The sequence below is a fragment of the Amborella trichopoda genome, chromosome 10, assembly GCF_054954075.1.
Source record: "Amborella trichopoda isolate Santa Cruz 75 chromosome 10, AtrichopodaSantaCruz75HAP2 v2.0, whole genome shotgun sequence".
Taxonomy (NCBI): Eukaryota; Viridiplantae; Streptophyta; class Magnoliopsida; order Amborellales; family Amborellaceae; genus Amborella; species Amborella trichopoda.
In genome coordinates, this window is record NC_142345.1 from 1,225,789 (window position 1) to 1,358,675 (window position 132,887).

General features: G+C 35.9%; 4 protein-coding genes, 1 long non-coding RNA gene and 1 other non-coding gene across 27 annotated transcripts; 4 read left to right on the forward strand and 2 right to left on the reverse strand.

Annotated features, from left to right (window-relative positions):
- Positions 1-3,981: 3,981 nt before the first annotated feature.
- Positions 3,982-44,490, forward strand: LOC18427990 (uncharacterized). 11 transcript variants are annotated; one of them, XM_088850333.1, is made up of 6 exons: positions 3,982-4,076; positions 33,495-33,557; positions 37,364-37,429; positions 41,919-41,991; positions 43,534-43,634; positions 44,077-44,490. In XM_088850333.1, exons 5-6 carry the CDS (start codon positions 43,541-43,543, stop codon positions 44,226-44,228), a joined length of 246 nt encoding a protein of 81 aa, XP_088706459.1. In that variant the 5' UTR covers positions 3,982-4,076; positions 33,495-33,557; positions 37,364-37,429; positions 41,919-41,991; positions 43,534-43,540; the 3' UTR covers positions 44,229-44,490. The 11 variants fall into 11 exon arrangements, with proteins under 11 accessions (XP_088706459.1, XP_088706465.1, XP_088706460.1 ...); XM_088850339.1 differs by lacking the exon at positions 41,919-41,991; XM_088850334.1 differs by lacking the exon at positions 37,364-37,429 and having other exon boundaries at positions 33,495-33,536.
- A 5,079-nt stretch (positions 44,491-49,569) lies between these two features.
- Positions 49,570-73,220, forward strand: LOC18427987 (uncharacterized). 2 transcript variants are annotated; one of them, XR_016043303.1, is made up of 2 exons: positions 49,570-49,630; positions 72,451-73,220. It is a non-coding gene; the product is annotated as an uncharacterized LOC18427987 (transcript). The 2 variants fall into 2 exon arrangements; XR_016043302.1 differs by lacking the exon at positions 72,451-73,220 and adding an exon at positions 50,586-52,154.
- Positions 60,695-62,395, reverse strand: LOC148779993 (uncharacterized). Its single transcript, XR_016043304.1, has 2 exons — positions 61,186-62,395; positions 60,695-61,090 (listed from the first exon to the last, which is right to left on the reverse strand). It is a non-coding gene; the product is annotated as an uncharacterized LOC148779993 (long non-coding RNA).
- On the forward strand, positions 66,162-67,120 carry LOC148779994 (F-box family protein). The gene has a single exon (XM_088850345.1). The coding sequence runs from the start codon at positions 66,294-66,296 to the stop codon at positions 67,050-67,052; it is 759 nt and encodes a 252-aa protein (XP_088706471.1). The 5' UTR covers positions 66,162-66,293; the 3' UTR covers positions 67,053-67,120.
- Positions 73,221-77,073: 3,853 nt separating the features above from the next.
- On the reverse strand, positions 77,074-95,939 carry LOC18427986 (uncharacterized). Of its 11 annotated transcripts, XM_006837026.4 has the most exons (18): positions 95,692-95,939; positions 95,135-95,171; positions 94,851-94,924; positions 93,514-93,579; positions 93,250-93,321; positions 92,196-92,268; positions 91,997-92,034; positions 91,801-91,914; positions 87,457-87,576; positions 87,278-87,358; positions 87,101-87,169; positions 81,990-82,067; positions 81,632-81,802; positions 81,011-81,118; positions 80,767-80,835; positions 80,435-80,494; positions 78,788-78,927; positions 77,074-77,900 (listed from the first exon to the last, which is right to left on the reverse strand). In XM_006837026.4, exons 1-18 carry the CDS (start codon positions 95,698-95,700, stop codon positions 77,255-77,257), a joined length of 2,025 nt encoding a protein of 674 aa, XP_006837089.2. In that variant the 5' UTR covers positions 95,701-95,939; the 3' UTR covers positions 77,074-77,254. The 11 variants fall into 11 exon arrangements, with proteins under 11 accessions (XP_006837089.2, XP_020519154.2, XP_011621096.2 ...); XM_020663495.2 differs by lacking the exon at positions 94,851-94,924; XM_011622794.3 differs by lacking the exon at positions 87,457-87,576.
- A 6,487-nt stretch (positions 95,940-102,426) lies between these two features.
- LOC148779995 (uncharacterized) lies at positions 102,427-103,617 on the forward strand. Its single transcript, XM_088850346.1, has 3 exons — positions 102,427-102,519; positions 102,606-102,681; positions 102,771-103,617. Exons 1-3 carry the CDS (start codon positions 102,448-102,450, stop codon positions 103,175-103,177), a joined length of 555 nt encoding a protein of 184 aa, XP_088706472.1. The 5' UTR covers positions 102,427-102,447; the 3' UTR covers positions 103,178-103,617.
- Positions 103,618-132,887: the final 29,270 nt, after the last annotated feature.

Here is a 132,887-nt window from a genome sequence, read left to right on the forward strand (position 1 = left end):
GATGTTGCATCCCCAATTTTTTAAGTCCTAAAATTACTCCTACATTGGGTTTTACTCGAGGGAGTAAATTGACACTACACTTCCTTGGGAATATAAAATCATTTGGCTAAAAGTATTTTGAGAAATTCCCTAAACGATTTGTTCCATAAATTCATGAATTTCACATTTGGCAGTGACATTTTTATCCAGGGAAAGTGAGATTATGTTATTGTTATTGCCCTCAAGAGAGAGAAAGTGAATACCACACACATGTATGGAGAGAGAAAGAAAGAGGAAAGAGATAGAGAAGCTAGTAGAAAATGTTTAACTATATCCACTAGTCTGTGTGTGTGTGAGTGTGAGTGTGAGTGTATGGGGGCTTCCAAACATGTTGTGCTCAGTCCAAGCTTCGAACTCGTTTCGGCAATAATTTGAGGCTTATAGACTAGGTCCAATCTAGGCCTAATAGATACGAATGCCGGGGTGGGGACCGGGCTTCCCAAGCCAAATGTACTATACTTTATAGTCCATCTATTGTCTATAACGGAAGAAATTTGTTTAGAAGTACTTGTTGTCATTGATAAGTCACTGTTTCAATAAAACTTATCATGGTAATGAATTATGTGGTGGATGCTGGTGTTCTTCATATGGTAATCCAAGATAAACTTGTAGGTGGTTTTGACATATAAGATTATCTTCTTGAAAAGTTGTTTTTATTTTTATTCAAAAAAATAAATTGTTGAAAATTACATGTTTTTAGCAAAAATTAACAAAAAAATAGTTAAAAATTGCTGAAAAGGTTAAATAATCAAATAATATATTATATATAATGCCAGGAATGTACCAAGCAACCAATAAATTAATATTATACAAAGTTCATTAATTTCAAATAAGATGGACTGCTCTAGATAAGATAAACTATCATCCAAATAAGATTATAGTCTAAATACGTGCTATATATCCTATTTATGTTTTATAGCCATCCATAGATGGAGGAAAAGTGTGGCGATGGTCCACATACTACTTCCCTTGTATACGTATTAGGGTTAAATCTACAACCCAAGTTAAATGGACGGTCCAGATGTGCCGGCTTACACCAAAATAGTGTGTCAAGGATGCACAATCGTTGGATCCTAGATTATAACCGTGTAAATGTATTTAACTTATAAAGACTATACTCCATAGATTAAACCTCTCTATAATCCATTACACTTAAAAATCCAAATTTCAAAACTTTTTTAGGGACTCAGATCATTAGCCAAAAATACTGAAATGACAGATCAAATTTTTCACTCCATTTTTGGAATTTTTATTTTATATTTTTCCTTTCATTTTTCTTACTTTCCACAAGATAGTCCACAGACTTTGTGATCCATAATTAATTAGGGTGCGGTTTGTATAGAGCCGAGGCTCTAAACAATCAAAGTAAAGCGCCCCTTCAAATAGACTCGAAACATATTTCAATATTGGAAATATTTGTGATAGCATTAAAATATATTTGTATTTTTAATTATAACATTTAAAGCTTAAAAAATAGTGTAGATCGAGCCAATCTTTAAAAACTTGAAAATTTGTAGTAAAAAAAGTGTTACAAGATGCACTATTTCCAAAATTTGAAATCCATTTTTTTCTCATGTCCAGGCATCTTGATGTCGAGATAATCAGTTTGAGGATATTGGTCATCAAAACAACATCTTCTAGTGAAATTTTTGAGGTGGGCTCTAATTTGATCGTTTAGAGCATTGGCTCTACATAAACTTTTTCCATTATATTATCTTTCATTTTCATTTTCATGTATACATGCTCCGCCATGTTGATTAAAAAAATCGCCATTTCGACCCAAAATCAATATCAGATCAAGGTGGCAGATGTTTCCATATGGAAATTTCTCGAAATTGGCCACTTTCCTTAATTTTTTGCCAAAAGATATTCTATTTCTTCGGGAGTGTATTGTCAATTTACTCCCTATGATTAGTTTTAAGACCCCAAATTTTGGGGATATAACCTCTTTAACACATAGATTGACCTCAATAAAAAAAAAAAAAAAATCCTAATTGCATTCTCAAAGCACTTTTAAAAAAAAAAGTCTCAAGATTGAATAAAAACCGTCCAATTTTTGGAGAGTGAGATCTAAGTGTTAAAAAACTAAAAATTCAAATTTTTTTTTTTTTTTTTATAAAAATAATCATCTAGTGATTCTAAGGTGGTTCCAAAAATTTAGATTAAAAAAAATCCTCCTCATCTAATAATCGAGGGAGTAGAAGTAAACTCTGCTTCCGAGGGAACATAATATAGGTGTTTTTACACTTTCGTGGTTCGGTAGACTTAGGAATGTGTGATTATCAGAATCTCAGACACTACAAGTCGGGTCTGATTCAGATTTTCTAAACATCATTGTAAACAACTTCCAAGAGCACTAAAATTGCTAATTATCACCTCTCATTCACCAATAAATTTCCAAATAATGTAGGAATGAAAACAAGGGTTCACTATGTCTTAGATTGATTAAATACTCACAAATGATGTATACAAATAAGTGCATGTAGCATACTCATACAGGACCACACTATATACTTCCTCATGCATAAATATTTCCTACAAGGATTTTTCACCATGAATATTTAGCATCCTCTTTAGAGTCACAAGAGTATTCTCAAAAGCTATAATTTGGATTCTAAATAGGTAATTTCTTAACGTTAAATCTGAGTTTTGAACTCTTAGATATTTATATTTTTGGTGGTTCCTATTCAATCATCATCATCATTATCGTTCAAGCTTTATTCTAATTATTTGAGGACGGCTACATGAGTCATGTTCCTCCACTTTTCTTTATCAACTAAAAGTCACCATGGCTTTTCTTACTACTTTTGTTCTTGTCCTTTTAGGCTTTCTCCTTGCCTTTTTAGAGTTTCCACTTGAATCAAATTGCACCTCCCCACTGGTGTTGTATTAGGTCTAGAAAGCATACGACCAACCCACCTATCGTCCCCTCATTTATGGCAAAGGTTACTCTTAATATTGTGTTCTTATAGTATTTATCATTTAATATTTTTTTATAATAAATTCTCAAGCTTTTGTTGAGCTTGTCTTTAGGTGAGCTTGTCTTTAGGTCCCTATTGAATCTTAAGACAATAAATACGTTATGGAGACTAAAATGTGTTAAAAAGGTTTTCTATGAGATTAGTCGCTAGGTCGAAGAAAGGAGGTTTCATAGATTAACCTTAATAAAAATTTATTTTCTAATTGTATAGTCTATACACTTGAAAAAAATAACGTCTCGATAGATATTGAATAAGGACCATCCAATTTTTAGACAATGAAATCTAATCGTTAGAAACTCAAATTTCAATTTTTTTTCGAGAATAATCATCTACTCTTTGCAAATAGGTCAAATTATGCTCCTGAGAGAGCATAGTACACGCGCTCATCCCACCATCTCCCTATATCATAGAGACCATTTATACATGTAATAAAGAGATCAAATGACTTGTACCCGTTAGATGCCAAATCCAAAAGCTTCGGGTAAAGTTAAAAAACACCTTCGTTTAAACTAGTGAGATAGTTTTTTTTAGTGGTGTCTCTCTTTAGTAAGGGCACAAGCGTTAGGGGTGGAAATGAGTCGGGTTGGGTCCGGGTTTGGGTCCGGTTGGACCCAGACTCGGATTTGAAAATGTGATATGAGACCCAGGCTTGGATTCAAATTCACCAAACCCAGACCGGGACCCGGACCGAGACCTACTGAACCCGACCCAAATTAAAATATCTATATATTTAACTATATTTAAATATATTTTATTTATTATGACTCAAAAAATATTATCAGACCCACACCCGATCGTACCCTGCACCGAAAAAGTGTTGGGGTGCAAGATTTGGACGCGTACCCACAGGCATCGGGTCTACACCCGAAGTCCCGGTCCATTGCCACTCAAGCGTGGTCGTACAGGGATGACATGCTCCCGCGGGGAGATACAGTCTCTTGACTTTACGTGGAGAACAATCGCGCTTCCGGGACGACTGCTCTCGCGCTGCGCTCTACCTTTCAGAGAAATCGAGGCATTTCCAGCTTTTCGAGCCAGCGCCCTGGTAGCTCCAAGGTGAGGCTTTTATCTGTTATCTTTTATTTTGAAAAAAAATTTCCATTAGCTTCCTCTATTTTGATTCTCTCTAGGTCTTAAAATTGCTTGATATCCAATGAATCTCTGGCTTTGAGATAGGTTTCTACTTTTATTTTTTTTTTTCGTTTTTTTTGGATTTTTTTCCTGATCTTTTGGCTGAATTTTATGCAATTATGGAGAATATGTGAGTTTGTTGTGCTTGATCCAAGGTTTCTGATGTCATTCCCCATATAATTTCTTCCTGCATTGTTTTTTTTTTTTTTGGTTATTTCTTGTGGTTTTTGTTTTATTTCTCATTAGATTTGCATTTGTGGAGATTTCTCATTTAGGTTTGTGTTGATATAGTGCAGTGCTTTTCTCTGTAAATTTTCAATTCTAGTATGGATTCTGGGGCTTTTCTATGGTTTATCTTAACATTTGGCGGTTGTTTTGTGTTTTTATTTTTGTGGACATTAATTTCTGAAGAAATTTGTCCTTTGATCACTTCTCCCAGTAAAAATGTGGTCCGTTTTTTCCTAAAAGAATTCTGGTTCTTTTTTACCTCTCCTTTTGAAATTTCCTTTATTAAGGGAAATCAAATCTGTGAAGTGTAATGCATCCCCATAGTGCCAATGCTTGGTAATCGTGGTCTCTTTTTTATCTCTCGCTCCCATGAGTGGGAAAACATACTTTTGTGGTTGTTATTGAAAGAACTAGGTTAAACTAATTAAGAAAATACCAACCGGAATCCTGGTTCTTCTGAGAAATTTAAATTTAAATCTTTCAAGAAGGATGCTGTTTAGTTCTTTTTTTATTTGAGTTTCGCGAGAATTTGAAATTGAAACCTACCAACTGAGGTTTTTGAGGATTTGTTGCTTTTTTATCCTTTGTAATTTTTGTAGTAGGTTAGTTTTTGTATAATTTGGAAATTTTCTGTTGACCTTTTTTTATATTCCTTAATCAAATGCTGAGAGAACTTGAACTGTCTCGGAATGAAAAGAACGTTGTTTTAAAATTCAAATACAAATTGAATAGTATCACTAACTCAAAACTTTAGTTCTTTTGTACTGTAATGCATTGTTGTAATGTTTGTTTGCTGTTAGTTGTATAGTAATCGTATGAGAGGTGGTTCAATCCATATTCTGGTTAAAAGAAGTCATTTTATTCGGGGTGGGGTTAGGGGGCTTGAATTTCTTGGTTAATGATTTTTAAATATTTATTTTGATCATCAATTGCTGATAAAATAGTCCTTTCTGTACTTGTTAGAATACTGCTCATGATTTTTCTTGATTGGAAATCTCTCAGAGTTTTGCATTTCATTCCATTAATTAATGAGGGTAGTTGAATTGTGAAGTGTCATGCATCTTGTCATTCAAAATATCTAAGAAATGATGCTCTGTTGCCGCATTTCTTTATTTAATTTCCTGAAATGTCTCTCTTCAAGCATGTTGAATAAAATGCAAAAGAACACCAAGTCCTGATTCTCCTGAGAAATTGGAATTCAAAGCTTTTAAGATAGATGTCACGTATTTCTAATTTTAGTTGAGTTTCTTGGGAGTTCAAAATGAAACCTATTTACTGTTGCTTTTCAGAAATGAGGGCTTATTGGCCTTTGCTGTTTTGCAATGGATTCATGACTAATTGATCTATTCATGATGTATTTCAGTTATTTGTTTATGTAAATGAATACAGCATCATTTTGTTAATTTCCGAATTGCATACTGAAAGTATCTGGAACATCTTGGGTGTGACTGACTCTAATTCAAAGATTTTATGTATTAAATAGACCATTAACTTGGCATTTTACTTCCTATTAATGGGAAAGCAGTAACAATTCCATGTCATTTTCTCACAGCAGCTATCATTATGAAATTTCATATGGCAAAGTCTGTATCTGCAAGCTTATTAAGAAAAAGAAAATCTAGTGTGTTGAAATGCATTTAGATGCTTGTATGTAGGCTCAGTAAAACATGTGTATGTTTCATCATGAGAAACATCAATAACTGCAACTTAAAACACTTATGAGCCCTTAATTGAGATCATCTTATGTTAGAGTGGACATCTATACCTCTCCTGAGAAGTGCTAAAACCAATTCCAATAGCGGGTACGAAATTGTCTTAGATTTGTCACTTGGCCTGGTTGACTATCTAGAAGGAGACAAACATTGCAATTCAGGAAGCATAACCTGAACTATTGAAAAGAGTACGTATATATTACCTGCAGGAAAAGCATACAATTTGTGGACCCTCACATCAACATGTGATAAAGGCCCCTGTAGATCCCAGCCAGGATGGCTGGCATAATGGTGACATCGGTACCCTGCCAGAGAGAAGGCAAGGGAAAAGAGAGACGATGGGACAATACTCCTCTCTGTAGGGAAAAGTATTAGTCCAACTAGATAGAAGTAGAAGACCCTTGTCTTGTTCTTGAGGGATAACCCTATCTTATTTCTAACTACACACTCCAAGTCAACCCATTTGATCCTGGGAGGAAAAGCAGATCCTAAATTTTCTACCCACATGGGCTTGGTTATAGCTAGAGGTTAAAGGTTGATAGGGGTACCTAAGAGCCATAGGACCGATATTGGCGCTGTCTCATCTAAGGTTTGTGTACCCTCGCGGAGGAGAAAAAATATTGGTCTTAGGGATGAATCTTTCTGAAAGCTTAAAATTAACATGGAGTTCGCCATTTTAAAGAGCCCCCTCAAGAAGGATGAAAGCTCGACCCTCGTGAAGGCAGTAGACAATTAGTCTCCGAACCACATAGGGATGAGCGGGAAGCCTTGCACCCTATGACTATATGAGGCTTCTCACCAGAAATAATATGATTAAAAATGTGTTCAGGAATGCTCAAAGGGAAGGAAGGTACCTTATCAAAAGAGGGATGAACGGCAGCTTTACCTTTAGAAGAATGGGTACCTATACCTTTCAAAGAAGGCTCTTGCTTCTTGTCTTTGGAGGCCATGGAAGGCCTGAGAATCACATCTAGAGTTGAGATGGACAAGAAGAATAAAATATTACAACAAGGCTGAATTTAACCATGTCTCGAAATAAGAAGAGCTGTACTGGTACCAAAGATCCATAACAAAATGGCTCAAAGAGGGGGATAGGAACATGACCTATTTTCACAAAATAGCCAGTAGCCATAGGAGATCTAAATCCATTGTCCTAATTATGGATGGTGATCGGTTCACCTGAAATCAATGGAGTCATCACGTCTGGAGAGACCCTTCACTGACACACCGGAAACCCAACCCAATTAAGAGCCATCTCGAGGAAACAATCTGAATGGCTGGGGAGACCCTTCACTAACAAAAAAATCTGCAGAGTCATTGCTGATCTGACTAAGACAAAGTGTCCGGATTGGATGGATTCCTGTTGCCCTCTTCCTCAGTTTCGGGAGGTTCTCGCCCTGGACATCTTTATCCCTTTTCTCTGAATCTTATCACAGAGGAACCATCAATAAAGGCATGAATTGAACATCTATTGCCTTAGTTCCAAACGTGGACAGGGCAGTGGTGTTAGACTTCAGACCCATCAGCCTGCTGAAGGCTCTTAATAATCCTTTCTAAGGTTCTGGCTACCCAACTAAGGCAGGTCCGAAGCAGCGCTATGTCACCAAACCAAATTGCTTTTGAAAGATCATCAAATACTTGGCGGAGTTGTCATAGCCAATGAATGCCTATACTACAAGCACCAAACTAAAGCCCCTGTCCTTGTTCTAAAACTGGATTGGGTGTTCCTAAGATGTTTGAACCAGGTATGGGAATGAAGATCGACATGATCAAGACCAAACTCATTGGGGGTGCGTGTAGAAGAGGGGCTTGTTTTGAATCTCACCAAGAGGATAGGATGTGGAACTGATTCCATCTCTAACAAATACTCTGGCCTCGTGAAACGAGCAAAGTGCGATGGGATGGGATTGTTGGGAGGGTTGAGAAGAGATTTTTTTTTAATGCTAAGAGAACAGATTGTTAGCTTGGAAAGGACGGTTCCTTCCCATTGGAGGAAGACTTACTCTGATAAAAGCTGCCCTTTTGAAGATTCCATTCTACTAAATATTCCTTTTCAGGATGTCCTGATTGGTCTCTTAAAGGATAGATAATTTCATCAGGAACGTTCAATGGGCAGACAATGGAGAAAGCCTCAAATTCCACCTTGTGAAATGGGATACAGTCTACAAGTCCAAGAAAGAGGAACGTTAAGGCCTAAGAAATCTTAAGGACACGATTTTACATCTTTTAGGAATATGATGGTGGTGTTTTGCCACAGAAGAAGGCCACAAACATGGGCTCAATGACTCGAGTGGTTGCCAAAGGGTTCCCCAAATAGCAGGTGTCGGGGATTTGGAAAGCCATCCTCACTGCTTACTAAAGTTTTTACTCTCCGGTGAATAAGTCAAAACAGACAATCCAATTAGGATGTCGAAAGACAAGTGGTTAGGGGACTGTGCATTGGAAAGTTGGTTCCCATCTTGATTTGTCGTGCTATTGGACCAAGATATCACAGTGTGACAGTCTTATGAGAACATTGGAGGCAACTTGGTCTGATCCCCTAAATTTATAGTATACCTCTCATAAGACAAGATGCATAACTTGTGTGCTTAATGATCGTACTGAATGCCCATTTCATTTCACAAAGATGGAGTGACATAACGGTATGGGAACCTTCACCCTGCCATCTAATTTACCTCTACCTAGAGGGGCATCCACAAGAGTTTCAAGCAAGGTTTGGAGCATTCCTGTTTCAACAATTATACAAGTGACCTCCTGGTTGCTGTAAGCAAAATATTCTTGTGTCGGACAACCTTCAGTGAAGAGGTATTTAGCAAACTGTTGCGACATGCTCAAAAATAGCATTGAAACCGTAGATGATCTATTCTTACACTGCCCCTTTAGCTGTTTGGCATGGTTATCAAATACAGATTTGTTCAATATGTGTTGGGATACTCCTGAGTCGGTGCACTAGTTGTTTGTTACCTGCTTCTCAGTTCCCTCCTTGCCTTGGGCCTCCATCTGTGGCACACATCTGTTCTGGCCCTATTTTAGGTCATATGGACCAAAAAAAGCAAGAGGATGTTTGAAAGCCTAGTGTCACGCATGGAGTCTGTAAAGGACAGGATCAAGGCACTGGTTATCCTTTGGGCTACCAACCAGACTGCGTTTCAGTCTTTCTTGGCCTCATGCCTCACACTGAACTAAGCTATAACGCGAACTTTTCCCGTGTCCATCCCTTGATTCAGCCATGGGCTGCCTCCAGGCATGGGCGACATCAAACTTAATTTTGATGTTGCTCCATGGGAAATTAGGGAGTAGCTGGTATTGGAGGTATTTTCAGGGATAGCTGATTGACTGCACTGCTGACCCATTTGGGGCTGATTGGTGTTGCCTCATGACCCCATCTACCTTTTCTGAAGCAAAGGCCCTGCTAGAAGAACTAAAGGTAGTTAATCGGAGTTGGGGTACATCTCCCACAATTGAAGGTGACTCCTTGAACGTACGGTGGAATCTAGAGGAAGTCTGCTGTGAAATGGTAGCACGATGCAGCCCACTTCAGGTCACCTTCATACCTTTTCGGCTGGAATCCAATGAAAGAGCTGATTCACTGGGCAAATAAGGGGCCCTAGCTGCAGATTTTGTAAACAACCACCACTTTACAAAGGGGGTGAAGTTTTTTTGTTTGGTTTCTTGGTTGTTTGTTTCTCTTGTTATCCCTGAGAAGACTTGTTTTTTCCTCCATTTTGTGCCTAGCAGTATGCTACCTGCCTGCAATTTTGGATTGTTAGTTTGTAATGGGACATGTAAACTTCATCACTATTAATTCCCCCTGCATCCCTTACTACCCCCCCCCCCCCAAAAAAAAAAAAAAAAAAAAAAAACAAAAGGGAAAAAGTAAACATTATTTATACATATATAGAAAATGTGTCATTGATTACAAAAAAGAAAACCGATTGAGAATTTATCAGAATATTTATGATAACTTACATCAATTATATTGAGAACAGAAGTTACTGTTATCTTATGAATCAGCAACTGATAGAGAGTTGTGGATTATCGATGGGACTTGTAAACCTGGTTGATTAGATCTTCACTTTTAGTGAGGAGGTGGCGACCTTTACGTACATGTTTTCTAACAAAACATGAAGCAAACAAGATGAAATGCGGCCCCACATAAACAGAAACATCACCTCTTTGTCAGCTCTATGCAGAATAGTTATGTAAAAGAACTCTCTGCTACCTCATATGATTTCGAAAGAAAAGAAAAATCGAATTAAAGGAACATACACCACTGGCAGTAACTGATGCTACTATGCCCAATAGTCAAAGTGGTGATGCAAGTGGAATTGAAGGTCTGATTAGTATTTTCAAAATATTTCACATGCTCTAGGAATTTTTTTGTTTCTGTTATTGAAACTGTAATGAGGGTTCATCTATTGTGACCAGCCAGCTGGCCAGTTCAGACCTGATTCAATATTTTCTAATATCATCATCATACTAGCCTTATCCCAACTATTTGGGGTCGGCTACATGAATCTTTTTCTGCTATTATGCTATATCAAGGGCCATATCCTCAATTAGACCGTAAGTCACCATATCCATTATCGCAACTGCCATCTATGTACTTTTTGGCCTTCTCATTGTCCTTTTAAAGCCTTCCACTTGAACTAAATCGCCCCTCCAAACCGGCGTTGTTCTAGGTTGATGCTGCATATGGCTAGACTAACTAAGTCTACTTTTCCTCATCTTGTCACCTTTTGGGGCCACCTCAAGCTCCCTTGGATGTATTCATTTTGAATTGTATCCTTTCTGGTCATGCCACTCATCCATTCCAAGTTCTTCATCTCAGCTACACGTATTCTATAGATATGTTCTTTCATGACTTCCAACATTCCATCCCATAAAGCCTGGCTGGTCTCATAGCTGTCTTATAGAACTTCCCCTTTAGTTTCATTGGTATGCGACGGTCACATAAGACTCTAGAAGCACATTTCCACTCGTCCACGCAACTCTAATTCTATGCACGATATCTTCCTCAATCTCTCTATTCTCAGGGATAATCGACCCAAGATATCAAAAATAGTTTCTTTTAGGTACTTCATGGCTATCAATATTAATTAATTCTTTGTTCTCTACTTCTATTAGTACTAAACTTACATTCCGTATGTTCTGTCCGAGTCTACTTAATTTTAAACCTTTAGATTCTAGAGTGTCCCTCCAAAATTCTAGCTCTGCATTGATGCTATTTTTTATTCATTAATGAAAATTATGTCATCCGCAAACAACTTAAACCATGGTATCTCATCCTGTAGATGTGTAGTTAATTTGTCTATAACCAAAACAAAGAGATATGGGCTCAACGCTGTTCCCTTATCTAGGCCTACTGTTATTAAAAACTTATTTGTCCAATATCAAGTTTGTTATTATCATCATCATCGTCAAGTTCTTTATCCCAACTATCTGGGGCCGGATACACAAATCCCGGTCTGCCATTGTGCTATATCAAGGCCATAGCCTTAATGAGGCCATAAGTCTCCATATATTTTCTCACTACTTCTAACCACGTCCTTTTGGGCTTTACCCGTTTCCCTTTTTGAGACTTGAGCCAGCTCGCACCTCCTAACAGGTGCTATAGTGGGTATGCGTTGTACATGGCTAGCCCACCCAAGTCTACTTTTGCTTATATTGTCACCTATTGGAGCCACACCTAAGTTCTCCTGAATGTATTCATTTCGAAGTTTATTCATTCTTATCATGCCACTCATGCATCTCAACATCCTCATCTCAACTACACTCATTCTATGGGTATGTTGTTTCTTGACTACCCAGCATTTTACCCATAACCCAGCTGTCCTATAAAACTTCCCCTTCATCTTCATTGGTATGCAACGATCACATAAAACTCCAGTTGCATATCTCCAATTCGTACGCCCAACTCTAACTCTATGTGTGACATCTTCTTCAATCTCTCCATTTTCCTGGATTATTAACCCAAGATAATGAAAGTGCACTCTTTTTGATATGTCTTGTATCAGTCTTAACTACTTCCTCATCTCTACTCCTATTATTACTAAATTTGCATTTCATAAACTGTGTCTTAGTCCAGCTAATTTTAAAACCATCAAATTCTAGAGCATCCCTCCAAAGTTCTAACTTTATGCTGATGCTGCTTCGGGTCTCATCGATCAAAACTATGTCGTCCGTGAATAACATATTACCTCATCTTGTAGGTACTTAGTTAAGTTGTTCATAACTAAGATCAAGAGGTATGGGCTCAAAACTGACCTTTGATATAGACTTATTGTCACTAAAAATTCATCTCTTCACTAGTTGTTCGTATACTAATTAGTAATCCCTCGTACATAGCTCTCACCAAGTCAATGAATCCTTTCTTTTTCAACACCTACCAAATTAAATCTCGGGGTACTTTATCATAAGCGTCATTTAGATCAATAAAGACTATGTAGAGGTCTTTGCCTCGCTAAACTTCTCAATCAATCGCCTAAGTATGAAAATAGCCTCAATTGTTGACCTTCCTGCCATAGAACCGAATAGGTCTTTTGCTACACTCGTTTCATGCCTCGGTCATTTCTCAATCACTCTCTCCCACAGCTTCATAGTGTGGCTCACTAGTTTGATCCCTCGATTGTTCGTACAATTTTGTAAGTCTCTTTTGTTCTTGTAAATAGGTACCGCAATATTTTTTTTCGATTCGTGTAGTATTTTCTTTGTTCTCATCTCCCCATTTGAGCAACTTAGTCAGCCGGTCAATGTCGATCTCCTCATGCACTTACATATCTCTATCGAGATACCATCTGGTCCTAAAGCCTTTCCTCTCTTCATCCTCTTCAAAGCTTCTTTCATTTCTGATATCCTAATCTTACGAATGTATCTATGACCTCCTCCCTCATTTATGCCAACGGTTCCTTCTACCACTGTGTTCCCATTGTGTTTGTCATTTAACAATGTTGAAAATACACTCTCTACCTTTAGTTGACCTCTTCATCATTCAACAAGACCCTTTGATCCTCACTCCATTTAATGTGGTTTAGATCCCTACACTGTTTCTCTCTCATTTTTACTAATTTGAAGCCATTTGTTTCACCTTTTCTTGTTCTCAATTTATTGAATAGATTATCATATGCCTTAAGTTTAGCCTTACTTACTATTTGTTTAACATTTTTCTTAGCATTTTTATATTGTTCTAAGTTTTGAACATTTCTATTACATTACCAAGTTTTATAAGATTATTGTTTTTCGCTAATGGCCTTTTGAACCTTGTCGCTCTACCACCATGTTTCCTTAACGAAATTTCTTTTCACTCTAGTTTCTCCTAAAATTTATTTCGTCACTTTCTTAATACAAGTAGCCATCTCATTCCACATAACATTAACCTCATGTTTAGAATTCTATTTTCCTTATTTAACTAATTTATCGCAAAATAAGTTTATTTTTTCATGTTTTAATTCCACCGTCTAATTTTCAAACACCTATTAATTTCACCCCTTCTCTTTCATCAAGTTTGTCATTATAACACTTATTAATCCATTGAACCATGACTTTGTTGTATATCTTTGCATGGCATTGTTGTGTTGCATCAAATTTGCTGATGGCAGGCATATCAACATATTTTTGTTGGCCTGCTTGGTGTGGTATAAGTTCAAATCTCTTGCTGCCTGGTTAGGCACTTTTGTTGTCATCTCCATAATAAAATGTAGAGATGTTTCTCTATAATTAAATATTTAAATAATAGACTTTTGTCTCTAAAAATTAGGCGTCATTTCATGGCAGAGCAAAATAAACTGTCCTGTTGAGAGGGGTAGGCAAGATATGTGTTATTTTCCAAATCATGCTCATTATTCCTAGTACCAAATGGCATTTTAAAACTAAATATAATCCCACTAGTCCCAACTTTCTCGTCAAATAGCACTAACTTGCATCATCAACTGGATTCAAGGTTAATATGTAGAGTTTAAAAAGTCGTCCCCCCTGGCCGCCTAGCGGCCAAGCTCCCAAAATGCCTAGGAGTGCCCTAGGCGATCTTGTTCTGAGGCGGTGCCTCGATGCAACTTCGCTGAGGCTGGAAAACAGGCCCTTACCCCCTCCCTCCCTTAAAAAGGCCCTCACACAACCCCCCCCCCCCCCCCCCCCCCCCCCCTCTCTTTAAAAAGGAAGGAAAAGGGTTTGGGGGGAAAATCAAAGGAAGCGTAAGCCCCTTTAAAAAATTTAAAAATAGTCAAGGCTAATGGTTAAGAGTTTAAGACCCTTCTTTCTCACTCTCAGGGCCATATGTTCTCTTTTTCTACGTATGAGAAGAAGAAAAAGAAGATGGCCTCCAAGTGTTCGATGCGAGGCCTTTCCCTCAAACAACCACACACATACCCCCATATGCTCTCACTCTATATATGTGAAGATGGAAAGAAGAAGATGACCTCCAAGTGTTCTATGTAAGGCCCCTTTCTCTCACGGACTCATATTCTCTCTCTTTACATATAAAAAGAAGAACATGTCCCCCTAGTGTTCATACGAGACTTCTCTCTAACTCAAATGAGCCAATATACTTTCTTTTATATCATCGTCATCATCATAGCTTTTTCCCAACTATTTGGAGTTGGCTACACGAACCTGGTATGCATTTCTGCTCTATCAAGGGCCATATCCTCAGAGGTCATAAGCCCCCATATCTTTTCTCACTACTTTCAACCATGTCTTTTTGGCCCTACCCCTTGCCCTTTTTGAGCTTTCCACTGGAACTGACTCGCACTTCTTAATAGGTGTTGTACTGGGTCTACGCTGCACTTGGCCAGCCCACTTAAGTCTACGTTCTCTCATCTTATCACTTATTGGAGCCACACCTAAGTTCTCCAAATGTATTCATTTTGAATTCTATCCATTCTTGTCTTGTCAGCTCTCACACATACAGGCTGATATATATATATATATATATATATATATAATATCAATAGTTATGAATATATTCATTGTTTGGGAAAACAGATTGCTGTGAAATGGTGGGACGTCTTTGTCTACCACAATTTAGACCCAAACCATATTATACTAAAACAGGTCCCAACTAGTTTCAAACCTTCTTCCTACTTTAACCCAAATAATATGTCTGAGTATATATCCCAAATGAGAAAACACAATCCTCAAGCCACCAGAGCCGAACTCGAAAAACAGCTATATGAGATCTTTTCAGAAGAAGCCGAGACAGCCATAGAAATAGATGCAATTGAAGTACAAGAAGAAGATACATCAGCCCACGGTATGTCCCAAAAGCAATCATTATACTAAGCCCATGACCCGATGGAGTATTATACACTATTTCATGTGATATGACACAAGATGCTCAAATATGCCTTGATATGACTAAAAGCTGCTATGACAAGACTCAATATTCCTCTGCCAACATACCTTCGTGACTCAATAGTGCCCTTGAAGTGATTCAATATTCTTGCCGACATACCCTCATCATCATTCACCAATGTACGACAAAAATAAAGTAAAGATTCCCTTACCCTTCGACGACCATCCGTACAACCACCGGTCAAACCAACTTGCCACATAATGAAAAAAGCTATATATTCCCTTCAAGCGAATCTTACCGTACTCGCCACGTAAGAAGAGCATCCACCCACTTCTCTCTCCATGGATTGAAACGAATCTTGCCACTTGAAGCCAATAATTGAAGAATGAAATATGATTCAGAAGAACTTGAAGTCCGAAGCATATATATATGAGACCTCTCCTCAGTTACTGGCATCGGAAGATTTCAGGACAAGCTCAGAAGAATACTCTTGTCCTGTTTTTCTTCTTCTTCTCTCCGCTTCTCTTGTACAATATTAAGTAGAATGTTAAGAGTGTGATGTGTGATTGTCATTTCAAGGATCTACCAAAGTTTTGTCCACCCGAGTGGAAGTCGTTTTGCAGTTTCTGTATTTGTACTCTGTAAGTATGTTGTAAGTTTGCTTTTCGTCTGTAAGTTTTATTCCTGTACACAGTATGTTGTCACTGTAAGTTTCTGTTATGTTGTAAGTTTCTGTTATGTTTCTTTATACAAGTATGTTCGTCTGTATGTTGTAAACCGTATGTTTTATATAAAGCTTGGATAAAGTTATGTTAATTCGTATTGTACTAAGTGTTCAAATTTATGAGAATACCTATTCTACTTGGTTAGTAATAGATATAGCTCATTTTTCAATAGTCATAATAGTTTTACTATTTTTATACTTAGGTTATGTCAGATTAGTTTAGTTTAGACTTATTGTATGAATAGATATTGGAAAATTTAGTAGATCGTTGCGTTAGAGTAGATCTTGTGGTGTAAATGGTATCAGAGCCAACTCTGTAGAAAACGTTGTAGATAATGCTAAAATCAACATAAATCTTTGTTTCTTATTTAAAGTGCATTACAAGTAAGTGTTAGTATGTTATAAGGTAGAAACACTACTGATATTTACCATTAGGGAAAGTTGGTCCGACAGTTGAGGCTTAAGAGCACCCAGTCGAGAGACCGTTAAGGCCAGGAGAGTCGCTGAGGTAAAAAAGACGTAAGAGGTAGCCAGAAAAAGCACTCATCCGCAACCTAATAATGACAAATTTCATTAGGAATCTATCAAGTAATACACTATCACAAGCTAGTAATACTCTAAGGATAAAAAACAAAGAAGAAGTTGTAATAGACAATATTGAAAAACAAATCACAAATTGGAATATACCTAAAGTACCTATTTCAGATATATACAATAAAGGAACTTTTAAATTAAAAGTAGGTTATGCAATAAAAACTGTAGAACAAACAGTATCAGTAACTAGTAATCAAGAAAACTTTCAATTATTATCAGATAAAATAATACAGGTACATAAAACTAAAAACTATAATTATTTACATACAAGATTAATCCAGGTAGCTATTAAACCCTTAACAAGATTAGGATTAAATAATTCTATCCTAGTATGCTTAAGAGATAATAGACACAATAAGTTTCTGATTCTCTATTAGGAATGATAGCATCAAGTCTATGTAGTGGACCAGTATATTTTAACTGTTTCCCAGATTATTCAATATCCTTAACTGATCCTAATATCTTAAAAGTATTATCATTAAATCTTAAAACCCAAGGTTTTGATATGTTACCAGGATCTCAGAATATCCCTATTGTATACAGAATATATTATAAAATAATGAATACATTATGTCCAAATGCTGTCCAAATGGATACCAAGGAAAAACTACTCTCTTCCAAACAAATATTGAGCAATCAAATGTAATAATTCCTAAAACTATACAATGGTCAGATATTAAATTACTAGAATCTTGGAACATAGATAATGAAAATCATCATTTAAAAGCACCAAATACAAATATTCCTGATAGAATAATAGAACACCAGGATGGGAAAATAGAAATCCAATTCCCCAATCAACTAATAAAAGATGATACAAGCATTCGTCAATCTATACTTCGTCAATCTATTAATGGATCACCTATATCCATTAGTGAATCATCTAGACATTCTACTTCAAGTAGAATGAATCCAAAAATACAAAGTTTATTAAGAACAAAAGATAATATAGCGTTTCCACAATATCAACCCACATTAAAAACTGAACCAAATCTGTCTGATACAGAAATGGATTTTCATATTTTAACTCTCACTAAACCATTATCTAAACAATGGATAGAACAAGATTATCTTTCTAAAGAAAATAAAGATATACGAGAATGGTATTTAAAAAGATTTCAACCCAGATTAATAGAATTATTCCATAAAAGGTATAATAAGTTATATAAATCGAGAACATGTAATATAGGATTTTTTACATGGTTACGAAGAACATTAATTGAAAGAAATGTTGAAATTCCAGATTTTAAAAAAACTAATAATAAAATAAGTACCATAGAAAACCAATATATCACATATCAAACCATAAAAGGTATCAATATAATCAGTATACATCCTCCAGAAAGAAGCATAATTATAAAAAGATCAAACAAAGAAGGAGAAAGTTTAATTGTTTCAGAAATAAGAGCTACTCCTTATAAAATGACATCTGGAGAAATTGTTCATCGAAATGAACTAATTTCACATATTATTGAACAGAATAATTATACCAATTTATGTATGCAATCTATAGGAAAACAAACTATGAGGATAGAAAATATGATCAGGCCAGAACCAATTCCAGAACCTAAAAAGACTTTATTATTTAAACCTCCTCCTGAATTAAATAAATTTCGGATGATTGAAAATAATAAAACTTTAATGGATCAACTTATATCCAAATTAGCTGATCTTGATATAAAATAAATAAAAGGAAAATCTAAATTAATACCAGAATCTTCTACTTTAACTCTTCAGGAAGAAATACCAGTAATAGAAGATACTATTGAACACCAGACATTAGCCTTTACAGAAGCAAATACTCCACAAATTCAGAGAATAGCATATGGTAAAGATTGGAAACCTGCCACTGCTAGACCTTACCATCTTAGACCCACACCAGTTGATATTCAATTTGAAGAAGATTTAATATCACATAACACTTCCTATTCTGAAAGATCAATAGTTATTTGGAACATTGATGGTATGGCTGAAACCCAAGTATTAGATACTATGAAACATATGACAATGTATGCTTTAGCCTGCAAAATGGTTGGCAACCAAGATCAGGAAGTCGCCAAAGCCATAGTCTGTGGATTTATTGGATGGCTAAGAGGTTGGTGGGATTTTCACCTCCCTGAAACATTGAAAAATCAAATATTAACCAATACTCGTCAATGGACTGTTAAAAATGAACAAAATCAAGATATCCTTTATTCTGAAAGTGATGCTGTTAATACACTCATTTATACTATAACACTTAACTTTGTGGGGAGTACTGCATTAATGGAAGCTCGATCTGAGGATTTACTTTCCAACTTAAGATGTCAAACTTTATAGAAAAGGCAACAAGAAAATACCTATTTGTTTTAAATGCGGCAAAGTAGGTCATTATAAAAATACATGTAAAATTAAGAAAAAACTAAATGCAATTATATTAGATGAAAGCATAAGAAATCAAATATATGACATTATCCAATTAAATAAAGAAGAATCTACCTCAAGTTCATAATGTAATAGTAGTACTGATATTTCTCTTATAGGACAAATAGAAGATGAAGATATTATAATTTCAAGCTCTTCTGATATGGAATGTTCTTGTAGTATGCCATCTTGTAATATGTTATCAAAAGAAGATTCATTAATCTTAGATATCATAGATAAGATAAATAGCCTTGATGAGAAAAGAGAAATCCTTACCCAGTTTATAAATCTTCCAAAATCTAAACCTAAAACTACTCTTGTAATAAAACCACCAGATGAATATAATTTTGCTGATATAATGAAGAGAATTAATCAAAAAGAAAATATACAAAAAGAACCTATTATAGCTGAACTAAAACAAGAAGTCAAGGAAGTAAAAATAGAAATAAATCATCTCAAAAATAGAATTAAAATATTGGAATTACAGATTGAGGTTAATGGAGAAATAACTGATTCAGATGAAATTGAGTTCACCCAATTAGTAGATATACCTGAAACATCAATAACAAAAATAGAAGAAATAGATACTAATACATCTGTAAATATACTCAATAAAATAATAACTCAAAAATGGTTCGTTATAGTTAAAATTATTATTAATCAAGAATATGAGTTTCATTCAATAGCTCTCATAGATTCAGGAGCTGATGTAAACTGTATTAATGAAGGATTAATACCTACAAAATATTTTGATAAAACTACTCAAATATTAAATACAGCTGATGGTAGTAGATTATTTATAAAATATAAATTATTCAATGCTATAGTATGTAATAAAGAACGTTGTTTTCCTACACCCTTTATTATGGTAAAAGTACTAAGTCAATCAGTAATACTAGGAGTTCCATTTCTTACTCTAGGAGTTCCATTTCTTACTCTATTATATCCAATACTAATAACTCATGAAGGAATAGAAACTTCCATAGCTGGAAATAAAATCATATTTGAATTCATAGATAAACCCAAACTCAAAGAAATTAATAATGTTAAAACAATTAATCCAAAATAAAGAATCATTTTTGTACTCATTAAAAGAAGAAATTCTTTATAGAAATACTGAAGAAGCATTACAAAAAGAAGAAATACAAAACCAAATTAAACAAATTAAACAAATCAAACAAAAGATTGAACAAGAAATTTGTAGTGAAATCCCAAATGCTTTTTGGAACATGAAAAAACATATTGTAGGATTGCCATATGAAATTGGATTTGAAGAATAAAAAATACCAACCAAAGCAAGATCTGTCCAAATGAATTCTACTTTATTAGAAACCTGTCAAAATGAAATAAAAGAATTATTAGCCAAAAATTTAATAAGACCAAGTACATCTCCTTGGAGCTATACTGCACTTTATGTCAATAAAAATGCTGAAAAAGAAAGAGGTGTGCCCAGGTTAGTAATAAATTATAAACCATTAAATAAAGTTCTTCAATGGATACGATATCCAATCCCAAATAAAAAAGATTTAATAGACAGATTAGCCAAGGCTACAATCTTCTCTAAATTTGATTTAAAATCAGGCTATTGGCAAATACAAGTAAAAGAAGAAGACAAATATAAAACTGCATTCAATGTGCCGTTCGGACAATACGAATGGAATGTAATTCCATTTGGCCTAAAAAATGCTCCATCAGAATTTCAAAAAATTATGAATGAAGTATTCAATCCATATTATAAATTCATGATTGTCTATATTGATGATGTCTTAGTGTTCTTTGAAAATATAGATCAACATTTTAAACATATTAATGTTTTTATTAATGCAGTTAAACATGCAAGGACTAGTAGTCTCTGCTAAAAAGATTAATATATGCCAAACTAAGATTAGATTCTTAGGACATCATATTCATCATGGAACAATTATCCCAATAGAACGATCTATTCAATTTGCTGACAAATTTCTAGATATTATATTAGATAAAACTAAATTACAAAGATTTTTAGGTTGTTTAAATTATATAGTTGATTTTTATGAAAATTTAGCATTAGATGCTAAACCACTATATGATAAACTTAAAAAGAATCCTCCCAAGTGGACAAATGAACAGACTCAAGCTGTACAAAAAATAAAACTCACAGCAAAGGAGTTACCTTGCTTAACTTTAGCCCAACCTAATACTTTCAAAATAATTGAATGTGATGCCTTTGAATTAGAATTAGGAAGAATATTAAAACAACGAATAAATTCTACTGACCAATTGGTAAGATATACATCTAAAGCATGGAATTCTACTTAACAAAATTATTCTACTGTCAAAAAAGGACTTCTTGCTATTGTACATTGTGTTACCAAATTCCAAAGTGATATTTTAAATACTCATTTTCTTATTCGTACTGATTGCAAAGTTGCCAAAGATATTCTTGAAAAAGACGTGCAAAACTTGGTGTCGAAACAAATTTTTGCCAGATGGCAAGCAATTTTATCATCTTCCGATTTTTCTATTGAACATCTCAAAGGTTCTACTAATCAACTTCCTGATTTTCTCACCCGTGAATTTTTGCAGGGAGGGCTACACTGATCGCTTTGATCCACCTGAATTATCGTTACCATTAATATTATTCAATAAAAATAGAGCGATTGAGAATCAAATCATGAATACCAATACCATATAATCCAAAGGAAAGGCTCCTATGGAAACATCCCTAGATATTGTCCTGATACAATCTCGCAACAGAAGCCTGACTCCATATGCACCCAGTATCCCAAATAGTCCATTAAACTATCCACAACATTCTAGCCAAATACCATCATCTCCGCAAACTCCATTATATACAATAAGTTTAAACTAAACTAATCTGACATAACCTAAGTATAAAAATAGTAAAACTATTATGACTATTGAAAAAGGAGCTATATCTATTACTAACCAAGTAGAAAAGGTATTCTCATAAATTTTAACACTTAGTACAATACAAATTAACATAACTTTATCCAAGCTTTATATAAAACATACGGTTTACAACATACAGACGAACATACTTGTATAAAGAAACATAATGGAAACTTACAACATGACAGAAACATAACAGAAACTTACAGTGACAACATACTGTGTACAGGAATAAAACTTACAGATGAAAAACAAACTTACAACATACTTACAGAGTACAAATACAGAAACTGCAAAACGACTTCCACTCGGGTGGACAGAACTTTGGTAGATCCTTGAAATGACGATCACACATCACACTCTAACATTCTACTTAATATTTTACAAGAGAAGAGGAGAGAAGAAGAAGAAAAACAGGAGAAGAGTATTCTTCTGAGCTTGTCCTGAAATCTTTCGATGCCAGTAACTGAGGAGAGGTCTCATATATATATGCTACGGACTTCAAGTTCTTTTGAATCATATTTCATTCTTCAATTATTGGCTTTAAGTGGCAAGATTCGTTTCAATCCATGGAGAGAGAAGTGGGTGGATGCTCTTCTTACATGGCGAGTACGGTAAGATTCGCTTGAAGGGAATATATAGCTTTTTTCATTGTGGCAAGTTGGTTTGACAGGTGGTTGTACGGATGGTCGTCGAAGGGTAAGGGAATCTTTACTTTATTTTTGTCGTATATTGGTGAATGATGATGAGGATAAGGGTATGTCGGCAGGAATATTGAGTCACTTCAAGGGCACTCTTGAGTCACTTCGACGACACTATTGAGTCACGAAGGTATGTTGGCAGAGGAATATTGAGTCTTGTCATAGCAGCTTTTAGTCATATCAAAGCATATTTGAGCATCTTGTGTCATATCACATGAAATAGTGTATAATGATTGCTTTTGGGACATACCGTGGGCTGATGTATCTTCTTCTTGTACTTCAATTGCATCTGTTTCTATGGCTGTCTCGGCTTCTTCTGAAAAGATCTCATATAGCTGTTTTTCGAGTTCGGCTCTGGTGGCTTGAGGATTGTGTTTCCTCATTTGGGATATATACTCAGACAGATTATTTGGGTTAAAGTAGGAAGAAGGTTTGAAACTAGTTGGGACCTGTTTTAGTATAATATGCTCTGGGTCTAAATTGTGGTAGACAAAGACGTCCCACCATTTCACAGCAATCTGTTTTCCCAAACAAGGGATATATTCATAACTATTGATATTATTATCGGATATAGCAAATGACCATTTGAGTATCCACGGTATCTGATAAAATGCAACAAAATATAAATGATAATTGATTTTAGGATCCTTCCCATTATATATATATATATATATATATATATATATATATATATATATATATATATAAAGAGTGGATTCTGTGCGCCCCCTAGCTGACCGCTACAATAAACGCCAAAGGCCCAGATTGAAAGTTCTGATGAAGAATCAGATATAGGAATAATAAAAGATGAAGATTTATTAAATGAGATGTCTTCTTTATCTGAAAAGGATAACAAATGTTCATGTCATACTCTTACGAAAGAAGACAATCTAATTCTAGAAATTATAGACAAAATACCTAATACTGAAGATAAAAAAACAATAATCAACCAATATATTCAAATAGCAATAAAACCACCAGAAGAATATAGCTTCTCTTAAATTCTTAAACGAATCAATCAAAAAAATAACATTCATAGAGAACCGGATACTTACGCAATACAATTATTTAAAATGAATATCAATAATAGCAATAAAGGAAAATTGCCTATGGAGATTGTCCCGACTATATCTGACTCTCCTCTAAATTACTATCCGCCTTTATCTCCAGCAAGATCAATCAATTACGCAGAATATTCATCTCAATCGAAATCCACTTCAGTTTTCACTCCTGCATCTAGCCCCAATAAATCCAATAACCCAAATAAATCAATATATGAAGAAACTGCTTTCTTGATAGATGTTACCATTGATGACAAGCATATTCATATAGACCGAAATAAATTAGCCCCTCTATATTTACAAAACCACCTCAATCCTTCAAAGCAACAAGACCAGAGAATGATACGAAGCTGTCCTTTTCGAAACAGGATCTATTTCAATAGTTCATTTCTTCAATCCCAATACAAAAATAATTGGATATTCGAAATTACAGATAAGAAAATTATTATCATATGATGATTGGGGATGCAGCCCATCTCAGAACCGAAAACTTCAAGCCCCTGAATTTCAATATAAATCATATCGATATACTGAATATATAAATGCATGGCATAAAGTGTTTGCATATCAAAACCTAAATAATTCTCATACATGGTTTGTTCAAATTAAAATGCCTGTTTTTGAGAGATTCCCTAGTTGGTTCCGTTACTGGTTTCTAATCTAGGGATCAGGAACTCAGATATTGCCAGATCCATTTAAAAGTGCTCAAACAACATTTGCTGAATACAATGGAGTTGATGATATTGACTATCATCTTTATTTTATGGCTATATACTAGATACCCTGGATATTAAAGTGGGAATATGGGATAAATGAGAATACTCATAATAATTTTGAATATATACCCCGTTTGGGAAAGAGAATATCGATTCGATGGTGGGATATTTTTAGCATGGACCCAAATATGATAAAACCCAAACGAATACCTCCTGCTACTCATGATTGTCAGAATACTCCTAAATTTGACCCAAATACTTTCGCCGAATATATAAGACAAATACGAAGACAAAACCCTATAGCAACCAAAGATGAACTGGAAAATCAGCTATTAAAAATAATACAGGAAGAAACATCCGAAGCTACCTCTTCTCCATCTAAGTCTGATGGTCTAAAACTCAAAAAACAGCTTGAAAAGCAAAAGATAACTGGTCACTAAGAACTTGGTGATTTTTGCGAACAATTCGGATATAGTCTAAATCTTTCCCAAAATAAACCCCATAAAAGAATAAAAACAGAAAAGAGAAAAAAAGGATATAAGAAAAATAAATATAAAAAATACGAACAACCTTATAAAGGAAATTCTAAAAATAAAAGGCCTAAAAGAAAAATACCTCGATGTTATAAATGTGGAAAATTAGGACACTATAAAACTAATTGTAATATAAAGAAAAAGATAGAATCATTAATATTAGATGAAAATATAAGAAATCAGTTATATGAAATTATTCAACTATATGATAATGATAATGATACTACCTCTTCCTCATATTTAGAAAGTTCTGATGAAGAATCAGATATAGGAATAATAAAAGATGAAGATTTATTAAACGAGACGTCTTCTTTATATATATATATATATGGAAAAGATACTGTCAGCCCACTAGCGGAGGGAATAGTGTAAGCCCAACAGGACAGATTGAATCTGAGCCGATCTGATGGTTATTATAGTATTTTGTATTTTAATTTTAATTTTTTTTTACAAATCTAAATCACTTAAAATTTGGAGCATTCACTCTTCTCATCAAGGCGTACCTAATACAAATATTAAAAAAAAGTATGCGCAAAAAATAAATTGGCCAAAATACCCTTGCATCTATCAAGGGTATTTTGATCAATTTATTTTTAATTTTTTTTAGTATTTTTATTAAGTTTGCCGATTTTTCAAGAGTGGACACTCAAAACTTTCAAATAAATTGAATTTTTCAAAAATAATTAAAATTCAAATACAAAATGCAATCGTGACCATTGGATTAGCCCATATTTCATTTGGGCCATTGGGCATTTACTGTGGCTGTTAGCCAGTGGGCTGACCTCTGACTCTCCCATATATATATATATATATATATATATATATATATATAACAGAACATGAAGTTCTTCCTATATGATAAGTCTATTTTTATATTTGTAAGGGCATTTCAGTATCCAATATTTCGGAGTAGGAAATTCTAAGTTCACCATTAGTGTGATGTATTCTAAAAAAACGTATATGTGTGTGTGTGTGTGGAAAAGGTTTATATAAGGTTGCAACCTTATACTATAGAAGTAAGGTGCACCTCAAAAATCCAATAGAAAAGAGTATTCTGGAGTTGGAAAACTATCCAATTGATCATCTCGACCTCGAGATGTATGGATATAAAGTTGAAAAAAATTTCAAGTCTTAAAAATAGTGCATCTTGTAACAAGTGATATGAACCGTCTATTTTCAAGATTTTCAAGTGTTTATAGATCTACATGATTTGCTTCGTTTCAAGTTCTGAATTTCAAAATTAGGGTTGAACATAAATTTTCAAGTTATTGAAAGGTTCCGGATACCTGTGTGTGCGTGCGTGCGTGTGCGTGTGCGTGCGTGTGCGTGAGTGTTAAGATGAAATTTTGGGTGTATATACCTAACACTATTGCGCACCATATTATTTTCAATAATTTAAAATGACCAAATTACCCCCATTATTTTTCAGGGGTATTTCGCTTATTTTATATTTTGGGAAATATTTTTTATATATTTTTTAATTGTGCACCCTATTATTTAGTACACATGTCTACAATTTCATTATGATCCAATTTCTAGAAAAAATATTAAAATTCATATAATGATATGCATTCTGAACTACATGATGAAGATCTGATGGTTGGCATTGTACCTATATTACTATTCATTATAGATGCCCAGCTATTGTTAGTTTATATATATATATATATATATATATTCAGATAATCCATCAATTTGCCAGTTAACTATTGATCTACTAGAATAAGATACTGCCTGTTGTATTGAATCTTCTTCCATTTGAATATCAACAGGAGTTGGTCTCTTATGATATGGTAAGGCTGTTATGGGTTTCCAGTATTTTCCATAAGCTATTTTATTGATGGTATCCCTTAGAGGTGTAGTATCCATAAATGCTTTTTCCTGATTTTGGATTGTATCCTCTATTATGGGTTCTTCCTCTGTGAGCATCATTGTTTCATGCTCAGGTATGACAGCTTTGCCTTTGTCAGATGACTCAGGTATTTGGGAAGTAATAGTTGGTACAGGAATATTGATTTGAGGTGAAGGTACTCCTTTTAGATCTAATTGGGACAGTTTGGAGATTAATTGATCCATAAGGGATTTATTATTTTCTCCAATGTGGAATTTATTCTTATTTAACTCAGGAGGTGGTTTGAATAATACTGACTTAGGAATGGGAGATATAGTAGGTATTTCTTTGGATACTATTCTCTCTATTTCCAAGCGATTGTAGATATAGGTTGGTATAATTATTTTGTTCTACAATATGAGGTATATATTCTTGTTTTTTATTTATTTCCTTGGGTATGGCTTTATATGGTGTAGCCACTATGTCATAGAAGGATGAGGAGTGTACAGGCTCATTTTTCTTTGGAATGCCTGCTTTAAGTATAATACTTTTCTCCGGTGGATATATACTAGCAGTTGCAGTACCATCAGTACTTATATGTCTTTTCTTCTATTGTTTGAATTTTTTGAATTTTATTAAACGAGGGAATAGTAATATTTTTCTCTAAACATAGATTTTTTAGCCAGTGAAAAAATCCTATATTTAATCTTTCTTTGTGCAAGAACTTATTATATTTTTTATGTAGTAATTCCATTAGTCTAGGTGGCTGAAACCTTTTTAAATACCATTCTCGGATATTTTTATTTTCTTCTGATAAATAATCTTTTTTAATAAAAGCTTTATTTATTTTTCTTTGTTTCCTTTCTAGCTTAGCTGCTAGATAGGCTGCTATATATTCTTCTGAATATTGAGTAGGATCATTTTCTTCAAGTTGTAATGTACAAACTTGAAAGTCATGTAATTCTTCTATACTGGGTTCAGTATTAGAAGTTGTAAGATGAGATGTTGATGTATATGTTGGAATTACAATATTATCTCTGGTCCTGTGTGTTCCTTGAAATTGTATGTTTGAATTGGATAAAGACATTTGATTATTGGATGAAGAAGGCTGACTATGACTAGGAGGAGGAGGTAATATAATAACATTTGGGTTGTGAGAAATTGATTTTCTACTTGGTATATTCTGTTTACTATTTCTCTTCCTATTTATGTCAATATCATCTTGTATTCGTGAATTTGTATTTTGAAATTGTATTTCTACATTTCCATCGGTGTGTTCTATTATATGATTGGGAATATGATGTTGAGGAATTTCTTGTGGTTGATTGGCATTTTGTAATGCCCATGATTGAGGTAGAATTACATCTAACCATTTTATAGTTTTTGGAACTATTATGTTAGATTTTTCTATATTTGTTTGGAACAAAATTGTTTGATCTTTTTGATCAAGTTTTAAGGTATTGGGACTTAATGTATTCATGACTTTATAGTATATTCTATAGACTATAGCAAGATTTTGTGATCCATGGACCATATTGAATCCATGTGTTTTAAGATTTATTGTCAATATATCTAAGATATTGGGATCGTCTAAAGAAACAGAAAAATTAGGAAAACAGTTAAAATAAATTGGACCACTACAGAGGCTGGATTCAACCATGCCTAGTAGAGAGTCTGTGAATATATTGTGTCTTGTATCTCTTAGGCATACAAGCACAGAAGTGTTCAACCCTGGTCGGGTCAAAGGTTTTACGGCTATTTGAATGAGGCAAATGTGTAAATATTTGTAATTATGTTCTTTATGTTTTTCTATTACTTTTTTAGAGAGTAGGTGAAAGTCTTCTTGATTTTGCGTGACTGATAGACTTTCTTCTACAGTCTTGATGGCATAACCCATCTTAAGTTTAAATGATCCTTTATTATAAACATCATGTATTGGTACCTTGGGGATATTCCAATTTTGTATATTTTCCTCAATATCATTTATGATTATCTGTTCTTTATTTTTAACTCTAAGTTTGGAAGATGAAGGTACAGTTTTACCAGTAAGATTACTTATGAGATTTGCCATCCGTAGGTTGCGGATAATGACAATCTGGACATTCAGTAGCCTTAGCTTTTTTCCCTAAGCGGCTCTCCTGGCCTTGGCGGTACTTTTCGCATCGGCGTTCACTTGTCTCTTGTCTTAACTCTCGGACCAACTTTCTTGGTGGTCAATCTCACTTAATTTCTTATAGTAAAATGTATCTTTATCTTTACTTATGAAGTAGAAAGAACAGTTGTACAAATTCTACAGTTATAACTGTTTGCACAGTTCCACTGTGGAATAGTTCTACTGTTGTAATTTGTTTGACAGTGTATCACTGTATGGCTCTGATACCACTTTGCGCCAGGATCTACAGCACTGTCATTTGTTCTGGCTTAACGAACTTTTATTTATTGGGTTTTATGTTTCAGGTGTTCAATCACTGACGCCAACGACGAATCACCACTTTCACTTGCACTTCAATTATTCCAAGATAATCTTTCTGATAAGGATCTTTCATCCTTAAATATGGGCTCCTGAGGCAATACTCGCTTTGGAAAACAACCCATGCACTCTTTAGTTCCATATGAAGGGGAACCCTCACCCCTGAATATTCGTTCACCATCTCAATCACCAGTTCATCAAATTACATACCCAGAAGCACGAACTTCAACTCCTACGTTTTCACCTACCCAATCCAAGTCCACTCTTCCTACCAATACTCCCAGATCTGAATACATTGAAAGGGCCTTTTTAATGGACATTACCATTGATGAACATCAGGTTCACATGGATCCAAGCAAGCTTGCACCATTATACCTACTAAATCATCTTAATCCTATCAATGGGGTTAAGACCAGAGAGTATTATGAAGCAATTCTAATGGAAACAGGATCCATCTCTGTTGTCCATTATTTTCAACAAAATACCCGAATCATAGCCTATTCAAAGGTACAGATAAAAAAACTTATTCCTTATACTGAGTGGGGTTCTAATCCCGCACAAGGGAAGAAATTACAAAATCCTGAATTTTCTTATAAATATTTCAAATATGCTGAGTACATAGAAGCTTGGCATAAATTTTTCTATTATCAAAACCCCAACAATACTCATAGCTTGTATTTGCAATTCCGGCTACCAATTTTTGAAAGGTTCCCCACTTGGTTTCAAAACTGGTATTTCGTGTGGGGATCAACTGCTATGATTTTACCTCCTGCTTTTAAGGAGTTGCAGGAGCAATTTATACAATACAATAATATCAATAATTCAGTTGACACTCACCTTTACTTTATGGCTTTATACCAAATCCCTTGGATTATGAAATGGGATTATACCATATCACCCAATACTTCCAATGATTATACATACATCCCTCGATTGGGAAAAACCATCTCTGTAAAATGGTGGGATATCTTTCAAATGGATCTCACCAAAGCCACTCCAAAAAGAATACCACCTAAAGCACCTATATACCAGGAAAACCCAAATACTCCAAACACTTCATTCGATTTTCCTACCTACTTGAGAAATATGCTTCAAACCAACCCACATGCCTCCAAGGACGAACTTGAAAAACAAATGAAAGAGATCTTCGCTGAAGCGGGAAGAAAACCCACATCTTCAGAAGAAACAGTTCAGTCCTCTCCATTACACACCAATAGGTATCTCCAGCTCAGTCAGAAGGATCCAGAAGAAACAGATCCAGACGAAACAGATCCAGACGAAGAAGATCCAGACGAATTCAGCCAGAGACCATGAATAATCATCATCACCGTCCAAGAAGAAAGACAGTATATGGGTCCTACCACCAAAGGCAAACACTCCTATTGTAATAGGGCCAATAGAGCCGATGCACATAGATACTTTTTATTTTTTTTGCAAAAAGCATCTTCTTATGCTTGTCCACTAGCACCTCTCTCTCCCCCTTGTCGTTTTCCACCGACATATTTCTCTCTCCTCTCTTTCACACACTGTTTCTTTCTTTTGTCCTTTACTGATAATGGAGGACAGCTAGTCCACCTTCTTTTGTCTTCATCTACTGACAAAGGCATCTCATGCCAGCTGTTCCACCCTCTCTTGTCTTCATCTGTCGACAACGGCATCTTTTCCTTTTGTCTTCTTCCAATAATGGTTGCCAGTTGGACGAAGAGATTCTCTTCGACCTCTATAAGAAGGAAGCCCTTTCCTCTTCCTCAGCAGGGCCTCACTCCTCTTCTCTCCTACTAAGAGCCTAACTTCTCTCCTCTCTTCCAAAAAGCCGAAGCCTTCTCTGAACCCTTATCGGAAAACCTCTGAGCCTTTACCAGAAAACCTCTGAGCCCTTATCGGAAAACCTCTGAGCCTTTACCTGAAAACCTTTAAGCCTTTACCAGAAAATCTCTGAGCTTTCCCCAAAACCGCTGAGCTTCTCCCTGAACCTTTGCAACCTACCTCTACAACTTACCTTGAACCTCTGTACCCAGGCCTCAGACCTCAGACCTCAAAACCTCCTACCTTTGCAACTTTACCTTAGACCTTGTAAACTTCTGCATTCCTGAAACCTCGTCCCAAAAACTTTATCACAAGCCAAACCTCTGTACACCTGAACGAACCTCTGCAACAGTCCCTCCATACCATTTCTATCTACAGCTATCATTGCCCTCATAGCTGAATCAGGTTCTCTCTCACCTCACTCTTACTTATGTGTGATTGCAATATTCATAACTTGCCTTCGTACTGTCCTCACCACTGGAAACTCTTTTCCAGTTACTGTGTATGTACCCAGTAAGTCTCTTACTTTCTTTTTAAGTTTTCTCTGTTTTTACTCTCAGTTTTATTTCCTGTTTTCATCTTTCTTTCCTCTGTAATATTTCCCTGTTTGAAAGCACCTGTGAAAATAAATAAAATGCTAGTGTGATTTTTTGTAAAATTCCATGCTTACTCGTTATGCAGTTTAATTCCATGCTTACTCGTTATGCAGTTTAAAATCCTATTCAATATTAAGATAGGTAACACTAGTTACGCTCAGTGGATCGTACTTGATATCTCAATAGTTCCATTCATAGGAATTATATTATTCTGTTTAAATTATTATAAAATATTACAATCAATAGTAACTTACAACAGCTTGCTGTTCACATACTTGTTATAGTCCTGAAAATCTCTTCCAAATAAAATAATCCTTTAACCATAATAAATGGTGTATCAATACATTGGTGATTATTACATACAGAGGCATTGGATAATTTATATTTGATAAATAATCTACTGCCATCTGCTGTATTTAATATTTGAGTAGTTTTATCAAAATATTTTGAAGGTACAAGTCCTTCGTTTATGCAATTGAGGTCAGCTCCTGAATCTATAAGGGCTGATGTTTCAAAACTATAATTCTTGGCAACAATGATTTTGACTTGGACAAACCATTTTTGTACAACTATTTTATTTATCAAATTAACCGAAGAATTTGGTATTGTTGGTATTCCAATAGTCTCTATTGGATCAATGGTTTCTATTGGGTTATCTGTTATCAAGTCATTGAATTCTATTTCATCTGTCTCAGAATTTTGTTGAGACATTTGTTGTAATTCTAATATTTGAATTCTTCCTTTCAATTGTACTATTTCAGATTTTATTTCTTTAATCTCTTTTTTGAGATCAGAGATTGTAGGTTCTTTTTGAGAAGTGTGTTGATCACTTACTCTTTTGATAATGGCAGAGAAGTTATATTCATCTGGACTTTTGATAATAGGTGATTTTGATTTATTTTTGGTAATATTGATAAATTGGGTAATGATAGCTCTTTTCTCCTCAGGATCAGTTATTTTATCTATAATGTCCAGTATAAAATTATCTTCCTGAGTGAGTGTATGAACATTATGTTGAGGTAATGGACAACTACAGTCCTCTGATGATTCTGTAGTAGTCTCAGTATAAGAACTATCTGAACCGATAAGATCAAGATCATTACTGTCTATTTCTTCAGTATAAGAACCACTTGAAGTAGAGGAGGAAGAATCATATGATATTATATGTTTTAATTTTGCTTTGGTTGAATCATCTAAATTCAATGAATCTATTTTCTTCTTTACTTTACATTGGTGCTTATAATGTCCTATTTTACCACACTTATAGCATACTGGGAGTTTTTTCTTTTTCTTTGTATTTGGAAAAAATTTATTGATTAATTTTCTCTTTGACTTTTTATAGTATTCTTTATCCTTATTCTTCTTTTTGCCTTGAATATATTTTTCTTTTTTGTATTTTTTCTTCTTTTTCTTTACGTAATCAGGCATATTCTTTCTATCTAAGTAATAGCCAAATTGCTCACAAAAGTCTCCAAGTTCTTTTTTCTTGGTGAGCTTTTGTTTGTCTATTTGTCTTTTTAATTTCATATCAGTACAGAGGGCTAAGCCTTCTGCACATATTTCTGCGGAGAGTTCTCCGAGTGTATATGATGAATATACTATTATTCCATTATGTTTTTTGCGAAGTCTTTCCTTGACTTTTTCTGCAAATAGATATGGAAGACCAGCTATGAATTTTTCCTTCCAATGGTCTAGTTGGCAATCTTCACGTATTTTGCGTCAGGATCTACAGCACTGTCATTTGTTCTGGCTTAACGAACTTTTATTTATTGGGTTTTATGTTTCAGGTGTTCAGTTTTATTTGGAAGAGATTTTCAGGACTATAACAAGTATGTGAACAGCAAGCTGTTGTAAGTTACTATTGATTTTAATATTTTATAATAATTTAAACAAAATAATATAATTCCTATGAATGGAACTATTGAGATATCAAGTACGATCCACTGAGCGTAACTAGTGTTACCTATCTTAATATTGAATAGGATTTTAAACTGCATAACGAGTAAGCATGGAATTAAACTGCATAACGAGTAAGCATGGAATTTTACAAAAAATCACACTAGCATTTTATTTATTTTCACAGGTGCTTTCAAACAGGGAAATATTACAGAGGAAAGAAAGATGAAAACAGGAAATAAAACTGAGAGTAAAAACAGAGAAAACTTAAAAAGAAAGTAAGAGACTTACTGGGTACATACACAGTAACTGGAAAAGAGTTTCCAGTGGTGAGGACAGTACGAAGGCAAGTTATGAATATTGCAATCACACATAAGTAAGAGTGAGGTGCGAGAGAACCTGATTCAGCTATGAGGGCAATGATAGCTGTAGATAGAAATGGTATGGAGGGACTGTTGCAGAGGTTCGTTCAGGTGTACAGAGGTTTGGCTTGTGATAAAGTTTCTGGGACGAGGTTTCAGGAATGCAGAAGTTTGCAAGGTCTAAGGTAAAGTTGCAAAGGTAGGAGGTTTTGAGGTCTGAGGTCTGAGGCCTGGGTACAGAGGTTCAAGGTAAGTTGTAGAGGTAGGTTGCAAAGGTTCAGGGAGAAGCTCAGCGGTTTTGGGGAAAGCTCAGAGATTTTCTGGTAAAGGCTTAAAGGTTTTCAGGTAAAGGCTCAGAGGTTTTCCGATAAGGGCTCAGAGGTTTTCTGGTAAAGGCTCAGAGGTTTTCCGATAAGGGTTCAGAGAAGGCTTCGGCTTTTTGGAAGAGAGGAGAGAAGTTAGGCTCTTAGTAGGAGAGAAGAGGAGTGAGGCCCTGCTGAGGAAGAGGAAAGGGCTTCCTTCTTATAGAGGTCGAAGAGAATCTCTTCGTCCAACTGGCAACCATTATTGGAAGAAGACAAAAGGAAAAGATGCCGTTGTCGGCAGATGAAGACAAGAGAGGGTGGAACAGCTGGCATGAGATGCCTTTGTCGGTGGATGAAGACAAAAGAAGGTGGACTAGCTGTCCTCCATTATCAGTAAAGGACAAAAGAAAGAAACAGTGTGTGAAAGAGAGGAGAGAGAAATATGTCGGTGGAAAACGACAAGGGGGAGAGAGAGGTGCTAGTGGACAAGCATAGGAAGATGCTTTTTGCAAAAAAAAATAAAAAGTATCTATGTGCATCGGCTCTATTGGCCCTATTACAATAGGAGTGTTTGCCTTTGGTGGTAGGACCCATATACTGTCTTTCTTCTTGGACGGTGATGATGATTATTCATGGTCTCTGGCTGAATTCGTCTGGATCTTCTTCTTCTGGATCTGTTTCGTCTGGATCAATTTCTTCTGGATCCTTCTGACTGAGCTGGAGATACCTATTGGTGTGTAATGGAGAGGACTGAACTGTTTCTTCTGAAGATGTGGGTTTTCTTCCCGCTTCAGCGAAGATCTCTCTCATTTGTTTTTCAAGTTCGTCCTTGGAGGCATGTGGGTTGGTTTGAAGCATATTTCTCAAGTAGGTAGGAAAATCGAATGAAGTGTTTGGAGTATTTGGGTTTTCCTGGTATATAGGTGCTTTAGGTGGTATTCTTTTTGGAGTGGCTTTGGTGAGATCCATTTGAAAGATATCCCACCATTTTACAGAGATGGTTTTTCCCAATCGAGGGATGTATGTATAATCATTGGAAGTATTGGGTGATATGGTATAATCCCATTTCATAATCCAAGGGATTTGGTATAAAGCCATAAAGTAAAGGTGAGTGTCAACTGAATTATTGATATTATTGTATTGTATAAATTGCTCCTGCAACTCCTTAAAAGCAGGAGGTAAAATCATAGCAGTTGATCCCCACACGAAATACCAGTTTTGAAACCAAGTGGGGAACCTTTCAAAAATTGGTAGCCGGAATTGCAAATACAAGCTATGAGTATTGTTGGGGTTTTGATAATAGAAAAATTTATGCCAAGCTTCTATGTACTCAGCATATTTGAAATATTTATAAGAAAATTCAGGATTTTGTAATTTCTTCCCTTGTGCGGGATTAGAACCCCACTCAATATAAGGAAGAAGCTTTTTTTTCTGTACCTTTGAATAGGCTATGATTCGAGTATTTTGTTGAAAATAATGGACAACAGAGATGGATCCTGTTTCCATTAGAATTGCTTCATAATACTCTCTGGTCTTAACCCCATTGATAGGATTAAGATGATTTAGTAGGTATAATGGTGCAAGCTTGCTTGGATCCATGTGAACCTGATGTTCATCAATGGTAATGTCCATTAAAAAGGCCCTTTCAATGTATTCAGATCTGGGAGTATTGGTAGGAAGAGTGGACTTGGATTGGGCAGGTGAAAACGTAGGAGTTGAAGTTCGTGCTTCTGGGTATGTAATTTGATGAACTGGTGATTGAGATGGTGAACGAATATTCAGGGGTGAGGGTTCCCCTTCATATGGAACTAAAGAGTGCATGGGTTGTTTTTCCCGGCGAGTATTGCCTCGGGAGCCCATATTTAAGGATGAAAGATCCTTATCAGAAAGATTATCTTGGAATAATTGAAGTGCAAGTGAAAGTGGTGATTCGTCGTTGGCGTCAGTGTTGCCCCCCCTGCAAAAATTCACGGGTCAGAAAATCGGGTAAAGAATTAGAAGACCCGGGAAGATGTTCAATGGAGAAATCAAAGGCAGAGAGAATAGCCTGCCATCGGGCAAATATTTGTTTAGAAATCAAATTTTTAACATCTTTTTGCAGAATATCTTTGGCTGCTTTGCAGTCTGTTCGTATAAGAAAAGGTTGGTTTAAAACATCACTTTGAAACTTTGTGACACAATGAACAATGGCTAATAATTCTTTTTTAACCATTGAGTAATTCAATTGGGTTGAATTCCAAGCCTTTGAAGTATAACGTAATAATTGTTCTTTGGAATCTATTTGTTGTTTTAAGATGCCACCAAGTCCTTTATCAGAGGCATCACATTCAATGATTTTAAAAGCAGTAGGATGTGGAAGAGAAAGGCATTCAAGGGTTTTGACCTTACTCTTTATTACCTGTATTGCTCGTGTATGAATATCAGACCAAGGAGGTGGATTCTTCTTGAGTCTATCATATAATGGTTTGGAATCCAAAGCAAGGTTAGGATAGAAATCACTTACGTAATTGAGACATCCTAAAAACCTTTGTAATTCAGTTTTATCAAGAATCTTATCAGGAAATTTATCAGCAAAAGCTATGGATCTGTCTATTGGGATAATAGTACCATGGTGTATCATATGTCCTAAAAACCTAATATTGGTTTTGAAAAGTGTAATTTTTCTGGCAGAAACAACTAAGCCTGCTTGGCTGACAGCATGGATAAATGTATTTATATGTTTAATGTGTTGATCGATAGATTCAGAGAATATTAAGACATCGTCAATATAAACTATCATAAAATGGTAGTAAGAGTTGAAAACATCATTCATTTTTTTTTGAAATTCTGATGGTGCATTCTTTAATTCAAAAGGCATTACATTCCATTCTTATTGACCAAATGGAACATTAAATGCAGTTTTATATTTATCTTGTTCTTGGATCTGGATTTGCCAGTATCCTGATTTCATATCAAATTTTGAAAATATACATGCTTGAGCAATTCTGTCTAATAAATCTTTTTTATTTGGAATTGGATATCTTATCCATTTTAACACTTTATTTAATGGTTTATAGTTTATTACCAATCTAGGAACTCCTCTTTCTTTTTCAGCATTTTTATTCACATAAAAAGCTGCACAACTCCAAGGTGAAGAACTTGGTCGTATGAGCTTTCTCTGTAAGAGTTTTGCGATTTCTTTTCTACACATTTCTAATAAAACAGTATTCATTTGTATTGGCCTAGCTTTAGTAGGGATTTGGCTTTCAGTGAAGTTTGGTTCATATGGTAAACTTATACTATGCTTTTTCCTATCCCAAAAAGCATTAGGATGTTCGCTACATATTGATGTTTCTATTTGCTTTTGTATTGATTGAATTCTTTGTTGTATTGAAGGCATTTGTATTTGCTCTTCAATTGCTTTGTATTTGACTTCCTGTTTAAGTGTACAAAGAAATTTTTCTTTGTCTTGTAATTGACTTTTGACATTATTTAATTCTTTTAATTTTGGTTTATGTATGAAGTTGAAATGTATTGGAATGTTTTGAATTGTTGATGAAATTCCTGTTTCATTAATGGTTAGAGGATAGAGCAATGTTAGGAATGGGACTCCTAGGATTACGGATTGGCTTAATCCTTTAACCATAATAAATGGTGTATCAATACATTGGTGATTATTACATACAGAGGCATTGGATAATTTATATTTGATAAATAATCTACTGCCATCTGCTGTATTTAATATTTGAGTAGTTTTATCAAAATATTTTGAAGGTACAAGTCCTTCGTTTATGCAATTGAGGTCAGCTCTTGAATCTATAAGGGCTGATGTTTCAAAACTATAATTCTTGGCAACAATGATTTTGACTTGGACAAACCATTTTTGTACAACTATTTTATTTATCAAATTAACTGAAGAATTTGGTATTGTTGGTATTTCAATAGTCTCTATTGGATCAATGGTTTCTATTGGGTTATCTGTTATCAAGTCATTGAATTCTATTTCATCTGTCTCAGAATTTTGTTGAGACATTTGTTGTAATTCTAATATTTGAATTCTTCCTTTCAATTGTACTATTTCAGATTTTATTTCTTTAATCTCTTTTTTGAGATCAGAGATTGTAGGTTCTTTTTGAGAAGTGTGTTGATCACTTACTCTTTTGATAATGGCAGAGAAGTTATATTCATCTGGATTTTTGATAATAGGTGATTTTGATTTATTTTTGGTAATATTGATAAATTGGGTAATGATAGCTCTTTTCTCCTCAGGATCAGTTATTTTATCTATAATGTCCAGTATAAAATTATCTTCCTGAGTGAGTGTATGAACATTATGTTGAGGTAATGGATAACTACAGTCCTCTGATGATTCTGTAGTAGTCTCAGTATAAGAACTATCTGAACCGATAAGATCAAGATCATTACTGTCTATTTCTTCAGTATAAGAACCACTTGAAGTAGAGGAGGAAGAATCATATGATATTATATGTTTTAATTTTGCTTTGGTTGAATCATCTAAATTCAATGAATCTATTTTCTTCTTTACTTTACATTGGTGCTTATAATGTCCTATTTTACCACACTTATAGCATACTGGGAGTTTTTTCTTTTTCTTTGTATTTGGGGAAAATTTATTGATTAATTTTCTCTTTGACTTTTTATAGTATTCTTTATCCATATTCTTCTTTTTGCCTTGAATATATTTTTCTTTTTTGTATTTTTTCTTCTTTTTCTTTACGTAATCAGGCATATTCTTTCTATCTAAGTAATAGCCAAATTGCTCACAAAAGTCTCCAAGTTCTTTTTTCTTGGTGAGCTTTTGTTTATCTATTTGTCTTTTTAATTTCATATCAGTACAGAGGGCTAAGCCTTCTGCACATATTTCTGCGGAGAGTTCTCCGAGTGTATATGATGAATATACTATTATTCCATTATGTTTTTTGCGAAGTCTTTCCTTGACTTTTTCTGCAAATAGATATGGAAGACCAGCTATGAATTTTTCCTTCCAATGGTCTAGCTGGCAATCTTCACGTATTAAAAGCCTTGAAAAGAATACATCTTTATACCATTTATAATGAGAAAGAGTAGGACAGCGTAAATTAGATAGCAAGTCTTCTGATCTTGCTGCTAGTAATGAAGTACTGCCTACAAAATGTAAAGTGATTGTGTATATCAAGGTATTAACAGCATCACTTTCTGTATATATAACTTCTTGATTTTGTTCATTTCTTCCAGTCCATTGTCTAGTATTGTTTAAAATCCTTTGTTTGGTATCATCATCCACATAAAAATCCCACCATCCTCTTAACCATCCTGTGAATCCATTTACTATTGCTTTGGCAACTTCTTGATCATGATTGCCTGCCATTTTATTTGCAGAGGCATACATGGTCATATGTCTCATGACATCTAGTATTTTTAATTCAGATAATCCATCAATTTGCCAGTTAACTATTGATCTACCAGAATAAGATACTGCCTGTTGTATTGAATCTTCTTCCATTTGAATATCAACAGGAGTTGGTCTCTTATGATATGGTAAGGCTGTTATGGGTTTCCAGTATTTTCCATAAGCTATTTTATTGATGGTATCCCTTAGAGGTGTAGTATTCATAAATGCTTTTTCCTGATTTTGGATTGTATCCTCTATTATGGGTTCTTCCTCTGTGAGCATCATTGTTTCATGCTCAGGTATGACAGCTTTTCCTTTGTCAGATGACTCAGGTATTTGGGAAGTAATAGTTGGTACAGGAATATTGATTTGAGGTGAAGGTACTCCTTTTAGATCTAATTGGGACAGTTTGGAGATTAATTGATCCATAAGGGATTTATTATTTTCTCCAATGTGGAATTTATTCTTATTTAACTCAGGAGGTGGTTTGAATAATACGGACTTAGGAATGGGAGATATAGTAGGTATTTCTTTGGATACTATTCTCTCTATTCGTTCAGTTTGCTTTCCAAGCGATTGTAGATATAGGTTGGTATAATTATTTTGTTCTACAATATGAGGTATATATTCTTGTTTTTTATTTATTTCCTTGGGTATGGCTTTATATGGTGTAGCCACTATGTCATAGAAGGATGAGGAGTGTACAGGCTCATTTTTCTTTGGAATGCCTGCTTTAAGTATAATACTTTTCTCCGGTGGATGTATACTAGCAGTTGTAGTACCATCAGTACTTATATATGTCTTTTCTTCTATTGTTTGAATTTTTTGAATTTTATTAAACGAGGGAATAGTAATATTTTTCTCTAAACATAGATTTTTTAGCCAGTGAAAAAATCCTATATTTAATCTTTCTTTGTGCAAGAACTTATTATATTTTTTATGTAGTAATTCCATTAGTCTAGGTGGCTGAAACCTTTTTAAATACCATTCTCGGATATTTTTATTTTCTTTTGATAAATAATCTTTTTTAATAAAAGCTTTATTTATTTTTCTTTGTTTCCTTTCTAGCTTAGCTGCTAGATAGGCTGCTATATATTCTTCTGAATATTGAGTAGGATCATCTTCTTCAAGTTGTAATGTACAAACTTGAAAGTCATGTAATTCTTCTATACTGGGTTCAGTATTAGAAGTTGTAAGATGAGATGTTGATGTATATGTTGGAATTACAATATTATCTCTGGTCCTGTGTGTTCCTTGAAATTGTATGTTTGAATTGGATAAAGACATTTGATTATTGGATGAAGAAGGCCGACTATGACTAGGAGGAGGAGGTAATATAATAACATTTGGGTTGTGAGAAATTGATTTTCTACTTGGTATATTCTGTTTACTATTTCTCTTCCTATTTATGTCAATATCATCTTGTATTCGTGAATTTGTATTTTGAAATTGTATTTCTACATTTCCATCGGTGTGTTCTATTATATGATTGGGAATATGATGTTGAGGAATTTCTTGTGGTTGATTGGCATTTTGTAATGCCCATGATTGAGGTAGAATTACATCTGACCATTTTATAGTTTTTGGAACTATTATGTTAGATTTTTCTATATTTGTTTGGAACAAAATTGTTTGATCTTTTTGATCAAGTTTTAAGGTATTGGGACTTAATGTATTCATGACTTTATAGTATATTCTATAGACTATAGCAAGATTTTGTGATCCATGGACCATATTGAATCCATGTGTTTTAAGATTTATTGTCAATATATCTAAGATATTGGGATCGTCTAAAGAAACAGAAAAATTAGGAAAACAGTTAAAATAAATTGGACCACTACAGAGGCTGGATTCAACCATGCCTAGTAGAGAGTCTGTGAATATATTGTGTCTTGTATCTCTTAGGCATACAAGCACAGAAGTGTTCAACCCTGGTCGGGTCAAAGGTTTTACGGCTATTTGAATGAGGCCAATGTGTAAATATTTGTAATTATGTTCTTTATGTTTTTCTATTACTTTTTTAGAGAGTAGGTGAAAGTCTTCTTGATTTTGCGTGACTGATAGACTTTCTTCTACAGTCTTGATGGCATAACCCATCTTAAGTTTAAATGATCCTTTATTATAAACATCATGTATTGGTACCTTGGGGATATTCCAATTTTGTATATTTTCCTCAATATTATTTATGATTATCTGTTCTTTATTTTTAACTCTAAGTTTGGAAGATGAAGGTACAGTTTTACCAGTAAGATTTCTTATGAGATTTGCCATCCGTAGGTTGCGGATAATGACAATCTGGACATTCAGTGGCCTTAGCTTTTTTCCCTAAGCGGCTCTCCTGGCCTTGGCGGTACTTTTCGCATCGGCGTTCACTTGTCTCTTGTCTTAACTCTCGGACCAACTTTCTTGGTGGTCAATCTCACTTAATTTCTTATAGTAAAATGTATCTTTATCTTTACTTATGAAGTAGAAAGAACAGTTGTACAAATTCTACAGTTATAACTGTTTGCACAGTTCCACTGTGGAATAGTTCCAACCTTTTCTTATACGAACAGACTGCAAAGCAGCCAAAGATATTCTGCAAAAAGATGTTAAAAATTTGATTTCTAAACAAATATTTGCCCGATGGCAGGCTATTCTCTCTGCCTTTGATTTCTCCATTGAACATCTTTCCGGGTCTTCTAATTCTTTACCAGTTTACCATATGAACCAAACTTCACTGAAAGCCAAATCCCTACTAAAGCTAGGCCAATACAAATGAATACTGTTTTATTAGAAATGTGTAGAAAAGAAATCGCAGAACTCCTACAGAGAAAGCTCATACGACCAAGTTCTTCACCTTGGAGTTGTGCAGCTTTTTATGTAAATAAAAATGCTGAAAAAGAAAGAGGAGTTCCTAGATTGGTAATAAACTATAAACCATTAAATAAAGTGTTAAAATGGATAAGATATCCAATTCCAAATAAAAAAGATTTATTAGACAGAATTGCTCAAGCATGTATATTTTCAAAATTTGATATGAAATCAGGATACTGGCAAATCCAGATCCAAGAACAAGATAAATATATATATATATATATATATATATATATATATATATATATATATATATATGTATATATATTTATATGGAAGAGACTACAAATGCCTATGGGAGAAAATGAACAGTATTTTCGCCCATAGGCTCGGCGCCGTCCAATTTTTTCCGACGGCGTGGATTAAAGACCGTCATGGATATAGTAGATCTATGGCGGTCTGTCACGGATATAGTATGTCCGTGACAGGATTTTTTTCACGCAAAATTGACACAAAAATCACAGCTCCCGTAGATCCGTGGCGGTTTTAAGGCAAAACCGTCGACGAGGGGGAAACACTATAGCAAATAGCCTATGGGCGTTTTTAAGACTTTTCATATATATATATATATATATATATATATATATATATATATATACAGCATTTTTAAGACTTTTCTCACACACACACACACACACACACACACAAGAATTGTAAAATACGTTTCTGAATTAATAATTCTTAGCTTGCTTTAGAAGCTGTAGAGTGCTTTCCTTTAGAAAACTTTGGTTCAGTAGGAGACATCAGATTGTTTGTTGTGGTAAAGAGTTTGAACACTTGAAGCTTGTCCCAGGAATCTAAATAAGCTAACCTATTAGCAGGACGAGAAAAAAATATTATGGATTTTGGAGATTAACTGTAATTTCCAATGAGATGCATTCAGAGAAGGTTAATATCCACCTTCCATTTTGAAAGAGACATTGAAAGATGAAGTTGCCCCTTTTGGCCCCATTCGATTCAATATTTGTTTTCAGCATATGTTAGCTATGCGCAATAGTCAATTCTAATAGTTTTTCCATATTTTTTCTTTCTGCAGTTTGAAAATGACTGCCAAGTCAATCATCCTGGCTGTAGTTGGTTCTGGTGTACTTGGCTTTGCACTAGATTATGTGATTTCTGATAAGAAGCTATTTGGAGGTTAGTTTGTAGCTCTCTTCTCCTTGTGTGTGTGTGAGAGAAACTGGGAGGTGTATGTGTGTGAGAGAGAGGGGGGGGAGAGATGTTTGTGTGAAGACAAGAGAGACAGATGACTGAGAGAGGAGAGATGACTGTGTATGTGAGAGAAGATATAATTTTGTGCCAAAGAGGAGTACGTGTGTTTGCGTGTGTGTGTGTGTGAGAGAGAGATGCATTTGTAGGGAAGGGATACAAATGATTGCGTGCGTGTGAGAGATACCCGTCTGTGAAAGAGAGATATGAGATGTCTGACAGGAGAGTGAATTTTTGTGTCAAAGAGATGTGTGTGTGCATGTGCGTGTGTGTGTGTGTATATATTTATATATATATAGAGAGAGAGAGAGAGACAGATTCATCCCCATCTTCTTGCTGTCATGGTCCCTGATTTTGTGCTTATAACCAGGGACCACCCCGAGTACTATGACTCGTCCAGAGTGGTGGGAAGAAACTGACAGGAAGTTTCAAGCTTGGCCTCGCACTGCCGGCCCACCAGTTGTGATGAACCCGATAAGTCGCCAGAATTTCATCGTGAAGACCCCCAGTCCAGATGCGTGATGCTTTCTGGTGTTTTTATTTGAGAATCTCGAGTTTCATGTTCATATCTCTTGTTTCACTAGATATTTTTTGCCTGGACTTCAGTTACTTGTTATATGGATAGAAAATCTTCTTTCTAATATGAGCTCAGCAGAATTATAATAATTCGGAAGTATTTGGCTATTTTGGCTAAATCGAATTTGGTTTTGAGTTGGTGAATCCTGATCAATTGTATGAAATTACGAATGATGTCATCATCTATGTATTTCTCGAGTTATTAGTATTTGTTTCTTCATGATGCTTACCAAGAGAAATGGAGGTTTTATGGTGAATGAAGTTGGGATAGGAGAAATGGATTTGGAAGTGGTTAGAAAAGAGCAAGAGACAATGGCTTTGATTCTTTATACATGTTAGGTTCATGGCATTTTCTATTGATCTGTGAAGCTTTGGGCTGCTGCTCTGGTTGCATAAACTAGGACAGGGTCTTCACAAATGTGTAAATGTGTGTATGAGAGAGAGAGACAGATCGATCTTAACTCTCATTTCTCTACCCCCGAGAGAGAGTTCTTAACTTTCATTTTTCTACCTCAGACACCAAACTCAGAGACACCAACATTCCTTTCTCTCAGACACGAGAGAGAGAGCGACCTTGACCTTTTGCCTAGACACTTGATCTCTCTCTAAAGAGAGGGAGGAGCTTGACCTTTTGCCTAAAGACGGGTCTCTTTCTTTCTAATATCCCAGAGAGAAGCAAGTTTCTCTTCAACCTATCAAAAGAAGTAGGGGTGAAAATTGGGTCGGTCGAGTCAAACTGGGTCTGGTCTGGGTTGGGGTCTAGATGTTATACCACGTGGGTTGGGTCTGAGTCCCAATGACTTGGATCCTACCCAGCCCACATGGGTCCAGGTCTAGCTTGGACTCTTATCAGATCTAGCTTGGACTTGCCCCGGTATAAATATATATATATATATAAAGAACAATTGTTTCTTGCGAGCTGGACTGCATTTGTGCAATATGCGGTCCAAAGGTATAAAAAGATGGATGCAAATAGGTGGTTCATCTAAAAAATTTGAAACTAATGGTCCAAATGTTTTTTTAATAGAATTATTATTTATAGTTTACAAAAATTATTTATTTATTTCATATTCATGATCTCCATCTTAAATAATATATATCCTCTGATGGTTAAGATCCAATTCTATTTTAAAAATAAATTTATTGAGGGCTTTGCATTTCTACCTATACAGGCTTGGTCACATGCTAATAGTGTCCATATGTAAAATATATAACTATATGAGTTAAGCAATATTAAATGTATATTATAATATTTTTTTTTTTTATTCCTAACCCGAACATGACCTGACCAGTTGTGACCCCTACAAAAAGAACAGATAGTTCTCATGGGTATAAGAAATAGGAGAAAAGATTGAATTAGATAATAGAGAGAAGAGAGAGTTCCCCCAAGGTGGTGACCCGAGAGCTGAGACTAGATTATTGCTTTCTTTCTCTCACCAAAGATATCTTAACCTTGTGCCTCGAGTGCTTGTCTATCGCACTCAACCATATGCACTGCTTCACACTAGCTCTAATCAGGAGGTTAGTGGTTAAATCGTCTAGTTTTTTCAACAGTGGATTATTCCCATCTCACCCATACGTATAGGCTATAAACCCCTCTCCTTTTCTTCCCTTCTGACCTTAGGTATATAGACCTCTCTTTCTCTCTCTTTGAATGTTGAATCTCTCTCCTCCCTTTCTCTCTTTTACATGCTCATGCATAGACACCTCTTTCTTCCCTGCTCACCTTGAGTATAGACCTCTCTCTCTCTCTCTCTCTTTTTGAATTTTGAAACTCTCTCCTCTCTCTTTCCTCCCTTCTCACTGTGTATAGGCCTCTCTCTCTTTGAATGTTAGAAACTCTCTCTCTCTCCTCACCAGCACCAGCCACTCTGTCTTTACATCCAAACTTGTAGAACAATTCTCCTATTTTGATAAACACAATGGTGGGACTTTTTGTCATCTAAACCTAACCCATTGACTTCAATTCTTTAATTACTTAACCAATTCCCTCTTTTGTTAGTCACATGGTTAGTGGGTCTTTTGTTAGTCACATGGTTAGTGGGAATGATGAAAGAAATACCTATGTGATCTTTTGCCAGGGAAATACAATTTATTTATTTATTTATTAGAAATAATCACCTTTTATAATTTTGGCAACAAGATCATTCACAGATGGTCTTATTACAAACAATAGAAATTCTAAAAATAAATAACACATCTATAATATAAATCTCAACTACTTGATGCCATTCATACAACCTAATATTGTGCTTGAGAATATAAAATAAAATAACAAATAAATAAAAGAAAATATGCCGGAGATTACCTCAACCGGGCTTTTTTATACCCCACACCGATTCACCACATCCAATGGCACGGGATCTATGGTCTAGGTTCAATCTCGAACCGAGATAGCTGGTTTTAGAGAGAGGAAGTTAGAAAAGAAATATGGAGGAGAGAGAGTGGGTGTGCCCCTCTAGGAGAGAGAGATGTGAGAGAGAAAAGAGAGAGAGAGGTTGTATGTAGAGATTGGGGGGAGAGCACCCCTATTTATAGTGGATATTTAGTTTAGGGTTTTCCCATAGTTTGTTTCTTTCATAAGATTGAAACTAGACTGTTGATCAATGTAACTTGTAGGGTGAGAGATCTAAATCATCCATTCCATAGATGCACCATCAACATTATGGAATGTACTTGGACCATTATTCCCTTTTCTTAAACCATTTTCGCATCAATATATTTAAATAAAATAAATATCTTGCATTCCATAAGATTGCATAATCCATGTCACATATTCCACAAGGATGTCAATAATTATCAAACAAATAAATACTACCAAATAAGATAAGGTCAATCTTTCCCTTCCAAGATTTGACTACATGCCACAAATCAAAGTTACTATATTTAATAAACTTGAACACAAAGCAACAAGAGAATCTAAGGGTTGGGGCGTGACACCCCTTTGTGGCACATGTGGGCCCCCCACCCACATGCCACATGGTGGGTTCATGCGCACTTTGGGCCCCCCATGGAATTTTACAAACAATTTTAAAATTAAACAATATAATTTATGAAATTTTATAATATTGTAAAATCAATAACTGTATTTTTATAAGTCCAAAAAACATAAATAAAATATTGAGAGATTCATAAAAATTCAAATAATAAAACTAAAAACATTTCAATAATAAAATGAACACAATTAAATTAATATGATGGGAAAATAATCCATATGGTTTTAGAAATTCAATCTGTAATAATGAGGTACTCCACCTTCAACTATGAACTACATACCACATTAGCTTTATCGAACCGACCCAGTGTTTTCCATGACCCACAGTCCAAGCAGGGGTTCATTAGCGGGTCATCAAAGTCAGGTCGGTGAATCAAGGGGTCGCAATCCCAGTATGTGGATTACAGGTCCTCCCCTAGAGATGAGTCAAGGTCACCACGATCTGATGCAACTACAACTCTATGGTGCATAGGGGTTTCTCGCATATGCATACGCTTCACCCAACGGTAGATATCTGGCTTTCCCGAACGATCTATCGATATGCATGCTGTGTGATAGAACATAGATGAGGTTTTGGCCCCCGTCTGAGTAGGTCTACCATCACACACAAGGGTCACACAGTCCTTCGGCTCACTTATCTACGCATAAGCTCCGGCATCATCAAGGGCTAACCCAAAACCCTCATTGGTTTAATTCTTTATACCCAGGTACCTTGGGTTTTCCAACCGACAGGCCTAGATTGATAAGCACAGTCTGGCATAAGCAAACATCATTTGTTTAGTACGGTCTTCGAGGGATCATAGTCCTATTGAGTTTATGTTTCACTATAAAAATGTTTCAATACACACTCATAAGGCCTTTAAAGGCCACATAAACCCAACAAATGAGCTATCAACCATCTATGCTACAAATTAGATATGTACGTTAGGCATTAATATGAATGTCATAAATGTAAAATTTAATTTGTCATTTAGACACAATATGTACGACATGGTGACACAAACATGGGTATTTGATATTTCAAACTTAAAATTGCCTTGTGATATAACCCACATGATTTGTGTATCACCATTTGATATATAGATATGATTGTTATAAATGTCAAGACAAAAGATTTCATACTTTAGTAGAAACATACTGTCCCATGGGTAAAACTCAGTTTAGGAGCAATTTTAGGACCTCAAAATTTGGGGATGTAATCTATTAAACACAGACTAATCTTAAAAAAATTCTTCTAATTTCACTCACTTGAAAAATCTTAAATACACCTGAAACATATTTTTTCTTTGAGAAAACTTACTCCGCATTTTGGGGGAAGTGAGTGGCTTGTCTTGCTCTAACAAGAGTTGCTTACTTAAACAAGGGTTAACTAAAAATTATTGGATGATTATTTTTAAATAAAAAAATGAATTTTGAGTCTTTAACGCCTAGATCTTGTCCTCTAGAAATTAGATGCTCTTGGTACTTTTGTAAAGCACATAAAATATATGAATTGAATTTTTTTCTTTTGAAGTTTATTGCTATGTTCCAGAGGTTATCCTCCGAATTTGGGGTCTTCAAAATAATCGTACCTCCAAATTATATCGAGAGAGCAAATAGACCACTATGCTCCTACGCGACCACAATATCTTTTGGCCTCTCGCTATCTCTACACCCCAAAATATATCCAAATGATTTAGCACTATTCCGAAATTTCTGTAAAACTTGGACAAAATTTCGAAATTTAATTGGTCAAATTCCAAGCTAGAGAGATTATCCCATTGAAATGTAAAAAGGGGAAAGTTTATATAGAGCCGAGCTCTAAACAATCAAATTAGAGCCTAACCCAAAATTTTCTCTAGAAGAGATTGTTTTGATGTCGAAATATCATCAAATTGATCATCTCCATATCAAGATGCATTGACATGAGAAAAAAATAGATTTCAAGTTTTAGAAATAGTGCATCTTATAAAGTATTTTTGGACCATTAGTTTTTAATATTTTCAAGTTGTCGTACAGATCTGCTTGATCTACACTATTTTTGAAGCTTTAAATTTGTTAATTAAAGATAAAAATATAATTTAAGGCTATCACAAAACTTTCTACTATTGAAACCATATTTCTCAATATTATTTCAAAGTGGGATCTAATTTGATTGTATAGAGCCTCGGATCTATACAAACCACACCCATGTAAAAATAATATAAAAAGAGAAAAAGCGTGAAAAAGTAATTTTAGTAATTCTTCTGTAATTAACTGGAAAGTATTTTTCAACAAGAGAGTAGTCTGCGATATATCAAATCTTCTCCATCAAATGATAGAGTGAGGGAAACAAACGATGCTCTTGTAGGGTTCCTGAGTTCCGGGTTTTCTGGTATGTGTTCTCTTTCTTTCTTATTTTTTTATTGAAGGCACTATGATGTTGATTTAGTTTGATACTCATGGAACGTGTCCGGGCTCAAACTGTTTGATTTTGTGCGCAAATTTGCAACCTTTAGCTAGGATTTTATGTTGAATTTTGTATCAGTGAGCTGTTTTTTTTGTGTACTTTCTGGTTGCTTTTTCTTTGACAAAGAGGAATTGGTGGGGAATTTCTGAGGTTGACCTAGGGTTTCTATTTTTGTTCTGCACGTTTCTTCCTTTTATTTTCTTCTCTTTTGTTTCTTGTTTTTATTTATATGCAAAATACAAATTCCTTGCAACTTCTGTAGTTTTGATCCAGGTTCGTTTTGATATGCTGCAAGCATGTTGGTGATTTTTCTGCAATGTTGCATTTTTTGTGTGAAAAGTGTTAGTTTGATGTCACTTTATCTTGCTGTTCAGGAATATTTTATTTGGTTTTTTTGTTCTTTGTTAATGATGTTTCGTTGGCTGATGAGGTGAAGAAAAAAGTGGTTTTATCCCAACTTCACATTAACCTCTCCAATGTTTTTTCTTGTTGAATTTAAAAGGTTTTTTTTTTTGTTGATAAAGGTGACTGTATATTGTATTAACATAAAATAATGAAATTTTTGGGATTTTGAGCTTATTCATTTGTTTAATGAGAGGAATTCAATTTGTGAAGGTCATGCATCTCCAGATGATCCTTTTTTTTCCCCTTATTTCCTTATTTTCTTTCCTAAACCACTTCGGTCAATGGATGTTAAAAAAAATGGGTTAAACTATTTTAATTTAATAGAACACCTAGGAGAAACCAGGTTCACCTGACATTTGGAATTCAAACATTTAAGGATGATGCTTTGTAGTTTTCATTTTAGTTTGAGTTTATTGAGAATTTAAAATGGAGCCCATTTACTGAGGTTTTGAGGTGTGGTTGCTTCTTGGATCAGATCCGGGAAAGAGAGAGGCTTGACTCAGCCAAGGGGGGGGGGGGAAGCGATCAGATCCAAAAAAGAGAGTGGGAAAGAGGTGAAATTTGAGTTGGAGAGAGGGGTCGAGATTTAACAAGAGAAAACCGAGAAGGGAAATTCGAGGACGAGAGAGGGGGTGAGATTTGACAGGAGGAGAATGAGAGGGGAAAGAAAGGGCGATATTTAAGTAGAGGCAAGAGAGAGAGTGAGGGGAACAAGTGCTTTCAGAGTACCGGGAGAGAAGAGTTTGAGATGGCTGAAACAGATAACAACCTTTTTCCTCTACTCATAAACATAATGAACGATGTGGAGGGGGAGACGAGCTTGGAACAACAAATGCTCCATCAAAGACCCTTTCAGCATGACTTCTCTTGATGGGCGTAAACTACCATCCTTCTTATACCTTGGGAACCATTGCACAAGAGGAGAGAGTCTCAAGAGATCCCTCTTGAACCTTGTCACTGCAGATATTTAGTGAGACGATTTCATCTACTGCCGTACGTCTCATGCCTTGGGAACCACTGCACAAGAGGAGAGAGTCTCAAGAGATCCCTCTTGAACCTTGTCACCGTAGAGACGTAGTGTGACGATTGCCATCTACTGCCGTACCTCTTATGCCCTGGTGGTCACTGCACAAGAGGAGAGAGTGTGCCATCTACTGCCGTACCTCATGCCCTAGTGGCCATTGCACAAGAGGAGAGAGTCTCAAGAGATCCCTCTAGAACCTTGTCATCACAGAGACTTGGTGGGACAATTGCCATCTACTGCCATACCTCTTATGCCCTGGAAACTACTGCACAAGAGGAGAAAGTCTCAAGAGATCCCTCCATCTGCATTTATGGGCTGCTTGGCTCGAGACATGCAGGCTTCAGAATCTGATCTAAGAATGGGAAGGGTGGAAATACACAGTTGGGAAGCATTTCATTATCAAAATCTACCAATTATGCTAGTTCATTTCCTCATGATTGAGATGTGGACTTGAATAAAGGCCCACTACTTGAATGTGCCCAAAAGAGCAATTTGATGACGCTCATGATAAGGTGAATGTCACAGATCAGCCTGGGGTTGATGAAGGGACCGATATGCCATCTATTCATGAAGTGGATGAGAGGTTAAATGCAGTTAAAATTAACTGACACAAATAGGCAGGGGTGTTTGGTTTTTTTGCAGAGAGTTGATGATTAACTGAACCAATTTATTGGTGTCATTTGGTTTTCCTATATATGCAAATGGATTTCTGGTCTGTGTTTTGATTCCTCAATTGCATACTTAAAAGTGGATATCTTGGCTGTAAAAGTTGTTCATTGGAAGATTTGAATTATATCTGTAGCTTCGCATTTTACTTCCATCTATTGTAATATGGAAACATCTCCATCTCATTTCTTGACATCAGGTGGCATGCCTGTTTTGAAATTGTGTACGTCAAAATCTGTTTGGCCAGTGTTTACTTATAAGATATGTGATATGTTGAAATGCCATGAAGTAATACGACATGACAAGTAGAAGTGTTCATATTTGAGAAAAATGAAGAAATTTACCAGATAACACTTATAATCCCTTAGATAAGTGTCTTTTATGTGGAAGCATTGATGCCTCTTCTTAGAAATCTTGACACGTAGTCAAGTAGGATGCTTGTGTTAGTGGGGCCTTTCGACTGTTGGCGTTCATGACTTGCTAGAAGAAGCCAAGCAATGAGCATTTTGATTCAAGAGATGGTATGTGAGCTACTGGCCCTAGGCCAAATCTTTGCTAGAGGAGAAAAGGCCAGAATTTGTGAGAGAAGAGGAGGGAGATCGGGAAATTGACATCACCCCAAATAGAAAAGGTGAAACAATTGGGGCACAATGAACTAGGGAATGTGTATTGTTATTAGCAATGAGATGGCTGAAGTTAACAATAAGTACTAGGGAAATTATAAAAAATAGTTATCAAAAAAAAAAAGTATACCTTAATTTTCACCTAATTAGAAAAAAAAACCCAATACTTTCATTGACCTCGTCCATACCTTTTTTCTCTTTTTTGGCATTTTTTTTTACCAAAATAGCCTTCATGGTATCGTATTACCGTGAAGGTAGGCTTAATTACGGTACTTTAAGTATCGTAATGCTAAAGGGCTTCGTTACGGTACTTTAAGTACCATAATGCTAAAGGGCTTCATGCTCACCCGATCAATTTCTATGTACAATTTTGATGGGAGTTTTTGATCAAGATTGTACTTGAATTTTTGTTAGCCTTGGCAATTTTTTTCTCAGAGAGAGATAATGATCCCAAATTTTGATGAATTTGGATCCCAATTTTTCGCAGTTTGTTCCTTTCAATTCCCCACAATACAATAGAAACCCCCATTTTTGAATCAGACAGTTGCTTAGAGTGAGAAACCATCGTTTCCTTGTAAACTGCTAATGCATTTTAATGATTTTGAAGTTGGGTCTTGAGAGAGAAACCTATTTGTACGGTTTGTATATTCTCCTTTGAGAAACAATGGTAAGAGAGTGCAGATCGAATCATTCTATGACCAATTAAAATCCTTTGCATCTCTTTCTCTCTCTAACCCATTGCTCATCTTCCCTTCCACTTCGGATGCCGACTCTCTATGTGCTCTTAAGATCATAACCCATGTCTTAGCTTCCGATTCCATAAGGTACTTTTGCTACCCCATCTCTAGTTTTAGAGAGATAAAAGAAGTTTCAAACCAGCTTCTTCAATCTTCTGACCAACCCATCTTTGCACGCTTGGTCAATTGGGGTTTTCACAGAGATCTTCGTCGAATTTTGAACTTGGGTCCTCTGGTTCAAAACCAGGCAGATTTGGTCTATGATTTCGATGGATCCGCTCTTGCCAATGCTGCTGATCTAGATAGTGATGATGAATTAGAGAGAGGGTGAAGATAGTGCAGAGTCAGAGAGTGATGAGGAGGGTAACATGGTAGAAAGAGAAAGGTCTCTGATGAAATTGACCCAATTCAGCTCTTTCAAAGACTGAAAGTCGAGTATTATGGTACTTAAAGTACCCTAATGAAGCCTACTTAAAATACTGTAATGAAACCCTTTAGTATTACGGTACTTTAAGTATCGTAATTATGCTACCTTCACGGTAATACGACTACCGTGAAGGCTATTTTAGTAAAAAAAAAAAGTTAAAATGAGAAAAAAGGATATGGATGAGGTTAATGAAAGTATGGGGATTTTTTTTCTAAATAGATGAAAATTAAGGTATATTTCTAATAATTTCCCTAAGTACTAAAACAAAACAAAAAAAAAAGAAAAAAAAGAAGTTTACCAAAAACCACAAAGAAGGAAAAAAACATTAGAGGCACCAGAAAATTGTTTTATGTCCTTTACTCATGGGTGGAGTCTGAGAAAGAGTTGATCATCTGCGTGATAAGGAAATCTTGTTGTCTTCAAAGTGTTGTGGTCCCTATATTGAGAAAGGAGTTGAGTAGGGTTATCGAAATGTTAAAGTAGCATTTGTTCATTAAGGTTTGTTTTGGGGTTCCTATTTTTCAGAAACTGTTGCCATCCTGAGAATTGGGGAGTTTCAATCTTTGAACATGCATATGATGCGCAGTCGAGTGCGTACTACTTTGCTGTGACTTCTAGGGATTTGGTGATGTGTCTTTTGTCGCATTTATCAACTAGATTTTGTGTGGCTTTCTATGCGATTGCTTAACGTTTGGGCTTTATGTCTCTTCATGATATGGTGTCATAGCCCCTTGCTAAATTTTGGGGGTGTCAAGAGGAATATCAGAATTTCCATAGGGTCGATAACATGGCCAAGTAGTGAACACTATTGTGGCTTCTAAAGTCCTTAGCTATTGGACAAGCGGGAAATCAGAGGGCCCCGAGAAGGTGTGTTATAGTTGATAGTTGAGTGTAGGGTTGTTAATGGGATAGGCTCAGAACGAGCCATGCTAAACTGAAACCTACCCAGATTCTTTTGAGCTAAGCCTAGACTTGCCCCGGGCCTGAACTTTTAGCCCAGGCAAGACTCTAGCCAGGCCCACATTCTTTACTTGAAGCCCGACCCTACCCAGCACTTGATTAATGTAGACTATATATTTTAGCCTTCTTAAGCTTAAGAGCTTTGCCTTTATAATTCTCCACCCATGCTTCGATCTCTTCTCTCTGCTGGGGATCTAATCCAGTCCTTAGTACATGCAGTCTCCTCTCTCTCTCTCTCTTTGTCACTCTGGCCATGGCAGTAGGAGCTTCAAAGATCTGACATTGAAGCATGCCTAGTGCTTCAAGAAGAAAGAGCTCCCCTGTTTTGATGTGGTAGGAATCTGCCATTATGAGGACCTTGCCTCCAAGCAGATCTGCCGTCGCAATTTTATTGGGAGATCACCTATTGATTGTTTGCAAAGTATATAGAGAGAGAGAGAGAGAGAGAGAGAGAGAGAGGACAGAGGGAGGAGGGGGAGAGAGAGAGACAATGAAGAAAGGGATGCATGATGCTCTTATTGTTCCCCAAATTCATACCAAGGAGCAAATTTTCTTTGTCTCTCCAATTTTACATCATTGTGTAGAGAGTAAGAAAGACAGATGCTCTTAATCGGGGGAGAGACTTTTTCACTTTCACAGTTGTTGAAACTAGAAGGGTTGCTTGACACAAAATAGTTATAAATACCCTAGAAATATCAAAAACAAGGAATGTACAATTTTGACATAATTGCCGTAAAATTAGAAGATTGAATAGAAAAAGGGGCTTGCGGTAGAGTGCAAATGTCGTAAGGGGCTTAGAGAGACTCATCATATAAAACTTCGTAAGAGCTGCTAAATCAACTAGGCATACACCCTCTAGTAAAGCTGCATTCCAATCTGTAGTGGCAACCAGATGCTCAGATTTCTTTCTTGAACAAGCATGCTACCCTTTTTTGGGAAGTCCTAATGCCTCCTTTGTCCCAACTCCCTTCCCTGTCACACATTGTCTAGCATCCAACCACCCACATTTGTCCAGCATTCAACCACCCACATTGTCCAGCATCCAACCACCCACATTTGCTCCACCATCACCCTCCTTCCTAGTATCCTCCATCTCTTCACCACCTCTACCACAATTACACGCACCTCTTTAGACCCTCTATTGCCCAACCTCCTCCTCTAAATCAGTTGAGCTATTTTCAAGTCCTTAATCCCCTCGCTCGACCCTCAGGGGCTTCCACTCCCACTTCCCTTCTGTCATGCCCACCCTCGCCCCAACCTTCTCAATTGAAAACCCCTAACCTTATAACCCTAGATGGTTCTTCATCCCAGCACTCCTCAAGAAGCACCAATCTTCCTTACTGGGCTATTTCCTCCCACACAGGGACAACATCAGAGGTATCGAAAATTGGTTAAAGCCCTTTGGGTGGAACCATAATTGAGTTGTCACAAGCTCTCCTCAAGAGTAGTTCTCTTAAACTTTGGGTCGAAGGGTGGAGCCCTCAAGGTGTTGCATCACGTAAAGCCCATCTTCAAAGGTGCAAGCCTTACTCTAGAATGATGGAAACAAAATTTGGGTCCTTCTCCCAGGCACAAGCTATGGTTGAAGGCATCTCATATCCCCCTCCATGCTTGGCACCTTGAAGGCTTTCAAATTCGTTGGCGAAGCCTGTAGGGGTTCCTTTTTGTGCACTAGCAATCTATCGAGTGCTTCCCTGTGGGAACCATTCAAATCTTGATTGAAACAGTAGATCCCAAGCTCGTCGCCCCCGACATTTGGCTCTTCAAATTTAGATTTTTTCTGCATCTACACCTCTTGGTTCGAGGCCTCACCTTCATCCATTCGCCATAACAGTAAGCGTCCTCCTGGTTCCAAGGTCCAGAGTATGGAACACAATAGGCCCAGTAGACCGAAGCATGATGGGTGGACGACAATTACTCGACACAGACAGAGATCACAAATAGCTATTGTCGATTATACAATCGCTATGGCCCAATTGCTAGCACCCACCCATCAAAGGTTGGTTTTTGACCCACCTCCCAACCATCTCTCTCCCATCCCCGAAACCATGCGCTCCTCAACGACAACCACATGTCCCCACCTCACTTTTCTCTGGGTCAGCAGACTCTCAAACCCAACCCCCGCTGTAACACGTGGAAAGGGCGACATGACCACCTCTTTTCATCATCAACACGTGTCTACCTCCTCTGTACATGCCGAACAAATGTCAGCCCTTCCCCCTCCCCTGCCCTATGACCTTCCACATCTCTACCGCCTTTACATCAGAAGCTCCCTCACTCGGCCACGTCTCTATCGAACTGTACACCTTTGATGCCATACTGTCCCAGCTGCAGCCTGGACAATCAATAGATGGAGCCCATTGTCCTTTAGCTACCTCAATCCCTAGCCCTTTCCTACCTGTTGATCTCCTCTCCTCTCCTTCCCTCCTTTGCCCCATTGTCCTAGCCTCTTCAGGTAGGGGCTCGACTAGGGTTGCTCTATTGATAGCTGCTGATGTAGGGAGAAAATAAAACTAGAACAATAAAAATAAAATAAAGAAAATCGTTGAGAGAATAAACCCTCTCTCAGGGTCAGCAAGGAATCCACCCCAAACCCAACGTCTGTAACGGAATCCACCCCAAAAACAAAGTCTGTAAGGAATCACCCCAAAAAGATCTTATCACAAGATCAACTTTATTCAACTCTCATCATTCTCTGATCGCTTTACAATGATGGACCTCTTCCCTTTAAATTGACTTTAAAAAAGTAAACAAATAAAAAACCCCTCTAACTTGAAGAGAACCTTTCCTTTTATCTCTCACTCCTTTGCCTCACATGCCACCTCTCTTCTCCCTATCTTCTCTTCTCCCTATTTTCTTTCTCCCCTTATTTTCTCTCTTCTTCCTATTTTTCTAAATCCTCACGCACCAAAATTTTCCCAATCTTTATCTTGCCCATAAATCCATCTCTATCTAAATATTCTATAAATCTCTAAGTAAATCTTCCAAATCCATTAAAATAGGAGACCTATATCCTTTTGCCCAATATTAAAATCACCATATCCCCAATACTACTAAAACTCATGCCCCACCTTATTTATGCACACTTTCTAAATTTTTATCTGCATCGTTCTCCTTGGGTTGGGAGAAGCTCGACCTCAAGCTTATCGAACTCAAATCTTTTACGGCCTTTCTCAAGTTGGTGATGTAGTCTCACCATGCGCCTCTGCACTTTTTTATCAATTTCTTCATTAAGCCCATTCATCGAATGCTTTGTGTCGAAGTAGAACACACTGATTTCAGACTCAATCTGGATTTCTCCTTCCGACTCACATGATTGGATTTCAAATATTGCATCACACATACCTTCTTCATATTTTATTGACAATTTTTTTTCTTTTTCTTCACAAATGATATTCGAAATTTCTTGCACATCGGTGTCGCCTTTTGTATCGAGATCTACTTCTTCATATTCTTCTTCCTCTTGTTTCGATTGTAATTTATGAGAGAAATCTTGTAGACCTTGTTCTACTACTTTGTTAATGCTCTCTATGAGGTCTTCTTTGAGTCTCTCAAATCTTTGTTCCAATCACTGAAACCATTGATTGATGGCATGAACTTCGCTTCAAACATCTTCCATAATTAGATCACGGATGTCAAGGCTCTCCATATCTGCATGGATCTTACGGTTCCGATACCAACTGATGCAGGGAGAAAATAAAACTAGAACAACAAAAAAAAAATAAAGAAAATTGTTGAGAGAATAACCCTCTTTCAGGGTCTGCAAGGGAATCCACTCCAAAAATATCTTATCACAGATCAACTTTATTCAACTCTCATCATTCTTTGATCTCTTTACAATGAGGGGCCTCTTCCCTTTAAATAGACTTAAAAAAAAAAAAACAAATAAAAAAACCCTCTCTCTAACTTGGAGAGAACTTATCTCTCTCCTTTACCTCACGTGCCACCTCTTCCCCCCTATTTTCTCTCTTCTCCCTATTTTCTCTCTCCCCCCTATTTTCTCTCTTCTCCCTATTTTTCTAAATCCTCACGCACCAAAATTTTCCCAATTTTTATCTTCCCCATAAATCCATCTCTATCTAAATCTTCTATAAATCTCTAAGTAAATCTCCCAAATCCATCAAAATAGAAGACCTATATCCCTTTGCCCAATATTAAAATCAACCATATCCCCAATCCTACTAAAACTCACACCCCCCACCTTATCTATGCGTACTTTCTAAATTTTTATCTGCATCAGCTCCTCTCCCAACCTCTGATGCTCCCTCAACTCTCCCTTCCGAAGCTACGCTGCCACCTTCTGAACGTTCCCCCTCTAACCCCACCCCCCAATATGTGTGTGGCCCTCTCCTTTATACCCATCTTACAATCCCCCTCCCCAGCTATGACTCCTTCCCCTATTTTCTTTGGGTTGGGCCCCCCCCATTTGCCCTCTTCTCTTCCGTTGCCTCCTATTGCCGAATACTCTTTTATGGTTCTGTGCTTTCCTCACCCCTCCCTCACCCTCTTCCCATGTGCCTCCCTTTCCTGCCATCCTCTCTACTATCTCCCCTCTCCCCCCACCCCTCCAACCCCGCTCGTCCTCCACTCGCATCACCCTAGCCCCTCCTCTCCATGCTCCTGTCCTTAACCCCCCACCAGTAGCCCTGCCATTCCGCCATGCCCACCACCCCTTCTTACCCTCTGTCCTCAATCCCTCCCTCTATCCCACCTCCCCAGCCCTTCAGACTGGCCCCCTCACACCTCAGCCACCTACCCTGGCTTGAGGTCAGCCTCTTCGCCCCACCTCTCTTCTCGTCTTCCTCTATCATCTATTGCCCCCTTAGTCCTCTCTTCGCCCTTATCTCTGTTACCTCACCTTTCCCCTCTGCTGAACCTGTCTGTGCTCCTCAAAGGTTCCCATTCTTCCCCTACTTTTGGCCCAAACTCACCCGGCACCCACAACAGTTCTTACGACTCCACTCCATCTCCCTTAGCCTTGGCTACCTCTTCATTTATTGAAGGCATCGATTCGACTAAAGGAGACATCTTCCGAGTGCTACAAGTAATGGGAATTCGTTGGTAGGCCCCAAATGAAGGCATCAAAGCCTTCATAAAATCTGACGCTCAAGCAAGGTTTGAAGCAAGAGGCAAGAGGAAAAGTCTGGCGTCTGTTCCCACCTCCGAAGGTAGCTCAGCTCATGCAGAGTTTTCAGGTGCACCTCCCACCCACTTCGCCCCTGCCTCTCCTAACAAACAATACTTTAGGTAGTCTTCTTGACTGGCCTCCTCCTCCAACCGTCTAAGATGATAATTCTAACCTGGAATCTTCGAGGTCTTGATGACCTCCAAAAATGTGAGGCAGCAAGAGACTTTTGCTTCAAGCACCAACCTGGAGTCTTAGCAGCACTAGAGACAAAGCTCCACTCTCCCTTCCTTAATCCGCCAAATCTGGGGTAGGAGGCCCTGCCAATGGATTGCTCTGGAGGCCCAAGGGACCTCGGGGGGGCATTTGGGTCATCTAGACTGAACCCTTCACTCCCTCTCTTCCTCTCTAATTACCACCTTCTTCGTCACGGTGATACTTACAAAGAGTCGCAGACAGCCTATTGTGGAAGTACACCGCAGTATATGGCTCCAGCTCAGCTCAACTCAGAAGTCTTCTCTGGGAGGAACTAGATAGGATCCCAGGTCTCAATCCCTCCCCTTGGTGTTTAGGAGGCGACTTTAATGTCATCAGGTGGTCCTTTGAAAGGAACTTGAACCATAGAGTCACCCAATGCATGCTCAACTTCTCGGATTTCATTTCACGCCACAACCTCCTCGATCTACCTCTTCAAGATGCGGAGTTCACGTGGTCTAACCACTCCGCCCCCTCCCTCTCCAAGTTGGATTGCTACTTGATCTGCCCTGAATGGGACTCAACCTTCTCGGGATCACACGCCTTAGCTCTCCCTAAACCTACCTCAGACCACTATCTTATCCTCTTGGACACCTATCAGGCCCCATGGTGTTTCAAGCCTTTATGTCCAAACTCCATTGGCTTGAGGAGGCGGAAATCCACTCTCTCATTCCCCTCTTGGTGGCAGTCCTCCTCCAACCAAGTCCATAGGTGGGCCGGTTTGCGCTACGGTTTCCGACTACAACGCAAATTACAACTCCTCAAGGCTTCCCTTAAAAATTGGAGTCGTCTACAGCCATGCAACTTCAGGGCCCAAAAAGAAGCCTTACTTCTATCCATTGTTAGTTGGGACCAAATCAAGGAGGGTAAGGCTCGATCCCTGACCATTCTCCACGAAGAGGAGCTCTATTGGGCCCAACATTCTAGGATTAAGTGGCTTAAGCATGGGGACCTCAACACAACCTTCTGTCATGCAATAGCCAACTGTAGAAGGCGAGAGAACACTCATCATCATCATCATCAAAGCCTTTTCTCAATTAATTTGGGTCGGCTACATGAATCCTGGTCCATCATTCTGCTATATTACGAGTCATATCCTCAGTGAAGCTATAAGTCCTCATATCTTTTTCTCACTACTTTCAACCATGTCCTTTTGGGCCTACCTTTTACCCTTTTTGAGCCGATTACATCACCATGGATAGCTCCCACTAGGTGGAGCAGGCTGTCATAGACTTCTTCAAAAGTCTTTTTGCCGCACCATAGGGCCTCAGGCCCCCTATGTCAGATCTACCCTTCCTCTCCATCCCCTTTAAAAAGGCAGAATGGTTGGAAAGACTCTTCACTGAAGAAGAAATTCTGAAAGCCATCACATACTTGGGCCAAGATAGGGCAGCCTTGGCGGCTCACGAGTTTATCCATCTCTTCAAAAGGCAAGCATCGTCATCAAGTTGGACTTGGAGAGGACCTATGAGCATGTGGACTAGGCCATCCTTGAAGAAGCTATGTCTAGGATGGGTTTTCGAAACCGCTGGAAAAGATGGATCCAAGGATGTATTTCTAGTCCATTCTTCTCGATCCTTATGAATGGTTCTCCGAAAGGTTTCTTCCCCTTTTCTAGAGGTCCTCGGCAAGTGTTTTGCAAATCCATTGAGAGGTTGTATCATGACAGCCTTACCACTGGTTTTCTTCCCCTTTTCTAGAGTTCTCCGAAAGGTTTCTTCCCCTTTCCTTTTTACTATAGTAGGGGAAGTGTTTAGCAAATCCATTGAGAGGTTGTATCATCACAGCCTTACCACTAGTTTTCAAATACAAAACTGAGGACCAATCATCTCCCACCTGGAACACGCAAACGACACCCTCCTCCTTTTTGGGGTTGACTGTCAACAAGTTGATTGCCTGCTTCTCTTCCTCAAGTGTTTCGAACTGGCCACAGGTTTAGGGTGATAAGGTCAAAACCAGAGTGATTGGGGTGGCTGCTGATGCCCATACTATCTCCTCTTTTGCCGATAGATGGGGTTGTGACGTAGACGAACTACCCTCATCATACGAAGGTTTACCCCTTTGTGTCGGCAAGCCCAAATATAGCCAATGGAGTCATCTTATAGATAAATTTGACTGTAAGTTTGCTGGGTATAAGGGTTGGTTCCTCTGGTCTGCAGGTAGAATTACCCAGTGTTTCAAAAAGCGGACCGCCCAGCTCCTGGGCAGCCACCCAGGTGGTCCAGAAGGCCTGGGCGCATCGCCCAGGCCTAGGCGACCAAATTAGGCGGTTATCCTCAGGCGGCGCCCTACGCCTTGCCCAAGGTCTGAAATGCCGCTCGTTGAGGCCATTTTTGGTTCATTTTGGGTCATTTTTTTTTATATTACATGTACAAAATTGTGGGTTTTAGGTTTCAAATGAACCTAAAACCCATTAGAGGCTATTTTAGAGAGAGAGAAACCAAAAAAAAAAAAAAAAAAATTTACTAGGCCACCCAGGTTCTGGGTGCCTGCCCAGGCACTGGGTGGCCTGGACCCCCCCGACCGCCTAGGTGCTGCCTAGCGATTTTTGAAACACTGGAATTACCCTTACCAAGGCTACTCTATCAAATGTCCCCATCTTCCAGATGTCCCTCTTCCATATACCTTCACGCATTGCTCACTAACTAGAGCAGCTTATGCATAATTTTCTATGGTTGCTTGAAGGTGACAACTCTACATTCCACCTCATCTCCTGGGATACGGTTTGTTTGCCCAAGCACCTTGGGGGGCCTGGGTATTAGCAGTATAAAAAGGAATAACAGCGGCGTCCCCGTCAAGTGTTGGTGGCGGTTGGCCACCCAGGGATACCATCTGTGGCAGCAAGTGGTCTGCCACAAATATCGCCTCCTTCCCTATGAATGGGTGCCCCACACATGGGTTGGTAGCCAGCCCTCAGGAGCATGGAGATCCATCCTCCAAAGCCTTTCCCCCTTCAAACTTAAGATCATATTTTTACCTCGATCAGGCCACAGGGTGAGATTTTGGTTGGATATCTGGCTTGGTGATGCACCCGTTTCCCTAGACTGTTTGACATTCTCGTAATGCTCAGGGGACAGTTGTGGAGCAGTTTGACGCCTTGGGACCCTCTAGAAGTTGGAATCCCAATTTCAGGAGCTCTCTGGCTGATCATGAGATTGATGACTTCCTTGCTTTGTCTTCTTTGATCCAAACAGTATTCCTCCCCCTCCAAGGTGATGATTTAATGGTTTGGTCCAATGCTGCCTCCGGCATCTTTTCAGTTTCCTCATTCTATCGCTTTCTTTTACAAACATCCCTTCCGTCAGCCCTCCTCCCCCTCCGTGCCGAAGGCCTGGTTTCCCTTTATTCCTCCAAGAATACAGGTGTTCAATTGGATAACCTTAGCTGAGTGAGCCTTGACAGTGGACCCAGATACAAAAAAGGGGACTGCCCATACCTATTAGATGCATGATGTGCTTAATAGCTAAAGAAACGAACCCCCGCCTCTTCATCCTTTGCAAGGTGGCCACTAACCTGTCGGGGGACCTGCTACAACTCTTCGGGTGGTATTGGGTAACTCCGAGAAATGTCCCTGATCTCTTCACCTCATTGCACCCACTCCCTTGGGCTTAAGCTTGCATTCTGCTTTGGAAGGTGTCAGTCGCAGCCACCCCTTGAGTGATTTGGACCCAGAGAAATAATTGGATCTTTCGTGATGAGTTCAAGACCACGGAAGCATTAAAATACCGTGTGAAGCACTGTGTCATTTTCTGGTCCAAAACTCACAGCCTTTTCAAACACTTCTCCCCCTCGGACTTCCTTCTTAACTGGGTAGCATTACTGCATACCAGACCCACACACATTCCCCGGGCTTCCCTATGGAGACCCCCTGACCTCGGGCATGTCAAATCCAACTTTGATGGTTGCTCTCTTAGCAACCCAGGCCCAGCCAGCATTGCATTTTTTGAGACCATGTAGGGATGATGCTGCTCTCCTTTTCCAAGTCCATTTGGTCACTCACACTCCAACACTGCCCAAACCCTCGGCCTCCTAGAGGGCCTCAAGATTTTTGACCTCTGCTGGGGTACTTCCTTGATGGTCGAAGGCGACTCCAAAATGTCATCCATTGGCCCTCCGGTTCTTCCACATGCCTATGTAGACTGGCCAACTTTTTCGACGAAAGTTTGCTCCTAAGCGCTAACCTGTCTGTCACTTGGAGATATATCTGGCGAGGGTCAAACTCAGCTGCAGATACCTTGGCCAGAGAAGGGGCCAATTCTGCCATGGCCCTGCTAGGAACCAGTGCTACACCTTTTCAAGAGCATGACTCCTTTTCTATGTACTCTATAGGGAGTGTAGTTCTGTGATACTGCATTTCCTTGTATAGCCGACTTTAAGTGGGCCTTGCAGCCTGCCCTGACTAGGGGAGGTTGTTTTATGTACATAACACTTTACTTCAATACAAAGTTAATTGAATTTTAAAAAAAAGAAGATTAAAAAGAGAAAATACATTTTCAACGAGGCATCGTCTGTTTTCTCTCTCAGTGAGAACCTGCATCTTCATTCTTGGGACCCATGAACCCATGGAGCTATTAAACAGTAGAACCCCACCTTCGTGTTGATGCGCCACTGATTTTTAGAGGCCATTAGAGGAGCTAACTGAACCTTTGGAGGTATTCACAAATTCCTCTCTTCCTTTTCTCTCTAACCAACCTGAAAATTCCCCTTCTCCTCTCTAAAGATTCCATTTCTCAAGAAGCAGTTTTTCCAAAGATAATGGTGGCCACAAGGACAAGAGAGTTGGAAACCAAAAGAGGCCAGGAAAAACTTCAAAGTGACTAGTATTCTGGGTTCTACAAGAACCAGAGACAGAGAGAGAGATAGACCAGAGATTCATAGATGGCATGGTACTTGTACCATAGGAGCTTCTTTGGTATTTCCATGGCCTTGAGTCAAGACCAAATGACCCACAAAGAGAAAGTAAACGGGGCTTTGTGAGTTTTTGATGAAGTGTTTTAGGGGATGGTAGCATTGGAGGTGCGTACTTGCAATTGTGGGGTTAAAATAATGATTGGCATCTCAAGTAGAGGATTTGATTGGGTTTGTGCTTCCCTCTCGGAAAAGTAAATTTGCAGAGAGAGAGAGAAGGTGAGAGTCTGAGAGGAAAATGAAGAGAGAGAGGGAGGGATTCTTTTGGTTTGGAACTTCGGCGTTCCCATAGTCCTGCATCGTTCAAGAGAGGGAAGGGTGGGCCCAGGAGACTTATAAAAGATGATTACATGGAGGTATTTTTGTTGCATTGATTTTTTTATTGTAATGATTGAGGGAGCTTCCTTCTTTGGTTCATCCTCTTTAAATTATTTATTTAAACACTTGATGTATAAAATTCATGCCCGGCCAAAGGTGGCCCCAGCCTGGTCCAAACCGGAAATAACACAAGATTAGTCTGATCCAAGCGAGGCCCACGGGCCTTAACTTGGGGCCTGAATGCAGCTCAAACACAAGGTCTGGCCCGAAAGTTCAAGGGCTGGCCCGGCAAACTGTCAACAACTCTGTGGTAGAGTGCTCAGTAATCTTGGTTTGCTTGGCATTGATAAATGACTTAGCTATGCTTAAAATATTTTCCAGTGGTTTGATTGTCCACATTTTAGATAGAGAATTTGTGAGCAAATTTTTCTGTCTCTTAAGATGAATTTCATAAAGAGTCAAAGAAACTGTTGGCTGATGAGCTAAGCACTGATAATGTGTAAGAACGAGACCAGGTAACTAGTGCTGAAATTTCATTTTATCATAAGTGGTTTTCATATGCTTTACAGCTGGAATATTATAGATTTTATTAATTATTGCGCATGCATGTTGGATCTTAGAATTCTCTCTGAGGTACATTTCCATTTGAACAAATAAGCTTGAAAGCTAATCAAAAGTTCAAAACTGCCCATAATATTCTCTATCCATATTCGAATGAAGAAATAAATATCCAGAATACTTGTCGGTATATGGAAAACATGTAGGGCCTTGTAATAAATGTATAAGAGGTAGGGCTAATCTTTTTCTGGTTCTCAATCTCTTGTCATTTTTTTTGCAGGTAAGATTGTAGTTGACGTATTGTCTTGACTCCTTCGGTACTAAAACCTCTCAACTTTTCTTTGCTACTGGTTTCCCTCTACCTGTTAAGCTTTTCTGATATCATATGCTCCTCCATATATTTGACCATCGATACCTCATCTTTTCATTTGAATAACGTGTCAAACTTCCACTCTGTTCATTCTACTTGTTTAGGGGGTGAGGGAAGGCTATAATATCATTTGTCTTTGAAGCCTATCCATATTCTTTATCACATTTGATTCTATATGTACCTACCCTCTCTCTGTCTCTCTCTCATCCAACATGTCAAATGATTGGTCACATGGCGAGGTCCTAAAAGCCGTCTTCCCTCTCCTTGATGGTTCCGACCTTGCATCATGCATGTGCGTTTGCAAGCAATGGAGGGACACAGCCAAAGATGACTACCTATGGCGTTGCCTATGTGCCAAAAAGTGGCCCTCCATTTGCAAGAAGCCCCAACCCCCCTCCACAACTTACCACCATCTCTTCAGAACCTTCTCGAAACAAACTCGAAGCCGCCCTCTTCCCCCTCCTAAACTGACCTTCCATGACTTAGAATTTTTCATTGACCTTTGGTCAAATGACCAACTAGTCTTCTCGGAAGCCATTGCAGGTCCCATCCTCAGGCAAGGGATAGAGGTCCCACCTCAAGGAATATGTGAGCCCATGAGGTCCCACTTAGAGGGACCCACGTACAAAATGGCCACATCAGTGAAGTCTAGGTTTTCTATGCTTGATGGAGATGAGGCTCGAGCATCAGTGCTTGTGAGCCGTAAAGATACTAATAAGATCGCTTGTATTATAGAGAATTCTAGGTTTGATTATGTTGATAGAACTGCTTTTAGAGCCTTGGCCTTTGACTACTTACAATTCTCGCCTTTGTACCCGTTTGTGTCGGAGTCTAGGGCGTGGTTGTCTTTGCTTTTGGTGGAGTCTTGTGGAGGAAAGGTTGATGTTTTCGGAATTGAGATGGACTTTTGTGACACTGCAAATTCTGAGGAGGAGGTCTTGTGGTTGTTAGACATGCTTGAATGGAAGTGAGGGAAATTGAGTATGTTGGGCTTGTTCATGTTATTGGAATAAGAACTGTGGGATGGTTGTGCAGTGAATTGGTCTCTTTCTCACACACACACACACACACACATGCACACACTCTGTTTATGTTATTGGAATAAGAACTCTGGATGGTTGTCTCTCTCTCTCGCTCCCTGTAGGGTGGGGTCAAATGTAGTGTTGTGGTGGGTCCCTCCTTTTCTTTTCATTTTTTTATTTACTGCCTTTGTACAGTTGAAACATAAAGCAATCAAGGACTTATCTGTATTTGTTCTCCTTATCAGTTGCATACGACTTGTGATTCTGACTGACCATTTGTTATACATGATGTTCATTGGTGTTACTTATTTTGGGACGATATGATTTTTCCAGATTAGTTGGACAAACTCTAGCCAAGTAATTTACTTAGTCATATCGTTTACCTCAACAATAGATTGTTGTTGCTTATTTTGTGATGATATGATTTTGTTGTTGCTTATTTTGTGATGATATGATTTTTCCAGATTACTTGGACATACTCTAGCCAAGTAATTTACTTAATTGTTTTACTTAGTCATATCGTTTACCTCAACAATAGGTCACTTGCAATGTTCCATATTCATTTCATGAACAATGACCTCACCATTCATTTGGTATAGCTTAAACTAAGAATACAAATTAGTATGACCTCACCATTCATTTGGTATAAGCTTAAATTAAGAATACAAATTAGTGATCACAACAATAGGAAGGACCTTTCGTTCCATGTCCTTTAGAAAAGGGAAAAAAGAGAGAAGGAAGAAACAAGCGGTGGCTAAAAAGCATCAACGGATGGATATCTGACAGGCTTGCTCGGGTTGGACTGAGTGACTTGGGACGGGACCCTATCGAGTACTTACCTGATGCTGACTTCTTAATCCTTGAAAAAAAGGCATGTAGGGATGGTTTTTGGTGCACTTCACATGGGAAGCAAAGCATCAAGGGATGGATATCTGTAATGGCACTTTATATGGGTGAGTTACGACATCCATCTCTCACATGCACGTAGACGCACTAAGCCTGCATGCAGGTTTTACTTCAACTCTTATGGAACAGAATTGGAAATAGAAAGTATTTTTGGTCCATTGCAGCCATTGATTCTCAAAACCCCTTAATAGATGGATAGAATTTTTCCAACTAGGATTTGAGTTTGGAGCCCCGTGATCCATATCTTTTCCCACGAGACTAGTTTCAACTATTTTTCTCTAGTCCCACTGTTTGTGTCTGAAACTCATCACTTACATGTACAATCCTATTTCATGACCATTTCTTTCGAGTCTTGTTGAGGAAAAACTAATCGGGTGTGAAGGAGACTGCCCATTCTTTCTAGCCAAAAGATATTCTACACCTGCGAGATGTAGAATGTTCATTTACTTCCTCGGGTAAAACCCCACTTAGAGTTAATTTTACGACCCCAAATTTTGGGGATGTAACCTCTTCAACCTATATATTAACCTTAGTTAAAAAAATTCCTGATTTAACCCTCTATGCACTTGAAAGAAAATAATGCCTTGAGATTGAATAGAGACCATCCAATTTTTAGATGGTGAGAACTAAGTGATAGAAAACTCAAATATCAATTTTTTTTTGGAGAATAATCATCTACTTATTCTTAAGTGGTTCCCAAAATTTCAGATTGAAAAAATGCTCCCAAACAGGTCTTTTGACTGAGGTAGTAGAAGTAAACTATACTCCCTAGGGAGCGTAGTATATGTGCTTTTCTCTCTATGGTTCCTACCTCCTCTTGGAATCCATTTTCTGTAATACCATTTTATCTCTTTAAAGTCTACAAGTACATTCCAATTTCAAAATTACTTGAAAGCTCATAAAAAATGTGGAGAAGATTGACCCTATTTCAGATGTGGAAAAGAGTGACCCTATTTCTTCTTCTTCTTCTTGTTTTTTTTTTGGCCTTGGTTGTATAGAATTTTTGTGTATCCTTCACCATCCGGGTGAATTTTGTATATTGCTCCCTTGAGAGGATGCACATTTTTGTACTTGTACATTCTCCTTTTTAATTAACGTTAACCTTCTCTCAAAAAAACTCTCCATTTTTTTCTATTAACCCGCCATTTTCTCCTGTGAATAATCCAATGCTCCATTGAAGCCATGCACCCCAAAACCCAATATGAACCAATCTAGTGCTATCCATTAACAAATCCACCTTAGAAAAGGACTTTAAAAAATCCTTTCCCCTTTACTATTTCACTCTACAGAAGAAGCATGTGGAGCCTTAAAGCTCTTATTCAACAACTCCATATTTGGGGTAATCATCTACTCTGACTCCCTTGTAACTTATTTTTTCAATCTCAAAGATACCTGCAGTCTCAAAGAGGTTTTTGCCATGGTAATTCTCTCGTTAGAGAGAGACTACTAATCCTTATCGTTGATTGCATCCAAATATTGCTTGGAAGCATAAAAACTGGCAATTTGGCTTCCCAATGCTTTTCTCTAACAAAAAGCATGTTGAAAAAACTGGCAATTTGGCTTCCCAATGCTTTTCTCTAACAAAAACCATGCTGAAAAACAATTTCTACCTTCCACTTGAGGCTCGCTGTAATGTTGGTTTTGTAATAGAAAATGAGGCATGCTTTGAGAGAATTTTAGACATAGGTTTCAAGTGAAACTCAGTAAGCTTTCCTATGTTCATGTCTTTATTTGTCTAAGGCTCTTTGAGAAATGGATTTCTCAAATGGCTTTAAAGCCTGATAACTGGATTAGCATGATTATGGATTATCAGTTGAGGATTGTATTTTGCCACTTGGGTTGTTCTGCAAATGCCAAGAGAAGGATAAGACAGAAACTTCGATCATTTTTCACATCTGAGTGTTTTAGATGAAGTTTTTACAGTGATTTAGAGGATTTTTTGACTTTGTGGAAAATCAGGTGTTTACTGAAGTTGATTTTCAATTTTCTAGTGATATAGTCAAGCTCAGCATTGAGTGCAAATTCTGGTATCATTGATTTGTGTCTTGGGGTTGGTATTATTGATAACCTCATAGCATTCTTCATGAGATGCTAGGAATCGGGCTTGGGTCAAGATGGTAGCACCTGGGTTTTCATAGCACTACGTCTCAAGTTCCATTCCTATGTAACCTTCTCAAAAAAAAAAACCTTGATCAGATGAATGATAAGGGAGCTTTTGTTGGTATAAATTATGTAAAGAATATCAAACAACCGAAGCCACATGATTTCAGAGATCCCACATTGAAGATGAGTTGCTTGATTTTCAGAACTTGACTTGATAACCGTAGGCCTGAGTTAATGGCTGATTCTTGTGATAAGCTGATGGATCCAAGGGTTGATGTTGGTACCCCCAATTCGAATTTAATGATCCATCCTTATTGTAGACTTGGGAGTTTGCACAATGCTCAACTTTTTTCGTTTTGAACCCAATGAACAAACCTCTCTCCTCTTTCTTATGGTTATTATGCAACTGCACAATTCTACAGTGTTTTGCTTCAATTGGCTATGATTAAAAAAAAGTTGATGGTGAATGCTTGGGGTGAACCCAAGTTTTAAATTTGGCCATAGTATGCTATATGTATTCTTGTGTGCTTGATTAAGTGAAGGGTTATTTAAATCAGCCAGTAAGGTTATAAATTCTTCTAAACAACTTGATCACCATCAGAGGTTTTTACCAACTATTTGAGGTTGGCTACATGAATTATGGTCTGCCGTTCTGCTCTATCAGGGGCCATAACCTCATATATATATATATATATATATATATATATATATATATATATATAGGGTGCGGTTTGCATACGGATGCATTCGTAGCTGTAGAGGTAAGGTGCACCTTCAAATTTTATCATGGTATATAATTTTGATGTAAAAGGTTCTTAGGATTATCTCAAAATCTATTTTTATAGCTAATTATAAAATTTTAAATTTAAAAAATGGTTAAAATCAAGTAGATCTATAAACATCTGAAAATCTTGAAAATGGACGGTGTAGATAATATGTTGTAAAATGCACTATTTCTGAGAGTTAATCTTAAAATTTTTCCATAGATATATATATATATATATATATATATATATGCCAATCAAGTTGTGTAGAAAACCAAGAGTTTAGGATCTCCACAGACAATGGAGGTACCAAAAAGTGCTTTAAGTAGATCTATAGGAAGCTCATGTCACAAAAGCTAAGAAAAAATTCAGAAAGGTGGAAGTGATTTCCTGCTTTTAAAATGTGGATTGGGTTGGTTAACTGAGAAAAACTATGAAATCCAAGGATGAAGGCATTAGTTGTGGCATCTATATTTGTTAGATGATTGATTTAAATTAGTTGTCAAAATCTTATTATTGGAGTGGAGCGCTCTTTTTAATATTAAATGGGTAGTGCATCTAAACATGACCTATGATTTGAATTAGTTATCAAATTCTCATACTTGGGGTATTCCTCCAAAGAAGGGGGAAAAAAAAAAATATCATACTCAGGGTGCTGCTCGCTTCCTTCTAAATTAACACTCCACGACCTCATAAAACCCTTCTTAGTGAAAAGCTGCCATATGTTGGGTCCTCTGCTTCCTTGAAACGTTTGGTTGGTCATTTTCGGGACTCAATTGAAATATAATGCTTTAATTTGCAGAAATAATAAATGGAATCTTTGCCAAGTGGACTCTGGCTTTATCATCTGTGCAGCCTTTCATAGTACTTGTGCTAAACTTGTGTTGGTTTTAAGTTTGGGCTTAATAGATATGGTGGGATTCGCATTTAAACTTTCGCAGGACATTTTTTTTTTCCTTGTGCAATTGTACTTCTTGGAACTTATTCTTTGAACTCTCCTAGTGACCCTTAAGGATGCATTTTATAGTAGAAAGAATGAGAACTTGAATATTCAATTGCATGTCTAACCAATGAGAACTCCGCCTTGGCCGCCCCCAAGCCGGTCATGCCAGTCCCAAGGCCCTAGGTCAAGGAGGGTTATGTTAGGTACGCTGCTAGTGTAGAACTTTGCCGAATCTTCTCATGAATCCTGGACATATGTGCAAGGCTCTAAAAGGGTAAGGGGTATGGCCCTTGATAGAGCAGAATGGCGGAACAAGATTCGTGCTCAACTTGTTGAGATAATACTCGGATGATGATGATGCTAGTGTCTGTATCAACTAGACGAACCTAAACTAACACTTAAATTCTGCACAATCAATAATTACAGGAAAATTTATCTGTAAGTAATATCTAGCCATTGGTGTGGGAAATCTAGAATCTCTAGTTTCCATGCATGTTACAAGCAAATATGGAAATTTTGTGTTCGTGTTTGATTCATGAAGGCTTCATGCCTTAGCTCAATTTTTGGCTGAAAGCTCATCACATGATGCTAAAATAGATTTTGAATGATGATGGGATGTGTGTCCTTACAGGCCCATGTATGTGGCGACAGGATTCTCAGTTGCAAGGCTGGGGGCTTTCATAGAGCTAGGAATACTTAGGCCTTGCATCACATCTGAGCTGAGTATGCATTTACAGAACCCATTTATTGGGAGAGTGGATGCTAGGTCGTTCGTTTAGAGTATATTATCATGCTTGGCTTCATTCCATACTATCAAGAAATTAATACAGGTTACTGGCACGTGTCATTTGAGAAACCAATATCTCTTGCAATATACTGATTTACTATTGAGTTCTGTATCACATTGCAATGACAGTTTTTGCATACTGCACTTCTGTGCTTTGAACAATTTTAGCTAGCATGACTTTTCTACCCATTCGGTTTATGCATTAATAGATGCACTTTGCATCTGTTTTTTGGCTCACATTTATTTGTACGTGCATGCGTTATGTTGCTATCGCATATGGTGCCTCCTATTTTCGAAGAGATTTTTTCTTAGCATTCTAATGCTGATTGTTCTTTTGTTCTGTTGATAACCTTAATATGTTAGATTCTTGTCGTGTTTATTATGTAACTTTGCTCATTTAAAGAAAAATGACGCGGCTGCAATTTGTCTCCTGGTTTGTCCTCAATGCATTCAGAGACATTATTCAAGAGCAATAGTGGCCTTTGTTCTAACAATTGTGCATGACTAAAGTCATCATTTTGAGGGTTGGCTAGGTATTTCGAATTGTGTAAATTGTACATTATTGTGTTATTTGTGGTGGGTTGGAGATGTTCAATCCACATTGATTCATTTTCTCTTGCCCTGTGCTTGTCCTCAAATATATCTGTAAGTTTAATCACTTGAGGTGCTCCTCCCCCAAATGCCCTTTAACCAGTACCTGTAACATCTCAAAAAACGTCTTCATAATTGCCATCTACTTGGTGCAGATAATTTGTGAAACTTTCCATAATGCTTGTGCAGCAACTGTGTCTCTGTTGGCTTATTCTTGGCATCCTTTTTTACCTCCTAATGTCAAACAAGTAGAACATTTCTTTACCCTTTTTGGTAAGAATATCCGAAGGACGTGTTTCTTAATTTCAATTTAGTAAAGAGAACACATGTATTGGACATATGCAGGGGTAAGATAAGTAACTGAGAAAATGCTGTTTAAATAGATCGAAATTCTACAAAGTGGGGGTCATTCTCACTTTAGCACCAAAGTTAAATGGCCCAAATACCTTTGTTTGTTCTGATTTTCTACTCTTCAACATGTTTTTTTTTTTACTAAAATCTTTTGTTTTAGGTTTGCAACCCTTATCAAGCTATGTTTTAACAACCTGCTTGTTTATGGGTTCTAAACTTGTAACACGTATCTCTATAAGTAAAATATCTTGTTTCAAGTTTGGAATCTGGAATGAGAATTAGGATTTTGCTTATTTAGCTTCACTTTGTATTATAGGTAATTGACCAAAATGTCTGAGCTTGTTCATTAATGTAAGGAAAAGTGTTAATTTGAGTACGAATATCCATCTTTAATATGGACGTGCCATGGAGATCGACGATGTAAAAAAATTTCTTTAGTAGTATATTTTAAATTTTAAAATTGTATGTCCATTATCATTTTGGCCTAGATCATGAATCTGTATAATTTTGGATTTAAGATGAATTTTAGAGACTGGATGCCCATGTACTTTGAGTCGGCTGGCTCGTAGAAAAAACCCACCCCAACCTTGTAAAGGGTATTTGAGGTATTATTTAACAACATGCTAAGGAGCTACTTGAGTGAAACCTTTCGTAATGACTTTATCAATAATTGGTTGATTTGATTACATTTAGGTGTGGTACCGATATGTAATAAGATGAGATAAAGTAGATTTAGATAGGGTGACATGTGGGATGTAGACCCAATACAATTCTTGTTATGAGGTGCGGTCAATTCGTGTTAGACTCAAAAAGCAATAGGTGAGTCTAAAAGGATATAGTTGTAAATAGTTAAAAAAGATTGGGGCATTTACCCTTTCACTAAGGGTATGGTTTTTAATAGAGTAGAATGGCAAAACATGGTTCGTGTAGTGAATCTCAATTAGTTGGAAAAAGGTTTAGGGGAGATGATGATAATTGATTTGATTGCATTTGATTTTAAGTTCAACAATAGTTATTAAAGGAACAATGAAAACTATTTGAATGTTAAAATGGAGAAATACTAAGGAACCCCTTTTTATTTGGCAAATGTCAATTGATATTATTGATAAAAGTTCAAAATGTACGTCAGAGAATTAAGACATCAGATACAACACTCGACTACTGTTCAGCAATTTGGCTCCCTATAACCATGTGTAAAGGAGATCCCCATCTCAATTGCAATATCCATGATCTGCCACCATAATGATCTTAAAGTCCAAGGTGGGGTGGCTTGGGTGTACAACTGCACCGTGATATTGAGAGCAGCACCTTCGACTACACTAAGTATACCAGCATGTCTCTAATACCAAAGACTTCCTTTTGAAAAGAAAGAACATGGTGGTCAAAGGACTTTTCATCATAATTACTCGTAATAGTAAGATAAAATTTCTCTCGACTTTGTGCAACGACATAGGCACTAACTTTTTGAGGTGATTATGACTTTTATGTACAAAATAATGGTACCATTGTCTACAATCTTTAATAATTGCCCTGTTGAAGAATCATATTGGAATAAAATATTACAGCCCTCACTATTAAAATAAGCAGATCCCTGTTTTGTTGCGAAATGTAGATGACATTCAAACAAAATGAAATAACCTGTTATCGGTGTCCGAACTAATGCAATAAGGAGCTCATTAGCATTGTATAGATTGTTATCTTTGTTCTATTATAAGAGCCAAAATAGGGTGCTACCAGAGCAAAGCAGAGCAGAGCAGTGCGAGGTGTATTCGGGTAAGAGAGTCAGTGCTAGATCCTCGAAACGCAGGTTGGGGACTATAGGTTCAGCAGACAAAGAGAAGTTTTTCCTTGAAACACGAGGAAGGTTGGTGCGGTTAGTGCTTAGGGTGAGACTTCCGAATCCATTTTTGTTCTATTATAACTAATATCTTAGTCCACTATCACGGTTGGTATGGCTCTTTGTTTTTTGGAATTTTGGGGAGTTACCATTCTCCTTATGCTATGTACATTGTACACTTGGTCTCTCGGGGGAAGAGTTATCATGGAGGAATTTTTGTTAAATTTTCTGTTTTGAAATTTTGCAATCCATCTACGAATAACCAGATGTAGTATACAATCACATTGAGAAATGCTAGAACAAAACAGCAAATCTATCTAAATGAGAGACCTCTATATTGACTGAATTATATGATATCCTTTAGGGAAAGGTTTATACAAGGTTGTAACTTTAAAATGTAGAATTAAGATGTTACATCAAAAATCCATCATAAAAGGTTCTTTGGATGTTGAAACACCTTTTAATTGATCATTTCAATCTCGAGATGTATGAATATGAAAAGAGAAATAGATTTTGAGTCTTAAAAATAATGTATCATGCAACACATTATCTAGACCATCCATTTTTTAGATTGGATTTTCAAGTGTTTATCAATCTACTTTTTTGAGTTTAAGATTTTATAATTAAAGATGAAATAGATTCTCAAGCCACTCTAAAAAATTGACCCCAAAATTATATTTATTATAAAATTTAGAGGTACGCTTGTTTAAGGTTGCAACCTTATACACCCTATCCTTTCTATATTGATCGATTAGGATTATTATATTATTGAGCGTAACAATGGGAATTCGTGCGACCTTCTAAGCAATGGTTAACAAACACTTTTAGGTGCAATACTTTTTGCGTCTCTCTCATGTCTCAAAATTTGCTGAATGCACTGAAGTTTCATACAGTGCTTTAACATCACCCTAGCCATCAAAGGACAGGAAAGGACAACTAGGATGAAGCTACTGAAGTTTCCAACAGTGCTCTGACATCATCCCAGCCTTCAGATAGCTAAAAAGGACGACCAGGGTGTGTTGTGTTGTCTGTCATAAAATGAATCCCCTTTTATACCCCTGTTGATCAAGTCTCAACAGATTGAATGTCAACACAACCATAGATCTCCTTTCATACAAACTCTCTCTCTCTCTCTCTCTCTCTCTCTCTCTTATAGTTGCAATTCCATGGACTCCTCTCTGTAGTAAGGGCCTAAATTAGTAGAAACAAACCAACCTGGGAAAGAGTGGGTTTATGTACAGTAGTGGGTTAGATGAGTCCATCTCATTTAGAATCTAATTTAAAAATTTGTGAGCCACCTTTATGGTAATTCAGTTACATATAATCTATCTGATCATTTCCTCGAGTATCAACATCAAACACGACCAAAAAAATATTAAATCAAGAGAAAATAAATAATAATGCAATTTACCTTTGGTATAAGGTTAAAATCACCTTAACCATAAGATGTGAAATCAAATGCCTGAAGGGTATACTATTATTGAAGGTTTCAAAATCCTAAAAAAAAAAAGTTCCCAAACATCATGAGCCGGATCTCACATGTGAGAGCTATCAAAAATTGTAACCTATGTGCCAAAGATAACCGGTCTTATTAACATAGAAGCCCTTTAATCAACACAAAGTTTTGCAAACAATTCGTTAGAAGGATCCAACATCCATCAATGAAAACTTCAAAAGCAAACTTGGGATTGGCTATTCAAAAACGATAATAATATATATATAATAATCAGGAACACTATATATTCATGATAACAAAAAACTAAATGCCCAATAAGATTAAATTCCACTCAAAATCTCCTCACATTATCCCAAAAGAACAGATAAGATTTCAGATAAGTTCACGACAAAGCAACTAGTGGAACAAGGAGATCAATAGTAGCTACCAGCCCGCCTCGGAGCCGGATCAGGCTGAATCGGCTCACCAGTGAAGGGATCAAACTTGTAAGGTGTACCTGTGAAAGGGTCAAACTTCACCTGAGGTTGGCGCTCCGTGCCCGAACCAGTACGAGTTTCTCTCTCCAGGCCCAAACTGCGACCTTCGATATCATAACCCAACCCGATTCGAGTTCCTCTCTCATAACCTGGACCGATGCGAGTGTCTCTCTCAAAACCGGTACCGGCGCGAGATTCTCTCTCAAAATCAGTACCAGCATGAGATTCTCTCTCAAAACCAGTACCGGCACGAGGTTCTCTCTCAAAACCAGAACCCATGCGTGGCTCTCTCTCTAAACCCGAGAGAAAGCTAGTCTCTCTCTCTAAACTTGATCCAAGGTGAGCATCTCTCTCTAAACCAGGGCCAAAGTGAGGTTCTCTCTCCGCAACTTTGCCAAAGCGAGAATCTCGTTCAATGCTTAAGCCACCATAGCCCCCAGAGGATTTTTGTGCAGCTCGGTATGATGAGAGAGAAACTGGGTCACCATTGGTGCTAAGTCTTGCCCTCGGCTTTGGGAGCTCATCTGACAGAGGCGAAGTGTAGGAGGGATAGAGAGATGGTCGTGGGATGTAGCTGTCGAACCTGAAAATTTAGGTTAAAATGGAGAGATCACATCCAGTCCTCTAATTCCAAGGCCTTGTTATCAATGTTTGCATAAAGATATTCTAAACCATTTTCATATTCTCAAGAAAACCACAAAGGCAGAAGAGACTTTAGGAACAGAAAAAGCGCCTTTTGACAATTTGACAATCAAGAGCGCACAGAATGCTCTAGCACACAAGGAACGACAAATCTAAAAATGAGTCATGTACAGAGCCTCCAGAACCCCACAGAGAGAGCGAGAGATCATCTCGAGGAAATAGGTTTAGAGAGAACAAAAAAAATTTGGGAAGAGAAGGAGATATTATAATGATGAAAATAAGAAACTGAAAGAGACGGTGAAACAGACTCGTTCTCTCAAAGCAAATAATTCAATAGAAAAATTATACCAAGTCTCAAGTCGGCCTAACATTGATCAAGCCTACATCAACTCTCAATAAAAAGCACACTGAATACTCTAGCAGACAAGTGATTACAAATCTAAAAATGTGTCATGTTCAGAGCCTCCAGAACCAAAGAGAGAGAGAGAGAGAGAGAGAGAGAGAGAGAGAGAGAGAGAGAGAGAGAGAGAGAGAGAGAAAGATCATCTTGAGGAAGAAGGTTTAAAGAAAAAATTACCGTTGGGAAGAGAAAGGTGGTATTATGATGGTGGAAAATAAGAAACCAAGAGACGCGGTGAAACAGACTGTTCTCTCAAAGCAAATAATCAATAGAAAAATTTCATCAAGTATCAGGTCATCGTAACCTTGATCAAGCCCACATCAACTCTCATGCCTGCTAACTATACTTGAGATATGTCATTTATAATAATTATTTTTGGGCTAAGTAGTTGCTTACTGGAATAAAAACCTACTTGTTATGATACTAACCTAGAAGAAGCAGCATGCAAAGCAAGAGAGTCTGGGGAGCGAGCGCGACCAACACGGACTGAACCAGAATCTCTTTCCACTGATCTTCCCCTCGATAACTGCAGGGGCCTCCTATTCAACCCAGGTCTCTCATCCTCATGCTGCACTTAACAAGTATTGTTAAGGTAATGCATAAAATAGAAAGCCCATTGACTACATACATACAGGAAAAACTTCATCTAATGTTCTGTCCTTAAACTGTAGAAAGAAGGCATGCCTCAGAAATGCATCGAAAAAGGTTGTTTTGATGGTGAAAAAAACCTCTAATTGATCATCATCTTGACATCGAGATGTACGGATGTGGGGAAAAAAATATTTCCACCAAGAATGGTACATCTTGTAATACCTTATCTAGATCGTCCATTCTAAGTATTTTCGTATGTTCGTAGATCTGCTCAACCTATACCATTTTTTGAGTTTTAAATTTCATAATTAGATGTGAAGTAGTTTTCCAGGTCGTCATTGAAGTTTCCAACACCAAAATTACATCTTTTGATGAGCTTGGAGGTGCACCTAAATTGGATTGTTTAAGGTTGACACCTTATACAAACCACACCCATGCCTACATACACATATAATTTATGGAAAACACTTACAAACGCTCCTTAGCGAATTTCTAAGGTATTTTGCTCATAGCATGTCACCATCCAAAGTCTACCATATAGTCACAGTTGTCTGATAGTGTTTGAATTTAATAATTTTTCTACAAATAAAATTCTGATGAAATTTAGAGAGTGTGCTCTTCTAACCAACTCGCACCTAAATAAAATATTTACAACTACTTCTCACAAGCAAACATGATAAAACTACCTGAAATATTTATAGGAGTTGTTTGGTCATTTTTATTATTTGGATTATTTTTTACATTTTATTTAGGCACGACTCAGTAAGGCACACACCCCTACAAAATTTCAGATTAATCTGATTTTGTAGAAAAATTATTAAAAATAAAAAATTATCAAACGATCATATGACTGTCCGATGGACTTTGGATGGTGATAAGCGAAACACTAATAAAAATTCGCTCAAGTGTTCATGCACACACTGAGGGAAAACCTAACAATAGCTCCATAACCATTTCCGACAGCAATATATATATATATAGAGAGAGAGTGTGCCTTAATTGACCCATAAAACTGTCCAATCTTGATTGGATGGTGAGGGTCACCTCCCAACTGTCCAATCTTGATTGGATGGTGAGGGTGTGCCTTAACTGACCCATAAAACTCTCGAATAGCCTCCAATTCTATGTAAATAATATTTGATTTGGAGCTTCATTGAAGCTTCCTTGATCACCATTCAACAAAATGGACAGTTAGATCTCATACAGGGGCGATTGTGGGTTTGGAGCACTTTGCAAGCTTCAAATCAAGATTTTTATGGATGAACTAAATTAGAGTGGAGAAGGCTACTCGGGAACATTTTTGGGTCCTTCAAATATGTAAAAAATGATTTTTCAGGTTGAGGGAAGAACCAAATGGGTGTGCCCCTGGGGAAGTATACCTATTAGTGGTCCCCAAACATGCTCTCTCATGTTTAACGAAGCTTGGATGCCAATAAATAAATAAATGGCAATTATGGGATATAAGGAGCGTTGAAATGGCATACCCCTGAAATTAACCCTGAAAGGTATGCTCCTTTGCCAGGCCTATCTGCATTTTGCATGAACTGAAACACGTGTGATCCACACAATTAATAATTGGGAAGAAAACTTGGTCATGCATTGAGACCAAAACAACAAAAGAGAGGAAAACATGGAAATTAAATTAGAGGAAGAATAGAAAATGATAAAGAACAACAGAAAAGAGGCAGATTTAAAAGTAAAATGACAGATTGAAAACAACAAAAACTGGAGAGGGGTAGTACATACAAAGATAAAGCCCTAAGCACAACAAAAAAAAATGGAAGTGAAAGAACATCAAGAACAGTGTAAAGCCAACCTGATCAAGTACAGAGACAGCTACCACCTCAGAAAGTTCACCAAGACTAGTAATGCACCCTATGTCTAGCTGCCAGAGATAACCCAGTCAGAGAAGTGTAAGGCGCCCAAAAAACCTCAAGGTTCAGAATCAACTAAGTAGCTCATTACAATGAATCACAAAACAATAGGTACTTTCCAAAAAAGTAATTGACCAGATAAAGAGGTATAGAACTCAGAAGCAACAAGAAGAAACAAATACTCACATCATATCTAGTGGCAATACCCAAGCGAAAAATTCGAAGTAGGCGCTCTGTAACTGCAGGTGGCAATGAAAGAACAGCGGCCTCATAAGGATCAGCAGCAACAGGAACCTGCCCCAGTTCAGAAAGTAAATAACAAATTAACATGAATGAAAAGTTCCCAACAGTGCAAAACATGACAAACGCTAGGGTGGCCATGGCATGTTCAGCTAATTTATCCAATGATTTATGGTTAGTATGAAGCCAACAACTCCAGCTTCTTTGTCCCATGATAACATATATTTGTTTACCCATCAGCTGACTTGTGACATGAGAAAATCAGATGTTTACTCATCATCTACGTTGTAAAAATATTTTCCCTCCCCACCCCAATGGATGGGTCCATCAACATAACTGTATTATTCTCTAGTTAAGATTAGCCAGCTTTTATTAACATTAAATATCCCAGACATAATTGCAGATAGTAACATAACAACATGCACTTTATATTGTATTTTCTCTTGAAGTGGAAAAGCATATTTGATATCACTAACGTGTTAAGATAAGTGTTCTAGCACATGCATGACATGTTGGTGCTGTATGGGCAGAAGTAAGGAGATAGACAACAACGCATAGAAAGCAAACCTCTGATCCCTTTGTGAGCCGAGGTGCTTTTGATTTAGAATTATCTGAATATCTATACGATGGAGAGTCCCTAGAGGATTTGAATCTGCCTTCACTCCTATGAGATATTTTTTCTTGAGATTCATCACGAGTCCGCTTCCTATCTCTGTTATCTGGCCTTGCCACTGACACCTTTATTAAGAAAGTTTTACAAATCATGATGATACATTAGAATTCCCAAGAAACCAGTGGCATCATAAAATCCAACTGAAATCAGATATCATGACAGAAAAATTCTTTCAAGAGAAAAATGAATATAAAAATAGAATATCATACTCTAATCTATATGGTTTTTAAAATATTGAGGTTGGGATCAGACCTCCAATGAGAACTTTGTCCCTTTCTCTGGTCCTTCAACAGTCTTTCCATCCAATTCGTTGATTGCATTGTCGAGGTCCTATACCATAAAATCAGAGATGAAGAGTTGAGGAGGAGGAGGAGGGAGGGGGAAGGAAGAAAGAAGAAGAAGAAATCAATCAAAGTCAGATATGAAGAGTTGAGGAGGAGGAGGAGGAGGAGGAGGGAGGGTGAAGGAAGAAAGAAGAAGAAGAAATCAATAAAAATGCAAATAGAAAAGCACAACACTAATGTAATCCATGCATGGAAACAACTTGCCACCAAAAACCAATTGTATAATCATGTATTATTCTGTTCAGATCTACCAATCTCTCATTCAAAGGAATAAATCCATAGTGAGCATGTAACATGCACAATAATTCATATGAGATATGAACCAAAAATGCCGTCTCTAGTAATAAGAAAAATCCCAACGAATTCATGGAAGAATAACTGAATAAGAGAAATGCTGGATAACCAGCTTTTTCACTGTTCAATAACACGTCAAAGGTCAAACATGCATAATTTGGCTGAGCGAAAACACATGCAATTTCAATCTTTAAGTGCTCAACATTTAAATGAGCAGAGATTAAGAATCCAATATAAAGGGGGAAAAAATTTAAAAAGATTAAGAATCCAATATAAAGGGGGAAAAAATTTAAAGTATGTCCTAAAAAAAGATCACTCCACAAAGAAAAATATATAAAAGGGTAAAAACGGAACAAGGGGAATCTTTAATTATTAGTTTAAAATCTAACTATGAAAAGAAACAACTTAATGATACATTAAGCTTATTGATTTCAATCCCATTATCTGAATGACATTGCAGTTTTATTATGCTAGACAAGGAAGCTTAAACTTTCTCTTGACCCTTCCCATGCCCGGGTAAAGGAGCTGGGTTGTGTTAGGTAGAGGCAGCCAACATAAAATTTTGCCCAAACTTATCATGAATCCTAAAAGTGCAACTGGAATTTTAAGTGTCTGCCAAATACCAATGAAGCTGAAAGGCAAGTTCTATAGTACCACTATGAGACTAGCTTTGCTCCATGGAGGGGAATGTTAGGCAGACAAGAAAACAATATACTCATAGAATGAGTGCAGCGGAGATGAGGATGTTGAGATGGATGAGTGACAAGACAAAAAGGGATAGAATTCGAAATGAATCCATTCGAAAGAAAATATGAGTAGAATGAGCATCTTTTGAATGCTCCAAATTCAAATTTCAAAACTTTATTATTCTTTTTACATGTCGATTTTACTTGAAATTTTGAATGCTTGTGCACCTTAATAAGGCACACATACAGGAAATATTAAAAGAGTAATTCAAACAGTAACAATGACCAAAATACCCCTACAAATATTTCACGGTATTTTGGTCATTTTTGCTTTGATAATTGATTTTTTTTTTTGTCTGTGTTAGGGAGAGATGCACACATACCCTAAAATATCAGATTAATCTGATTCATAGAAAAAAAAACTAAAAATCACACAATCCCAACTGTCCAATGATAGTTTTGAAATTCAACTTTTGGAATCCGTCACAATTATACTCGATGCCCTCTACCCATTTGATAAAAGAGGAAAGGAGCACTGTAATTTTCATTAATATAGAGGCCATATATTGCCTAATATTTTGGAGTAGAAGTTTCTAAAAGCGCCATTAGGAAATATGGGACATTTATGCTAACATCCCTTATAATTAGCGATATTTAAGAAAAGTCCCCCCATATTTTACATTTTATGACCATGTCTCTTTTTCACGTTTCTTATATTTTTGCAAAAAATCCCCGATTTGGAACTATTTGTTCCAAATCACTCATTGTAACGAATCTTAAGTGGTCCAAAGCTATGGGTTCCAAACAGCTCATTGTAAGGAATCAAAGCAGTCCAGAAGTCTTACTTCTCAATTGCTCATTGTAAGGAACCAAAGTGTTCCAAAACTATTAGTTTGTAACCACTTTGATTCTTTACAAAGATGGAAGGCTAGATCAAAGCGGTCTGGAACTATCAGTTTCAAATCGCTCACTAGAACTCTAGTGATCGGTTCGGTTAATAGTTTTGAACCGAGGTATTGTGGCAAAACTAAAAAAAAGAACATAGTGGTTAAAATGTGAATTGTGAAATAGCAGGTGTTTTTTTAATAACACTAATTATAAGGTGATAACAACCCTCCCCTCCACCAAAAAAAAAAGAAAAGGAGTGGGAGAAGAGCGAATATCACTATGGAAGACTATATATATCACTATGGAAGACTATATAGAAGTCAAATACATTGTTCTCAATGAGTCAATTAGTGATAACTCCTTATGCTGCCCATCTCAAATTGTTAACTATCACACTTATCCTACATGACAAAGTGAGATGAAGATCAATTTGTGGACAATCATTGGTTATAGAGCTCCATGTAGGAAAGAGGCTCCCAGTTCTTTGGAAAGTATTTGTCTACCAACAGTTCTCATGGGAATATTTTGCCAATCCAAACCTGAGGTTAAAATATCTTTGTTTCCGGAGGTAAAGCATCTGGAAGACGGTCTAAGATCCTCTCTATAGTGTACCAATACTGGGAAATTAAAAACTGGCACCAGGCATATCTTTGTAAGTAGGGACTGCTTATTGATTTTCTTTTCTATCAGACAGGCGAGATTGCTTCAATCAGTCTCTTCTGCAATCAAACTAGTATGAAATCTCTTCAGGCCATTGATCGCAGCCAATATTTCATTTTCTGCTGGCTAATAATTTAGCTCAAATTTTTAAATATGCTACTAGTATATCCACATGTGCTTACTCCTTTTCATCCTTTTTTAACAGAACGACAGCCCACAAATAATTGTTAGCATTAGCAGCTAATTCAAACGGTCCTTCGTTTGCAGGTTTTAAAGGAGGTAAATATTGGACCATTTGTTTTAGTTTCTGAGCTTCCTATGTGGCCCATTTGGAGGGCTGGTTACTTTAAGCCCCCTTATCTCATTCACTTCAGTGAGTTCAAAGCTGCCAGTGTTGCCAAAAGAGAACCCTTTGCTTTCTTCACAATGAAAGAATACAAGTCCATTTTAGAAGAATTAGAAGATGAATCATCGAATATGAGGTTTTCACTTTCCGAAAATTTATTCATTTGACAAAAAGGAAAAGATGAATGTAATTTTCATTAATATAAGGGCAATCTATTGTCCAAAATTTTGGAGTAGAGGTTATAAATTCACCACTAGGATGGTGCATTCTAGAATAACCATAATGTATGTATGTATGTATGTATGCAACAAGATGAGTATGATTGGTTGAGAAATCGAACCATATATGTATGTATATGAATATATATATATATATATATATATATACATGCCTATGGGTGAGATGCTATAGGGTTCTCACCCATAGAGCCATGGCCGTCCGTTTTTTTAGGGCGGCGAGGATTTTTCGATTGCCATAAACATAGCATGTCCCTGACGATCAAAATCTGCGGAAACCGCCATGGACCACGTGCCGTCCGTTGCGGCTCCGTTCAATAAACCGCCACAGACATAGCAAGTCCGTGACAGTGGCGAACACTATTCATTTTCGCCTATAGGTGTTTTTCAGCTTTTTCCGTGTGTGTGTGTGTGTGTGCGCGCGCGCGCGCGATGAGGAGTATGATTGATGTATGTATGTATATGTAAATATATGATTGGGAAATCAAACCAAACAAAGTTATAGGCAGGAACTCACAAGTACGCTACCTCTTCTATATGTTTAGGTAAATAACAAAAATATTTATCGTAAAATAAATGAAAGTTCAATACATAATGGGTGTGGTTTCTATAAGGTTGCAACCTTAAATAATCCAATTAAGGCGCACCTTGAAATTTTATCATAATATGTAATTTTGGTATAAAAAATTCTTAGGATTATCTGAAAATCTATTTTTATATCTAATTATAAAATTTTAAACTCCAAAAATGGTTAAAATCAAGTAGATCTATAAACATATGAAAATATTGAAAATGGACGGTCTAGATAATGTGATGCAAGATGCACTATTTCTGGGATTCAAAATCTTTTCTTTTTATCATATTCATACATCTCGATGTCGAGATGATCAATTAGAGGGTTTTTAATATTAAAACAACATTTTCCGATGGATTTTTAGGTGCATCTTTATTTCCACATTTTAAGGTTGCAACTTTTTCCATACATAATTTAATATGCAGTGCCTTTGAGAGAGAGAGATGGTGTAGGAGGAAATATCAAAAAGGAAACTTCCAAGTACATTATAGATATCTTGAGGGAGTAGCAGCTGAGAACAGATTCTAATAATTGAGCTTTTATTCACTTAAGCGTGCTCGTATTTGATAAAATCAGTATAGATACAGGCAGTTAGAGCCAAAACCTTACCGACAACCTCGTGAACAAGCCAAAACGTTGTTTATGAGTTGAAACTGTCCAACATCAGTTCCTAAAACCCATTTGGCAGAAATAAATACCTATAATAGGTAAAACTCATCGTATACATGACAGCCCTCAAAAGATTCACAGCAGGTTTTAAAAAAATTCCAGGCAGCTTCTCCTAGTAGATATCAAATTGCACCTTTAATTACCCATGGATATAAATGCCATGTCCTGTTATATAAGTCGCCAATTTCGACGTTTTCAAATTTTGTAAACTAGGTACCAAGGGCTATATATTTGTAGATTAGATGCCTAAGTAGGATTTATATTCAATATTTGTAGAGTAGATGCATAAGCAGGTAACAGCAAATAGAATTGACAGGTGTTTCCTTTCCTTTCACTTTTCGTTTTATAATTCATGTGTAACATAATTAACAGTGAAAGACATGTAACTAGTAACTACCCATGGAACCATGCTCAGCAAAATTACACCCCTCTCACTAAAAAGATGCAACAGAAAGAATGTATCTAGTTATGTTATGTCAATTGCTCTTGTTGGATCAAACTCCACTTAATTGAAATATTTTCCAAAAGCCAAGCAAAGTCCTTAAATATCGATGTCAACAAAAAAGCATATATTTTTTTGAGCAAGTAACGATGATCACATCAAACTTTCAACAAACACTACTGGAACTTTAGAGAGAGGCACAATGAATGCTAATGTCAACTTACAGAGCGTTTAGCAAAGTGAACAAATCCCACAGGCACACCACTCTTTCGAGATACAGCAACTCTTACCAACTAACATGAACAAATATAGTAATAATAAGGATCACTTGAGGAAATGAACACACCCAAAGCCATTGAATCCATGATAATGAACTTACAATGAAGCACAGCATACATTACCTTCCCAAATGGATTAAACAACCTTTCTAGATGCTCCTCATTGATGTTGTTGGGGAGGTTTGCAACAAATGCAATCTTTACCTGATATTTTAAGGAAAATGGAATAATGGAGAATGAACATAAGTTAACATAAGTAGCTATACTCCAATGACAAAGATAATCGAGCAAATTGCAACAACCTTGGCCAGTTCTTCTGGATCAACATCAGTTTCCCTATCGGCCCAATCAACACTAGGGTGCCATTTACCTCCAAGGAGAAAATCTGGCTGGTTTCCCACTCGATGCGCACGTGCTGCAGCCTGTGATTGAATTTTAGGACTGGATCAAATACGTAGGTCCTAGGGTGGCATTATTGGTATGTACGGAATTGATAAACACTCCTCAAATTTAAGAGAAGATGTGATCAAGGCTGCATGAACTGGTAACAGGAGAAAGGCATGGAAAGGAATGATCGCTGATAGGATAGATTAAAGATATGACCACCAGTTTGGCAAATGATTGAAAAAAATAATAATCTTTGACCACCAGATTTCATGGTCAATCAATGGCCGGTAACAACACAAACTTGAATAACCTCCAGAAAACCCACAAGATAAGATTGGCTGTTGTCTAACAGCCACCCCACCCATCGCCTCATTTCATAACATCCATTGGACTCTAAGATGAGAGCACAGGCAATGGCCAGCATATCTCAATGAGCATGAAATATCAATTCAGATTGTACAATGGAACACGGTAAAAGCAAATATATTTCACCAATTTTCTGCATAAAGTAGATGATAAGTATGACTTTTTAGATGTTAATTGCACTGATCAAAAGGAATTTGGCGCCAGAGTATCTCAAAAGAGTAAAGTTAAAGATCTATTAGAAGGACAAGTACAGGGCAACAGAAAAATAGACAGTTGACCTGGTAACATCTGAGTGTGGAATGGGAATTGCTACTGCTTAACACCACCAACTGACCATAAATAATAAGTAAAGCCCAACAATAGACACCAATGTCTCAAGTTTAAGGACAGACCAGGAGACAAATTGCAGCCACATGTCATTTTTCTTTTATTGAACAAATTAATATAATAAACAAAGTAAGAATGCAAGATGATAAGGTTATGAACAAAATAAGAGAACAATCAGCACTAGAGTGCCATAAAACTTCACCAATTTCATTGCACTCCGAAGAAAGGGCAGCCTCTTGTTTGGAAGATAGAAGCAACTGTATGAGATTGCAACATAACGCGTATACAGATAGATGTGTACGAAAATAATGATGCAAAGTGGATCTCTCAATGCAAAAACCGAGTGAGAAGAAAAGAATTCTAGCTAAAAACGTTCAGAGGATGGAAAACAACATTGTCGCCATGTGGTATTGAACTTTATGGTAGTCAGTCATTGCATCAGACACTGGTTTCCCACAGCAGGGAATGCCAATGAACTGTATTCGATTACTGATAGTATGGAAAGAGGCCATGAATGACAATATCTAAATGAACAGCCTAGCATCCACCCTCTCGTAAATGCATACTCAGATCAGATGCAAGAGAAGACCTATCTGAGAGGACCCCAGCCTTGTAACTGAGAATCCTGTCAGCAGAGCTTTAGGCTTGTAATGCGTTATCATTCAAATCTATTTCAGCATCATATGCCGAATTTTCAGCCAAAACTTGGCCATAATTTTAACAAAGGCATGAATCCTTTATAAAACAAAGTAGACACAAACATGAACAGAAAATTTCAATATTTAATTGTAATATACATGGAAATTAGAGATTCCAGATTTGACACATCAATGCCCAGTGATCACTCGTGGATATTTTCTTCCCACAAGTACCAATCGTGCCGAATTTAAGAGAGAATTGGGTTTGTCTGGTTGGCGTCAACATGTGATTGAATATTCCAGAACTCATTCTTCAAAACTCATTTGTATGGGTCACAAGGGGATGCTAATGACTCAAAACAGATATAATTCCAGGGAGAAGTATGATCTCACCAGAGGATGTCATCATGAATAGTGAGTACTTATCCTGCAGTCCCACACCCAAACATTACAAAGAGTTATGTGCTGTGATGACCAGAAGTAACCAGCACTATTACATGACCCAGGCATCTGTGAACTCTATGCATAAATTTCCCAAGTCCCTAGAAGCTCCTCACGGGTAATAAGTTCTTAACATTTTTGAAATAATGGATGATAGCAATAGACCAATTCAATGCAAAGAACCTAACCCCACCATCCAAGTATATAAACAGGCTGGTTCAACAGGTTGCACGCAATTCATATCATAACCCAGCTCTGAATGGGATTACCATACATGATACAGTTATAGTCAAAACAACCTCTTGAGCTAGGTTGGTGAAGGTTTAGAACAAGGGTAGTAATGTAAAATACCAGCATACACTTAGGAATGTTCTCAAAAAAATAGATGAAGAAATAAAGCAATTATTTAGGCCAAGGAACAGATTCATAAGGATAAATGAAAGCTGATTCACCGATTAAAATAAAAGGTCAAGGATTGGCAACTAATTCCCACTTCATATAATAAATTTAGATAGTCAACTACTTAGAACCTTTCACAAAAGCTTAGAAATAAATAATAAATCAAAACCCACAGGATCAACTGGATAAAATAAATCAGACACAGCTTAGAAACAGCATGCCACAATCTGCTACAGAAACTAAACCACTATAAGTATTGCCAAAGAGTGCCACAAATTTGGTAATGATGGGGAGATTGAAGATCAGAATCATAGAGAATCTCGGCCATGGAATTTCTCAAGAAGTCACCCCGTAACTCATTCTAACCAATAGATGGCAGCCTAAATGCATAATACCCATAAGGGAACCGAATAAGTTAAAAATATGATCATTGATGGCATAGTCCAGGTTAAGGGGCGTACAGATACACAGAGACCCAGGATTAGCATGTAATCTAAGCTTGGAAGTGGCACTTACCAGGAGCCAATTTCAGGTGTCAAACAAAATGGACTAAATTTCTCATCAATAAACATGGTACATTGTCTTCCACATATCATAGCTAACAGATTCCATAAGCCAGTAATAGGTGGGGCAACTTACAGTCTCATTAGAAAATGTCAAAATCTCACCCCCGTAATTGCATGTGCCATTCTTACAGGTTCCGTTAAAAAAAAGGAGCTTGACTGCCAAATTTATTCTCACTAGAACAAGAGCTCAACACACAGCAGAAGATCCATTTTCTAAGTCAGTAATGGGCGTGAGGATCCATAGGCACTCATCTATCACCATCCGTGTCTCATTTTTGGTGAAAATTTCAATGATTCAAATCATTGATCTAAACACCTCAATATATTCCAGAGCCAATAGTTCAGAGGTAAACAGAAATGCAAGTACCAGACTTTTGATTCCATGCTCACATCTCTAACTCCCTCAAAAGATTGAGAAGCAAAATAGGCCAACAATTAAATGGATTGGTGTTAGAATTCCAATCAGGTTTCTTGTTCACGTATGAACTTTGGCACAATAAACAAGAGATGATGAAACTGTACAGTACCACACCAAATGGAGAAGCCACTACGTCATTTTGATGGGCCATTCATACTTCCACATATTCAGAACCATGGAAAGGCCAATGTCCAACCTTCCTACTTAAAAGTATTGGGAGTTGATCCTGCTCGCGAAGTGATGAGCACATGGTTCCAAGTCCAAAGTACAAACCACAAACAGCATATGTGATAAGCAAGGAAAGTAAGCATGACACTAAATTTCACCAATTTCTAAGAATAGAAGACTGAATTTCAGGTAGAAGAATTATGTTAAATTAAGGTACAATGGATGGCAAACACCAAAACAACCATGGAACCACGATCATTGTAATCAAAGCCATGAAAAGAAAACCTTCTGTTTAGAGGGAGAGTAGCTATACAAAATAGAGTATTCAGGAGTCTGGAAGAATAACCATATGTAATAGCTATGAGCTGGAGTTCTTTTCTTATCTCGAAATCTTACAGGAAGTTGGGAACTGATTCAAGATAGACTTAACAGCAATTTTCCTCAAGTGTAAATATCTAGTGAACAGGTAAATACAGTTCTTAGAAAATGACATACGAAAAGTAAGGAAGTACAAATGAAAGATGATTTCACAAAATAAAGAATGATTCCCTTATCTAAAAGAATTCGTATTAACAATGAATTGCCACAGTTGCAAATGACCACGATTTAGCATTCACATGACTAAGATATGACGTTGGGAACTTTGCAATTGAGGTGAATAACTTGGAAATAAAGGAGCACTTGAGGCAGCAATTAGCACGTCGAACGTATGTTTCTGTGACAGCCAATAAACCAAATCAAAAGGGTATGCCAGAATCAGTAATATCTCAAACTAATAAGGTATATGCACATTACATACAACCAGAAGTTCTAGATCAAAGATCCAAGGACAGAAATCACAAAATTATGGTAGAAGAAGTGCCATCTGTGTGCCAGAATGTTTCATTGAATATAGATCGCATAAGTAAAGTGGAGGAGCAACAACTGAGAACTCACTGCATGAGAGGGAAATCGCACAAATGCGAATCCCCGGTTCTGGCGCCTTCTGTCAGAAGAACCCGTACTGCTAGGAGGCATTGCCAGATCAATCGCTACAACATCCTCAAAAACCTACAATCAGAAAATTCATTCTGAACAAAGAGCCACCAGAATAACAACACAAAGAATGGAAATTTTATATTAGGCATTTTACCTCACGAATCATTTTATCTAATTCCTCGAAGCCCCATTCTGAAACAGAGAGATGAAAACAACACTTAAGAATTTTTAGATTAATATAGTAACATTACAAAATACTTGGACCTCGATATATTTATTTTGTGATAGAGAGAGGGAGGGAGAGTGGGAGGGAAGAGGAGAGGAGAGACAGAGAGAGAGAGAGAGAGACCAACCTTTGCGAAGGTTACCCAAAAACAAGGAATCCTGATCTGATGATGGAGCAACACCAATTCTCTTCCCTAGTAGCTGTAGTGTGGGGACCATTCCAATTGGTAAGTGAAACAAGATATTTCAAACTGGCAGAAAGCCCAAACTACTATGTACTATTAAACCCTTTGTTAAAATTTGTGTAGTTTTCAAGACCACAGATATGTCAAACAGAAGCCCTTACACAAAATGAAATTTGTAAGAGAAAAGAGAGAGCTGTCTGAACACTGTTATTAAAGGAAAGAAACCATTGTCTTGCCTCGACAGGGCTCACCCAAGGCATCAAATTAGGGGTCCAACTCAATTGAAACCAAGCATGGCTCTCCAATCACCGAATTGTGAAGAGAATAAGTAAGATTTCTCCATTTCCAGGATTCATTCTCTCTTGTTCTGCAATTGTGATGACCTTGACATATGTTCCAGAAAATCCCATCAATTTTGGATCTCCAATCGCAGGATGTGTGACTAACGAGTATATACTTTATGTTTACTACCCAAAAGGAAAATAGATAGTTTCTATTTTTTTACAATTGTTGCTTTTATTCTTCAACTATTTTTGAACATTGACATACACAACAGAAATGAACTGCCTCCTCCTCTATTAAAAGTAATGAAATCAGGGTAAAAGTAGCAGCAGATGACAGGGCCAGACATTCCAAAAATTCTATGCAAATAAACTAGCTAATAGAACAATATCACTCTAGTTCATATGCATAGTAGACAAATCCAAAGATGAATTTCATTTTTCTAAAATAGATAGGGCAACTTAAATAAGGAAATGCAATTTTTTTTTTTTCGCCCTGACATGTTAACAAGGTAGAAATGGAACCATTGATGTGACATTGTTGCTCTGCCAGTATGACCATGCAGGCCAAGGGCCCATTCCTATAAAGAAACATAACTCAAAGCCACAAAAACTGGAACATGCGCATTTGATCTCAAATAAGGCCAGGAACTAAAAAGACAACAAGTACAAACAAAAATGCTTTACACTATACAGGATTCAGAATTCCCACTTACCAGAGTCTGGTCTTTTTCCTTTTGGGCCCTCAAAGCAGCTTGTTTGGTAGTGTACCTTACAAAGCAGAAACCCTGTAAAGAAAAGGCAAATACTATAACTGGTTGCAAGGGTCACTGATGAAAATGAAAAGAAGGATAAACAATAAACCCCACACATATGCACATGCATGCACGTCAATTCACACACCCACAAAAAAGGAAAAAAAGAAAGAAACGAATACAATGATTAATTGAATAGTGCACAAGGATCAATAGATTCAAAACCTTTGGGATGCCACTCTTATCCTTCATCAGACGAATCTCTGCAATTTCTCCAAATGCAGAGAAAACCTGTAAACACAACAAAATTATCAGTGTAATACATCATAACAAGGACCTTAATAGTAAAAAAAAACCATCTTCAATTTCAAAGCAATACTCATGGATTAATAACACATAATCCTCTGTAAAACCACACAGATGATACCTATTAAAAAAAAAAAAAAACCAAACAGATGATAAACAAAAAAAAACTCAAACCCTACAAATGACACTATCAATAATCTATCACTGGGATCATGATATTGGCTAACTGGGATCATTGTGGTCATACTTCTCTATTGTATTTCCTCTTGTCTAGTTGTGGTCATGTTCATGTGCCAATATTGAGTATGGCATACCTAGTTTGGATTTGATAGTTGGAGGCTAATAAACCATGGACTTGTTTTTTTTTTTTTTTACTTTTTTCACTAAATTTTCGATGATTTGAAGTTTTTAATGCATTTCAAAATTCAAGCATATATATTTGCATGGCAAAAGTAAGATAGAAATTAGAAAACATATAAATACAAAATCAACACAAATGTATACATATAAGTGCTTCTGAACAACACATATATGCAAGTTTTCACCTCAGGGCGCCTGGGCGTTGGGCGACAGGTAGGCCGCCTAGCATTTTTTAAAACTCTAGGGCGAGTTCTAGGGCCGCTTGCCCCACCCATATTAAGGAGGGAAAAAATATAAAAATAGAAAAATAATGTCAAAATTTTGAAAAACACCACCATATTAGTTTTTTGGATGATTTTGATAGTTTTTAAGGTGATTTATGAACTTTCATATTTTTTCCCTTTTTAAAAATTTTCAGATTTATTTTTTTATCTGAATCAAAATTTTCAATAATCCATCCCTTATAGAGTTTTTGTATACCTCTAATGATTTCTAGTATATCTTTTATGTTTTTTTCTTAATTTTTAGCTTTTTTATTTTTCTATGTTTTTTCTTTTGTGTGTGTGACTGTGTTTTTTCGGTTGGGGGAGGGGGGGGATGGGGGTTTGGATTGTGCGGGACTCAGCTGAGTCCACTTGGGTCGGCTAAGGCGCCAAGTCCCCTGGCCATGCCGAATTTCTGAACACTAGTTTGGACTGAGTCGAGTCTATGACAGATTCGATCAACTCTGTTAGACCTGACTTAGCCTAGGGAACCTAGCAAGTGCCAACCCGAGTGCTTGTCTTTTTACATCGGTTGAATCTGTTGTCACACTATTGTTAGCCATTTTAACTATAAAAGAAAAATTGAGAGTAAATTAACCAATATGTTTAGAACATAAAGGGTAGAAACCAAACCTCCTTAATTATTTTCTCAGTTACACTACGAGGCATGCCTCCAATAAAAATCTCGGAACCCTTCACTCGACGATCTGTTCAATCCGCAAAACCAATTTTCGGGAATTATCAATGTCGAAAACTTGCATGTAGGGTTAAAGGATAAGGTACTTTCAATCATTTAGTATCTTATACTCTAAGTTATGACTTATAACATAACAAATAAGATCAAATGAAAACTAGGAAATGAAGCATTTTCAAGCTTATAAGAGAAAGAAAAAACCAGAGAAAGAGTGAGGAATTACCATGTTCATGCCCAGAATGATCTGGTAAACGATTTCTCTGCAATTAAACGTTAGAAATAATATTACATTCACCTTAGAAAGTTGAAGAAAATAGATCAAAGTCTTAAAAAACAAATTAATTTAAAAAAGCCAGCTAAACTAAGCCACCAAGCAATAGCATCTTAAGGTATTAAACAATGAAGCAAGACGATAACTCCTATATATCTAACATAAAACGCATATGTGTGTATGTTGACACGGGCTAGAAACCCTAAAAATTATTCATGGAAACAAAGGTTCAACCTCCAACTAAAACCAGATTTAAATTGCGGGAAAATTCGGTCTACACTCTAGACATCAGCTTAACAATGGGTAATGAAAATGAAAATGAAAAAAGGAATCTTAATAAGCGAAAACACTAAGAAAATTTGGTAGATAGCTACAGAGAGACGGAGAAATGGGAAAAAGAAACATGAAGCGCAGAGAAAGGAAGTTTGGGGAAGAGAGAGAATTGAGGACGAGGCAAAACAAGCTTAAAAAAAGGAATTGAATTGAGGATGGAGATTGAATTTACACACCTGAGCCATTGCAGAGCTTGAGTGAAGTAAGCGCGCTTCAGAGGAAATAACACCCTAATTAAGATTCTCACTACACAGTGCTGGTTCTACAAATCAGGATGATCAAGGAACCCAGGAAATTTAAGAGAGAGAGGACGCGGAAAGAAATTGACTTTTCGTGGAAATTTGCGCTGCGCGGGAGGAATGTAGAGAGAGAAAGCGAACGTGTGGTCGGGAACTGTGGAGAGAGATTGTCCGAAAACTCAAACAGAGAGAGAGGAAAACGCAGAGACGGGGAAAAGTAGAGAGAGAGAGAGAGGGGAAAACGTAGAGAGAGAGAAAGGGAAAAGTAGAGAGAGAGAGAGGGGAAAACGTAGAGAGAGAGAGGGGGAAAAGTAGAGAGAGAAAGGGGAGAACGTAGAGAGAGAGAGGGAAATATAGTGAGAGAAGAAAGAGGAAAATGCATAGTGACGAGGAATAATACGTTTGGACACCTTTTCTATGAGTCCTTGTAGAAATAAGTTCTCTCTCAATAATCTATTTTTGAGATCGATATTTTACCTAATTTTTAAATGGGTGTTGTTTGTATAGAGCCGAGGTTCTAAACAATCAAAGTAAATCGTATCTTTAAATAGTATCGAGAAATTCAGTTTTAATATTAAAAATCTGATCTGTGTGATAGCCTTAAATATATTTTTGATTTTAGTTATAAAATTTAAAATTTTAAAAATAGCGTAAATCCAGCAGATCTATGAAAATTTAAAAACCTTGAAAATTGACGTCCAAAAATACATTATAAGATGCACTATTCCAAAATTTGAAATCCATTTTTTTCTCATGTCCATGCATCTTGATGTCGAGATGATCAATTTGAGGATATTTGGGCATCAAAACAACCGTTTCTAGTGAAATTTTTGAGGTGGGCTCTAATTTGATTGTTTAGAGCCTCGGCTCTATATAAACTTTTTTCTTTTTAAATACATGTGGTGGATTATGAATATGAAAAAATAAAAAAAATTAAAAATAATACTTCTATTGAGAAAGAATTTGAACCGTTAATTTCAATTATTTTTAGATTGACCGCAAATGTAGAAATACGGCTCCCCATGAAACAATTTTCCATATCTTTTGCGAAAATTCACTCCTTTTACAATTGCTTAGTCCCATGATGTCATTTCATTTCTAAACAGTGTAGTAACAAACCCTATCGCAAAAAATTTAGATAGAAAAACTATTTTAAATTTTAAGTTTTAGAGAGAAAAAATATATTAAAATTTTAGAGAGACAAACTATATCAAATTTTAGCAAGAGAAACTATCTCAAAGTTTTGAGTGAGGGGGAGATAGAGACTATCACAAGTTTTGAGTTTTAGAGAGACAATATATTAAAAATTAAATAAAAAACACTATATCAAATATTATTACCAAACAATAGACATGGAAATGATGGTAAGGAATGAATGAAATTTATATTGTACATCAAAACAAAATATTTGAAGAATCTATGATAAGAATATTCATAGAACCTTTTGAATTTCAAATATCTAAATTCTTAATTTTGTATAAATTTATATTATATATCCAAACAAAAGATTTGAAAAATCTATGATAAGAATTCTTAATATTAAAAATCCGTAGATTTTTTTGAATTTCAAATACCTAAAATTCTTGATTTCCTCTTGTCCACACGGCCCTCAAAAGAAAATGGGGTTCTTTATTTAACTCTCTAGATTTTATGCTCGCGCGAGATTATACCTCTGCCTGCGCTCCACTCCGTGCGAGATTACACTGTTTGTTTGCGCTCCACTCTGAATTATTGATAAAACTTTTAGTAAAGGGAAAAGTTTATATAGAGCCGAGGCTCCAGTCAATCTAATTAGAGCCGACCTCAAAATTTTCACTAGAAGAGTGCCTAAATATCCTCAAATTGATCATCTCGACATCAAGATGCATGGACATGAGAAGAAAATGGACTTCATGTTTTAGAAATAGTGTATTTTGTAACGCATTTTTTTACCGTAATTGTCAATATTTTCAAGTTTTTATAAATATCTCAATCTACATTATTTTTAAAGCTTTAAATTTTCTAAATAAAAATAAAATATATTTCAAGGCTATGAAAAAGATTTCAAGTATTGAAACCACATTTCTCAATCCTATTTGAAGGTAGGCTCTAATTTGATTGTTTAGAGCCTAGGCTCTATAAAAACCTCACCCTTTAGTAAAACCGCCTAGTATACATTCAAGCCACCAACCAATTGTTATTTTATTTCCAGGTGATATGTAACGATCCTAAATTCCTTATAACCAGCGTTTAAAAAATCGCCGAGTTGAACCGGACTCGCCCGATTCGACTCGGAATTCACGAAAAAGGAACCGGATCGGTTCAAAAACCGGGAATCGTCCGGTTCTAGAGAGAACCGGACGATTCCGCACAGTGACTCGCCGATTCACTGTGCGGAATCGGCGAGTCCGTAAAGAACACGGGTTGCACAGTGTTCTTCACGGATTTTTTTCAAATTTGTCATTTTTTGATCATTTTTTTTGTTTTTTTTTGGCACGTGATCTGTTTTTCAGGCTGTAAACAGCTTTATTCAGCTTTTTTAACGATTTAATGGTGGAAAAATTGGTTGTTTTTGGATCGAGAAAAATTCGGGGTTTAGGGTTTCCGCCATTTCTGAAATTTCATGCCAAATAGGGCATGAATCTTTCAAAATTTGTAGGCATATTGATCTTAAAGCTGTGAATCAAAAGATTTTGTTACTAATTTGTGATAATCGTTGAGAAAAACAGACTTTTTTGGAGATTGAAGGCTTCGGTTCACAAAAACAGGTAAGAACTTTGGGTTTTTTTGTTTTTCCGCCATTTGATTTATTTCATGGCATATTTTGAACAAAATGAGTTCAATAATTAGGGTTTTTAATCTTTATTGTGTCTAGTATGATTTAAAATTTTCAATTTTACGTAATCTGGTCAATTACAGCAAGAAATTTGATATGAACAGTGAGATGTCTGCGGAAAAAAATTCCGCTGTTTTTTTTTTTTTTTTTCCGCCTTTTGATTTTGTTTTCATGGTATATTAGAAATAATGTGTTAAAAATTTAGGTTTTTGATTCCTTATATTGTTGTTTATCAGAAAATATAGTCAATTGGATGTAATTTATTCACTTGGAGGTGAATTTTTGAGTTAAAATCGCTTATGTAAAACGACTCTGTGAAGAACAAATTTTTTTTTTTTTTTTTTTTTTTTTGTAGCCCATGATAGAATTTTTTGTAATCTATGATCGAATTTTTTGTAATCCATGATCAAAATGTTTGTTTTTTTTTCTTGTAATCCATGATCGAATTTTATTTTTTATTTTTTATTTTTGTAACCCATGATAGAATTTTTTGTAATCCATGATCGAATGTTTTGTAATCCATGATCGAAATGTTTGTTTTTTTTTGTAATCCATGATCGAATTTTTTGTTTTTTGTTTTTTATGTAACCCATGATAGAGTTTTTTGTAATCTATGATTGAATTTTTTGTTATCCATGATGTAATTGTTTTTTTCTTTTTTAGTAATCCACGATCGAATTTTTTGTTTTTTTTTGTTTTTTTTTTTTGTAATGCATGATCGAATTTTATGTAATCCATGAACGAATTTTTTGTAATCCATGATAGAATTTTCTGTAATCCATGATCGACTTTTTTGTAATCCATGATCGAATTTTATGTAATCCATGATCGAATTTTTTGTAATCCATGATAGAATTTTCTGTAATCCATGATCAACTTTTTTGTAATCCATGATCAAAATGTTTATTTTTTTTACTTGTAATCCATGATCGAATTTTTTGTGTTTTTTTTTTTTTTGTAACCCATGATTGAATTTTTTGTAATCCATGATGGAATTGTTTTTTTTTGTTCTTGTAATCCACGATCGAATTTTTTGTTTTTTTATGTTTTTTTTTTTTTTTGTAATCCATGATCGAATTTTATGTAATCCATGATCGAATTTTATGTAATCCATGATCGAATTTTATGTAATCCATGATCGAATTTTATGTAATCCATGATCGAATTTTTTGTAATCCATGATCGAATTTTTAGAAAATTTATGAATTTTTTTTTTTAATCCATGATCGAACTTTTTGAAAATTTGTTAAATTTTTTTTTTAATCCATGATCGAATTTTTTGAAAATTTGCTGTACTTTTTTTTTTTTATTTCTTTTTATCCATGATCGAATTTTTTGAAAAATGATGATTTTTCGAAAAGATGTGAAAATCGTGATAAAGTTTTGATTATCATGATGTATTAAACATTTAAACCTAATTTTTAATTTTTATTGTTTGAGTTTGCTGTAATTTTTTTTTTTTTTTTTTCATGATCGAATTTTTTGAAAATTGATGATTTTCCGAAAAGATGTGAAAATCGTGACAAGGTTTTAATTATCATGAGGTATTAAACCATATTTTAAATTTTTATTGTTAAAGTTTTTGTTGAAAAAATTGTATGTTGATGAATTATTTATGCAAAAAAATGCATGTTATTATATTTTCAATACAAAACTGTATTTTTTTTATCTGTTGTTCATGGATTTTTAAGTTGGAATGACTGATGTTAGCCGGCTCTTTGAAGAATTGTTTTTATTATTAATTTTTTAATGCAAAAAATGTATGTTCTTGATAATTGAGTTGTAGCCATGTTTGGAGCTTGCATTTTGTATTATTCTAAATGTTTGTAATTGATATGTACGAAATATTATTGTCAAAAAAGGTATTTTGCAATAACAAATAACAACGAATATGACTACATGAACTACCGCAACATATTATCACTACATATTGTGATTATTTTTCTTTTTGAACTGTCAGGTTAATTTAAACTTTTTACATCTTAAAACAGTTGAATCATGTCAAGATCTACAGAAGACCCTGCATGGCAACATGGGGTCAGACTTGATCCCAACAAGAAAGACAAAATTATTTATAATTACTGTCAAAGAGTGATAAGTAGTGGGGTACATAGGTTCAAGCAACACTTGGCAGGGGTTAAGGGAGAAGTTTCTGCATGCACTAGTGTCCCTAGTAATGTAAAAAAACAGATGGTGGCAATTCTTAATGCTAGCAAAGGTAAAAAAATTGCCAAACATAGGATGAATGAGGAGATAGCTAGTTTATATACACCATCAAGCAGGAATGATACAGAAGAGCAATATAATTATGACCTAAAAGAGCAATATAATAATGAGCTGGACATGGCCACAAGATTGAGTTTATATGAACAATATCAGAGGGAATGTGAGTTTAGAATGCCTGGTGGGTCTAGCTCAGACATGCATGGTGGGCCTAGCTCCGATATGCATGGTGGGCCTAGTTCAGATATGCATGGCGGGTCCAGCTCGAGCATGTATGGCGGGCCCAGCTCAAATATGTATGGAGAGGTTGGTGGCAATATGTATCAAGAAGAATCAGTTGTTGAAGAAATTGTTTCTAAGTTACCTAGGAGTGCCAGTATTGCAGGTCATGGTCGTAAAGACCCATTTCTCTCAAAGCCTAAGTCACAACAGATGACCTTAAAAGGCATGGTTAAAGGTACAAGAAACATGTTAGGGAGATATGTTGGTAAATGGTTCTACGATAAAGGGATTCCCTTTGATGCAGCCAATAGCCCATATTTTCCACCTATGGTTAGTGCAATCCAGAGAGCCGGGCCCGGGGTAAAACCCCCGACGGCATATGAGCTCAGTGGGCCAATATTAGACGAAGAGGTAGAGGAAGTTAAAAAGTGGATTGAAGAATATAAACAGAGTTGGCCAAGGACAGGAATTACTCTCATGAGTGATGGTTGGTTGAATAAAGTTAGCAAAAAGGAGTTTTTAAACTTCTTGGCCTATTCCCCAAAAGGTACAGCTTTTTTGTCTAGCAAAGACGTATCAGGGACGAAGAAGGATGCAAACTTCTACGTACGACTATATGATCAGATAGTGGAGGAGGTGGGGGATAAGCATGTAGTCCAGTTTATTACGGACAATGCGCGTGCATGTGTTTCTGCGGGCAGCAAGTTGATGGATAAGAGGAAGCATCTAGTATGGACCCCGTGTGCTGCACACAGCATCGATCTTATGTTAGAGGAAATCGGTGAGATCAAAATTGTGAAGGAGACTCTAGATGAAGCAAGGTTGGTGTCGAGATTTATATACAACCACTCGAAAATATTATTTCTGTTTAGAGAACACTCTAAGAAAAAAGAGATAATCAGGCCTGCCATAACCCGCTTTGCGACCGATTACTTAGCTGTGGACTCCATTCGACAATCTGAAGGTGCATTAAAGAGATTGTTTACTTGTGAAGAGTGGTTAAATGACCGCCTCTCGAAGTCCAGTACCGGTGTAAAAGTGGATAACATAATCTCAAATAGGCTGTTCTGGTCTCGATGTTCCAGTGTTGTAGAGGCCACTGCCCCTTTGGTCACGGTGTTAAGAATGGTGGATGCTGATAAGAAAGCTACCATGGGTATCCTTTATGAAGGTATTGAGAGGGCGAAATCAGCTATTGGGGAAAAGTGTAATTTTGCTAGCAAAGTGATCGAGATTATAGAAAAGAGGTGGAACACCAAATTCGGACGTCCAATTCATTATGCTGGTAAATATATATTTATATCATTACAATGTTTCAGTTTAAATCATTTTTTTATGAAATTGTAAATGACATTTTTCCACCTATATATTTTTTAGGTTACTACTTCAACCCAAAATTTTTCTATTTGACACCTGAACAACCCCACAAGATTATGGAAGGGGTCAGATACATTATTGCAAGGTTGGAGAGAAGCCATCGAAACCAAGTAGCAGCAATACAAGAGGTATTATTTAATGTTTGGGTAAGAACTTCATTGAGTTGTTATATTTGTGAGGAATAATGCACTAAAACGTAATATATTTGTTTTAGCTTGCTATGTATAGGGATGCTATAGGATCCTTCGGAACTAGACTTGCCAGAAATTCTCGAACTATGATGGATCCAGGTTATCCCCTCGTTAATATTTTGTTTATTCATATATTTAATCTTATGAATTGTTCTTGCCCTTACAATGCTTTTTACATTTTAATCCAGCTGAATGGTGGGAGATATATGGTACTGATGCACCTCACCTAAAGAGGATAGCAATCAAGGTGCTCTCCCAAACATGTTCTGCTACTGGCTGTGAGCGCAACTGGAGTACGTTCCAATGGTTGCACACTACTAGAAGGAATCGACTCGCTTCTGAGAAGCTTCATAAACTAGTCTACGTTCATTATAATTTAAACCTCAGAGAGCGACAAATAAGAAGGAAGCTTGAAGACTATGGGCCGATAGACTTAGACACAATATTTGTCACAGACACAGCAGACCGATGGGTAGTTGAAGAGGAGGAGCCAGTGTTGCACAAGAGAGCGTTCCTTGAGGCTATCGGTGATGAAGATATTGAAGAAACTGATGAGCGGCATGAAAGAGGAAGCAGCCAGCCAATGTATCCATAATATGTCGATGATATTGCACCTAATGAGGGAGAGTGGGAAGGGGGTCTAAGAGAAAATGAGAGAGATGATGATTCTGAGGCCACCCTATCCCAGCCATATTATTCACATATCGAGTCCCAACAGCAACAGTGTAGAGATGAGCACGACAGTGCAGGTGAGCATGAAGGATGGACAAGCTTCGGGGATTTTGGACTGGAAACACAACAAAACACTAACACTCAGGGATTTGGGAATAGTCAGACGCCCGCTAATATCGATGATTCGTTTTTAGATCGAATCAATGAATTGTCAAACGAATTCAATCAATGGCACCAGCGTGACCAAGAAGAACAACAACGTCGTCTATCATTTTATTTTTAGATCGTATGTTATTAATTTTATGCTTTATTGTAGTCCATGTATATTGATATACTTATTCCATGATAATTCTATGTTTATCCTTTTGTGTGATGTAAATTAAATGTTGAATGACGGTTCATGCAGGGAAAGAACATATCAATATTCGCATATTCATCCAAAAACATGAAAATTCTTAATGGAGTACCCTCATTTTTTATTGAATTCCTAAAAAACAATATTTATAATGAATTTTAATAATTTTTTCGGATTTTTTTGAAGCTTTATTCTGACCGATTCACCCGATTCCGATCCGGACCGCCGATTCGCCGATCCGGATCGGTTTTTGAAAAGCCCGATCCGGGTCACCGATCCGGTTTTTAAACCATTGCTTGTAACAATTGGCTCTCCCTTTTCAATTTGGAAAAAGTTTATATAAGCTTGCAATTTTAAAATGTAGAATTAAAGATGTATCTAAAAAATCCATCAGAAAAGGTTGTTTTAATGTTGAAAAATCCTCCAATCGATCATCTCGACATCGAGATGTAGAAATACAAAAAAAAAAATATTTTGAGTCTCAAAAATAGTGCACCTTGCAATACATTATCTAGACCGTCCATTCTCAAGATTTTCATATATTTATAGTTCTACTTGATTTTAACCATTTTTTAAGTTTAAAATTTTACAATTAGAGATAAAAATATATTTTTCAGATAATTTTAATAATTTTTTACGCCAAAATTACATGATAAAATTAGGAGGTGCGTCTTAATTGGAATGTTTAAGGTTGCAATCCTAGTCCTAGGCTCCATTCTAGCAGTTAATACTTATTTTAAAAGAAGCTCTCTGACTTCATCTCTTATTCTTTGCTTCTTAATTTAGTTAATCTTATTTTGAATTTTTTTAAATCATTTTAATTCATCTTTGTTGTTGGTGATTATTAAATATGGATGGTGTTTATTCTTTTTTTTTTTCAGTAGTTTTCATTCAATTTATTCCATACTTTATAAGTTTAATATCTTTTTTGTCTATGTTTTTGTTTTCAGCAGTTTTACTCAATTTATTTCATGCTTTATAAGTTTAATATCTTTTTTGCCTATCTTGAAAACGAGAACATTGCTCTTTTTTTTTTTTTTTTTAAGAAAGCTCTATTGCTTCATCTCTTAATTTTTTTTGCTTCTTAATTTAATTCGTCTTATCTTGAGTTTTTTTTCCCATTTTAATTCATCTTTTTTTATGAAAATAAAAATTGGATTTTTTTAATTTTTATTTTATATTCCCTTAAATACAATTAGTTGAAAAATAAATAAAACCAAAAAAAAAACTTTATCTCTTTCTGTTATCTACATACTACCTTTTCAACTCACTCTTCTCTTTAACTTCTTGTAAAAAAGAAAGTTTGATATATTTTCAACTCTCTTTTATCTCTTTCTTTCTTTACTCTCCGACATAAAATCTCAAACCCCCACTAAAATAGAAACTATATATATATATATAAATCTATTTTAACTAAATATTATGGAGAATTTATTATTCTACTATTTAAATCTCTATCATAAGAAACTAATAGACTAAACAAAATTAAAATTTCAAATAACACAATTTTTGAAAGAGACAATTTATTCAAACCCCGAGATTTTGGAATCTATTTTTCAAGAGACCCAAAGTTTCAAAATATTTATTACACGATAAAGTTCTAAACTTTTGTATCTTCCGACCTCCTAGATTCAAATAACCCTATTTGACCACATATCATAGACCTAAACAAATAATAAAATTACACCTCTCCTAGATTCATATAACCCTATTTGACCACATATCATTGACCTAAACAAATAATAAAATTACACCTCCATCTCAAGACTGAGCAGTGTCTCTCCTCTCTCTCTCAAAAACCCACAAAGAATTTTTTCATTTTATTAATCTTCTTCGAAATCAAACATTCAAGCTTCACTTTTGTATTTTAAATTATTATTTTTGTAAAAGAATTATGCCCCCTCATCTTGTTGCATAAGCTTCTTCCACTCTCTCTAAATTTTAATAAAAGGAAAAATTTCTTGCGGGTTTTCAAAGAGAAAGAGAGGAGAGATGGGGCTTAATAAAAGGTAAAATTTCCTTAAAAAAAAATCGCCATTATTTATCTACATTTTTGTAAAAGAAATCCTCTCATCTAAATTTTAATAAAAAGAAAAATCTCCTTAAAAACAAGATGAGGGGGCACATTTCTGCAACAAGACGAGAGGGTACATTTCTCTCAAAAACCCACATAGAAACTTTCATTTTTATTATATTATCTCCATTTGACAGGGATTAGAAGAATCCCCCTCTTTGTAATATTTGTTTGGAGCTAATTATGGAGAGATTCACAATTTGACATTTGAAATAATGGCGATTTTCCCTATTCACATGCTCTGATCAAAACGAATCAGATTAATTCTCCTCCTCTTATCTTTAACCTTCTTTTTATCCCCATTTGATTCCATCTTTTTGTGTCCTTCTGGCCAATACGTAAATGATTTCTAGTGAAAAGTTCCTGTTGATTTCCGCATTTTCAATTAAGCTCTTTTAGTCCTAGATTTTGGCCAGAGTAGCTTATCGGAAAGCTCAATCCCTATTTTTCGGCAACTTTTTGGTCAGAATACAGTGAAGGACATGGATTTGGATGAGTTTTTATCACTTCTAAAAATCTCTGGACTGCAATTGAATTTGCCATTTCTCTTGCTCAAATGGATTACATAGATAAAAAGGAAAATTTCTCTGTGGGTTTTTTAGAGAGAGAGGAGAGAGACACATTGTGCCCAGTCTTGAGAGAGTGAGAGGTGTTTTTTTTTTATTTGTTTAGGTAAATAATACGCCGTCAAATAGGGTTATTTGACTATAAGAGGTCAAAAAATACAAAAGTTTGGAACCTTACGTTGTAAAAAAAGTTTTGAAACCATTGATCTATTGAGAAATAGATTCCAAAATCTAGGGTAGAGATAAATTTTTCCTTTTCAAAATTTAAAAATAATATATAGTACTAGTACCACTACTACTGTTACTACTACTGCTGATACACCACATCATCGAATTTGACATCTTGTGATTAGTAGCAATTGCGACCGGCTTGCAAAAAAGATAAATAGCCTTATTGTACAAAATATTATGAAGCGATATACTATGCTCTTGCTGGAGTATATTGCGCATAACTCCCTAGCTCAAAACATCTATTTAGGAAGATATTTTTAACCTAAAATTTTAGGAACCATATAAAGATCGCTAGATAATTATATTTTAAAACAAGAATTTGAATTTTGAGTTTTGTGACACTCAAATCTAGCCCTTCAAAAATTAGAAAGTTTCTATTCAATCTTGAGACACTAGTTTTATGTAATATGTAGATAGATTATTTCGATTTTATTTTATTTTTGCTTTCTTGGTAAGAGGCATACGGTGGTTTTAATCGATATTGTCACACCCCAAGAATTTACAATACTATTATTCTTGAGATGTGACGGACAAAACATATATACATCTATTGATAGGACAAATTTACAGTGGCGAGGTCTTACATAGTAAATAAAAAAAGCTAGCACAACAACAGTATCTTCCAAGGTTGATCTTGACTAGCACTCAAAATGAATCCGTAGTTATCCTGAAAAAATGTTTACCATAGTTTGATGAGTTTGGCTACTCAGTAAGTGATCATCATAATCCTAAAAATAATCATGATTGAAAGATATCAATATTTTCCAAAATGAGATCTATTAACAGAAATGCATCAACAGTTTCACTTTCAATAAATGCATAATTAAGTATAATCCGAGTAATTGAAATGCTTATAACACTTTTAACGGCAGTACATAATTCAAAGGATTTCACAAAATACCCTACTGGCGTCCCAAGTAGGTCACCTATATACCCCATCAGCGTCCTGATGGGTCCACTTAATCCCTATCGGCGTCTCAGATAGGTCCACTTAATCCCTGCAGGTCCACTTATACCTCACCGGCGTACCGGATGAGTCCACTTAATCTCTACCGGCATCCCAGATAGGTCCACTTATACCTCACCGGCGAACCGGATGAGTCCACTTGCATACTTAAATTATTTCTAAATCTCTTTAAACATTCGAAAGCAGCAATATCATGTACTCAACATATCACTGAAACCATTAATATGAATTTCACTTAAACCATTAATAACAGTCACTCTCTATAATATTTCAAAAATAACCAATCAAATATTTTGGGCTCAAATTTAGAAAAGTAGCAGTTTGTAAAGGCATTCTAGCATAATTGCCAATTTAATATGTATAGAAAAAAAAACTCTTACAAAAATTCAAGAATACGGAATTATCACAATTTATGGAATATCAATTCACAAATAAACATTTCACAACAATACTATAATCAATTGCAAAAATGTCAATTTTTAAATAATAAGGCAGTCATTTGCACATGAATTTTACAATGTCTAAATATTCAAAACAGTAGAAAGAAATATCACAATTTTACTAAAAGCAGAAATATCACATTTATTTCTAACATTAGACAAGAAAAATAAATAAATTTATTTTTCTAATTTACAGCATTCAAAATTTCTAACATAGATAAAATATCACAATTTTTATTAAAAAGATTATTTTTCAAGATAATGAGGTCACGTGCGCATAAAATTTATCGCGCCTAAAATTCATGATAATAAGCAGAAATAATTATTTCATTTTATTTTTAAAAGGAATGGATTATTTTTCGAGACAATGAGGTCACTTACACACAAAACTGATAAAATAAAGATCCTAGACGGAAATATCACTATTTATTAAAAATAGACTATTTTTCAGAAAGACGATGTAACTTACACATAAATGTTTGGGAGGGAGCTTCCGATAAAAATTTCGGTTCGAGAGAGAAGTTCACTGTGTTTCGACCAAAGAGAGATCTCAAAGTTTTGTTTTAGGGTGGGAGTGCTCACATCCCCTATTTAAATTCTTATAACGTATTATTATATTGTTTTATTACGCTCTACCTCATACCTGAGGTGTCGCGTTAAAAGCAAACTTTTATCGTACGAAAACCACGTTCGCTAAAGGACGTCGCCAGCTGCAAGCAGCAGGAGGCAAAAGCAGGCAAAAGAAAAAAAGTAAAGGCAAAGGCATATCTTTTGAAAATAGTGATGGTCCTCAAGGACCATCATATTCAAACAGAACATCACCAATTTAAAAGCATATTTTCTCCTTTTTTTTTTTTTTTTTTTTTGAAATTTTAGGATTGTTACATTCTTCCCTCCTTAAAGAAATTTAGTCCTCTAAATTTGTGTACCTGATTACTGAAAAAGATAGGGGTATTTTTCTCTGATTTCGTCTTCTCGTTCCCAAGTCGACTCTTCTCTTGAATGGTACTGTCATAATACACGGACTAAAGGAATCTTCTTGTTACGCAACACTTGCACCCTTCTATCCAGTATCAAAATTGGCTGCTCAATGAAAGATAGGTCCTTCCTAATCAGTAAAGGTTCATATTTTAAGATATGGGACGGGTCGGGCTGATATTTTCGTAGTGAAGATACATGAAAGACATTATGGACATTTGCCAATTCGGGTGGTAAGGCAAGTCTATAAGCGACACCTCCGATTCTTTCCAGGATTTCAAATGGTCCGATGTAACGTGGGCTCAACTTTCCTTTCTTGCCGAATCTCATAATGCCCTTTATTGGTGAGATTTTTAGGAAAACTCGATCACCTTCCTCAAATTCAAGATCTCTCCTTCGGTTATCGGCATAACTCTTTTGCCGACACTGAGCTGTCCTGAGCCTTTCACGAATTAATGCTATTTTATCTGTGGTTATCTGGACAATTTCTTGCCCCAAAAGCTTTCTTTCACCAACCTCGTCCCAACATATGGGTGACCAGCATTTTCTTCCATACAGGGCTTCATATGGTGCCATTTGAATACTGGCTTGGAAGCTATTATTATAAGCAAACTCAATCAGGGGTAAATGGTCATCCCAGCTTCCTGTAAGGTCAATAACACAGGCCCTCAGCATATCTTCCAAGGTTTGGATGGTCCTCTCCGATTGTCCATCAGTTTGGGGGTGAAAGGCAGTACTAAAGGCGAGTCTCGTCCCCATGGTTGACTGTAGTCTAGCCCAAAATTTAGAAGTAAACCGAGAATCCCTGTTCGATACAATACTGACAGGAACTCCATGCAACCGCACTATTTCCTTAATGTACAGCTGAGCCAGTCGATCCAAAGTGTACGTCGTGCGAATCGGTAGAAAGTGGGCAGCTTTGGTTAACCGGTCCACAATGACCCAAATGCTATCTTGTCCTGAATTTGTTCTAGGCAAGCCAGAGACAAAATCCATAGAGATGTGCTCCCATTTCCATTCTGGCACCGGTAAAGGCTGCAACAACCCAGCGGGCCTTTGATATTCAGCTTTTACTTGCTGGCATGTTAGGCATGTAGACACAAATAGTGCTGCCTCTTTTTTCATATTATTCCACCAAAAGGTTTTCTTCAGGTCCTGATACATTTTAATACTTTCGGGATGTATCGTATAACGAGAATGATGTGCTTCTTCTAAGATAGCTTTCTTTACACTCTTATCATTCGGGACACAAACCCGACCTTTGAATCTTAGCAAATCCTCACTACATATAGAGAATTCATCTCTCTTTCCTTGCTTCACCTCTTCTATAATTGTTATAAGCTGAGGGTCTTTCTTTTGTGCCAATCGAATCTGTTGGATTAATTGGGGTTCCGCCTTAATGTTGGCAATCATTCTTACCACACCATTAATGGACGGAGAATATCAATCCACTATTTCCTCTAACAATCGCATTTCTTGGATCATTAGATGAGCTAAGACTCCCGTAGATTTTCTACTTAGAGCGTCGGCCACAACGTTAGCTTTTCCTGAATGATAATGGATTGTACAATCATAATCTTTTAAGAAATCCATCCATCTTATCTGCCGCATATTTAAATCCTTCTGAGAGAAAAGGTATTTCAAACTCTTATGATCCGTGTATATTACGAATTGCTCATCATATAGATAATACCTCCATATTTTCAAAGCGAATACTATTGCAGCTAGCTCCAAATCATGAATTGGACATTTTTTCTCATATTCTTTCAACTGTCTGGATGCATATGTCACTACTTTCCCATATTGCATTAATACACAGCCCAAACCTTTATGTGAAGCATCACTATAAATCACAAATCCCCCACTCCCCTCGGGAATAGTTAAAATAGGTGCTGAAGTTAATCGAACTTTTAGTTCTTGAAAACTCTCCTCACATTTACTTGTCCACTCAAATTTGACATTTTTCTGTGTCAACCGAGTCAATGGGATTGCGATTCGAGAAAATCCTTCTACAAATTTTCTGTAATATCCTGTCAATCCCAAAAAGCTTCGAACTTCAGTCACATTACTTGGTTGTTTCCAATTAACAACGGCTTCAACCTTTGAAGGATCAACTGATAGACCTTCTTTTGATATGACATGTCCTAAAAATGTCACTTGTTCAAGCCAAAATTCACATTTACTAAGTTTGGCATACAATTTCTTCTCTCTTAATATTTGCAATATTATTCTTACGTGCTGCTCATGTTCTTTTTGATTCTTGGAATAAATTAAAATATCATCGATGAATACCACAATAAATTTATCCAAAAAGGGCTTAAAGATCCGATTCATCAAATCCATAAATGCAGCTGGTGCATTGGTTAATCCAAAAGGCATGACTAAAAATTCATAATGGCCATACCTTGTTGTGAAAGCTGTCTTGAGTACATCTTCGCTTTTAATCTTAAGCTGATGGTATCCAGATCTAAGATCAATTTTTGAAAACACTTGTGATCCTTGTAATTGATCAAATCAATCATCAATCCTAGGTAATGGATACTTATTTTTCACTGTCACTTGGTTCAACTGTCTATAATCAATACACAATCTCATAGTCCCATCTCTCTTTTTGACAAACAGTACTGGAGCACCCCAAGGTGACACACTGAGCCTGATAAAACCTTTATCTAATAATTCTTCCAATTGTTGTTTCAGTTCTTTAAGTTCTGCAGGAGCCATTCTGTAAGGTGCCTTAGAAATTGGTGCTACCCCTGGCAATAATTCAATGGAGAATTCAATTTCCCTGTCAGGCAGTAATCCTGGCAATTCTTCAGGAAAAACGTCGAGAAATTCTCGGATAACCGGAGTGGTATCCAAATTTATTTCTTCCTTCCTATCTTCTTTGATATAGGCAAGAAAGCCTTGACACTCCTTTCGAAGGAGGCGATTAGCTCGAATACAAGAGATTAAATATGATGGGGAGTCTTTTTTGACACCATTGAAGTAAAATACTGGTTGATTCAGAATACTAAAAGTAACAATTTTCTTATAACAATCAATACTTGCATGGTATGCAGAGAGCCAATCCATGCCTAAGATTACATCAAAATCTTGAATTTCCAGGAGTATTAAATCAACCAACAGTTCCTTTTCTTCTATCTTTATTACACATGATTTGTACATTATATTGGTGTTAATTGAATCTCCCATCGGTGTGGCTACCTCTAGAATGTATTCTAATTGTTCTGGTTCTACCTTTAAGTGGCATGCGAAGTGTTGTGACACAAATGAATGAGTAGATCCAGGATCAATCAAAACATGAGCTACTTTTTGGAAGATAGTAAGAGTACCTTGGATCACTGATTTTGAGGCCTGAGCGTCTTGCTTGGTAATCGCAAATACTCTTCCCTTCATCTGAGGCTTCGGAGCTATCTCTCCCTGCTTTGGAAGCTGTTGTATCTGTAAGCTAGGACATTGTTTAATCTGGTGTCCCAATTTTCCACATTTAAAACAGGCTCCGGTATTCCAATAACAAGGGCTTGATCCATGATTTTTCCCACATTTTCTACATGGTTCTATTGGGTTTTGAAATGGCGAGGGCCTTGGCTTCTTGTTTGGCCTTTCAAACTGTTGTCGATTAGATGATGTAGGTCTAACATGACTGTTCTGATTTTTCGTCTTTTGGTAATCTTCAAAATCTTTTTCGACAATTTGGGCACGATCCACTATTTCAGCATAAGTTCTTAATTTCAAGACTGATATTCTGCTTCTAATAGCTGGCCTGAGACCCCTTTCAAATTTCTTCACCTTTCTTGCCTCATTATTAATCATATGCGGTGCAAACCTGGCCAATTCAATAAACTTGGCCTCGTACTGTGCTACTGTCTTATTTCCTTGGATTAATTCTAGAAATTCCATTTCTTTTTGGTCTCGAATAAAATTTGGGAAATATTTTTCATTAAATGCCTCTAGAAATACTTCCCAAGTCAATGTTTAATTTTCTTTTACCAATACTCCTTTTGCCATTCGCCACCAGTGTTGTGCCTCACCTTCTAACATAAAAACTGCCGAGGCCAACTTCCTATCATCAGGACATTCCATAACCTCGAATATTTTTTCCAGTTGCATAATCCATCCCTCGGCTTCCAGTGGGTTTACAACACCCTTAAAAGAAGGTGGGTTTAATTTCTTAAATTGTTCGATATTGCTCCCACCATTTCCTGTAACGGACTGCCTGGGTGGATTGTTGTTTTCCATCTGATGTTGCATTAGAGCAACCATATTTTCCAAAGCTTTGTGAATTCCTTCCATATTGGCTTCAGCTATTCTGGATCCTGACTTTATCCCGGTCTGTACACACAATAAATGCGATTTTAAGTACATTCTTTTTAAATTTCCTAAGGATCTTAAACCTATTGCTCTGATACCATAATTGTCACACCCCAAGAATTTACAATACTATTATTCTTGAGATGTGACAGACAAAACATATATACATTTATTGATAGGACAAATTTACAGTGGCGAGGTCTTACATAGTAAATAAAGAAAGCTAGCACAACAACAGTATCTTCCAAGGTTGATCTTGACTAGCACTCAAAATGAATCCGTAGTTATCCTGAAAAAATGTTTACCATAGTTTGATGAGTTTGGCTACTCAGTAAGTGATCATCATAATCCTATAAATAATCATGATTGAAAGATATCAATATTTTCCAAAATGAGATCTATTAACAGAAATGCATCAACAGTTTCACTTTCAATAAATGCATAATTAAGTATAATCCGAGTAATTGAAATGCTTATAACACTTTTAACGGCAGTACATAATTCAAAGGATTTCACAAAATACCCTACTGGCGTCCCAAGTAGGTCACCTATATACCCTATCAGCGTCTTGATGGGTCCACTTAATCCCTATCGGCGTCTCAGATAGGTCCACTTAATCCCTGCAGGTCCACTTATACCTCACCGGCGTACCGGATGAGTCCACTTAATCCCTACCGGCGTCCCAGATAGGTCCACTTATACCTCACCGGCGAACCGGATGAGTCCACTTGCATACTTAAATTATTTCTAAATCTCTTTAAACATTCGAAAGCAGCAATATCATGTACTCAACATATCACTGAAACCATTAATATGAATTTCACTTAAACCATTAATAACAGTCACTCTCTATAATATTTCAAAAATAACCAATCAAATATTTTGGGCTCAATTTTAGAAAGGTAGCAGTTTGTAAAGGCATTCTAGCATAATTGCCAATTTAATATGTATAGAAAAAAAAACTCTTATAAAAATTCAAGAATACGGAATTATCACAATTTATGGAATATCAATTCACAAATAAACATTTCACAACAATACTATAATCAATTGCAAAAATGTCAATTTTTAAATAATAAGGCAGTCATTTGCACATGAATTTTACAATGTCTAAATATTCAAAACAGTAGAAAGAAATATCACAATTTTACTAAAAGCAGAAATATCACATTTATTTCTAACATTAGACAAGAAAAATAAATAAATTTATTTTTCTAATTTACAGCATTCAAAATTTCTAACATAGATAAAATATCACAATTTTTATTAAAAAGATTATTTTTCAAGATAATGAGGTCACGTGCGCATAAAATTTATCGCGCCTAAAATTCATGATAATAAGCAGAAATAATTATTTCATTTTATTTTTAAAAGGAATGGATTATTTTTCGAGACAATGAGGTCACTTACACACAAAACTGATAAAATAAAGATCCTAGACGGAAATATCACTATTTATTAAAAATAGACTATTTTTCAGAAAGACGATGTCACTTACACATAAATGTTTGGGAGGGAGCTTCCGATAAAAAATTCGGTTCGAGAGAGAAGTTCACTGTGTTTCGACCAGAGAGAGATCTCAAAGTTTTGTTTTAGGGGAGTGCTCACATCCCCTATTTAAATTCTTATAGCGTATTATTATATTGTTTTATTACGCTCTACCTCATACCTGAGGTGTCGCGTTAAAAGCAGACTTTTATCATACGAAAACCACGTCCGCTAAAGGACGTTGCCAGCTGCAAGCAGCAGGAGGCAAAAGCAGGCAAAAGAAAAAAAGTAAAGGCAAAGGCAAATCTTTTGAAAATAGTGATGGTCCTCAAGGACCATCATATTCAAACAGAACATCACCTATTTAAAAGCATATTTTCTCCTTTTTCTTTTTTTTTTTTGAAATTTTAGGATTGTTACAGATATATTACTTTTCTTGCATTTTGATTTTCATAAGTGGGGGCATCTATGCATTGGTCTTCTAAGAGAAAACATGGAGATAAGTGGGGGAGAGCTTTCTAAGAGAATTCGTCGTTATAAATCAAGTAGCCCTAGCGACGAGGACGACAAGGTAAAACTCTCTCGGTATATATGAAATCATTTACTTTTGATATAAGAAGGTCATAATCGTTATTAATCGTTGGATGTGAAATCATATGGGTGATGATGTGTCACTAATTGAGCACAGAGTTGGAAACAAATTTTTTGGAGAGCTGATATATTTTAATGTTAAATTTCATATCCAATGGCTAAGAAAAGTTGTAACCTTCTTATACAAAAATAAATGATATATCTATATGAGTAATGATCATATGAGACCCTCCCCCACCATGTGTGTATAACCCCAAAGGATCACCATTAAAATTAGCGCGGATACCTAAAAAAGTTATTACATGGGTGTAGGATTTGACTTTTTCAGATATTCGTGCCAAATTTAATGGTAATCATTTGGAGTACTACACAGATGGGTGGGGAATAGTCCTATATCAACAATTTGACAATACTTGCTTTTTTGTTGTAATTTTCAACTGCCATTTGATCTATTTTCATGTTTTTATGAGATTTTTGGGATCAGAGAGTTTTTCCTATACCTTTCTGAGCTTGCCACCTGGTTCCTAGTTTGATGTTTGTTGCTTTATTAGGTGAGCTTATTGAGATTTCTTGAACTCCAGCTTATCATTATGTCTATTAGGTGAGCTTATTGAAATTTCTTGAACTCCAGCTTATCATTTATAAGTTGGATTGTTTAGCTTTTAGCTTCAACCAATGGTTTAAAAAGCGGATCGGTGACCCGGATCGGGCACCCAAAAAAACCGATCCGGATCGGTGAATCGGCGATCCGGATCGGAAATCGGGTGAATCGGTCGGAATAAAGCTTCAAAAAAATCCGAAAAAATTATTAAAATTCATTATAAATATTGTTTTTTAAGAATTCAATAAGAAATGAGGGTACTCCATTAAGAATTTTCATTTTTTTGCATGAATATGCGAATATTGATATGTTCTTTCCCTACATGAACTACTCTTCAGCATTTAATTTACATCACACATAAGGATAAACATATAATTATCATGGAATAAGTATATCAACATACATGGACTACAATAAAGCATAAAATTAGTAACATACGATCTAAAAATAAAATGATAGACGACGTTGTTGTTCTTCTTGGTCATGCTGGTGCCATTGATTGAATTCGTTTGACAATTCATTGATTCGATCTAAAAACGAATCATCGATATTAGCAGGCGTCTGATTATTCCTAAATCCCTGAGTATTAGTGTTTTGTTGTGTTCCCAATCCAAAATCCCCGAAGCTTGTCCATCTTTCATGCTCACCTACACTGTCGTGCTCATCCCTACACTGTTGCTGTTGGGACTCGATATGTGAATAATATGGCCTGGATAGGGTGGCCTCAGAATCATCATCTCTTAGACCCCCTTCCCACTCTCCCTCATTTGGTGCAATATCACCGACATCTCCGACGAATTGTGGATACGTTGGCTGGCTGCTTCCTCTTTCATGCTGCTCATCACTTTCTTCAAGATCTTCATCACCGATAGCCTCAAGGAACTCTCTCTTGTGCAACACTGGCTTCTCCTCTTCTACTACCCATTGGACAGCTATGTCTGTGACAAATATTATGTCTATGTCTATCGGCCCATAGTCTTCAAGCTTCCTTCTTATTTGTCGCTCTCGGAGGTTTAAATTATAATGAACGTAGATTAGTTTGTGAAGCTGCTTAGAAGCGAGTCGATTCCTCCTAATAGTGTGCAACCATTGGAACGTACTCCAGTTGCGCTCACAGCCAGTAGCAGAACATGTCTGGGAGAGCACCTTGATTGCTATCCTCTTTAGGTGAGGTGCATCAGTACCATATATCTCCCACCATTCAGCTGGATTAAAATGCAACAAGCATTGTAAGGGCAAGAACAATTCATAAGATTAAATATATGAATGAACAAAATATTAGCGAGGGGATAACCTGATTCCATCATAATCCGAGAATTCCTGGCAAGTCTAATTCCGAAGGATCCTATAGCATCCCTATACATAGCAAGCTAAAACAAATATATTACGTTTTAGTGCATTATTCCTCACAAATATAACAACTCAATGAAGTTCTTACCCAAACATTAAATAATACCATCTTGTATTGCTGCTACTTGGTTTAGATGGCTTCTCTCCAACCTTGCAATAATGTATCTGACCCCTTCCATAATCTTGTGGGGTTGTTCAGGTGTCAAATAGAAAAATTTTGGGTTGAAGTAGTAACCTACAAAATATATAGGTAGAAAAATGTCATTTACAATTTCATAAAAAAATAATTTAAAATGAAACATTGTAATGATATAAATATATATTTACCAGCATAATGAATTGGACGTCCAAATTTAGTGTTCCACCTCCTTTCTATAATCTCGAATACTTTGATAGCAAAATTACATTTCTCCCCAATAGCTGATTTCACCCTCTCAATACCTTCATAAAGGATACCCATGGTAGCTTTCTTGTCAACATCCACCATTCTTAATACCGTGACCAAGGGGGCAGTGGCCTCTTCAACACTAGAACATCGAGATCAGAACCGCCTATTTGAGATTATGTTGTCCACTTTTATACCGGTACTGGACTTTGAGAGGCAGTCATTTAACCACTCTTCATAGGTAAACAATCTCTTTAATGCACCTTCAGATTCTCGAATGGAGTCCACAGCTAAGTAATCGGTCGCAAAGCGGGTTATGGCAGGCCTGATTATTTCTTTTTTCTTAGAGTGTTCTCTAAACAGAAATAAAATTTTAGAGTGGTTGTATATAAATCTCGACACCAACCTTGCTTCCTCTAGAGTCTCCTTCACAATTTTGATCTCACCGATCTCCTCTAACATAAGATCGATGCTGTGTGCAGCACACGGGGTCCATACTAGATGCTTCCTCTTATCCATCAATTTGCTGCCCGCTGAAACACATGCACGCGCATTATCCGTAATAAACTGGATTACATGCTTATCTCCCACCTCCTCTACTATCTGATCATATAGTCGTACGTAGAAGTTTGCATCTTTCTTCGTCCATGATACGTCTTTGCTAGACAAAAAGCTGTACGTTTTGGGGAATAGGCCAAGAAGTTTAAAAACTCCTGTTTGCTAACTTTATTCAATCAACCATCACTCATGAGAGTAATGTCTGTCCTTTACCAACTCTGTTTATATTCTTCAATCCACTTTTTAACTTTCTCCACCTCTTCATCTAATATTGGCCCACTGAGCTCATATGCCGTCAGGGGTTTTACCCTGGGCCTGACTCTCTAGATTGCACTGACCATAGGTGGAAAACATGGGCTATTGGCTGCATCAAAGGGAATCCCTTTATTGTAGAACCATTTACCAACATATCTCCCCAATATGTTTCTTGTACTTTTAACCATGTTTTTTAGGGTCATCTGTTGTGACTTAGGTTTTGAGAGAAATGGGTCCTTACGACTATGACCTGCAATACTAACACTCTTAAGTAACCTAGAAACAATTTCTTCAACATCTGATTCTCCTTGATACATATTGCCACCAACCTCTCCATACATATTTGAGCTGGGCCCACCATACATGCTCGAGCTGGACCCACCATGCATATTTGAGCTAGACTCACCGGGCATTCTAAACCCACGTTCCCTCTGATATTGTTCATGTAAACTCAATCGTGTGGCCATGTCCAGCTCATTATTATATTGCTCTTCTAGGTCATTATTATATTGCTTTTCTGTATCATTCCTGTTTGATGGCGTATACAAACTAACTATCTCCTCATTCATCTTATGTTTGGCAATTTTTTTACCTTTGTTAGTATTAAGAATTGCCGCCATCTATTTTTTTACATTACTAGGGACACTAGTGCATGCAAAAACTTCTTCCTTAACCCCTGCCAAGTGTTGCTTGAACCTATGTACCCCACTACTTATCACTCTTTGACAGTAATTACAAATAATTTTATCTTTTTTGTTGGGATCAAGTCTGACCCCATGTTGCCATGTAGGGTCTTCTACAGATCTTAACATGATTCAACTGTTTTAATATGTAAAAGTATAAATTAACCTGACAGTTCAACAAGAAAATAATCACCATGTATAGTGATAATATGTTGGGTAGTTCATGTAGTCATATTTGTTGTTATTTGTTATTGCAAAATACCTCTATTGACAATAATATTTTCGTACATATCAATTACAAACATTCAAGATAATATAATACAAAATGCAAGCTCCAAACATGGCTACAACTCAATTATCAAGAATATACATTTTTTGAATTAAAAAATTAATAATAAAAACAATTCTTCACAGAACCAGCTAACATCAGTCATTCCAACTAAAAAATGCATTAACAACAGATAAAAAAAATACAATTTTGCATTAAAAATATAATAACATGCATTTTTTGCATACATAATCTATCAACATACAATTTTTTCAACAAAAACTTTAACAATAAAAATTTAAAATATGGTTTAATACCTCATGATAATTAAAACCTTGTCACGATTTTCACATCTTTTCGGAAAATCATCATTTTTCAAAAAATTCGATTATGGAAAAAAAAAAAAAATACAGCAAACTCAAACAATAAAAAGTTAAAAATTGGGTTTACTACATCATGATAATCAAAACCTTATCACGATTTTCACATCTTTTTGAAAAATCATCATTTTTCAAAAAATTCGATCATGGATAAAAAGAAATAAAAAAAAAAAGTACAGCAAATTTTCAAAAAATTCGATCATGGATTACAAAAAAAAATTCGATCATGAATTAAAAAAAAAATTAACAAATTTTCAAAAAATTTGATCATGGATTAAAAAAAAAAATCACAAATTTTCATAAAATTCGATCATGGATTACAAAAAAAAATTCGATCATGGATTAAAAAATAAAAATCACAAATTTTCAAAAAATTCAATCATGGATTACAAAAAATTCAATCATGGATTACATAAAATTCGATCATGGATTACAAAAAAAAAAACAAAAAATTCGATCGTGGATTACAAAAAAAGAAAAAAACAATTCGATCATGGATTACAAAAAATTCAATCATGGATTACAAAAAACTCTATCATGGGTTACAAAAAAAACAAAAAACAAAAAATTCGATCATGGATTACCAAAAAAAAAACAATCATTTCGATCATGGATTACAAAAAAAAACCAAACATTTCGATCATGGATTACAAGAAAAAAACATTTCGATCATGGATTACAAAAAATTCTATCATGGATTACAAAAAATTCTATCATGGGTTAGTTACAAAAAAAAAACAAAAAACAAAAAATTCGATCATGGATTACAAAAAAAAAAAAAAAACAATTCGATCATGGATTACAAAAAAATCGATCAAGTATTACAAAAAATTCGATCATGGATTACAAAAAAATCGATCAAGTATTACAAAAAATTCAATCATGGATTACAACAAAAAAAAAAAAATTTCTGTTCTTCACAGAGCCATCTTACATAAGCCATTTTAACTAAAAAATCCACCTCTAAGCGAATAAATTACATCCAATTGAGTACATTTTCTGATAAACAACAATATAAGGAATCAAAACCCTAAATTTTGAACACATTATTTCTAATATATCATGAACAAAAAATCAAAAGGCGGAAAAAGAAAAAAAAACAGCGGAAATTTGGTTCCACATACATCTCTGTGTTCATGTGAAATTTCATGATGTAATTGATCAAATTACATAAAATTGAATATGTTAAATCATAATAGACACAATAAAGATTAAAAACCCTACAAATTGAACTCATTATCTTCAAAATATGCAGTGAAATTAATCATATGGAAGAAAAAAAAAAAAAAACCAAAACTTCTTACCTGGTTTGGTGAACCGGAGCCTTCAATCTCCAAAAAACTCTGTTTTTCTCAACGATTATCACAAATTAGTAATAGAAGGTTTTGATGAACAACTTTACGATCAAAATGCCTACAAATTTTGAAAGATTCATGCCCTATTTGGCATGAAACACAAGGAAAGCCGAAAACCCTAAAAATGCAAGTTTCGTTATCCAAAAACACAAAATTTCTCAACCATTTAATCCGTGTAAAAGCTGAATAAAGTTGTTTAAAGCCTGCAAATTAGATCACGGGACTCGTCGATTCCGTACAGTGAATCGGCAAGTCACTGTGCAGAATCGTCCGGTTATCTCTAGAACCGGACGATTCCCGATTTTTTTAGCGGTTCGAGCTGTCCATGACGATTCCCGAGTCAAACCAGGCGAGTCCGGTTCGACTCAGCGTTTTTTTAAACACTAGCTTCAACAAAATACATGATTTTTTATACCATAAATATGTAGTATCTTGTTGCATCTTTGCTTATCTGTAGACCATAAATGCCAAGAGTATATTGTGTATGTTGCTAAACCCAATACATGATCTTAGTTCATATGATTACATTGCTAAATATTGCGAAAAATGCCAAGAGTATATGTTGTGCATGTTGGCTGCAACCTTGGGTTGTATATGACGTGGGTAGAATGCTCCAGACAAGTGCTAGGCTACTCAAATGTTGTGCATTGCTCTTACTACACTACAGAGGAGGCAGAGCAATGATTTCGAGATTATCAAAGTCGTCATGGACGTGTAATTGTTCCTACAAGTGGGAATGGATTGAAGATAACCACATTCGTTGTATTGCTTATATGTATATACATATTATACGGGCACTCGGTGGCATAGTTATTCGATATGTGGTTTTGGAATGTATTGAATGAAGTAGGTATGAATGCATACATATATTTGAACATTCCAAATCTTATGCTAGATTTTGTATTGATTGGGCACAATAAAGTAAGTGGCAATTGACTTGAATTCACATCTCTTCTTTGTTTGTCACTATGCTAGTATTGGCTTTAGATGATATTGCAAATAGAATCTAATTCTCGAAAACTCCTCGTCAGAGAGAGAGAGAGAGAGAGAGAGAGAGAGAGAGAGAGAGAGAGAGAGAGAGAGAGAGAGAGAGAGAGAGAGAGAGAGAGAGAGAGAGAGAGAGAGAGAGAGAGAAAGAGAGAGAGAGAGAGAGAGAGAGAGAGAGAGAGAGAGAGTGCACGGACGCAACAAGGTTGGAACTCTTTTGGTTGAATTGTAATTTATGGCACCTTTTAATTATCTTATAAAATGTATGTTTATCCCTCGGGAGAACCATAATCTTTGTTTGGGAAAATTTATCAAAATATGTATCTCTTAAAAATTTGATCATGTATTTTGTGATGGGCGCTTTGCAATTAAATCAAAAAATATGAGTACAAAGTTCAATAGTTCATCTCATAAATATTGGAATAAATTTTCTTTTTGTTTCTTTTCACATGCAAAGCATTGCAGGCATACGAAATTAGTTTCTACGTTTTGAAGTTCGTTTCGAATTTGACCTAAACAAAATTATCCCTCAACATTGCAATGGCTATTTATTGGGTTTGACTCAATTGCATCCATATATGTTGAGTTAGACTGCCTTCTTATTGTAATCCCTATATATAAACTTTATGGGGCTCAAATCTGGTCATTATTTTGGACACCTTGTTTGCCCTCATGAAATGCTATATTGTGTACCCTACAAGAATTAAAGATTTTAATCTAAGTTTCAAAATAAGGAAGTATATAATTTGATAATTTTCCAAAACCATGACGTTGAATAGAATTTTTGGACTATAAGATATCTATATATAAAGATACGATGGAAATGAACAAGAAAAAAATTAGAAAAAAAAAAGGATTTGACCATAGTTAAAAAATAATGTTGAAGATTGGAATGAATATGAGAAGTCAATTAGTATAAAATTAAATATAGGGTTATAATACAAAAACTGCAACTGAATGTCCATAGATTCATATTTTCGAGATAATCCAAACAATTGACAGACATATTTTATGTTTTTTTATTAGGTACAATCCAAAACACCCTTATCCCAGGAGAAGCTTGTCCTTCAAGACAAGTCTCTCCAGGTATCCAAATGGGCCCTAAAAAAAATTAAGATGGAGAGAGAGAGAGAAGGCGGCTATGTTTCTTAAGTAACTAATTAAGAAGCCTTTTTCGGCCAGCTGAAAATGCCAATTTCCTATCATTTCTAGTCTATAAATATAAATTGAAATTGGGAGGGTGGAGAGGGAGAGGGAGAGGGAGAGGGAGAGAGAGTGGATTGGGGCGGATACGAGATCATGAAGTGATCGATTTCTTCCTTACTTTGTTCCTCATGGAAGTTAGAGAGAGAGAGAATTGGATTGGAATGGAAAATGTGATGATGAAGGACATTTATTTCCTTTAAAGATTAGTTTCCGACGTATGTGGAACCGAGATAGTTAGAGCTCCCAAACAACATAAATGGACAATCTTATGTCCTCACGTACTCCCTCCTAGTGATTGCAAAAGTCGGTCAGTCCAACTCAGAACCAGCCGGTCAAACCGTAACTGCCCACTAGCCGATCTCATTTTGGCTAGGTCCGGCTGGATATTTAAATATATATATATATATATATATATATATATATAATATTAAAAAACTAAAAAAATTGTTTATAATGTGTTTTTTAATGATTTTAATCATTTTCACAAAAATTGAAAAGTGTTTTGCCTATGAATACTTAATTTTACATTTTTTTTCTAAGATTATTTTTAAAAATACCTCTTGGTACAAATAAATTTTTTAAAATCCATTTTTTTACTTCTTTTCAACTTCATTTGAATTTGCTTTGTTTAATTATGCTTTAAATATATTTTTCAATTTTTTAGATTTTTTTTAAATTTTTTTAACGCTTTTGAGACGGACTACGACCTGCCTTATTAGGCCGGGTGAACAGACCAGTTTATTGGGTACTTGGACCCGGCCCTTGGGCGGTTTCCAAGTCAAGGTTCGATTTGTCGAACACTTGGACAACTTTAAGAGAGAGAAGGACCGACATGACTATAACTTGGACAACTTTAGAGAGAGAGAGAGAGAGTTCTGAATTGGAAGGCATTCCAAAGCCACTAACTCAAGTTTTGGCCTTTTGTTTTGGGTCACAGATCAAGTTCACACTCTTTTTGTTTACTTTTATTGATGCTCTCAATAATTAAGGCCATAAGATTGCAATGTTTGGCCCCTTGTTCACATTGGGTTGGGAGTTGGGACCTCCTAATAAGGCCATTTTAGGAAGCAAACAAGAAAAAAAAAAAAATTTGAAAAGTGAGAAAATACAATGTGAAGAGAGAGAAAAACCCATTTTAAAGAGAGATAAAATACCATTTTTTAGAGAGAGAAAATCCTAGCACTTTCGTGGCTTGCAAGTGAATTTGAGTGGCTTAATGAGTGAGTAACCATATTGAGGAAGAGGCACATGCAAGTATATTTCTTGTGAAGTTTTGTATAATTCCAAGTCTCAAACTACACTAATAACGGATTTCTATCAAGGAAATTGGTTTGACAGGGGTGCAGCCTTATTAAAATAAGTAAAGCCTCACCTCATAATTCATCGAAAATTGTAATTCAAGCATAGGAAATATTTAATCGATCATCTTAGCTTGAATAATATGATTGTGAAAAAAATTAGGATTTCAACTTTAAAAATAGTATCTAAACCATTCATTTCATCCTAAAAATAAGTGTACAAAGATCAACAAGGTCTGTACCAGTTTTTTTGGAAATTGATTTTAAAGCCATCGTAAATATTTCTATTACCGAAAAGACTAGGCTTTATAAAAACTTCAATTTTCTATTCATCTCAATTTTGAAACTTTAAAGTTAATGTTAATATATATATGGGTTTGTCTAGAGTTAACAACCTCTCAAAAGACAAAGGTTCAAGTTAAAAGAGGTTGTGATGTGTGTATTTATCAAACCAATGATTACTTTTTTATTAAAAAATATTTAAATAGGTAACTTTACCATTAAGCAATAACAAATTGAAATTTCCACAAAAATACAATAGCATTTTGAAAATTAGTGTCTTGAAACTTTATTTGTAGAGTGTCTTTATCCTTTAGTTAAAATTTCAATTTTACCCTTTATGGAGATAAAAAAAATACCCTTTGTTTTGTAGTAATATTTACAAAATTACCCCACAAAAATAATTAATTTTTTTTAAAATAGACTCCAAAATTAATAAATCTATCATTCACAACTCTCTCTATCTTGAACCTTTGTAATTTGAAGGGTTGTGAAGTTTAGATTATCCATGTATATATATATATATATATATATATATATATATATATATATATATATATATCCCCAATATTATTTGAGTGTGGTTTGTATAGAGCCAAGGCTCTAAACAATTAAATTAGAGCCCACTTTCAAATAATGTTGAGAAATATGGTTTTAATAGTAGAAAGTTTTGTGATAGCCTTAAATTATATTTTCATCTTTAATTAAAAATGTAAAGCTTCAAAAATAGTGTTGATCAAATAGATCTATGAAAACTTGAAAATATTGAAACTGACCGTCCAAAAATGCATTACAAGATGCGCTATTTCTAAAATTTGAAATCCATTTTTTTCTCATGTCCATACATCTTGATGTCGAGATGATCAATTTGATGATATTTCGACATCAAAACAATCAATTCAAGAGAGAATTTTGAGATAGGCACTAATTTAATTGTTTAAAACCTAAGCTCTCTATAAACCTTTTCCATATTATTTTGGGCACAGCCTATAAAACCCACTCTATCTCCCTCTAATGTCAAAACTATGGCGTCCAAGCTTTTGAAACGGATCGTGTCCGGTTCAAGTGGGATAGTAATGCGTCACCAAGGTGTGGACGTCTAAAAAGTGCACAACAACCTTTCCGGTTCGGATTGAACCAACCTCATCCAAAGGTCAAAAATAAATTTTATTTTTTACTTTAAATTTCTAATTTAAAATTGATATTAATATAAAACTTGGGTTTTAGTTAAAAAAAATTTTAAATAAAAAATAATAAAATAAATTTAAGGGCATTTTAATCATTTTTAATTTAAATATTTTTTAATTATTTTTATTGTAAATAATTTTAATTATTTTTATTTGATTATATTAATGAAAATGAGCCTACAACCTAAAATAGAGAGAAATATTTTGTTTAAATAAAAAAAATAACTGAAATTAATGTTTGGCCATTAGATATAACCTTGTAAAATCTCAACCATTGGATGGGTGCTTGTGCACACCCTTCTGCCTGTCCACATCACATGGACGTGGATACTTTTTCAATTGAATATCGTAGTGCCATGTTTCAACTCCAAACTCACTAGAGCATGGTTAGACTGAGGGTCGTATTTTTTGGATGAAAAAACTTGGAATCTCCCAATGATCCTAGTTTTCCAATATTTTTTAAGCTTTTTTTTTGTCAAAATTTCCAATTTAACTTATAACTCACCCAAGTCTGTGGCATAAAAACACGGATGTGAATGTCAGAAATGTGAACCTAAAATAATGACATTTGTGCATGGTAATTCGTACACTATATTAGTGAGCATGTCTATATTGGAATTTATATGCAGCTCAAATTTGTATTTACATATGCAACAATTCATATATCATAACAATAGTAAAGCATCATAGAAAAATAAAATAAAATTAATAATCCAAAAATTACTTTACGAATCAAAATTCAATTCGTCAAACTTTTTTTATAGTCCAATGCAAGGTTGTGTTATAACCACATAGAAAGATGTTAAGAACTATTAGCTAATTATTTATGTAAAATGTAGCACCCTTAATGTATACCTATTGAATAAGGCTTTGATGTATTTATCCAAAATCATGATCATACTACTCGTATCCTCAATAAAAAATAAGAATACTTTTTGTTTTTATTGTAAATAAAATATTATTTATTGAAGAATAGCTTTCTAAACAAAGACACAATTTCGAAAATGAGATGTGTGTAAAAATTTGAGACAATGTCGAACCCTCCATAGAAGTGCCATATACAATTCTGAAAGTGTCAAGTACATATGTCGGTTGAACGTGGTCAGACCCTCGCACGGGTGTCCAAGTTTCATAGATCCAAGTAGAAAAGCAGTGACTCATGCTCAAACTTATGGAGAGTCAGTGATGCAGGAAAATTTGAGAAAACAGTAAAATCAGCAAGAGACAAAGTCAAACACCAGCACTATCAAATACGACTATCTATGAACTCCCATTGAAAATCTTGTAGAAAATTTCTACCTAATGTTTTAGTCTGTAGAGGTTTTCTCGTCATCTATTTCATTACTTTCTAAAATCAAGGCCACAATTTGTAGTTTTTGAGTTGACCACGTTTTATTTGCACTATTTTGATTCCAATACACTTAAATTTCTTAAATGCTCTACCTCTTTGATATTAATGAGATCTTCAGAGGTCAAGATTTGGATCAGTCCTCCTGCAACCTTCTCTCAATATTCCTCACCCTCTTCTAAAATCTCTTCATCATCATCTTGATCTTTATCATAGATCAAATCCCCTAAATATTCTTGTTATTTATTAGAGTATATATTGAAAATTAATGGTGAATTTCAATCTACAAATGGTTGATTTTCGATGCAATCTGTGTCAAAATTAAGAATCTAATCCTTCAAATCGACTAACGTGAAGTGATGTTCTCATGTCTAGATCTTTTGTCACTATCCTTAACTTGCTAAGGTGTTGAGATAGAGTTAGATGCAAACTCAGTCGCGTCGAACCGTCCAACTTAGTCAAGTATTATATATATATATATATATAAACATTTTGTTGGCTCAGGCAAAACTATGCTTTTTGGGATTTACTCTGCATATCTAACATTTTTAATCATTTGATTCAGTATGTGCATGTGAGAAAGGGATTTGCTCCCCAGCAAGTTGATCTACCAATTTATGTTAAAAATCTTAAACAGATTTTTCTGAAGGGACTCTATGTGTCCATTAATGTATGAATATATAAACTTGCAAACATATAATGAGAATAAAAAAAAAATCATAAACATCTATACTACACCCATATTTATTTTAAAATATAAGATACTGCACCTACCCCTATTTTGTTTCTGGCCCAGTATTGAGGCCTCTAGAATCTAGATCCAAACACATTTGGCTCAAGTCTCTCATTGATCTCTCTCTTGGAATAACGCACCAGCTCTAAGATTATTTTCAGAAAGAGAAGCTTGAATTTTTCAGTATATAATTATAACACACCCTTCAAACTTAGATTATCTATGTTTGACACCGAGATTTTTTATTTTTTGCGAAGTGTAGTTTTATTTAAGATGAATCTGTAGGATTAAGATATTACATCTTTAGACTTTAGGGGTGCTAAAAATTACTCCTAAATTGGGCCTTATGTAAGGAGTAGATAGACAGTGTACTCCTGCAGGAGCATAAAATCAGTAGAGGCTATTGGTGCTTCAGCTTTTACACGTGGGGATGCATATTGGTGTCACGTGCCCAGACTAAAAGCGAAGGTTCCCAAATGAAGTAGAAGAGGAACAAATGGCCGCCCATGAGAGAACTTTGAAACCTCCCCCTTTATCGCATTGCCCGACTCAAGAAGGGTCCGGTCGATTCCCGCAAGACCCGGATCCAGACCCGGGAAATAAATTATGCGACTTGTACCGGGACTCGTTAGGACCCGATTGTACCCGACTGAAAAAATATATTTTTTAATATGTAAATATTGTATTAAATATATAGATGCATTATTTAAATACAATAATTAAAAAGGTGCGGTTTTTATAAAGTTGCAACCTTAAACAATCCAATTAAGGTGCTCCTCCAAATTTTATCATAATTTTGTTGTAAAATTTTTTTAGTATTATCTTAAAATTTATTTTCATATCTAAATAAAAAAATTTAAACTCCAAAAATGGTTAAAATCAAGGAGATCCATAAACATATGAAAATCTTGAAAATGGACGGTCTAGATAATATGTTGCAAGATGCACTATTTTTTATACTTGAAAGTTTTTTTTTTTTTTTTTATATTCATACATGTTGATGTCGAGATGATCAAATGAAGGATTTGTCATCATTAAAACAACCTTTCCGATAGATTTTTGAAGTTGCATATGTAATTCTATATTTTAAGGTTGCAATCTTATATAAACTTTTTCCTAATTAAAATATATAGTTATATTTATTTAAAAATTATATACTAAATATTATTTAAATATTATGCACTAAATATTATTTAAATATTAACACAATTCAGGTCGGGTCTACATGGACCTGGACACAAATAGTATTCAGGTCCAAGATTTGGCCCCCGACCCAAATAGTGTTCAGGTCCAAGGATCGGACCTAGATCCGACTTAAATTGCGACCTCCATGTATAAAAGTAAATGATCTCTTTATAGACAATTCGTGTTATATATATATATATATATATATATATATATATATATATATATATATATATATATATATATATATATATATGGCTCTAAACAATCAAATTTGAGCATACCTTAAAAATTTCAAAGGGAGAGGTTGTTTTGATGCCCAAATAACCTCAAATTGATCATCTCGACATCAAGATATATGGACATGAGAAAAAAATAAATTTCAAGTTTTGGAAATAGTGTAGTTTGTAACGTATTTTTGGACTGTCAATTTTCAAGATTTTCAAGTTTTTTTAGATCTGTTGGTCGACGCTATTTTTGAAGCTTTAAATTTTATAAATAAAGATCAAAATATATTTTAAAGCTATCACAAAAATTTCTGATAGTGAAACCACATTTTTCGATACTATTTGGAGGTAGACTCTAATTTGATTGAGCCTAAGCTCGATACAAACTGCACTATATATATATATATATATATATATATATATATATATATATATATATATATATATATATATATATAGGTGTGGATTCTGTAGGTCCACTAGCTTATCGCTATATGAAAGCTTAGATAGAGAAATAATAATGGGTAGTGAGAGACTCAATGGAGGCATATCCTTTCCCCTTGTGGTTTCATAGTTGCCACAAAAAAAAAAAAAACCCTAAAAGCCAAATGGTAGGGCTTAGTTCTTTCCATTAAATCATATTTCCTTATTCTTCGGTTACAACTCCTAGGTCACTTTCACGACTATTAAGTAGGAAGGTCTTTTTGGGCTCTTTCAACTCTCAACAAATCCGTTTCTCTCTAAATGGTGTAGCTATAATTTTTTTTTTTTTTTTTGACGAACCGAGAAAAATAAAAAACCATTTAGGGAAATTTACAATTGGAATCTCATTTTATTTTTTGAATCTAAGAATGGTCTCATATATTTCGTATTTTATATGTAAATCTCATTTTCTAAGAGTGTACGTATTGATTTTAATTTTTTATATATCATATTAAACTCAAATTTGAGACATGCATCTTCTTACTATCACATACTTGAAAATTACAAGAACAAATAATTTTAAAATACAATTATCAAAATACCTATAAATATTTTAAAAAATTCTCAAAATTTGGGGTTGGTTAGCGACATACCCGATCCACTCGTCACATCTAATAAGTTGAATCGGATGGTCAAGAGCAATGGTTTAAAAAACGGATCGGTGACCCGGATCGGGCTTCCAAAAAACCGATCCGGATCGACGAATCGGCGATCCAGATCTGGAATCGGGTGAATCGGTCAGAATAAAGCTTAAAAAAAATTCGAAAAAATTATTAAAATTCATTATAAATATTATTTTTTAGGAATTCAATAAAAAATGAGGGTACTCCATTAAGAATTTTCATGTTTTTGAATGAATATGCGAATATTGATATGTTCTTTCCCTGCATGAACCGCCATTCAGCATTAATTTACAGTATTTCGTGCTCATCCCTACACTGTTGCTGTTGGGACTTGATATGTGAATAATATGGCTGGGATAGGGTGGCCTCAGAATCATCATCTTCTCTCCTTTTCTCTTTGAATAATATGGATTAAAAAAAAAAAAAAACAAATTTTCAAAAAAATCGATCATGGATTAAAAAAAAAATCACAAATTTTCAAAAAATTCTATCATGGATTACAAAAAAAAATTCGATCATGGATTAAACAAAAAAAATCACAAATTTTCAAAAAATTCAATCATGGATTACATAAAATTTGATCATGGATTACATAAAATTCGATCATGGATTACAAAAACAAAAAAAACAAAAAAAAACAAAAAATTCAATCGTGGATTACAAAAAAAGAAAAAAATAGTTCGATCATGGATTACAAAAAATTCAATCATGAATTACAAAAAACTCTATCATGGGTTACAAAAAAAGCAAAAAACAAAAAATTCAATCATGGATTACAAAAAAAAAAACAAACATTTCGATCATGGATTACAAAAAAAAAACAAACATTTCGATCATGTATTACAAAACATTCGATCATGGATTACAAAAAATTCTATCATGGGTTACAAAAAAAAAAAAAAAAAAAAAAAATCGATCATGGATTACAAGAAAAGAAAACAAACATTTTGATCATGGATTACAAAAAATTCTATTATGGGTTACAAAAAAAAAAAAAATTTGATCATGGATTACAAAAAAACAAAAACAATTCGATCATGGATTACAAAAAAATCGATCAAGTATTACAAAAAAAAAAAAAAAAAAAAAAGTCCATACGGAATCGCCGATTCACTGTTCGGACTTGCCGATTCCGTACAGTGAATCGATTCACTGTACAGAATCGTCCGGTTCTCTCTAGAACCGGACGATTTCCGATTTTTTGGGCGATCCGGTCCCTTTTCACGATTTCCGAGTCGAACCGGGCGAGTCCGGTTCGACTCGGCGTTTTTTAAAACGCTGGTCAAGAGTGTGTCCATTGTCCACAAAGAGTCTGAGAAAATTTTTCTCAAATTTTGTAAAATATGTCCAAATTTTTTTGTTAAATTTCAATAAAGATTAGTGTCAAACCCAGCTACCCAATTTCCCGACATTGAAACCTATTAGCTATAGTATCAAATAATTTTATATTTGTGAATAATTTTTCACAAAAAAAATAAAATTTATTCTAGAACAAAGACCCCTCTTTCCTCTCGGTCAAGAGAGGGTGCTGCAATTTGGTGGGTCCATTGCCGTTAAAATGGACAATTATTGCTCATCCTAATCTTCTCCCATTCACATTTCTGTGATACACATGCAACAGCACGCACACTATGTTCCCGTAGGTGCATACTGTACACATACTCCCTTACCAAAATACTTAAACGGGATGATTTTTTAATTTGGAGTTTCAAGAATTACGTAAGAATTAATAGAAAATTATTTTCAAAAAGAGAAGTTTGAATGTTCAGTTTCCTAACAATTAGAACACACCCTCCAAAGCTTAAGATAATCTATGCCTCATATCAAAACTGTTTTTTTTTAAAGTGTGTAGACATTTTTATTAAGATTAATATGTGGGCTAAAGATGTTAAACCTGCTAAAGTTACTCTTAGATTAGGCTTCGTACGAGGGAGTAACTAAATAGCATACTCCTGGAGGAGCATAAATCCTCTAGGGGCTTTCTATTGGAGTTTTAGCTTTTACACGTGTGGATGCATTTTATAGTGGAGTTTGTGTCACGTGCGTAGACTAAAAGCGAAGGTTCCCAAATGAAGTGTAAGATGGACAAATGCCAGCAAATAACCAAACATTCAAACCTTCCCCTTTCTCACATTGCCCACTTTACAAATTAAAAAACGATTTTTTTTAGCTAAAAAACCAAATTATAAGAGCAAGGAAAATAAATATTTACAGCTTCAGAGTATACTGTACATTTGCTCC

Excerpts from the sequence above, each read along its gene's own strand:
- LOC148779995 (XM_088850346.1), top strand. The coding sequence starts at position 102,448 with ATGGAAGGGGTCAGATACATTATTGCAAGGTTGGAGAGAAGCCATCGA. Across the intron at positions 102,520-102,605 it reads AAGTAGCAGCAATACAAGAG|CTTGCTATGTATAGGGATGC; the intron begins GTATTATTTAAT and ends TATTTGTTTTAG. Across the intron at positions 102,682-102,770 it reads TCGAACTATGATGGATCCAG|CTGAATGGTGGGAGATATAT; the intron begins GTTATCCCCTCG and ends ATTTTAATCCAG.
- LOC18427986 (XM_006837026.4), bottom strand. Across the intron at positions 82,068-87,100 it reads TTCACTTTGCTAAACGCTCT|GACCTCGACAATGCAATCAA; the intron begins GTAAGTTGACAT and ends TTTATGGTATAG. Across the intron at positions 77,901-78,787 it reads TTGCATGCTGCTTCTTCTAG|GTTCGACAGCTACATCCCAC; the intron begins GTTAGTATCATA and ends CTAAATTTTCAG.
- LOC148779994 (XM_088850345.1), top strand. The coding sequence starts at position 66,294 with ATGTCAAATGATTGGTCACATGGCGAGGTCCTAAAAGCCGTCTTCCCT.
- LOC18427990 (XM_088850335.1), top strand. The coding sequence starts at position 43,541 with ATGACTGCCAAGTCAATCATCCTGGCTGTAGTTGGTTCTGGTGTACTT. Across the intron at positions 43,635-44,076 it reads TGATAAGAAGCTATTTGGAG|GGACCACCCCGAGTACTATG; the intron begins GTTAGTTTGTAG and ends GCTTATAACCAG.